At 37.7% G+C, this 135,436-nt stretch overlaps 8 protein-coding genes across 14 annotated transcripts; 3 read left to right on the top strand and 5 right to left on the bottom strand.

Moving 5' to 3' along the window:
* Positions 1-28,215: 28,215 nt before the first annotated feature.
* On the bottom strand, positions 28,216-51,826 carry LOC132111551 (chloride intracellular channel protein 4-like). The gene is made up of 6 exons (XM_059518950.1): positions 51,486-51,826; positions 33,304-33,413; positions 31,966-32,091; positions 31,301-31,407; positions 29,908-30,089; positions 28,216-29,336 (listed from the first exon to the last, which is right to left on the bottom strand). The coding sequence occupies exons 1-6, from the start codon at positions 51,552-51,554 to the stop codon at positions 29,172-29,174; spliced, it is 759 nt and encodes a 252-aa protein (XP_059374933.1). The 5' UTR covers positions 51,555-51,826; the 3' UTR covers positions 28,216-29,171.
* A 1,776-nt stretch (positions 51,827-53,602) lies between these two features.
* On the bottom strand, positions 53,603-64,996 carry LOC132111550 (serine/arginine repetitive matrix protein 1-like). Of its 3 annotated transcripts, none has more exons than XM_059518946.1 (17): positions 64,890-64,996; positions 64,089-64,178; positions 63,288-63,410; positions 60,495-60,665; positions 60,241-60,335; positions 59,921-60,109; positions 59,517-59,708; positions 59,292-59,408; positions 58,538-58,713; positions 58,266-58,346; positions 57,856-57,942; positions 57,521-57,662; positions 56,059-56,151; positions 55,198-55,971; positions 54,929-55,112; positions 54,527-54,703; positions 53,603-53,864 (listed from the first exon to the last, which is right to left on the bottom strand). In XM_059518946.1, exons 1-17 carry the CDS (start codon positions 64,908-64,910, stop codon positions 53,754-53,756), a joined length of 2,823 nt encoding a protein of 940 aa, XP_059374929.1. In that variant the 5' UTR covers positions 64,911-64,996; the 3' UTR covers positions 53,603-53,753. The 3 variants fall into 3 exon arrangements, with proteins under 3 accessions (XP_059374929.1, XP_059374930.1, XP_059374932.1); XM_059518947.1 differs by having other exon boundaries at positions 53,603-53,857; XM_059518949.1 differs by lacking the exons at positions 63,288-63,410; positions 64,089-64,178; positions 64,890-64,996 and adding an exon at positions 62,859-63,276.
* Positions 64,997-69,195: 4,199 nt separating this feature from the next.
* On the bottom strand, positions 69,196-75,416 carry LOC132111549 (L-threonine 3-dehydrogenase, mitochondrial-like). Of its 3 annotated transcripts, XM_059518943.1 has the most exons (9): positions 75,157-75,416; positions 74,821-74,977; positions 74,069-74,111; positions 73,759-73,829; positions 72,867-73,016; positions 72,545-72,717; positions 71,814-71,904; positions 71,416-71,685; positions 69,196-70,763 (listed from the first exon to the last, which is right to left on the bottom strand). In XM_059518943.1, the coding sequence occupies exons 2-9, from the start codon at positions 74,966-74,968 to the stop codon at positions 70,618-70,620; spliced, it is 1,092 nt and encodes a 363-aa protein (XP_059374926.1). In that variant the 5' UTR covers positions 74,969-74,977; positions 75,157-75,416; the 3' UTR covers positions 69,196-70,617. The 3 variants fall into 3 exon arrangements, with proteins under 3 accessions (XP_059374926.1, XP_059374928.1, XP_059374927.1); XM_059518945.1 differs by lacking the exon at positions 74,821-74,977 and having other exon boundaries at positions 75,157-75,407; XM_059518944.1 differs by lacking the exons at positions 74,821-74,977; positions 75,157-75,416 and adding an exon at positions 74,604-74,774.
* A 557-nt stretch (positions 75,417-75,973) lies between these two features.
* LOC132111548 (myotubularin-related protein 9-like) lies at positions 75,974-97,097 on the bottom strand. 3 transcript variants are annotated; one of them, XM_059518940.1, is made up of 11 exons: positions 96,643-97,097; positions 95,931-95,957; positions 95,197-95,305; positions 94,668-94,793; positions 93,816-93,989; positions 93,409-93,626; positions 93,143-93,304; positions 79,773-79,914; positions 79,377-79,597; positions 76,897-77,048; positions 75,975-76,705 (listed from the first exon to the last, which is right to left on the bottom strand). In XM_059518940.1, the coding sequence occupies exons 1-11, from the start codon at positions 96,825-96,827 to the stop codon at positions 76,524-76,526; spliced, it is 1,698 nt and encodes a 565-aa protein (XP_059374923.1). In that variant the 5' UTR covers positions 96,828-97,097; the 3' UTR covers positions 75,975-76,523. The 3 variants fall into 3 exon arrangements, with proteins under 3 accessions (XP_059374925.1, XP_059374923.1, XP_059374924.1); XM_059518942.1 differs by lacking the exon at positions 93,143-93,304 and having other exon boundaries at positions 75,974-76,705; XM_059518941.1 differs by lacking the exon at positions 95,931-95,957 and having other exon boundaries at positions 96,643-97,096.
* A 2,471-nt stretch (positions 97,098-99,568) lies between these two features.
* LOC132111547 (protein FAM167B-like) lies at positions 99,569-101,176 on the top strand. Its single transcript, XM_059518939.1, has 2 exons — positions 99,569-100,245; positions 100,802-101,176. The coding sequence occupies exons 1-2, from the start codon at positions 99,739-99,741 to the stop codon at positions 101,063-101,065; spliced, it is 771 nt and encodes a 256-aa protein (XP_059374922.1). The 5' UTR covers positions 99,569-99,738; the 3' UTR covers positions 101,066-101,176.
* Positions 101,177-104,854: 3,678 nt separating this feature from the next.
* Positions 104,855-125,177, top strand: LOC132111542 (tyrosine-protein kinase Lck-like). The gene is made up of 13 exons (XM_059518933.1): positions 104,855-105,171; positions 107,997-108,100; positions 109,751-109,814; positions 109,900-109,990; positions 110,208-110,309; positions 110,738-110,841; positions 111,178-111,327; positions 111,448-111,600; positions 118,379-118,558; positions 121,719-121,795; positions 124,312-124,465; positions 124,608-124,739; positions 124,875-125,177. Exons 2-13 carry the CDS (start codon positions 108,002-108,004, stop codon positions 125,078-125,080), a joined length of 1,512 nt encoding a protein of 503 aa, XP_059374916.1. The 5' UTR covers positions 104,855-105,171; positions 107,997-108,001; the 3' UTR covers positions 125,081-125,177.
* Positions 125,178-126,273: 1,096 nt separating this feature from the next.
* LOC132111540 (keratinocyte-associated protein 3-like) lies at positions 126,274-130,988 on the bottom strand. Its single transcript, XM_059518925.1, has 6 exons — positions 130,786-130,988; positions 128,527-128,723; positions 128,265-128,324; positions 127,913-128,104; positions 127,024-127,152; positions 126,274-126,771 (listed from the first exon to the last, which is right to left on the bottom strand). Exons 1-6 carry the CDS (start codon positions 130,796-130,798, stop codon positions 126,646-126,648), a joined length of 717 nt encoding a protein of 238 aa, XP_059374908.1. The 5' UTR covers positions 130,799-130,988; the 3' UTR covers positions 126,274-126,645.
* A 567-nt stretch (positions 130,989-131,555) lies between these two features.
* Positions 131,556-133,847, top strand: LOC132111546 (uncharacterized). The gene is made up of 8 exons (XM_059518937.1): positions 131,556-131,791; positions 131,825-131,927; positions 132,007-132,178; positions 132,252-132,348; positions 132,420-132,505; positions 132,583-132,668; positions 132,750-133,683; positions 133,756-133,847. The coding sequence occupies exons 1-8, from the start codon at positions 131,657-131,659 to the stop codon at positions 133,775-133,777; spliced, it is 1,635 nt and encodes a 544-aa protein (XP_059374920.1). The 5' UTR covers positions 131,556-131,656; the 3' UTR covers positions 133,778-133,847.
* Positions 133,848-135,436: the final 1,589 nt, after the last annotated feature.

Below are 135,436 nucleotides of genomic sequence, written 5' to 3'. Positions count from 1 at the left end.
AAAGACAGAAGAATCTTCTCTAGGTATTGTGCAAGTTAACTATTGCGCAATTGAACCTTTTGCCACATGTAACCACCAGAGAGCAGTCTGAGATTCGTTTTGCGTTGTACAAGTCTGCTACTGCTATAGCCTTTTTCATCGCTTGTTTATCTTCACTTGCAGGATGACTCTTGTGTGGGATATGGCTCACCTCACCAGAACAGAAAAAAAGTACTTCTGCAACATTTCTGTGTCCCATTATGCAAATAAAGATCGAATGATTAATGATTACAGATTATTTTCTTTGACTGCTAAAAATACAAGGGAGGTGCAAAAATTTTTGTGCATTCTTTTTTTCTAGAGAACATACAGCATTTAAATAAATAAAGCGATTAAAGTTCCAGATTCAGTCCAAATGACATTCCAGACTTCATAAAAACACTTTACAGCATAAACAAAACTTGAATGCCATTCAGGGGAAATGACAAAAATGTTCTTTGACAGGTTGTGAAGCAAAGGCCTCGCAGATATTCTGCCTGCAGCGTCTCTGATGGGCAGGTTCTGACCACAATTCAGTGTTCAAGCTTGACTCGTCACATTGAAAGAGTTCAGATGAATTAAACTGTCTGGGTGTCGCATGCAATAAATAGCTATGATATTCTGGTTTCTTAATTCTAACTATTTTAGGTTTAGACTTTCAAGGAATATTTTATTAAATCTTCCTTCAGGTTGTTACTGGCACCCATTTGTTTAGCTTAGTCTCAAAAAAAAGGGTTATAACTTCAGTTCCCTCACTTGACTGTTTGAGCCCTCTGGGCAAAGGTAGAAATACATGATCTAGCATGTGTGTTTGTAAGGTAAGCCATGATCTCAGGGCTATGGATGCTAACACAAACAACCTGAAACACCTGCGGCTTTTCATAGTTCATCTGAATAAGCTCATAAACAAGTTCAAGATTTTGGTTCATTTACAGATATCCATGAGTAGTCATTTCAGTGAATTTTGAATTCTCTTGTTGTTTATGTGACACACAGTAGTGACAGTTTTCTGTCTTTGCAGTCAACAAGCAAATGTTACAAAATGACCCATTAACACAGATTCTGGATGACAGGAATTGCTGATCTTCAGTAGCATGTCTTCATCTGACTCAGACAGATGAGCTGCAGGTTCCAATGTATGTGATTAAAAATATTAGATGTGTTGACCTGTCACATACAAAATTTTGATTATGTATCATAAAAACATATGATCTGAATATGGGCATTCATCCTAACTCATATCTCCTTAAAAGTATCATTTTGTTATTTACTGCTTACTGATTTAAAACAAGCATCTACCCAATCACATGAGAGCACGTCACGTGTCTAGTCAGCATTTGTCAGTATTTGTCTAGTCAGTATTTGTCCCTGTCACAAATAATAGGTGCAACTAAACACCGTACTCAACAACCAGACTGAACCATTCAAACACTCTTTTCAGTCTCACACTAAAAATATAACACAATTAAATCTCCATTACTGCTCTAGCAATCTTTCTTCCAATGAGATTGGAGATCTGCCAGTGTTTTATGTAAACTGAAACTAACAATATTACAAATAATATTTATTAATTTACATATAGCTGAAATAAAATAGAAATACAAGATGGAAAACCTAAACAAAAATGTAAAAAAAAATTGTCTTGGCAAAAAGTTGTAAGTACTAAAATTACTTAAACGAAACTGAAATAAATATATAAAACTAAATAAATAAAACCAGAAAAAAAGACAAAGTTACTGAAACCTAAACTAAAATTAAATAATATTTTTATTAAATAATATATTTATTTTCTGTTGATCGTCTGTATGTAAATGTATATGAGTGTTTACGTTATACACGTTTGTGTTATAACAAGTTGATTTTTGTTACGTAAACTCTTATGTAAAGTCAATAATGATATAAAAAAAATGACAAAAAAATAAGAAAATATCTTTTGTCAACTGCTTCTACAGCTGACATTTTTTATATTTAGATAAACAAAAATAAACCTGGCTATATTTGGCTAAATTCTGGGGCTTTCGAAGATTTTACAATATTATGCAGATAACAAAAAGAAAGAAACATTACTTCCAAGTGATGCGAGAGCAGTTCTGATCGTCCAGTGTTATTTATAAACTTTGGGGGAAAATAATTCACTAATAGGACAATGAAACAATCAAACTTGGATTCTAATTAATGGGCTTTTTTATGCTTTAAGAGAATGCACTTAAGAGGCTTGGGGTACTTTATTCGAGCAAGTAAATATTTGTGAGAGCTTTTCACCAGGACTAAGATCCACAGCAGAGGCTTCTCTTACTAATGCCTGTTTCACACATACTCCGTCTGCAGTGCGTATGCAGTCCATGTGCGTTACGTATGCACGGACTCATTGAGCTTTCACACAGGACGTGTTTGCAGTCCGCTACTGATCCACAGCTGTTGAAGCCACAAAACACAACATTTGTTCATTATTTTGATATCAAATCCTGTAAAAAAAATAAAATAAAAAGAAAATTCAAAAAGCTTTTTCAGCATTCATAGACAACATAGACATATTTAAATTCAAATATAAACAACGTATTACTCATGCATTTGACTGCTAGGTTTTTATAATAAGTTGCTGAAACAAGCTGCAACACATTTAAGCACAACATTGGCCTACTTTTCTTGTTAGGCAATCACAAACATTTAAAATTAAAACTCATCACTGACAGAAACAGTCGACTCTCGTGCCTTTTGAAAACAATTCTTTATTACACACAATCCAAAGGGTCTTAAATAACTTTGTTTTTCTGCCTCTATAAAAGTGCATATATAGTGTTGCCTTGTTTCTCTAAAGTTTCTCTTTTTCTTGTTTTAAATCTATAGCCAAAACCCATGTGTTGCGTGTGAAACACAGTAGGCTTTAATTAGTATACAATTTTTGTGAAATGACTGCATTTCCGTGTCAATCCATGTTCATTTTTACCGCGAACAATGTGCTGTCACTTTAATTCAGCGCATGCAGCACAGCAAAAATAGACTCAGTACGTAAACGATCACTGCACTGCTGCAGACGCACCGCTCCTGGAACGCACTGACGGACTGCAACCGCGTGCAGTGTGAACGCTGGAATCCGTTAACATGGGTGCGTAAAAAAATACGCAACGCATACGCACTGCAGACGGAGTATGTGTGAAACAGGCGTAAGACCGCTGCCTCCATCACCTAACTGTTACATAACACTGACATTCTGACCTACACTGTAAACAATTATTTAGCAGTTTAGTTGTTTCAATTTTTTTTTATGTTGACACAACTTGCACAACTTGTTTTAACTAGTTTGAAAGTTGACTAAACTAGATTATTTGTCCTGTCAACTTAAAACAATTTGTTGAATCAATTCTATAGCAATATCATGTTCTCAACATCACTTATCGCAAGATCTCGTCATTTTCGTGAAGGCCATTGAAGACAGAATACGGTCGTCAGCTATACTGGTCAGCTTCTCCACAAAGTTTGGAAATTTTCTCAGAATACAACATAGAATAACAGAAATAATAGCATAGCTATATCTTTTATAAATAACCATTCAATAAGGATGGACACAAATGTGCTAAATTTCCTTTTATTGTGTTATAATTCTGTGTTGTGTCATTTAAAAACATTGTCTGGATGGTAAAATTTGGCTTTCGTAAATAAAACAAACTTGTCAATACATTTGACTTTCTCTGTAAAGATTTATTTATATATTTATTATCATTTTACAGTGTTTTAACATGTTTCTGTATTTTTCATGTTTATGATATTTTGGAATGACTGAAGATCAGTGCAGAATTCAATAATCTTGTGGATGGACTGTAGCAAGTCCTTTTGCAGTTGAATCCATCAAAATGGTATGCAGACATAATGGAGATGACATTCACTTTGTAGAGCTTGGACAATGTTGTAAGTAAATTAATTTACTTTATAAATGTACATTTATTGGAGACTTTAAGCTTTATAATTGTAAGGCACATTTTAATTCCTTTCGTTTTTTTTTAAAGCACACAGGCTCAGAGCAGGAATTCATCAAGGACATGACTGTTGGGAATACAGTTGTGGATGACCAAACTGAGCAGCATCAGTCTGCAGTGATGTGGTCCAGGTAATAGAAGAAGAAATCTTGGTGATCTGGGGTTGTAACATGTTGTGAGTTGTGTACTGTGTTAGACTATCTGGGACTTGTCACAGAAACAAAATCATTCAAGTTTAGAACAACTTGAGGTTTAGTAAATGACAATTTTCTTTCGTAAACCCTTTAAGGATATATAGATATTTGCATTGGAAAACAGCTTCAAAATTTAGAGAACATAATTTGACATTATTTTCCCTTCAGTTTCATTCTTTGAATTCTCTATAATTGGTATTTAAAAGGTCTTTATAAAGTATTGAATTTATCTTCATAAAACCAGCAGAAACCCTGTTTATGGATATCGCCATTTTTGACAATTTTGCTGAATACTGTTGTGAATCCTGAAAAATGTTCAGTGCTGGCATATTGGCCATTAGCAACTTTGCTTAAAGGGTTAGTTCACCCAAAAATGAAAATTAGGCCATGTTTTACTCATCCTCGAAGGCATCCTAGGTGTATATGATTTTCTCCTTTCAGACGAATACAATCTGAGTTTACATTTAGCTGACACTTTTATCCAAAGCGACTTACAATTGCTATATATGTCAGAGGTCACATGCCTCTGGATCAACTAGGGGTTAAGTGTCTTGCTCAGGGAGACATTGGTGTCTCACAGTGGATCCAAACCCGGGTCTCTCACACCAAAGGCATGTGTCTTATCCACTGCGCCAACACCACCAGTTAAATAAAAAATTGTCCTGGCTCTTCGAAGTTCTTTAATGGCAATAGACAGGTGTGTTTTTTTCCTCAACAGTCCAAAAGTAGTCAAATAAAATGCACCCATCTATCCATAAAATGTGCCCCACATGGCTTTGGGGGGGTGAATAAAGTCTTCCTGTAGCAAATTGATGTGTTTTTGTAAGAATAATATTCATATTTAAAACGTTATAAACACTCACCTAATTTTGTAATTTGGATTCGTCTGAAAGAAGAAAGTCATACACACCTACGATGCCATGAGGGTGAGTAAAACATGCATTTTTGGGTTAACTAACCCTTTAAGAGTCATGCTTTCCTCTGGAACATGCAGTGCAACAGACTATTATTTAAAAGGAATAACTCTTTAAACCAATATATTTTCTGATCATTATTAAAATGGTGGGACAGATTAGACAGTAAAACTGTTGCATTGGTTCTGTCACATTTTATGACAATCAGAAATCATGTAGAATACCAGTGAAGAAATTAATTTCTCCCCTATTTTGGCCTAAATGGTTCTGGAGGTGTATATTCCGCTTATTTTCCCATTGAGATTTAAAGTCTTTGTGTTCAGCAGAACAAAGAAATTTGTACAGGCTTTTAACAGTTTCATACAGGAAGTTACTTTGAATGTTTGTAAACAAAACAGTTGAGGAGCACCATTTACTTTTGACAAACATTTTTCAAAATATCTTCCACTTGATGACAATTTTCACTTATTGGTAGCTGTCCTTTTAACAAAACACAACTTTAATAGTGTATGTACATATGTGTGTTCAGTTGATATAAATTTAATAAGTAATGTAATATTTTGAGTTTTCCCAGTCATCCGGTGAAATTGAGGATGTTGTGAAAGAAACTGATGAGGACATTCAGATTGTAACTGAGGAGCAGCAATGTGATGTGCTTCCCAAGGAATAACCAACATTGCTCTCATTTGGACATCTTGTCATCACTGACATCTCCCATGTCCCCAAGGCATTTGGACTCCTAATGGGTCTGTATGTAGTGAACATCCACTACCTCAAGTGCATGAAATACACAATTAAGCTCTGCAAAATCTTGTGAAGAACAGCTACTCCCACCATGTGCTCACCATTGTTGGGAGTGAATGTACAGTGCTCTCTCCCTCCTTTAATACCATGACTGAGGTTGTCACGGTTCTTGAATTCACTGCCTCCTCCTCTCTGTGTGGGTTTGGTTGTGTTGGAGGTGTGGCCACTGATTACCACTCACCTGATCACCACCAACAGCTGCAGTCACTTTCACCTGCCTATATATGTTCTCATCTCACTTCCTGTCTTTGTCAGATCGTTTGGAGTTTGTTGTGAGTCGTCCTGTCCTTGGCTGTCTTGTTCCCACGTTATTGTCCTGGTTCCTGTGTTGTCTTCATGGTCGTTTCATTCCTCGTGTTCCACCGAAGACTGGTTGCCCATCTGCGTCCCTGTGCTTCCAGGAGAGGACCATCATGCACTTGCTTCCATCGGACCCACCGCTACAACTCTTTGTTTTCTCAATAAAGAACTGAGATTTCACTCGCTACTGAATCTGTGTGTGTTCACAGTGTGTGTGTGCACTTTGGATGGGTTAAATGCAGAGGATGAACTCTGAGTATGGGTTTTTACTTTTACTTTTCAATTTTCATGATGTGTTTATCGGCTCCACTTTCATATAAAGTAGGTTTTTTTTCTTTATTCTTTCACTGTATTTTAGAATGCCCATTTAAAGTTTATCATGTTATGATTTGGAATATGCATGTTCTCATGTAAACAAAAGTTGTTTCACGTCTCATTTTCCTATACAGTAATGTACACATTTTCCTTCAATTTGACAAGTGCTTTTGCTTTCCTTTCTGTTTCTTGTTTTATGAGCACTAAATAGCATTATGATGTGGGAGAGTTTCAAGATCCTTCTGATGTTATCACTTATGTCTGGTCATGTTGCGCTATGAAATTTAGAATCTGACGGTTCAGGTCTTTGTGCTTCCATGTTCATTTCATTCATATTTTATTATACAGAAGTACAGTACACTGATTTTTTGTAACTTAATGTCATTGCTTTTGCCTTATATATACATATAATATCTTGGTTTCTCATTTTGACCAATAACTATGGTGGGGGAAGTGCATGTAAACTTGTGCAGGGTTAATATGCAGAGTTTAACCTTCTGATTTTCATATTGAGGTATGAAATTATAAATAATCCTTGTGGTTTTGAGGAATTGAAATGCAACTATTTGTTTCTCAATCCCATGCCAAGGTTATTTATTATACATTACACTTTCAAGTGTCGGTTCAAATCTTTAGACGCGTGTTTGTATTTTGCAATTTTTTATCAATTATCAGTTGGTGTTGAAAGCAAATTGTTTGTTCAATTTAAATGTGAATGAAAGTGTTGTCTCTATCATTAAATAAATGACATTTAAAAAAAAGTGTTTGTCATCTTTATTTAAAGATTTAAGGCAGTGGGGTAACATTAGTTTATGATTATTGATCAAAGTAAACAAAACAAAAAATCCCAATTGACACAACATGATTTAGGTTGACTGGACTAGAAAATAATAGGCAAGTCAACTTAAAGACATGTATTACCTGGACTAATTCCAATCTAATGGGAAGTTGTTTCAACAAGAAATATTTTGTCAGGATAACATAAAACTTTTAGGCAGCAGGGTAACAAGTTCTCTTACGAGAGTTCTCTCGTACTGCATCTTAGCTAAGACGCTACGGGAAAAGTCTCTTTTCACAAAATACTGAAGCAAAAAATTATCCTTAATTTTGAATTTTTGTAAAGCGCATTTGCAGCAGTACACAGCCATAGGCGAGACGGCTCGCTCGCTCATTGGCTGCTCTGCAGCAAGTGCACAGCCTATCGAGCGCAGGCTGATGCAATATCAGACCAATTAGGACGCTTCGCGCCCATCACGCCACTTCCCGCCGAAACGGGTGTGGCCCAACCCTATAAAAGGAGCTCCAAAAGGCTGACTCACCTGATTTTTCATCTCTTCAGCGAAGCTCACGCATCGCTGGATCACGGAGGAAGCAAGCGCCGTCTGAGAAGCATATCAGCGGGATGAGCCATTCTGAAGCTGCTGGCCTCGCCGCCTTCCACTGCCGTTCCTGCTGCGCTGTCCGGCGCCTATATCCTTTATATCCTTGTGTGAGTTCGCCCTGCGACGCACACTCATAAAAGAGCTGCGTCTTTTTAAAGATGCCCTCGTGCGGCTCGTGCAGAGCCCCGCTCAGCGAAGGAGATCGTCATGTCATCTGCGTCTCCTGCCTGGGTGAGGACCATGCAGCGCTCGCGCTCGCTGATGGCGGCTGCCCTCATTGCGAGTTAATGCCTATGGTGACTCTGAGGACTCGCCTGGCGTTCTTCTCGAAGCCTGCATCATCCGCTGCGCCGCAGCGCCGTAAGAAGCGCTGCTCGCAGTGTCTATCGGAACCGCCTCCAGCTCTGCCGAGCTCGCCGGTTCCCTCCGCTTCACCGGCCTCCCCTGCATCGCTTCCCGATGGTCAGCGTCCGCTGTCTGCCGCCGCGTCATCAGAGGAAGTGGATCTCAGGGCCGCGTCGGAGGAAGAGGACACGTGCTCTCTGCTTGCTTCGGGCAGTGAGGGTTGGGCGAGCTCCGCGGATCTCGCGCCTTCTGCTCAGAGGCCCAGCAGACGGGCGGATATTGATAAAGAGCTGATGCGAGTGCTCACGCTGGCCGCGGCGAGCCTCGGCCTCGAGTGGTCTGCACCAGCGCCCCCTTCTCGTTCCCGGCTGGATGGTAGCTTTCTCCCGGACGAGCGTTTTTCTCCCAGCTCAAAGCACGCCCCCTTTCTTCCTGAGCTTCACGAAGAAGTGGCGAAAGCTTGGAACGCTCCATTCTCGGCGAGAGTTCGTTCATCTGTTTCACCAGCATTCTCCACACTGGACGATGCTAAAAACAGAGGCTACCTGTCACTTCCGCCGGTGGAACAGGCTATAGCAGCGCACCTTTGCCCGCCCTCTGCTGGACGGCAGACTAAGGCGGGGTTGCCATCCAAAGCCTGCCGCATGACGTCATCGCTGCTCACACGAATCTTCTCTGCTGCTGGGCAGGCTGCGTCTGCGCTGCACACTATGGCCACGCTGCAGATTTTCCAGGGCGACCTCCTCCGCAAGCTGGATGAGATGGGGCCTGAAGCGATCTGTCTCGCGGATCTGAGGAGTGCTTCAGATCTCTCCCTTCGCGCTACTAAGTCCGCTGCACAGGCCATGGGACGGGTTATGGCTTCCGCTACGGTTGCTGAGAGGCATTTGTGGCTGATGCTTTCTGACATCAAGGAGTCTGAGCGCGCTGCGTTCCTTGACGCGCCGCTGACTCCTGCTGGCCTCTTCGGATCATCTGTCAGCGAGTTTGTGGAGAGATTCGCCGAGGACCAGAAAGCATCGCAGGCGTTCAAGCACTTCTTGCCGAAGCGCTCCGGTTCTGCAGCTGGCCGCGCTAGACCGGCCCCACAGAGCTCTCAGCCACGCCCACCGCCTCCAGCTGCGTCATCGCGACAGCGTCAGCAACGCAGCTCGGGACCCCCTTCTCGCTCTTCCAGCCGTCGCCCCACGCCGCGGGAACCGCGGCACAGGAATGCGTTGAAGCCGGAAGCCCCGAAAACATCCTAGCACTGCTAGGAAAGCGCCGGTGTATGAGTTCCGCTGCGGCCGAGCTCTCACCCAAGTGTGCCGCTGTTGCAGTTCCAAGAATTGTGACTGTCTCAGCGTCTTCTGCAATGCGCAAGCCTGCACGAGTGCCCGCTTGCCTGCACACAAAAGCCGTTATCACGGCTGCCCAGATATTTCCCGAAAAGAGTGTTATTTCTGGTGTTCCGGCCACGGCCGATGGTGCTATAAATGTAGTGACGATGCCCACTGCTCAGTGCCCATCTCCGCATATAAGCACAGCCCTTCACACAGGGCTCACGCCCATAAAGATGACTCAGGTCGATCGCGCGCACTGCATAGTGAACGTGCCCACTCCTCAGTGCCCACAATCACTATGTCACACGCGTCATGTGGTTTCTGTAAAAATGAAACCCGTGCGCCTACGCTCTGCCCAGGCAGACAGCGAGTCAAAAGCAGTAAATGTGCACATTTGCAGCCCACAGTTACTCGCAGACATCACGAGTCCTATGTTGAGCAAGGGGGCTGTAGAGCCTGTGTCTCAAGCTCAAAGCGAAGGGGGGCTGTTTAGCAAATATTTTCTGGTGCCCAAGAGAGACGGGGGTCTCAGGCCCATATTGGATCTAAGACAGCTGAACAAGGCATTGGTGAAACGCAGTTTCAGAATGCTTACGACCAGGAAGCACCTCGCGCATATTCGCAGAGGAGACTGGTTCATGTCAATAGATCTGAAGGACGCGTATTTTCAAATACAGATAGCGTCAAATCACAGGCGATATTTGAGATTCGCCTTCGAGGGCCAGGCATACCAGTTTACAGTCCTGCTGTTCGGCTTGTCCGTAGCTCCTCGTACGTTTACGAGGTGCATGGACGCAGCGCTCGCTCCTCTCAGACTCAGAGGCATGCGATTACTGAACTAATTGGACGACTGGCTAATTCTGGCTCAATCACGAGCGGAGCTCGTGGAGCACAGGACCGTTTTACTCGATCACCTCGAGAGCCTCGGTCTCAGTGTCAACTGGGCGAAGAGTTCGCTGAACCACAGTCAGACGATACTGTTTTTGGGTTTAGCTCTGGACTCACGTTCCATGACGGCGCGGCTGTCACCACAGCGCGCGTTGAGCATGCAGCGCGCGACGAGTTCTCTCCGCTGCGGCGTGACTGTTTCGCTCAGAGAATGTCAGAGGATGCTGGGTCTCATGGCCTCAGCATCTCCGGTTCTGCAGCTGGGCCTGCTCCGCATACGCCCCCTGCAGTTCTGGCTGAAGGCGCGGGTACCGCGCGGAGCATGGGTATCTGGTCAACTGCGTCTCAAGGTCAATCAAGGCTGCGTTACAGCCCTAAAAACCCTGGACAGTAAACGACTGGTACCAATCAGGTGTAAGCCTGGGGACTTCCTCGAAAGTGAAGATGGTGTCGACGGACGCCTCCACTTCGGGATGGGGAGCGCTGCTCGAGGGCAGACCGTCCTTTGGCCTGTGGTCAGAACGGGAAAAGCTCCAACATATCAACTGTCTGGAAATGCTGGCAGTGGAGAACGCGCTGACGCGCTTTTGTCCCCGAATCAAGGGCCACCACGTCTTAGTCCGTTCGGACAACATGTCTGTGGTGTCCTACATAAATCGCCAGGGCGGTTTCGGGTCACGAAACCTGTACAGGCTGAAGGAACGCCTCCTGGTTTGGGCTCAGTGCAACTTGCGCTCGCTGAGGGCAGTTCATGTGCCTGGGCTGCAGAATCTGGGTCCAGACAGGCTGTCCAGAAACAACATTCCCACGGGAGAATGGTCTCTACACCCGCAAACAGTCCGGCTGTTGTGGGACAGATTTGGCAGGGCGGAGGTGGACCTCTTTGCGTAACGCTCCCTGCCCCGCGTTCTTTTCCAAGAACGAAAGCGCACTGTCACGGAGATGGCCGTGCCGCCTGCTTTATGCTTTCCCTCCCGTCTCCCTCCTTCCGCAGGTGATAGAACGGGTGAGAGAAACGAGATGTTCAATACTGCTTGTAGCACCTTTTTGGAAGAACCAACCATGGTTCCCAGATTTGATGCGGTTAGCAGACATCGCCCCGTGGCCAGTGCCGTGGAGGAGGGACCTCCTCTCGCAGGCCAGGGGCTCGATTTGGCACCCTCAACCGGAGTTGTGGTCCCTCCATGTGTGGGCGCTCAACGGTTACCCGCTGATCTCTCAGTGGGAGTGCTAAATACCATCACTCAGGCTAGGGCTCCGTCGACGCGACTGCTGTATGCCTTGAAGTGGTCGGTGTTCTCCAGCTGGTGTACAGCTCGGGGATGTTCACCCCTTAGTTGTGAGGTGACGGAAATTCTCTCCTTCCTGCAAGAGCTGTTGGATAAGGGTAGAGCCCCATCCACGCTCAAAGTTTATGTGGCGGCCATCGCAGCGTTTTCTGAAACAGCGCTGGGTCAGTCAATAGGAAGGAACGATTTGGTCATCCGCCTCCTTAGAGGAGCTAGGAGGCTGAATCCTCCCAGGCCTCCGTCAGTCCCTATATGGGACCTCGCGACGGTTTTGGAGGCCATGAAGGGTCCCCCTTTTGAGCCTATCCAATCGATTAGCCTCCAGCATCTGTCGTTCAAGATGGTATTCTTGTTGGCTCTCGCTTCAGTGAAGCGTGTGGGTGACCTGCACGCGCTCTCGGTGAGCCAGTCGTGCTTGGAGTTTGGGCCTAATGACTCGAGGGTCATACTCAAACCTAGGCACGGTTATGTGCCAAAGTCCCTCAACACGCCGTTTCGGGCTCAGGTTATTGCCCTGTCTGCCCTGTCGGTGTCAGGAGAGGATGGAAACTTGAGTCTTCTTTGCCCTGTTAGGGTTTTAAGAGCTTATGTGTCTCGCTCCGCTGTCTTTCGACAGACTGAGCAGCTGTTTGTCTCATTCAGTGGACGTTCCAAGGGAATGGCTGTTTCGAGACAGACTCTATCCAGATGGATAGTTGACGCCATAGCGTTAGCTTACGCTTCCAAGGGCCTTCAGTGCCCACTGGGCGTCAGAGCACACTCCACAAGAGGCGTCGCCTCGTCGTGGGCGTGGTCTACTGGGATCTCCTTGCAGGATATTTGTATGGCGGCAGGTTGGGCCTCGCCTTCTACATTTATCAGGTTTTATAACCTGGAGGTTTTCGCCTGGCAAGCAAGGCTGCTGTCGGTATAGCCGAATCAGGGCCCTAATGGGAATTCTGAGTTGGTGAGCGTTATGCGCTACCGACTGTTATATGGGCAGTATTACGTAAGACCTGCATTGCCACATTGGTCATGCCTTGCCTCGACTGTGTGATGATTGTATTGCCGCATCTACGGGTGCTGCTAGATATGGGACGGAAGGCTTTCCCCCCCTATCCTGTCCTGGGCTCTCTGTGAGTCCCTCGGGTGACTGTGCACTGTAAATCCTGGGCGTTGCTTCAGGTTTATTGGTGTGTGATCCCTGCGCGCACGGCGTTTTACATGGGGTTCCCGTAGCGTCTTAGCTAAGACGCAGTACGAGAGAACTCTCGTAAGAGAACGTACTCAGTTACTAACGTAACCTCGGTTCTCTCTAGAAGAGGGAACGAGTACTGCGTTCTCTGCCGTGCGTACGATTCACTCTGGTTCGCTTCGGCAATGAAATAAATCAGGTGAGTCAGCCTTTTCGAGCTCCTTTTATAGGGTTGGGCCACACCCGTTTCGGCGGGAAGTGGCGTGATGGGCGCGAAGCGTCCTAATTGGTCTGATATTGCATCAGCCTGCGCTCGATAGGCTGTGCACATGCTGCAGAGCAGCCAATGAGCGAGCGAGCCGTCTCGCCTATGGCTGTGCACTGCTGCAAATGCTCTTTACAAAAATTCAAAATTAAGGACAATTTTTTTGCTTCAGTATTTCGTGAAAAGAGACTTTTCCCGTAGCGTCTTAGCTAAGACGCAGCACTCGTTCCCTCTTCTAGAGAGAACCGGGGTTACGTTAGTAACCGAGTACAATATTTTTAGTTGACTCAACAATGGAAATCTGTCAGTGCAGCCTATGTAAGTTTCTTGCCGATGTAAGATATGGCCAGGTCATATGTGTGTGAGCAATGAAACCCAATGTTTTCTGTTATGGTTGTGTCTGAAATTACTACATAAACTAAAAAAATTTTTTTTACCTTCAAGTATAAAGCAATATTGTGAAATACAGATTTAAAGGGACAGTTCACCCAAAAATTACACTTTTTTTTCATTATTTGCTCATTCTTAAGTTGTTTCAGACCTTATAGCTTTCTTTCTTCTGTGAAACATAAAGCAGAAGTGCACCAGCCAATATTTTGAATTTAATAAAAGTAAATGAAGAGCCAAGCTGTCAAACTTTAAAATATCAAAAAACTCTATAAAGGGATCATAAATGTTGTCCATATGACTCGTGCAATGTATTCCAAGCCATACAATGTCTCTATGTAAAGAACAGATCAAAATTCAAGTCGTTCAAGAAACAAATTAGATTCATATGGACCATTTTTAAGTTGTTTTCTATGACAGGATTTATGTGAGTTTTTATGTTTTTTTTTGTCGTTTTGGATGATAGATCCCTATTCACATTCATTTAATATATATATATATATATATATATATATATATATATAAAACATAAAAAAATTGTGTGTGTGTGTGTGTGTGTGTTACACAGAAGAAAAAAAGACATACAGGTTTGGAATGGCATGGTGATTTTCATATTTGGGTGAATTATTCCTTTAAAATAAATAAAAATATGACTATAAATGAGATTAAATGTAATTAGGAGCAGTAAATGTGACCAGAGACTCAACTTTTGGCATCATAGTACAGGTGTCTTATAATGTGACAAATTAGACATGATTAGCTGTTGCACATTAGCCGAGCCACACCCCTTCATCACATAAAATGCTCCCATAACCTTTCAGGATGATTTCATTTTACACACACATGCACACTCTCAAAAGACACACTAAATATTGGAATGGCATTAAAACAATGTGACCTGGTCGATTTCACACCTTTTTTTTTTAGAAATACTAATCATAACACTAGTTTTGAGTCTTACTGATTGGGCTGGGATATTTCAAAACAAAGTCACTCTAGATGTCGCAGGCCTATAGGGTCTAACTCAATCTGACATAATGTCATTATTATTAATGTGGCACAGTTGATTGGTTCTTTTTGTATCAGCAGCCAATGAGCTTGCTGCTCAAACATTCAAAAGCAAGTCTCGGTACTTGCTCTGTAGCAGAAGCAGCATAGCAAATTTATTCCGGCAAGACCAAACACATTAACATTTCCATGTATAATACCATACTAAACTATCAGAGAGTTGTCATGGCAGAACTTCTTTTATTTTAAATCAGAAAAGAAAAAGAAAGTAATTATTTTACTTTACTAATCCCCTTACATGGATGCAGTACAAAAAACACAGTCAGTCTTCTATTTTATATAAGACTTTTAAAGAAAGTCATTCTGTTACCTTACTAATCCTCTCACAAACAGGCAGTACAAAGACACAGTCAGGAGTCTGAACCATGTCAGATGTATGTATGGTTAAGTTCTTAAGCCTACCAAACTAATTCCTGTAAGTGTTTTCCTGTCAGCACACGTCTCCCTGTGTCTGCCTTCATCTCCCTGGGATTATGTGTCTCTTAGAATGTTTCAATTTTTTGTTTTGAACGTCGCTTTCTCCACTTTAGATGTGGGTTTGATATCCCCACTATATCCTGATTTAATATAAACTGTGTGGAATGCAGTACAATGAATCTGAGAATCATGTGACAGACATCTCATAGAGTAAATATGAGTATTTTCCTTCAGGTGTTTTGGAAAGCATTTCCGAAATGCATGACAACAATGCCACAATTCAGCCAAACACATTCAGAATGTTGAAAACAACTTTTTGTTGTCCTGAACAGGGTTGTCATGAACAGAATTTACAGAAACTAACTAAATGTCTATCCACCCTTGATACACTCTTAAAAATAAAGAGCTCCTTTAACTAGCATCAGTGGTTCATTGAAAAACCTTTACATTCATTGAACTCTTCCGTTCCACACAAGGATATGAGTTTTTTAATTGTTATGATTTTGGCTTGCATTTAACAAAAAACCCTTTACAAGGAGGGTAAGCCACAAACATTCATTGCCAAAGAAGCTGGATGTTCAGAGAGTGCTGTATCCAAGCATGTTAACAGAAAGTTGAGTGGAAGGAAAAAGTGTGGAAGAAAAAGATGCACAACTAACCGATAGAACCGCAGCCTTATGAGGATTGTCAAGCAAAAATCAATTCAAGGATTTGAGTGAACTTCACAAGGAATGAACTGATACTGGGGTCAAGACATCAAGAGCCACCACACACAGAGGTTTTAAGGAATTTGCTAAACCACAGACAACATCAGAGGACTCTTACCTGGGCTAAGGAGAAGAAGAACTGGACTGTTGCCCAGTGGTCCAAAGTCCTCTCTTCAGATGAGAGCAAGTTTTGTATTTCATTTGGAAACCATGGTCCTAGAGTCTGGAGGAAGGGTGGAGAAGCTCATAGCCCAAGTTGCTTGAAGTCCAGTGTTCAGTTTCCACAGTCTGTGATGATTTGGGGTGCAATGTCATCTGCTGGTGTTGGTCCATTGTGTTTTTTGGAAACCAAAATCACTGCACCTGTTTACCAAGAAATTTTGGAGCACTTCATGCTTCCTTCTGCTGACCAGTTTTCTGAAGATGCTGATTTCATTTTCCAGCAGGATTTGGCACCTGCCCACACTGTCAAGAGCACCAAAAGTTGGTTAAATGACCATGGTGTTGGTGTGCTTGACTGAACAGAAAACTCACCAGACCTGAACCCCACTGAGAATCTATGGGGTATTGTCAAGAGGAAAATGAGAAACAAGAGACCAAACAATGCAGATGAACTGAAGGCCACTGTCAACGAAACCTGGGCTTCCATACCACCTCAGCAGTGCCACAAACTGATCACCTCCATGCCACACCGAATTGAGGGAGCAATTAAAGCAAAAGGAGCCCCTACCAAGTATTGAGTACATGTACAGTACATTAACATACTTTCCAGAAGGCCAACAAGTCACTTAAAAAGGTTTTTTTTTTTTTTTTGGTCTTTCTTTGGTCTAATTTGTTTAGAGGGTTTTTGTTCACCACAAAATCACAAAATCATCACAATTAAAAGAACCAAAGACAAAAAACTACTTTAGTCTGTGTACATTGAATTTATTTAATACACAAGTTTCACAATTTAAGTTGAATTACTGAAATAAATGAACTTTTCCAAGACATTCTAATTTACTGAGATGCACCTATATTAGAGCCTTTATTCATTCTGATTTCTGTGAGATGTGTCTGGGCCAGTTGAAACATCACTTAGTGATCTCATAACTCCTCTTAACAGATCACAGCCTAGTTCTGTGTCAGCCTGTGCAAGTATGCATTTCAGAAACATTATATTGACATAAAGATAAGACAAAAATATGCATGATAAGGGAAGAAATTCCCAGATTAAAATATCAGTTGCAAGTTACGTGTTTTATCAGTAGACAGCTAACTGCAAAAAAAAAAAAAACATAAATCACCTTGCGATAGCAAATGTATCAGTTACAAAGTATAAAATAATTATGACATTATTAAAAATAAAAAAGCATACATTTTTAATGTCAGTGATATACCAGAAAATAAAATCCGTGCATCATCAATTGAATAAAAGATTGCAAACAACATGAATGTTGTTAACTGTCGTCTTCTGCAGTTAGAGACAATAACTTCCCGTTTTAAAGCCTGCCTTTATTATTACTATTATAAAAGGCGTTGATGAATCAGATTTTTAGTAATTCTCCTCAAAAGTCACAGGGAATACAATAACAAACTGCATTCAAAGAATTAAAACAACTTTATTACTGGTTCCTTGGTTTTATTAGGAAGCTTTATTAAATCACAGCTCAGATCATTGATCAGCCAGACATACAAATATACAAAAAGCATTGTATTATATAAACTACAATGTGAAGGAGTGATCAGCTTCTGTTTTATTTTGCTCACTGGGTCATTTCCCAATCACTCTTTGCACATTCCTGCAGCATGAGTCGGTGTGCATATATAGGAACATGCAGAGCACCCCAAGACAAAGAGCTTTTCAGACAAAAAGTGGGGTGAAAGTCAAGACAGAAACCCTCCAGCTTTCACATTCTGGGTTTGTTTGTTCTTGTTTAAATCTGTTTTTGGTCTGTTTTCTTGTCTTGTTCTCTGTTTAGGTCTTGTGATCAGTTTTCTAGTTGGTTATTGGTTGGTTCTACTCTCCTTCGTTCTGTGTCTGCCTGTTTGTTTCTATGCCTTCTGATCGATCAGAGTCCTTAGTTTTCTGTGTATATAAGTCCTCACTCAGTTAGTTCAGGGCTGAGCTCTGGGGCTGAAGCGGACTCTGAACTGATGTCTGCAACATACTTTGATTATAATTCCTCAGTTGTTGTGTAAATCAACACCCTTTTTACCAGGTCAAAAACAGCTATGTACACAGCGACCTGTTTCAGCATGTCTATTTAAATGCTATTTGTAGCATTAGATTTTTAGCAAAACATGCCTTGAATTGTCCCTTGTTCAGAAAGCAGTCTGGAGTAAAATTATTTGTGTAGCAGCAGACATAAATTAATTTAGGTGTATTCGCTGGCGCATTACGATCAAAAACAAAACTAATCCACTGCGTCCTCAGTGGCACTGATGTCAGGAGAAATGGAAGACTTTAATGTTCACTTTTACGTCCAATGACAAAACACTAACATTGCTTATGAGTCATTGTTGTTGCTACAGCTGTTCGAGCGCAGAGAAAATAGAAGACAAGACTATAACTAGCTGAGGGCAGAAATATGCTAATACGGGATGGTCCATCAGCAAACGACACCAGGGCCCGAGCAGTATGACGTCATTTTGCTCATAAAGTCAAAACGGCTTTATAATTGATACTGTTTAGGTTTTTGATGATTAAATATTTTTTTCATTGTAGGGTGGTTGTGTCCACACATTGCTAAGATACATTATATGCAAAGTGTAAATTTTAAAAGTGAAAAAGTGAATTTTGCATCCGATGTCCCCTTTAACATTAGTTAACAGAATATTATAACAATGCACATTACTTTTAAAGTGTTTATTAAACTAGGCATATGTTAATTTTTACATGAACTAATACATTTTTAACATAATAGAAATTAACATTTGCTAATACTCGTACTCGTTAAAATGTCCCGATACCAAACGCTGATACCACACAGCATGTGATAAGTGCCATATTTAGACAAAGAAACACTGACAATATAATGGGTTTCTGTACCCAATATTTAAAAAAATATCGGTATCGGTAAGTACCAAAAAGTATCGTATCAGGTAAGTACTGGAAAAAGTGGTATGCCGTGCATGCCTAATTTTAAACAAACATGAATTAAAAATTGACAAAGGTATAATCTTCAAATAAAAGAATGTTTTTCATTGTTACTTCATGACAACTAAACACTCATTAATGTTAATAAACTTTATTGCAAAGTGTTAACAGTAAAATGTTACTGAGATAGACAATATTATTTCCCCTTGATTCATTAAAAAAGTCATAAAAAATGCAACAACAAAAGTCAGGATAATAGTGTGCTGTTGATTTTTTGTGTTGCCTTGGCAGCAGTTAATTTAAAGCAAAGACCTGAGTCATTTATCATGTCAAATCCAGAAAGAAACCCTGAAATGTGTCAACTGAATACAAACACATGGGTTCTTCAGACAAAAAACAAGCAGTAAATCAATGGAAATATAAAAGGAAGACGTTCATGCTTAAAACTCCAAACTCATATATGAATGTTCTGAGTGGAACAAATCAATTCTATTTCTGCTTGCACATCCAGATGTTTGCCGACCACAGTGAGTCACTGCTCCTCCAGAGCTTTCTAATATATGCCAGTTTTAGAACAAATCTGGCAATGGTAACAATTACTCTCTGCTGAGATCCTATCCAGGCAGGATTTTTGCTTAAACCAAACACACTGTACAGGTTTGGCTTGTGAGAGCCTAAAGTTTGAAACATACAGTACAGACCAAAAGTTTGGACACACCTTCTCATTCAAAGAGTTTTCTTTATTTTCATGACTATGAAAATTGTAGATTCACACTGAAATCATCAAAACTATGAATTAACACATGTGGAAATATATATGGAATTATATACATAACAAAAAAGTTTGAAACAACTGAAAATATGTCATATGCTAGGTTCTTCAAAGTAGCCACCTTTTGCTTTGATTACTGCTTTGCACACTCTTGGCATTGTCTTGATGAGCTTCAAGAGGTAGTCACCAGAAATGGTCTTCCAACAGTCTTGAAGGAGTTCCCCGAGAGATGATTAGCACTTGTTGGCTCTTTTGCCTTCTGTCTGCTGTCCAGCTCACCCCAAACCATCTCGATTGGGTTCAGGTCCAGTGACTGTGGAGGCCAGGTCATCTGGCACAGCACCCCATCACTCTCCTTCTTGGTCAAATAGCCCTTACACAGCCTGGAGGTGTGTTTGGGGTCATTGTCCTGTTGAAAAATAAATGGTCCAACTAAACGCAAACCGGATGGAATAGCATGTCACTGCAAGATGCTCTGGTAGCCATGCTGGTTCAGTATGCCTTCAATTTTGAATAAATCCCCAACAGTGTCACCAGCAAAGCACCCCCACACCATTTTAGCCTGCGGCTAAAAATAACTGTTGTTTTTTAATGTTTAATAACTTTTGAACCGCTAATCCAATCTAAATGCTTTAAAAAGTGATGTAAAGCAGAGATTCTCCACATTTCGGAGATATCATATTCATATCATTTGGATATTCATATATTCAGAGGCGTCGTAGTGCACGTGATTATGTCATCACATTTTGACAACCTTGATTCGTCGGAAGAAACCAATGCTTTCGTTCCTCTGAGCCAAACAGAAATGATTGTTGACGCGGAGTCCCACACCCGAGCCCAGATTAGTTCAAACTGTACCATATTCAACCAATAAGTAGTCATTTGAACTACTACTTAACATATTGCTTTTGAAATATGAACGAACACAAAGTGAAAGTGAAGTCTGTCGCGAGTGCATGGATACAAACACAAACTAACACATTTGCATGAGAAAACTCTCTGAAAAAGCACAAAAAAAAAAAACACGATAAAGAACTTATTTGATTTGATTTGACATAAAACAAATCAAAACCAAGGATGAAAGACTGGTACATATCTGATAAAGCACTGGAATTTATTTCTTGGGTAGCTAGGCGATGTCCCGGTAAAATCGATTCTGACACATATTACAGCCATCGGATCTCTCATTTTATGTCTAGTATAATAAAATAATTATTCAAAATATATAGTTCAAAAAGATAGTTTGCACTGTTTTTCTGTTGCACTCTTAATATATCTCACTCATTTTTGTGTAGTTTGTGAATCATTTGCACGGTCTTTGCACTGTGTTGTTGAAGACAATTTGTGCAATTGTTTTACTATAGCCTTGCTGCATAGTTTGTGTTTATAGTTCATACTCAGATTGAAAATATATTTCTCAGAAGAAGAAAAAAACTTGTTTTGTTTGATTTTGTTATCCAATAACACTCCTTCCATTTTCTTTACTCATTAAAATTTTTTTTGATACATCTCTATTGTTAGTTAAAGAAATATGCCTGTTTTTGTACTTAAAAGCGCAGATAACAGTATTGTAATAAATGGCTATAATTTGCTTGGGGAATGGTATATCTAAACAAAATTTTATTTGGAAGTGTAAAACACCCAGACACAACTTTCTAAAGAAAAATATCCAAATTTTAGGAGTTTCTGTTTGAGTACACAGTAAAAAACACCCAACTGTTGCTTTCATTTTTCTTAAAATTCTGTAATTTCATTCATTCTTTGAGAAGACGAAAGAAAAATTGAGACTTTGAATTAGTTAAACTTAAAATGTAAGTCCTCCTGTTTATAATGATATATGGCACTTGATGCTGACTGCTAGAATAGGTCTGAAAAACAAAGAAAAGTGCAGGTGTGTCAGGCGCCCCAAAAATGTTCTAGGTCTTTAAGGGTTAACCTGCGATTTCTGAGGCTGGTGACTTGGATGAACTTATCCTCGCAGCAGAGGTGACTCTTGGTCTTCCTTTCCTGGGGCGGTCCGCATGTGAGCCAGTTTCTTTGTAGCGCTTAATGGTTTTTGTGACTGCATTTGGGGACACTTTCAAATTGATTAGGTTTAGGTTTGGGATTAGAAAACATCACCTCTGTATAAAAAAATTCATCTAAGAGCTGTCATCACTAATATAGTACAACCACCGTTAAGTGTATGTGTTCTGTAAGTATGTTTATGTCATGTCATCAAAGCTTCCAGCAATATCAGTCATCATTATGAAGAGCTGGATTTTTCTCAACCCCCACCTGCCTGCAACACACAGACACACACACACATGCCCTGCCCTGCCCAAAGGCAACTTTAACCATGAAGCTCACACAGTAGCTCCTTCTCATGTCCAACTGATCTGTGTTTCCACACAGTGTGTTAAATATAAACCATTTGGCTTGGCTTTTTAATCACCTGAAAAGGCTAATTAACCTACTGCGAGCCACTTTACATTCTCAAACACTTGCCAGTGTTCTAATTGTACACAACAACCACCTGACTTTGTGCTGGTTAAATCAACAATAACTGAGCAAATAAGATGATAAATCAATATAATGTGTCATAGTGATTTCAAATGAAGCAACTGCAATATAATAAAGCTACTTGTCTCTATAAATAGACAAAACATGCATGTTTTGAAAAAATTGTAATACTCTCCTCTGAAGGCTGTGACTCTTGCCTGCAGTAGCAGGAAATTCTTGCCAGTGTTCTTTATTTGTAGTCAGTGATGACTTTACATCCTTTAATATTTGTCTTTAACAAATTATGCATGTTATAATCTTATAGTCAAATCAAATTAGGCTTCTGTTTTGTCTCTCTTACATCATCTGTTATGAAAGAGAGGCGACATATGACTTATCATATCACTTATATACAAGATTAAAAAGAAAACAAACTCACAAGTGCAACAGGAAAAAAATTGAAAAATGTCTGGTGATTGAAAGGCATCCAACTGAAACTGTTTCTACTTCCTGCAGCAATGCTAAGTATTATTTTCCTCATTCTTATAATTATAAATTAAGTTTAACAGTCTTAATGAGCAAAGTCAGAAACATCTCCAAAATACTAATTAAAATGTCAAATGTACAATTTTTTTTTATTATAGACAATAATTGTTATTTTAGGTCTTATCCCGCGTAAGCTCAGATCAGTCAGTTCAGAAAAATAAATGTAAAATCTGTCCTAATCAAATGAAAACATGTTGATGAAAATATTGAATCCAATATTTGGCAATAATATAGCATAATAAAAGATTTATACGCAATTTTTTTGTAGACCAATCATTTTTGACTGGGAAGTATAACAAAAAATGTTTTTTTTAATTTATTTAATTATTTTTTATTGTTATACCCTGTGTGAGCAAAGTCAGTAAGCTTCAGTCCAAAGCGTGAACATTAACTAGCATTTCGGGAAAAAGAAAATCCTCTCCGGATCACAACATGAAGGTCAAATATTTTAAAATTGTTTTTCATGGTTAACCAAACATTAAAAGATTATAATTATAATTTTGCAAACATTTAAGGAGCATTACTTTTCAATGTTCTCTGAACATTCTGAAACATGTAGCAAAAATGTTAAAAATGTCAGATGAACGTCCAACTAAAACATTTCCGGGAAAACATATCATGAATGGTGTATAAATAATGTTTCTGTGCTAATGTTTTAAGAACATTATTAAAGTGAAGATAACAAACATTATATAAATGTTACTGAAAGAACATTTGATCACAACTTTGAAAGAAACTTGCCAGAACGTTAGTTCTGCTTGTAAGACCACAGCACATGTGACTCAGTAAATCCAAAAAAAGCATCCAGCTTGTGCAGGAAGAAACCTGCTATCAAAATACAAGGATGTCACATGCCCATTAAGGCTGCATTTACACTGCAGGTCTTGATGCCCAAATCCGATTTTATGACTATATCCGATTTTTTTGACGACCCGCTTACATCATCTTTTAAAAGTGTCCCGTATACGATTTTTGCATTTACACTATACACTGCTGAAACCACCAAACGTAGACGTTCTGACCCAGAAAAGGAAGTAAAACAGCACGAAATACAATGGATGGAGATGCAAATAAAATTATACAGTGTTTTGCTTTCCACAATATTTTGAAAAGTCAACAAAAAAATCTGCAAAACATTGGTCTCGTACGGCGGAGAAAAAAGAGGAGCCCTTGTTGCAGCCTGGGCGAATTTTGCGCCTATAATAAGTCATGTGATCTCAGTTGGTGGTGTCCACCTGTTTAATGACGTACGACTCGCATTTACTGGGGAATATCCGATTTGTCTGCTTACATGGCACATGCAAATGCACGTATCCGATTCATATCCGATTTATTACCACATATGAATGAGGTCTAAATCTGATCTGAGAAAATCGGAATCCATGCGTTTTTTTTCCTGCTTACACATTCACCGGTCATATCCGATCTGTGCCACATGAGAGGAAAAAATCGGATTTGGGTCACTTGAACCATGCAGTGTAAATGGGGCCTAAGACAAAGTTGAGGGCCTAAATAAGTCAAGCAACATCCACTTGAATAGACAGAAGCATGTTTGTTTATTTAACCACGTTTTCTACTTCAAATCAAACAAAGTTTTAATGTGATTAAGCAAAATGAAAATAAATCAATAGTGGGACTATAATGAACACTGCTGATTCTTGTCAGATTCTGCTTTTGTGTTCAAACCCTTGATTGTTCAACACAGGCGAAGCTTTGCTAGAATTGTGGGATTGATTGGGAAGGAATAAAGAGTGTTTTGAACACTGGCTCAGGTAATTAATCTTTGGCAAGTAGGGATATAGTAAGTCTAAAAACAAAAACCCAGAGTCATACAGGCTGATCAGCTCTAAACAGATGCACCATGCTGTGCAGCTCAAACCAATGATAGCTTTCCATTGTGATCCAATGGAATACAATCCTGAAATATGTACAGGATGTCCCACCATTGTCTCCACTGTACACATACAACATGGCAGTCCGCCATATTGCTATTTTTAACAGATAAATCCATGTCACATAAAAACCTTTAGTATAGGCTAGTATCAGATAACTGTTCATGTTCATGTAAATGACATAATCTCACAAAAACATGCAGGTGACATTACACTACAAAATCAAACGGAATATATTTACACACACACACACACACACACACACACACACACACACACGTTTTTGTGAAAAGTGGGGACATCCCATAGGTGTAACGGTTTTTATACTGTACAAACTGTCTATTCTATGGCCCTACACCCTACACCCTACACCTAATCCTAACCCTCACAGGAAACTTTGTGCATTTTTACTTTCTCAAAAAAACTCATTCTGTATGGTTTATAAGCGTTTTGAAAAATGGGGACATGGGTTATGTCCTCATAAGTCACCCTCTCCTTGTAATACCTGTGTCATACACGTCATTATACAGAGTTGTGTCCTGATATGTCACAAAAAAAAGAGCACACACACACATTCCTTTTACACACATCATTATCTTTATGCAAAATATAACTTATTTCGTTTTAATTTAGGTTGAAATATGACAGTTCTTGACAAGTTTTGAGATTAACACAAATATATGAATCCATCAATCAAATTTTAATATGAATCAAGGCGTTTCTAAGCGTTGCAATACACGACCAAAGGATTAGCTGACCCTGTTTGTTATGACTTGTTAAATGAAGTTACCCTACACTGAAGCGTTACCAATTTATTAATAACATTAATATTAAACTCCCTGCTGAAGAAAAAAAAATCCTTAAATGGTTTAAGATGGCCCCCCAGTCTGACCAAGTGAAAAGTGCTAAAACCCCCCTATAAAACCTGCCAGAGTAATTTATATTAGGGAGTGTGGAAATAACGAGAGATGTAAGCATAAGGGCTTTAGAAACGAATCGACAGATCACTCACCTGTGGTCGAACAGTTCTCTGGTACTGATAAACTCTTTATCTTTATTCCTTTTTTTGGACCTCCAGCTCGGGAAACGTTTCTTTTTCTTCTCGCCGGGGCTGGTGGGCAGCGAGTCCGGGTGTGAAGTGACATCTGTAGGGCTCGACGGTAAAGTCATAACCGAACCTCTGCGACTCTCTCGGTCGTCTTCTGGTGAAGTGACCCACTGACCCTCAGACCTGTCAGCATCCCTTCTTTCCTTCTCGAAACTCTTTGACTTCCCAAACAGTTTCTTAAATTTGGACTTTGGTAGGCTCATGATTAAGTATTTACGACATATACAAAGGTGAAGTAGGCTATTTCTTTAGTCTTACGAAAGTGTCAAAACAGAAAGTTTGAAATGCGCAGTTTGTGCGCACGCTTTGTTTGGCGCGCGATGGAGCTTCAGCGTTATTCACGGGCTCCTGAAGCGCGTTGGGCGGAGCGCAGAGCTTTGAACTTCACATGTACTTTTTCCCTTGTCTTTATGTTAAAACAAAAGCTCTTCTGAGATGTAAATTCTCACAGGAGGAAATTAAAATATTAATTATATACTGAACCTGGAATATATACACAAAACTAGTTTGTTCTTAATTTTCTATTCGCCAATTTACAGTGCTTTTTTAATTAAATCTCCAGTGCGCGAAATTGCAGAGACATCTACTGTAATTTCCTTTGAATGTAAAAAGGTTATAGCGCCTCCTGGTGGTCATGCGTCTTAATAATTCAAATGAAATAGGAAACACACTAGTAAAACTGAAAACTGTCATGTTACAATCACAGTGAAATTAATCTTTAAGAAATGTTCTAGATGTTTATCTTTAAAAATGTTTTCACAATACGGTTTCATTTCATAACATTTCTTAAACTAACACTGAATGAAAGTTCCGTTTAATTTCTTAATCATAATATTCATTTCAGCATTGACTGATACATTTTAACAAATCAAAATTTATTAGCATTAGTTAATGCACTGTGAACTAGCTTGAACAACTGTGTTTCTAACTTGAACTAACAATGAACATTATATATATTTATTCTTTTGTATTTATTCATGCATTTATGTATCAACCAATATTCACAAACGAGTTTGTTGTAAAGTGTTACCAATGTTCTAAACAAAACATGTTTTCTTAGGAATAGGTTTTTGGAAATTGGAAAACATCTGACAGGTTTTTCCTGGCTTTAAATTTAACTTTACATTCTCTTCTCTAATATCCTTTTAAATAACGAAAGTGAGTTTCTAAGTGACATTATTAATTTTTTATGGAAAAACAAAAACACAGTATTAGCAATGAGATTGATGAATTCAGTGATGTGGTATTCATTGATTTTTTTCACTTTAAACACTAACCCTGTTTTATAAAGTGATAAAAACCAGCATATTATCACAATGATAGTTAAAGCTGACCAGGTGTAACTCTCAATCCCTCATTAAGCAATGGCTAAATACATTATGCGTGCGTGGTTATTCTTAACATTCAAGAAGACTGAATCAGACATGTCAGGAAGAAACAAAGAAATTGGAGTCTTGCCCTTCAAAAACAGAAATCGCTGACTGTCATAAGTATGAAAGTGACAATGCATATTGTCCATACAATTAGTATGGAATGAATATTTTATACTAAAATCATTAATACTCCAAATTTGTCATAGCTACCAGCAGTTTATTTAATGTGAGTGTGATGGCATATGGCAAACATGCAGTGTTTTTATAGTTAATGTCAAGCCTGTTCCTTGCGTGCACAAAAACCGGTCCAATCAGAAACCTACATAGAGCAACACTTTAACATTCAGTTTCTCAAAAAATGATTAAGGGCTGAATAGTATGGAGGGAGCATCTCTCTCTCTCTCTCAAAAAAAAAGGCACACTGATGATTCCTTTAAATGCACAAAGCTGAAAAACAAAATAAAAAAGTGGCCCTGGTCCAACTTCCTAAGTGTGCCAATGATGGTCTAGTCTGTGAACTGAATCGGACAAAAAAACTAAAACATAATTATCCCTACATTTTCACTCAACCATCCACTCCATTAATGGATCAGAATAAACAGGAGAGGAAAAAAGAAAACAAGCCCCTCTGCAACACATTCTTCCCGTTTTCTGTTCCCACAGGGCAGCTACTCACTCACTTCCGACAGCACAGATATATGTGTCAATTCATTTTACTCTCACTTTCTCTCTTTTAATGGCTTTCTTTGTCCTTCAGTCTTCTATTTGAGTGTTAACTCAAAGCTTAACATTTAATTTTTTGCTACCTTGGGAAAATGTGTAAGGCCAGATGTATCACTCATTACAAGTCAGTGTCATTCTTCTACATTCAGTTAATGAATGTATATAACTTGCATGCTCATTTCTGAAAACCAAAAACAATATTTATAATTCTCCATCACAAAAAAAATTGGAAAAAAACATATGGCAACCGGTTTCTTTCATTTATTACTTTCATTAAAATATTTTTCCAAATCAGAGACTACAAGCTTTCATTCAATGCTGTATCAACATAAAATTCAGTATTTTACTCAGAGTCTTTAATCAAAAATGGTAAACTATCTTGGTAAGGCTATGAAGCCATTTTTCTGTCTAAATAGTCATCCTTCTTTTGATAGCACCACATCTTAAAAACAATTCAACTTATTTGAATGAGAAGCTCTTTGTCCATTTAAACCATTTATTTAAAAAGAAAGAAAGATAGAAAATCCCATTTTGTTACTATTCAAATTGTTAAGGAAACTTCATGTGATGTGCAGGTGATGTAGTTCTATACACAGGTGATTCATGCCATGGAACGCAGTTATGATGGTGCAGCACTCTTGATGTAAAATAATGAATCTAGAGTGAATAAGGCAGATCTATAGTATCTAAAGTTTCTTTTAAAGAAGTCTTTCCTTCATCAAAAGGCCACACAGGTGTTGCAAATTGACACGATATGTAAGGTGCCATTTTTGCAAACAACTGATGACCATTGTGTATGATATGAACTTCATATTTAAGTGTCAGCCTTCTGATATCAATGCAAGTCAATATACACTTCATTTCAAACTTCAATAAAGGGTCTTTTGAGACGTTGTGTGTTCAAAGTGCTTCACTCTCTAAAACTCACTGAAAATAAACACTGGAGCTTTCAACACTGTTCAAATGCATTTAGATAGATACAACAATAACAAAACAAAAAAAAACTTTCATAGCTGTTGGCTTTGCAAGCTTAGAAAAAGCATCTTTCATATTTTAAATCCATAATAAAACAAAAAGCTGGTGAACCCACTCTTATTGCTACATAGTGTGGGTGAGAGGAATATAGATGCGTGAGTCACATGCTCACACACTATTAGCCATCGATACACTGACAGTGTCTGGCACCTCCTGCTTTAAAAAGAATGAAAAAAAATGAACAAAAAAAGTGTGAAAACAGCCTTTCGGCCACACTGAAAATGACTGAATGTCCTGAAGAGCTGGAATCGGGGTGGGGGGGGGGGTCATGCATTGGGGTATTTAATCAAAATAAAAGAGAAGGAAAAAAAAGGAGTCCATATCTTGTTTTTTTTTTTTCTTTCTCGTGTGATGAAAATAAACAGTCCCAGCGCAGGGAGCGGAGGAGATTTTGAGCCATTATTTGACAAGCCGCTTTGCTACATCAGCGTAGGCGATCTCAATCTCCTTGTCACTGGCACACGTGTTGGTGAACTCCTCACGCTTGTAGGCATTGTTCAGGTATCTCCAGACGCCTGTCATGTCTTTAGGGATCTCAAAGCCTCTGTACTTCTTTGCCACTACCTGCAAGACAAAAGTGACAAAAAATTATTGGAACATCTTTCTACTCAGTTCGTCATGTAATCCAGAGCAGCAAGTGATTCCCTCTTCTCTTATTGTTAGATTAACATTAATGAGGCAGCCTATATTAAGACCTACTGTAATGCTTGGATCTAATATAATGTTACACATCAGATGTTTTTCCCCCAACAGTTCCCCAAGCGTTCACTTAAGACATACTTAAATACTGTAATTCTGTATATCATGTGCACGCTCTGGATGACAGTCAGCATGAGAAAGGAGCTGAGACAAGGTATTCCTCTCAGAAAACATACAAATAAAGATAATTAAACATCTAAAATTATTATTTGGAGCATTGGGATCACTAGACGAGGACTTAAACTCATTTTTGTGAAAACCTCAAAATAGACTAAAAATATTATTTTTGCCTATAGCTCAAAATTAGCCTGTGTGCATTCTGATTCATTTTGCCAGCACAGGTCAAATATTAATAGATCACTTTAAGCCCAAAATAATAGTATCAAATTCTCTCCAATCTGCAGCATACAGTAGGATGGCCTGTATGGCATGTTACCTTAACAATGTGGAGTTTGGGCAGCAGGTTGCAGTCAGCCAGGGTCATCTCTTCACCATCTAGGAAACTGCGTGTGGAGGCCTTCACTTCCTCCATACTGTTGTGGTCGATCTCATCTGGCAGAGGAGAGCACAGGTACTCATCCAACTTCTGCAAGGTCTTCAGCAGTCCCCTCTCCAAACCTGTCAATACCAGATAAAAAATAAAAAAAAAACATTCCTGCGCGAGAGATCACTTCAGGCGCTTTCCGCGCTTGCGCAGACTAAGCCAGAGCGCGCGCGCACTCAGATCAGTTGGACGTGGTTGTGTACAAGAGGTAAAAACGATATAAATACTGTTTGTTTTCTTACACAAACCTCTCGTTTCGTGTCTTAGGTCATCACTGTGTACTTATGATGGGGAATTGTTTAATTTGGACTCCTCTGTGCATGCTCTTTGAGGTGGTGACCATAGACCTCCATTATATGAGTCACAGACAAGAACGGTTTGACCTAAAAATATCAAAATGGGAAATACTGCGGAAACAAAAAAACCTACATCTTGGATGTCCTTGAGGTAAGCTAAAACATAGCAAAATTTAATTTGAGAGTGAACTATCCCTTTAAAAAGCATATAATCTGCCCTCTAGAGGGAAACAGTGGCAAAATATAATTGTAGTGTTTGGCTGCACTTCTGCTTAACTGCCACACAAGGGCATAAATCACACTCAGATAAAAAGCAGATCCTTACAATTCACCAACTTAGCTCTAAACTTTCAAATAAAAAAATACAAGAATTCCCACCAGAACAAAAAGGAAAGGGGAACACTCAGGTGTGCAAACTAAAATGCTAAAGCAAGTTTGCTCTCCGTGAGAGGTGGTACATATAGCCTGGCCATTTCTCCTGTAAACAGCGCTGTCTGCTAGCCTTGAGACAATATTGACAGACTCCAACTGGAATGAAAATGGCTGTTATCACCCACAGTCAACATTTTACTAGGGTGGAGACTCTTGAAGATAGTTTATGTTCAGGGTCACTGCCAAACTCTTATTGAGCTGAGGAGTCTTTGAGATTGTGCAGCATTGCATCAAAAGCAAATTCCTAGTGTATTTATCATTTTGACAACAGTTCAACACCTTCTGATAAAAGTATAGGCGCTCTTCTTTCAAAAACTTAATTGCAGGTAACAGTATTTAGTATGGAATTTGATCTAATTGTAGCCCTGCCTACAGCACTAAAGCATGTTAATACACAATGTGAGACAAGACAACCATAACCAGGTCTAATCTTTCAAACTAGAGCAATAAAAAGTGTTTGTACTGTTAAACAGCTCATCAAATGTGTGATTATTCCACTGAACAATGTACATTTGGTCTTTTGTATGGAGGTGAAAGAGTGAAATCTTTCTGGTTACCCTCGTTGGCATCAGGTTTGGAATTCTTAATGAAGGCAGAGAACTTGGCAAATATATCCATCCCTGCAGTGTTGGATTCTGGGTGTCTGGCACTAAGTTTAGAGTACCTGAGTATACAAACACACATCCATCAAATAAAATCTTTTGTTGTGTGACACTTATGTTTTTTTTCATTGCGAGGTACAACTTGGCTCGGCACAGCTCAGTATGGTACAGGACGGTTCGCGTTAACACTGCAGTTTAGTATCTAGTGGGTGGGATTATTCACATTTGAGTCGTTAGAGTTTTAAAAAATTCATTCCGCACCGCCCCCATCAAGCTCTCGGTGGATCCACTCCTCTGCTATCAATAAGAGGAATGTCTGTATTTCTTCAGCAGTACTTCTTTGCTGGCTGTGCTGATTTAAATCTAGCAGTTTTGTTGTGTTTGTGTCAAGTTCAGTGACGCAGGTAGTGACAATTTTCTCCGGCAAATCTGTGATCAGAAGAGTTTACACGTCACCGTTATGGATCACTTTGAACCTCAACTGAGGTGGTACTAGAAAAAAGTACCAGGTACTGTCCCCAGTAGAAAACCCCCCAAAAGTGAACCGAACTGAGCCGTACCGTGCCGTACCATGCTTTGGAAAAGCACCATTAAATACACAAACACACTCTTTGACTTACTTTGGAGGGCAGAGTACATCCTCTAGGAACTCTTCAATCTTGTTGACATCGGTCTTGACCTCTCCATTAAAGGTGATAAAGGGAGGGTGCGTTCCTGGGGCCAGATTCTGCAGATCAGCAGGTTTTCTATAATTATAAAATGATCATTTATAAATTATAAAATGACCAAAAAAAAAAAAAAAAGCATGACTAAAAACTGCAAAAAGAAAGCATGGCAGAGCCCAAAGCAATGTAATGATTTTTTTTTTCTTTAGAATACAAGGTGAGAAGATGACCTTAGGGGCTGCACACGGTGGCACAATACAGGGGTTTTCCAGAGCACTCACAGCCCAACACACCCACACATTTAGCTTTTTACAAAACCAGTAGGGTAAATACTAATCCTACCTCTAAAATATTCTTCTACAAGAATATTTTTTTTTCCCCAAATGAAGATGTTCCTGGATATCCACAAAGGAAGACCGATGTGAAATCTGACAACACTTGAGGGTTCAGGAACAGAGGGGGTATGTGTCCCATGAGGCTTTGCATTCAGGAACACTCTGATCTTTCAAAACTACAACAACAGGAAATAACCTCACACCTCTGGCATGAGCACCCTATCCCTTTTGGTGGCAAGAAGGAAAAGGTAAGAAATGAGAAAGTAACAGGAAGGCAAGCAAATAAAGCCTGCAAAGAGAGAGAGAGAGAGAGAGAGAAAGAAAGAAAGAAAAATAATTGATGACTCAATAGTCACTCAAGTTTCACTTGATTTCATGTTAGGGTCATAAACTGAGCTCATCACTGTCTCTGGTACAGCCTCATAAAACACTGACTGAACACCAGATGTGGATACAGGTGTGGAAGCTCTCTTCAAATAATCATTTAACCTCTCTCTCTCTCTCTCACACACACACATCATAGATTGATGTGAATATATTTGAGCATATACTGTGTCAGTAAGATTTAAAAAAAAAAGAGAGATCAACATAAAAGGAATCTTGCAATATTGGCACCTGGGCGCAAAATAAAGCGTCACTGCTGCCTCACTGTCACACTAGTGTCTTAAATTCCTCAGTGAAATACTTAAACACGCTCACACACACCATCACAGACAACTGCGAATGCCTAAGACTGATAATGAAAATTAATATGAGATGGCTGAAAATGAGATTCACCAATACACACACACACACACTATGCCCACATTATTTGCTATCTAAAAGACACCAAAAAAAACTGTTTTTTTGTTTTCCAAACAAAGACCATATTTTATGTCCCCATGAAAGGTTGTCAGATTTAAGTCACTTTTAAGGGAAATTCTGCTCACAAACTATAACCAAGACCATTCACACAGACCTCTTAAGATCCACAGTGGTGACATTGAAGACCACTCCCTTCAGCCACAGGATCATGAAGAGACGCTGAGAAAATGGACAGTTGCCAATACTCTCTCCATCACTGCCCGCCTGGAAGAGAAAGAAAAATATGTTAATCTGACTTGAGAAATCAGTAAAACTGTCATCATTCCAACATGTTGCTCCACATCAGCTGCTAGAATAGCAGCAAACATTTTGCAATCACAGGGTTATTACCGTACAACTCTGTACCATCACTGAGAGAGTATATATCAGATTACAGCCAAAGAAAACAACTAAACCACATCAAGAAAGATAACGGACAAAGAATCACTTCACCTTACTGAGATTTATTTGACAAGACTAACATCTCAAATTGACCCAACTTCAAAACACAAAACCAACATTAAGAGCAGAAAGCAAGCTCTTAAAAACATGTCGGCCATTTCCACTTTCCATAAATCTGTCATAACCCACTGGGCACTGAAAGCTACAAAAGTGTACATGAACACAGTGTTCTTTTAAAGTGCCCCTATTATGCCATTTCCAATATTGCCTTTCATGCAGTGTTTAATGTATGTGAATGTAAACGATCTGCAAAGTTGTAAAGCCGAAAGTGCATTATAAATGGTTATGATTTCCCAAAATAAAGAATCGACGCTGTACAGCCTAAATGAGTCGAATCCCACTTCCATGACGGCTACACATCACAAGGTAACACATTTGCATAATTCCCACCCATGTTCTATGTTGGCCGGCTGTGAACAACTTGACCCTACCCACAAACATGTCTTTACTTTTCTAATCTCTGGGAGTTCACAGTGGGATTCACAAACCGTTTGCTCTTGAAAAATGGCTCAGTACCCAGTTAATTTGGACCAGCAGGCTCCACTGAATCACCTGTTAAGTATGATAAATAATAGAGGTTTAAACTGTCTATCGTTCAAAATACAGAACTATGGCAATGGGCATTTCCGACATGCATTGTACGCGGTACACCAATCACAACAGAGTGGGCCATCTGACCAATCTGTGCAAAGTAGGCTCACGAAAACGACGGTTTTAGAGAGACTGAATCTTAGAACTGCTTCGGATGAATCGTTAGAGAATCGCTGGAAAATTGGGTGATATTAAATGCATATTTTGAGAAAACAAATACGTTTTTTGCATGCAATCCTATTGTAGGAGACTTCCAAAATGGCATAATAGGGGGAATTTAATCCTGAAGACCATCCAGAGATCCTGAAAAAAGTAAACCTGACTATATACACATCTATATACAGAGCATACATTTATTCAGTTAGTTAAAATGTACAACAGTGGAGTACTGAAGAGAATAAAATTTGGCTAGCTGTGTGATTTTATGTGAGCCTGTCCTATTATGGACTTATTTCTTTTTTAATTAGGGAATTGGTGGAGTGCCTCTTTAAAACATTCAAAGCACGTTTGTATGTAAATTAATTCTTTAGCAATTTAAAAATTTATAACGCCACTTTCTGAAGTGCTAGGACAGCAAGTGTATGTGTGAACATTTTTTGAAAGACATGAATTCCACAGTGGAGATATCACCATCCTCCTCCACCGCATCTCTCGGCTGAAAACCAAACACACAAAACAGACCATCTCTCCATTAGCCCTCCACTGATCTCCAGTAACAAGATGCTTATAACTCAGAGAATAATAGAGATGTTCCTGTGCGTTTCAGCTATTTAGATTCAGCTAATTAAGCTATGAGCTGACAGTGAGACTGACCTGACCAGACAGAAACCGGTGTTCTGTACCAAAACCTATTGAGCTGCCCCATAGGGAGCATTTTAAAAGAACGCTTGATGCAAAAATAGACAGACTTCTTTGTGCTACCTTCTAAAATAGCTTGTTTTGGCCAAACTACCATCATTTTCTCAGATGAATAAAAATTATACAAGAACAGCATTTATATGAGAAAACCCCGTTTACTTAAAAAAAAAAAAAAAAAAAAAATAATAATAATAATAATAATGTATGCTTAAGCGAACTGCATTATTCTTCTCTATAATGCCTATATTAAAATCATCTGAGAGTCAAGCTTCCTGTGCATTTCGTGTAAAGCGTTACAAATCTCAAATGAAAAGTCCTGAGGCAGTTTCCTATTTAGGCAGTAGGCATAGAGGCGGGTTTTGGAACAAAGCTAGGGAGAAAATATCATTAAGACAACAATAAGATGAAATCATTACCTTTTATTGTATGAAACCCATTCTGTACCATTTAAGGAAGACATTACACAATCATAAATGGTCTGTTCTGGATTCTAGCACATTCTCAGAGTTCAATAAACCTAACAGAGAAGCACTGATATCTGAATCAGCTTTTTCCCTCAGCGGTGCATTGTTGTTAGCTCTCGTGTTATCTGGTTTCGCACACTGAACAGAATCCAGCAGCCCAGTAAAGAACAGAAGACTTTGTTCTAGAGAGTTCACTCTCTCGTGCTCTTTCATTCTTCCTCCATCTCTCCCCCGTCCAGGCACCCTGCTGGGATCTCTTGTTCATACACTTTCCTCTCTCTCCGTGGTAAACAAAAGCTTTGATCATTGTAGCGGGTCTTTCTGCAGTTGACTCAGGGTTCATTTTTAGTGGCTTCTCTTGTTAAAATGTGCTGGTGCCCCTTTACATACATTCATTCACTCACATACTCAAAATAAAACTACTGTCATTCTGGGAAAGAAAATGGGCATTATTCAAGAAGGGGAGTAAGAGTCAGAGATTTAATGACTCAAGATGATTCAGTGACTTCTGGATTTTACCCAATGAAAGATGGTCACTGTAAGAGGGTATGGGAAGAGTCTGTCTCACAGGGTCAGGACAACAGTTTCCATAGAGACACACAAATGTAGTTTCTGTCCTGTGGAGTTCAGCCTATTAGTGCTGACAATAGACCACACAAAACAACCTGTTACACAAAAACGCAGCCAAGAACTGTGAAAAAAATAAATAAATAAAAAATACCTTACAAAATATTGCTTTAAAAAAAAGCTGCTTCGCTTTGTGCTTACAATGTGTACCTAAAAACTTCAACAGAAATTAAGCTTTGATTGAAATTAAATCCTTATTTCTCTGCATAATGCATATACTGTCTACACCCCAAACAAATATAAATTATGAAGTCCTTTAATACCAGTTGACAAGCAATAACTCAAAGTTGGTTGAGAAAATCTGTAGAGCTGTACTCTAGACAAAGGCTATTTTACAAACCTAAAATTATACAGAAGGATATAAGAAAAATAAGAAAAGCATAGAAATAGGATTATTACTGTTGCTTATATTCATCATCAAGGCTTCATTTAATCAAAAATGGTGATACTGTTTAATTTTATTATAGTTTGTAATAACGGTTTTCTATTTTGATACATTTTTAAATAATTCCTTTGATTTTTATTTTTTCTGTTTTTCAGCAGTCATCACTCCAGTCTTCAGTATCACATGATCCTTTTAGACATTTGAATATGCAGATTTGGTGATCAAAAAAACATTTCTTATTATAATCAATGTTGAAAACAGAACAGAAAGCTGTGCTGCTAAATAAGTCTTGTAACATCAAATTGAAAGTGACAAGTTCTGAAAAAAATAAATGTATTAAAAAAAATTATTAATAATATTTATATATATGCCACCCCATTCTCTACATATTACAGGTAAAATATCAAAGCATTCCTGAGTGACTGATCACTGGAGTACTGACGCTATTTAATGATGCTGGATAATGACAAAATAATGGAAAAACTGCTGACTTAGCAATAATCATTCATCATGCTTAAGTGATTTATTTTCTACAAACATCGGAATCATAGGCTCCGTTTGTCTAAAGACAAACCCATTCAAATTTAGAGAACGTGAAATAAATTGATAAAGTAGAAATGGTTTATCACAGAGGCTACAAACGGAGGATAGTGTTGGTACTGTTTTCTTGCTGCAGTACTAATAGCCTGCAGGTCACCACAGCTGTGGATTCCCCATGGTGTTTTTACTCATCTGCTCCATTTAGCAGACAGCAAACAGCCTCTTTTTACACAAAGAGGTTTAATAATAAGAACAATTGTTTGTATTAATGAGAGATACAGAGAGAAAAACTCAAATCAATTTAAGAGAATATGGATTTAATTATTAACTGATTATAAACCAACTCCAGGTACTTTTGAATCAAATATGATAAAAGAAGCTTATTTACGGACTACAACTTTATATAGCCTATAGCAAAGCCATAAGACGACAAAAAGCATGACAAGAACAAAAGTGTGGCAGCAGCAGGTGGGCTTTCACAAACTAGAGAGGATTCTCTCCGGTTTACATAAGCCCCCTTCTGTCTTAATTTCTCCCATTTTTGTTTTTCTACTCCACTTCTCACTCACATTCTCCTCTGTAAGGCCTCTGAGGATGGTGGGGAGGGGAGCAGAATATATTCCAGAAATGTCCGGCAATGGGTGTTGAGTGAGGGTTTCGTGACGTCGTCTGAGGGTAAGAATTTCCTCTCATACAGCTGCTCACATGTCCAGTCTTACATTAAAACCCATTCAATCTGACTAAAATAACTAGGTACACAACACACCACTCAGATCTAAAGACAATGAAACATCTGTGCGGTGTGTTTTTATCAGCCAATTTTGTACAGAACTGATGTTGCCCCCTTAAAAAAGGAAATGACATTTGAAAGATGCCCACGGTCAAAAAAAGAACAGCAGCAATGTGTTTGGGAGTCTGATTTCCATAGATGTTGCCCTCCATACACAACTCTCTATTCAGTCTCGCATTCGCAGATCCATATGGATGACTCCCCATACACAAACAGAACCCTTTTGTTGAACACCTCTTAAAAACACACTGGGTGCATCCAAAAGAAAAAAAAGGGAAAAACAGATGGCAGTCTAAGACAGTGAAGGACAGGATGTGTACCTTATATGGCAATACAGCAACCTCGAAAAAAACCTTGGAAAACCTACCCACCAGAGACTGAATTAACAGTCTGTTGAATGTTTAGTATGATGATTCAGTCCCTGCATATCTTTTTTTTTCCCTGATTGAATAAAATGAAACAATTGTTAAAACAATTTACAAATGTACATAAGTACTACATATTTTTTATATATACAGACAATATCGTTTGCGTATCAATGCATTTATTGACAGAAAAAAAAAACAGTAAAAAAATATTGTGAAATATAATTGAAGTGTAAAAGAACTGTTTTCTATTTAAATATTTGAAAACATAGTTTATTCCTGTGATGGCAAAGCTAAATATTCAACAGCCATTGCTCCAGTGTTCAGTGTCACATGTTCCTTCAAAAATCATTCTAAAGCTTATTTGGTGCTGAAGAAACATTTGTGACCCGTGCTGGCAAAATGAGTCATTACGCATGGGCTAATTTTGCGCTACAGGCAAAGAGAGTGAAATATTTAGATTTTTAGTAGATTTTGAGGTTTTCACAAAAATGAGTATATTACGCCCTCATCTAGTGATCCCAATGCTCCAAACAATAATTTTAAATGTTTAATTACCTTTATTTGTATGTTTCGGAGAGGAGTACCTTTTCTCCACTTGCTTTTCACGCTGACGGTCATCCAATGCATAATATACAGAATTACAGAATTATTTAAGTATTCACGCAAAGATAATTGGTTATGTCTTAAAGGGTCATTTAATGCTGCTAAAAATACCTTTATTTGGTGTAATGAAATGTGTTAATGCAGTTTAAGGTTAAAAAAAACATTATTTTCCATATACTGTACATTATTGTTCCTCAATGCCCTGCCTTCTGAAACGTGTCAATCTTTACAAGGCTCCTCGGTCTGAAAAGCGAGGTGTGCTCCGATTGGCCAGCTATCCAGTGCGTTGTGATTGGCCAATCAATTTGTGTGGGCTTGAGAATGGGGCGGCCGGCGGATTCTATAAAGGAAAGTCCTTTGGGCTTGCGGCAACCACATGTGATGACCCTGGGCTGGACTCCGCTTCGTCCACGGTGCAAATTTGATGTATTTCCTCAGCGACCAGCACGGATCAGCTCCAGGCATGAAGCAGCGGATATCGTCCTCTTTTGGAAGGCCAAACAAAGTAGTTTTGCTTTCACCATGAAACACACAGCGTCTATACGACATGGCGCCGGCGGGAACAACAATACTATAACGAGAATAAAAGATATGCCTTTTTTCTTTGCGTGAACATCTGGGTGGCGTTATGCAAATCTTCACACATAGTGACGTAGAGATGTGGGGGCGTTAGAATGAGCCGTTTTGTGAGGTGTGATTGACTCTTAACTTTTATAAAAGAATATTTCTTTAGATTTGAGACTTTAGTCTTTGCAACTTTACAGATCTTCTTTATGCACCAAGAGCTTGTAACACTCCAAAAGAGAAAGGAAAAATTTAAATCGCGTCATATGACTGTTGGGGAAGAACATCTGATGTGTAACATTATATTAGATCCGTGCATTACACTAGGTCTTAATATAGGCCACCTCAATGTTAATCTAACAATAAAAGAGAAGAGGGAATTACTTGCTGCTCTGGATTTAACTGCTCTTGAAGTTTTAATAAATCAATTTATTTGAAAATGATAGACTAAAGGGATTTTTACATTGGATTATTTGTTTTTCTTACTCGAATGCTTTTGCTTATAATGTAAAATTCTCTCTTATATTTGTTCTACTGGTTTTTTTTTGCATCTGTTATTTATAATAAAGAAAATAAAATGGCTATATTGCAATTATTAATACAGTAATTATTATTAAGAAAAGAACTGCAGGAAAAGATGCAACTTTGCTCTGCGATTTTCTTTTGGAGCCTTCAGAAAACGGACTCGATTTTTCTCAAAATTGACTTTGATGACTATCAACAAACGGGTGTAGTTCAGCCATTTTTCATCTGATTCCAACAAAACAGATAATTCTGAAGGTCTTTTAATGAATGTAAAAACTATTTTTTGAAAGTTTGCTCATTGCAACTGTCAATACAGGTCACATTTATTGCCATCAATGTTGAAAACAGCTGTGCTGCTTAAAAGGTTTTTGCATAACAATACATTTTTCAGGATTCTTTGATAAACCCCATTTATTCAAAACAAAGGTAACTGTCACTTAAACGGTCACTTTATTCACAGATAAAATGTATATTTTTTTAAGTTTTGAATGATAGTGTGTAATATAAAAATACAGTTACATTAAACTTTTTAAATCCCTATTTAGAACACATTTTCAAAGCAAATAAATGTAATCAGGGTTTATCTTAAGTATCATCAAAAGGTTTCCAGATAAGTTTGTGAACATGCTGAACAAAGTTATGTCACGCTCTCTTTTATATCAAGCTCAGTTGGATGCAAAGTGTTTTTAATAAACTCTGATACACTGTCTAGGGCAGATGAAGGATTTTAACTCAAAGTAGAAGCACATACAGCTGTCCAGTAGAGACAGTGAGTCATGGTGCAGTAGCTGCAGAGAATGTCACCATCTACATCCGATCTGTGGTCTCTGTGAGTGATCTCATCTCTTCCAGCAAAGCTCTGAAGACATCACAGAGGGCAACTCAATCTGAATGCATGAAGGTGGAGTCATCTTAAACACACAGTCTCATGGCACAGCAACTCTCACTCCAGCTCTCTTTCAGCCCTCCCTTGTTAGGCCACACTGTGAGATTCCCACAGGACAGAGACGTGTGTGTCAGTGTGGAGGTGGGGCCGAGGGGTAGTGCCTAGCAGACTAAATTTAGAACTCCAAACAGTCAAACTCTTCACAATCACAATGTGCTCATTCTCCAGCCCCTTTTGCACGATCTGACCATGATGTTACCTTATAAGGAAGGAGGGAAAAAGGAAGGAGAAAGAGAAAGAGAAAGAATAGGACATACAGTCTCAGGGAGAAAGAAGGATATCCCATTTGAAAGAAACCAACTGAAACATTTATTTTTCAAATGATGATCACGTCAGACACTCTATGATTTCATGTATTTCTATTTTTTTTTTTTATTGCTTTTAGTCATCACTTATAGCGTTCTTCGAGCGCTGTTCCAGCGTGCTTCGGCCTGCACGCCTGCTGCTATTTAGGCACAATGAGAAGAAACACCACCTAGTCATGTCAAACTTTACTTCTCTTCTTTTCTTTTCCATTGAGTGTTTCGTGTTCTGAGTTTTGTAACGCAGTGTCTCACAGTCTGACCTGGAGTGCCCACCTAAAACTAAAACCAGCCCACAGCTCCGTGTCTTCAGACAACTTCCAACCACGGGCTTCCCAAGACATCACTTCAACGACTATTGAACTTCCGGCCAATCAGAAACCTCGGGAAACCCCCTTTTCAATTACAAAAAAGGGAACCCCCTTTACACAGGCAATTCAGATAACTGGTATAGCTATCTAATTTTAACCTCATTGAGGAACTCAATACAGGGGTTAATTAAGTGATTGATGGCTGTTCATGTCTACGCAATTTCAAGTATTGCTGTAAACTTGGGATTTCACATTTTCATTATCTTAAACTCATTCTTTCCTAATTTTTTTTATCTTCCTGCAACTTGTGTGAATGTGTGAGTGTGTGTTAGATTGGTTTATATGTCTTAGATTTATTTAATAAAGCCTTATTCATATTGAAAAGAGAAGTATCTTGTGTTTTGTGCTTACAAGTTAAGGTCTTAAACTGCGGATCTTGTTACTGTGCTAATTAAGTGTTTTCACTATACTTTGGATATTAATATCCATTGCAGAGTTGATGTTATACAGCTCGTTCAATTAATCGCTGGCCGTCTCAGTGATCAGCCGTAAAAGTGATTCTGTCCAAATTCCCTATAAAATCTTAAAATGATTCCCTTTGAGCTAAGTTGACCCGTTTATTTATTTATTTTTACCAGGAAAGAGGACCTATGTTTCCCTTACACAACATAGATTATGTTTCCTATGTACCAAATCAGCATATTAAAAGGATTTCTGAATGACACAGAGCTAGTTTTTACCCTGTACGCACACTGAGGTAGAGGATTGGGAAGAACATCAATGATCAATACATTTAAAAAAAATTGTGAATGATATTTTGTGTAATGAAAGGAGTTTACATGGTTTAAGGTTCAAAAAACACATTTTCCACATACTGTACATTTTTGTTGCTCCTCTATGCCCCGCCTTTCTAAAACCTGTCCATTTATTTTTTTTACAAAGCTCATTCTGAAAAGTGTGGTGTGTTCTAATTGGCAAGCTATCTAGTGCGTTCTGATTGGTCAAATTCCTCAAGTGTGTGACGCAAATGTTACACCCCTTACCAGGTTCAGGAGAATATCATCTTTATAATGCACTGCACATAATCAAATATTTGGGTTGTACTGTTTCAGATACATCCATCTTGACCAACTTTAGACCAACCTCTAATTTATGTCTAAAATTCTGGAAAAAGCCGTGTTAACTCTGTTACAAATTTCTAACAATATTTATGAAACTTTTCAATAGTACAGAATCTGCTCTTTTAAAAGATTTTAATGACATCTTATTGACCACAGATTCTGGAAATGCTGTAGCTTTGATCTCAGCTAAGCCTTTGACCTGATTACAATGTACTCCTCACACTTGGAAAATTGTATTAGCCTGTGAGGCACTACTCTTCAATGGTTTTGGTCTTTTTTTAACCAACCATAAGATCGGTGTACGTATTGGACAAAATTAGGGGTGTAACGGTACGTGTATTCGTACCGGACCGTTTCGGTACAGGGCTTTCGGTACGGTGCACGTGTGTACCGAAAGACGGAATGCAATATTTTGTGCGCGGAACACAAGTACATTTTCGTGTTTCCATACGAACAGTAAGTGGCGGAAGTCTCCGCGTTCAGCGGAAATCTCGACCTGCAGCTGATTCTAAGGCCGGCTACACACTGGATGCGTGGCGCAAGCATCTCAGCTGCGTGGCATGTCCGTTTTTAATTCGGCTCCCATGTTAACAGGTTAGAGCTTGCAGACTGCCTGCGTGAGAAGCGCATCTCAGGCGCGGCTCGAGCCGCGCGGAAAACGTGTGCATGCTAGAAATAGAACCGACGCCTATTTTTCACGCGACACGCAAACGTGTTGGAAGCGTTTCCAGCCAAAATAGAATAGGAAAATGTTTATATGTCATTTTGTACACAAATACATATTAATTCATGACACTTTGATGTTTGAAAGTCTATAGTTTGACATAAATTCAGATATAAATGTAATTTAAAAAATAAATTAATAATTATCGATTTTCAAATATTGCACCTGTCAAACAGTCTATTTTGCCGTCAATACTGTTGAAGGTGTCCTTTATCAGTAGGCTTTATATTTATGCTCAACATTAAGTATATATATATATTTTTGTCGTTAAGACAATAGCCTGGTCTGTCGGCGGCCTCCCTGTCACCTACAGAAGCAGGCACGGCACGGTTCTGGTGAAGCAGGCCTACAAGCTGGGATTGGTAATGCTGCACTGTAATCATAGTTATTTATATTTTTCATTATATTTTATTATATGATATTGGTTTGAGACAGTTTTTTTAGTGGAGAACTTTGCAGCAGTATTGTATTTCTTATTCTTTTTTTATTTTATATTTTATTAAAAATTATAAAAAAAAAAAAAAAAAAAAAGTGTATAGCAATAAACAACCTGCAGTTTAATGTTTGCATTTCTTTCCCTTACTGTACCGAAAATGAACCGAACCGTGACTTTAAAACAGAGGTACGTACCGAACCGTGATTTTTGCATACCGTTATACCCCTAGACAAAATACTTCCTCTACCACTCCTCGGTCTTGTGGTGTTCCACAGGGCTCTATTCTTGCTCCAACTTCGTTTATTATACATACACTGCCTTTAGGTTTGATTTTTCAGAAATATGGAATTTTTCATTTATATGTTCAGTTGTATCTCACCCCAATATAATTTTTTTATATGCACAAACATGCATATATCCAGCTTTCAACTTTCAGAATTGTTTATGGTAATCAAATACATATTTAATTTGTAATGAACATGAAATAATTATTTTAAAACACATTAAAGAGAGCTGAAAGTACAACACTTTAATAGCATTTGAGCAAAAGCGAGGAAGATATATAGACATTAAAATAAATTGTTGGCATCTGAATTCTGCATGTTTCCAGATGCATACCTCCTGCATGTCACTATGTTTGTGCGAACATTCCTCCTAACACAAAAGCAGACCCCAGACTGGTGACTCATGGCCACGCTTCCAGCCAGTCATTGGTCAACACTTGCACGCTCACATCAATGGACACATGCAGAGTCTTACCTGACCTACACCACTGACTACACAATATGGCACCAGCTGAATAAACAAGTGTTTTTCAAATGAACAAAAAACACAGTTTTTTTTGTTCAGGAGACGAGAGCCAATCAGCTATGAGATTCGACAAGACTAAACACATGCAGATCAAGGGAAGAATCTAAGAAGGTTAATAAAGCTATAAGAAAATTACTCATGCTAGAAGAACCTGGTCAAATTTGCCTACATTTAACATTTAAAATGAAATTCAAATGATGGCAATGCTACAGATGTCATCGTACAGTGGCATTCAATGTCATAATGGCAATTGCACATCCACACAATCCTGTTCAAGCCCTGTGAGGAAATCAGACAGTGCTGACACCGCTCCATATGCTCTTGGCACAAGAATGCAAAAGTTAGTCACACACAAACAAACTCATAATATCTATTTTAGGACTCATGTAACTGGCTATTTATGGAAGATTTAACCTATGGTTAATCCAGTTTTGAAAATTACACAATCACTTTTTTGCCCTTTATGCATCCGGCCCAAGCTAAACTCCCTCCACATCCACACATCATGTTATGCATAAATAATATCAAACAAATGCATCCAGTCATGCAGGATCAAGTTACACAGTCTGCAGGCACACAGACAAATGAGATGCACCCCACAACAACAGAACAACTGAAAATAATTTGCTAGTGCTTCTTCTGCTATCTTTACCTTCTAAATAAATACTGAACAATAAATATTTAAAAAGGGCTATATATATATATATATATATATATATATAAAACTTTGGCTGAATTGTGCAGCCCTACAAATAAAATTTGTTTTCTTAGTACAATATAAACTCTTCCATATAAAATATTTATATAGTGATTTAAATATTATTAAATAATTGATATTTCATAATTCATATATAACCACAAAGCTTCTCATTTAATTAAAGTTGAAGGGCGTTCCTGGTGAAAAAATATTTTACATCAACCATCTGATAGACACAAACCTCCTACTGTACTCTATTACAGCAGACAGAATGGGTGACTCAGGAGGGGCACCAGACACAAACTTTTAATTGGTTTGAAAATAAAAGTAATGCCCACACATAAAACCAGAACAAGAGGACACAAAAGAGCACCAAACAAAAGTTGAAGCTTCACCACGATAGCTCACTATACGAAGATGACTGCATTGCAGCTTTCTGGTCAGATATGAGCAGTCAGTGAACGTGACTGGCTGAAGGACGAAAAGAGAGAGGGAAGGAGGGGGTGAGAGAGTTTGTGCATGTCTTTTGTCCTTCAGGCTGTTCAGTAAGGACAGATCTCATGCAGTGAAGGCATTTGACTCTGGTGTCCTAAAGGCCAAGAATGTTTCCATGTCTGTCTGTTCTAATAATCCTATCTTACAGTCTGTATGCAAACATGAACACACACAAACTTTCTCCAATCCATAAACAAATTCATAGCCATTTCCTCACCAATCTTTGGATGCATTTAATTGTCTGGGTTTATGGAAGACCCCATTTTGGCACCGGATTACAGACTGAATTGCATATTTAACACCCTGGAATTGGACTGAAAAAAACCTGACCGCTAGTTTGGGTTAAAAATGGAAGCTGTAAGAGATGAAAGGACACTCTGAGCTGTGCCATGATCCTTCTCCAAAGCTTTGTGCTAATCTCAAGGTTTTGACAGACATGTTGCTGTTTACAGCACAATCGGTCTTAGCCTATGAACTCCACATGAATATCAAAAACAGATAAAACTAAATATTTCACATCCTGTTTTTTTGTCAAAGCAGCCAAGAGTTCCTTCAAAAATACATGCAATGCTAAAAAAAAAAAAAAAAAAAAAAATAAAGGCCAAACTATGGCCTCTAATTCATAAGCAGTGATTCAACTATAACTCTGCAGTCTGCAGTGAACAATTGCTAACATCAGCTTAAACAAAAATCAAACTAGAGACAAAACACTGAGGTCATCTGACTCTGCATGCAGCATAAACAATTATTAATCTAAAGAGCCAATCAAAGCAGAGCAAGGGTTACTGCAGTTGCATCATCAGCACCTGGACTGTGTAAAGCACCTAAGTGACAATATCCTTCTTCAGAGTAAACTTTACCACTTTGCAGAGCTAGTTTTGACCACGTACTGACACTGAGGTAAAGAATTGGGTAGATCATGAATGATCTATACAATTTTAAGAAAATTACTTGCCAAGCCTCTACAAAAGTCTGGTCTCAAAACACGACTCTGTCCAACCTTTAAAGGATTCTTGACAATTTTATAGTGTTCCAAGTGAAAATTATAAATTCTCAAGTTGCATTGTCTGAGCATAATTAAAGGCATGTAGCATTAATGCTGAAGAACAAGTTACACATCAACCTTTAATACCTTGTTTTAATCTCCAACTGCATGCATGAGCAATACGAATAATAATATTTGCCTTTGTAAGTCCTTTTAAATTAGGCTTGCACATATTATAAAATTAAATATCCAGTACTGATAAAAAAAATTCAGCCGATAACCAAGTGTATCAACATATCATGCATTCCATTTCCTACTCTAAATCTCTATAATTTACCACACTTCCAGATGTTGAATTGAAGGGGTGCGTTGTGAAAAACCAAAATAAGCCTAACATTCAATAACCATGAGAACTGCAAACCCTTGTTCTGCTGCATCATACTCTAGAGAAGTCACATCAATTTAAGAGACACTGATCCCATTAAAGCTCTGAGGCTGATCTCTCAATCTCAAATCCATTAGAGAACACGGAGGATAAATAGCCAGCTAAGAGAAACAAAAAAGACTTCTAAACCAGCAAGCGCTGATCTGATTCAGCCACACAAAAAGTGTGTTCAGACTCTTTTGAACTGTATTGTACACCAACACAAGCTGCAGAGTGCTTCAGCGCAATCAAAGTAAAAATCTAAAGCTCCACGTGGTAAAGATGGCCAGCAGGTGCAGCTCTACAGAGGGAGGGAGGAAGGGAGATGACTGCATTATCAGCCGCCAGCAGGGGCAAGGTTTGCCTGGTTTCTATGGCAACAATGGGGCTGGTCCTGCTGTGATGTTGTGCATGAAGAAAAGGTGGTACACACATGCTGTTAATTATGAATGAGAGAGACATAAAACAACAAAGGGAGGGAAAGAGGTCACCATTATCTTTCTGCTGCAGTGTGTGCACTTTCAAACATATAAAATGAACCTCTTTACCCAGGTGCCATAGAAACTAAACAAACAGTGCAAGTGTTACTGCAGCTCATCTGATATCAGCGGTGTCTGTCAGAGCTGAAGGAGGGTGACCTGCGCTCTCTCTTCATGCCGTTCCACATCAAAGCTACAACAGCAGGAGAACTCTTATTCCTGCTCATGCTCGAATTTTTGATGCTGATTCACTATGTAATGATCAGGCAACACTGCTGGGTGGTCAAGCCGAATCTAAAATCACAACCCCAGCAATAAAAGACAATAACTTCCTGACTAACCCATTCATTAAAAACGCATCAACTGAGATCCATATCACTGAGGACTAGATCATGTTACCACATCAATATTCTTCTGCACTTGATACACTATGCATTCTTAAAAAAGGGCATGAGAAAGACAGAAGGATGGACACTTTATTGTAAAAACCTTGTGAAATAAAAATTTGAGTTTCGTGTATTTTGAGTATTAATTAGAATCCATCTAAATGTTTCTGTACTTATAAACATTGACAAAATTCCCTCAAATGCTCTCTAAAGTGACCATATCCTTATAATATATTCATGGTGTTATATTCAAAACGTATTTATTACAACTTTTAAATTATTTCATATACAATTAATAATAAAATAGGTTTCATATATACATATACACACAAATTGCACTAGAGCTGAAACAACGAATCGATTTAATCGATTAAAATCGATTATTAAAATAGTTGTCAACTAATTTAGTCATCGATTCGTTGCTAAATAACTTTTATTTGCCGTAAGCGGCTCATTTCGTGCATATTTCAAATCTGCGGTGACCAAAGTGTGGCAGTAATGAGCCACCGGAGGTTTTACTCAGCCAGTACAACAGGAGAGGTAGCGAATAGCCAATAGCTGGCCTTGTTTTATGTCACGTGCTTCCCGAGCAGCGTCTCTGCAGCCATAGACATCATATGATGTCTATATGTCTGCAGCATTCAGCGTGATGTGGGAGTACTTTACATTGAGCCTTTAAAAAAAGAAGAGTAACCTGTAAACTCTGCTCTACTGCACTGTTTAAGGGGACGTTCACATATCGCGTCTTTTGCGCGCTCAAGTTCGTTATTTCCAACACCGCATCGAGTTAAAAACATTTAAACTTTTCAGAATGCCGCAACCGCACCGCGGGTCATGTGACAAGAACTAACCAATCAGCTTCATCCTTTCCCGTAACAACGTTAAAAGCTCAGTCAAGATGAAAGGAACAGCTGATCATAGTTGTATATGGATTTCCATTTTGAAATAAACTTTTTTTGATTTTTTGAGCTGCAAATCCATTTATCCTTTGCTGAAATTTCCGCGTCTTCAAGGAGAGAGCACGTCATGGTTGCTTAGCAAAGGCAGACGCCTCAGGGGCGCTTCTGTGCGAGCGCTTTGGAAAGAAGGAGAAAGCGGTGCGCCTAGCGTTTTCCACGCGTTTTTAGGCGCGATTTGTGAACGGCCCCTAAGACTTTCATTTGTGCAGATTCTCCAGTACAATGTTGTTTGCAAATGTTTAGTCGTAAAAGCTGATAACATTGCTTTTTAACTGTTAACATTTAAAGCTTTACAAACATGTTCTGTGATCAGTTTGTTGTTTACCAGTTCAAAATTCAGTCGTGCAGCCTAATTATGACTGAATGAGAGAGGTAAATGTAGATATTTGAAATGCACTTTTTTTTCTAAGTATTCACTGCTCTTTTTCACACAGCAGGTTTTTTGTGTGTGTCCTATTTTTTTTTTCTGGACAACCTTCTGATGGATTTTACTTTAAATTGTGAGTTCCATTCAGGTTTCATGCCATTGGCACTTTTTTTGAAGGATTGTTTACAATTTCACAGCAAAAGCTATAGAGCGGTTTCCCAGTAAATAATAAAATACAATGCACTGCAATTTTATTCTGTTTTATCCTTATTCTTCGTGAAAATATGTTCTGAAAGATTCCTTAATAAGCTTTGTTCAGGATGTTAAACTACTTTAGGAGCTCTAAGGACTGCCATGGTGAAAACATTATTTTAAATCTCCTTGTGAAATTTGCTAGAGTATGGGTCAGTGTTCTGATTGCAGAAGAGTTCGACAAAGGATTACTAACACAATAAAACAACTCCAGGTATATTTTTGATGAGGATATGACAGTGCAAAATGGTTAAAATCTCTTAAATCTATGCTGAATGATAAAGACCATTTATTAATAATTTACTTGGGGAAAAAATGGAAAAAGCTAAAATATAAGTACATAAACCGATTAATCGTAAAAATAATCGACAGATTAATCGATTATCAAAATAATCGTTAGTTGCAGCCCTAAATTGCACTCCTCAGATTTCCTGGGGTCTTTAACAATCAATCTGTTTGAAACCAAAGCCCATATTAAAATACGAGTCTCTTCTAATGTTTTGTAGGGTCACTTCACAACTTCCAAAAAGAGCTGACCTATACAAGTGCCTTCTAACGTGACAAACTGCTGTAATGTTCATTGAATTATTAATTACAGTCCATTTAATACAGCGACGGCATCCTTTAATTAAAGGCTCAGGAATCATACACGCCTGGTCAGCATTTCAAGCCTGAGGTCCAAAGTCATCCGAGCTTCAATGCACAAGGAGTTTGGTAATCATGTGGGTTGGAGAGGAGAGCTTGTTGCACACTTCCAAAAAGATCTCAGTCCCCAAACATCCACTGTTAGGAGCCCCCTCCTCTTTCTGTAACTCCCTCCCCTCCTCCACTTCCCTTCTCACCCCCCTTTCAGTCTTTTGGGAGTTTTCCCGCTCTGCCTGGCAGAAGGCCTTTGGAGGTAGAGAAAAGAGAAAGGCAAAAAGACAGAAAGAAAACAGCAGGGTTCCAGCAATGGAAAGGAATTTGAATAATTCCAGATTGATTACTCAAAGATCCAGGGAAGGGCTGAATTCCTTCGCTTCAGTTTATGTTGGAAATGACGAAAAGTTTAGTCTTAAGGACCAAACCAACAAACAAAAATGTATCCTAACACCATCTCTGGGTTAAGATATAAAACTCTGTTATGTCCTTTCAAAGGGTATCAAATACAACATCCTTTCTTAACAGAAATATCTCTTGCAGAGCACATTTGGGCTCTTTTTGGCTCAGTTTAATGTAAGTGTGGGTAACTCTGTATCCTGGACTGGACGGATGTCCCGCAGTCGGGATTGGGAACTGCAGACGTAGGCTACATTGTTGTCGGAAACCTCTTCTTAAACCCGCGTGCTTTGTGCATCTGGCTGAGGGAATAAAATCTTTCCCTTTATTTATTGTTCCATTTAATCACAAGAATAAAAAAATCAGCAGCACATAGTCAGATATTGGGTGATATTGAGAAAACGCCTCCACCCGTCTGACATTCACATGGACAATGTCATCATTCACTCTTAATGCAAAACACAACGGCTGAATCCAATTTATGACATTGTTTTAGACATACTTCGGGTTGAGGTGGTCGCTTTGACTGTGAATAGTTTATTGATCAAGAGAAAATATAATTATGACTCCAATTACAATAGAAGCCTGTAGTTTGGGAGGTGCAGTGTGAACGTTTAGGTCTCGGTCATCATCATTCACTTTTATCGTATTTTTTTTAAACATATTGAAAGCAAAAGGTGACAATGTGTATTTTTCAGTCAAAATATCGTCTGTTCACAAACTAACGTTATTTTGTGAGCACCATCTCTTTTATCTTCTCTTAAATTAGTTTTTAGTCAGACTCTTACCTTCACAAAAAGCTCGATGACGGGTTCGTTATCCCCCTTTACACCATTCTGAGGTACCGAGAGAGACATCCCCAACTTTTGCCTTTACACGGACGCGTTCACAACAACAAACCTCGGTTTCTTCACCTTGGCACAAAAAAGTTTTCCCTTCACGCCTCCCTCTTTCTCGAACCGAGTTCTTCGAGCACAAATATCACTCTGCGGCTTTTCCAAGAACAACCGAAATGCTGTTAAAATAAAAATAAAATGAACATTTTCTGTCCACGAGGTCCAGCTGACTAGAAACACATCACTGAAAAAACCCGTCCGCTATTTCTCCTCTACTACGCTGGATGGCGACGAAAATACGGGAAAATCAACTGGAGTATTTAAGGCGGTGATGTCATGCGCAGAGGGAACGGAACGGAACGGAACGGCGCGAGCGAGCCGAACACGTCCGGCGCGCGCAGAATCAGTACAGCTTCCTGAATTGTTTTATACTACTGCTAATTTGTAGAGAAACGTTGTGACTCGCATTAGAAGTACAGTACGAGTCGTGTTATACGGCTACTAAAGATGCGTGTAACAGCAAAATGAAGGCAGTTTCAGTAAGCGAGTTTACCCACAGATATATTTACCCCTAAATATTCATAAATATATTTAACCTAATAATTGATCAAATTATATAATAGTATAGAATATTTTGGCTGACAACTGGGTGGCTTGGATAGTATTTTTCTTATTTGTAATGTTTTGATTCATCCCAGTAAATCGAATTTCGTTTTCAATGGACCATTCAGTTACCTTTTCTGTGTTTTACCATTATGCCAGTAAGTTGGGTGTAAAGTAGCAGGACACAAATGTTAAATAGTTGCTCTCTAAACTGTCCTCTTGTGTGGAAAAAAATATATAGCGAGAGATTATATTAATCTAACACACATCGTGAGTTTGATTTGGCTTCTCAGTTCCTTGTAGAAACCCAAAATTAAAAAGAGCAAGTGTTACTGTTAAGGCCGTTGTGATTAACAATGATCTTCCAGCACACTGCACAGAAAAGCACAGCTGATCCAGAAACAAAGCTCTCCTAGCTTAGTCTGTCCTCTAGGGACATTGATAAAGACAGACCTCATGTATAGCTCTTAAACACCTATGTATTCCCACAGCTGCCTGTGGTCAGTTAGGAAGCAGGTGGCACTATAAAAAAAAACCACCAAGGCATAAACAGTGTGGCCTTGGTCTGTTTTTGCAGATCAGTCCTTGTTAATCACACTACACAATAAGGACTCACTGAGCTTTCATCCTTGTCTAGTAGTCACTGACTAAAGATTTGTCATTAAGTGTGGCTAAGGTGATGACACAAGATAACATAACACATGTACAGCAGTTGATCATGTGTTATCACCAGACCCGGGACACCACATGCTTTCCACAGAACCTTCCAGACCACAATTGACGAGTAAACATATGTAAAACAACATGTACGCATCCCAAATGTGATGTATGTAAAGCGATCTGCATCCAACAATACTGGGTTTGTGATTTAGTCACTTTTTACTTTAAAGGGACATATCAAACTGCATATGTAAAAGGTTTGAGACATTTTTTTTTTCCATTTTAATGCGACTTTGTTCAAAGCCAGAAATTACTGCAGGGTTCAACAATTTCAAACACAACTTAGGTTACAAAAAATATAAAGCAAAAAAAAAAAAAAAGGATGAAGACAAGACTTAATTGATTTGTTCTCATGTGCACATTAGAGCTTAAACACTGCCACAATGCTCAGGTGAACAGAGAGAGCAGCTTTCTGGATTAGCTCTCTGGGCATTTTGGTTTATGGATCATGCACACAAGAGGACAAACACACTAGGGTCTGCCGTCCATGCAAACAAAACTCTTGTAAAAAGTCCTGCTGAAGTGAAGAGAGAATCCATAGGCTAACTTGTACATCATTAACTCAGAACTGCAAGTAAGCTTTTCATTTGTTTCATCATGACTGTAAAAGCAGGGTGGGGTGGGGACTAAAAAAGGTGTTTTTGGATAAACAGTTGTCGACAGTATTTAAGGGTGGAAAAAAAGTCAGAATCTGATGAAAAAACTTCAACTGCTCTGTCTTTTCTACATCATAAAACTCCTCAGCAATAAACATGCCCCCCAAAAAAAGTCCAAACAAACAAAAGTCTAGGGAGAATTTTAACAATTTGTACATTCTAAGGCTGAACCAACATCAAACATTTAAAATGCAGAGAGTGGAAGAGAAAAATGGAAATGTGGGATGTGGTGGATATTTCCTCAGGACTGAGATGATGGAGACATCTGGGCCTTCCTCATTGAGCGAAGAGCTTTCTCACGTAGTTGCTTCTCCAGATCATCCAAACTGTCTTCTACTTCACTCTCTGATTCCTTCAGGAAAGGTAGCATTAATTATGTCTGACTCGAGCATAATATTTCACAATATAGACACCTTGTAAGATCTTTTCTCTCTAGAGTAGTTCTTCTTGTTAAAGTTGCAGTCAAATGTCTCCAGTCCATTTAGACTACTGTTCAAAACTTTAGGGTAAACAAAGTAAAAGAATGCATTTAAATCGATCAAAAGTGACAGTAAAGACATTTCTAAACAATAGATTTCTGTTACATTTTGCAACTGTTTCAAATAAATGCTGTTCTTTCTAACTTTCTGCAAAGAATTCTGAAAAAGTATCACTGTTTCCACAAAAACATTAAACACCCGTTTTCAACATTGATTAAAAATGTTTAAGCACCAAACAAGAATATTAGAATGATTTCTGAATCATGTGACACTGAAGAACAAAGTAATGGCCACTGAAAAATGCCATCATAGGAATAAAATACATTTTAAAATAGATTACAATTTCTTTTCTATTTTAATAACATTTCACAAAATTACTGTTATTACTTGTAAATATCCTTGGTGAGCAATAAAAAAAAAAAAAAAAAGTAAATGAATGGGTATTAAAAATAGGGATGGATAGAGATACTTTTATATAACCAGACTAGACTATTTTATATTGACTGTTCATACAGCTTTAAAAGTGTAACTTCACCTTTTTCTGGTCAGAGTCTGGCTCTGCTTCCTGTCCGTGTCCTCCTCCTGCCCCTCCACTCTTTTCTTCTCCACTCTTCTCCTTTTTCTGTTTCTTATGCTTCTTGTGCTTCTTCTCTTTCTTGTGTTTCTTTTCTTTCTTCTTTTTCTTCTTCTTACTACCTTCTGCATCAGAGTTCTACAGAACCAACAAAAGGAAAAGATTTTGACTTCAAGCTAAATCATTCTATAAAAAGTAGAAACATCTTAAATATTATTTTAATACCGTTTTTAACAATTTTTCTTTTTTTTTTAATACAGCCATTTCAATAGGATCCATTTATAAAAAAATGAACCGCTGAACCAAAAACAAATCTAGTTTTAGAAGCTCTCTGGACTCGGGGGTTGGGCTGGTGTGTTGTACCTTGTTAGGTGATGGGCTCGGGGAGACACTGCTGTTCTTTTTGGCAGGTGGAGGTGGAGAACGGCTAGCAGAGCGAGAAGGTGAGACTGAAGCAGGCCGCTTGTGAGCCGTCGGAGCAGGTGGAGGAGAAGCAGATGGTGAATGTGAAACCTGCCTCCTTACTGGTTGGGGGCTCGGAGAACCTCTACAAATTGACAGGAATAGATAGTCATTCAGAGATCATCACTTGTGTTACACAAATAGAGGTGGGGCGCTAACAGAAAACATACCTCTGAGATTTGCGTGGCTCTGGTGTGCGAGAAACCCTGCGAATGGGTCTGGTACTATGAGATGGGGATGTCTGACGTCTTTGTCTCTGTGGTGATGAACCAGAGGGAACGTATCGAGCTGGAGGACTGGAAGACACTCGAGTGCTATGTGCAGAGGGAGAAGAGCGACTATCTCTGCCCCGTTGGGCTGCAGGAGGATTTGGAGAGCTTCTACAGTGGCGGGGTGGGGGTGAAGCAGAGGAGGGTGGAGTACGTCTTTTTCCTGGACTACTGCCACGACTCCGTTTCGGGGATCGAGAGGACCGACGTTTGGCCACAGGAGAGGGAGATCCTCTGCGCTTGGCCACGGGTGAGGGTGACCCTCTGCGCTTGGCCACGGGTGAGGGTGACCCTCTGCGCTTGGCCACGGGTGAGGGAGATCCTCTGCGCTTGGCCACGGGTGAGGGAGATCCTCTGCGCTTAGCAACGGGTGAGGGAGATCCTCTGCGCTTAGCAACGGGTGAGGGAGATCCTCTGCGCTTAGCAACGGGTGAGGGAGATCCTCTGCGCTTGGACACGGGTGATGGAGATCCTCTGCGCTTGGACACGGGTGATGGAGATCCTCTCCTCTTTGACACGGGTGAAGGAGACCCTCTACGCTTGGACACGGGGGATGGAGATCTTCTGCGCTTGGGAGGAGACCCTGATGAGCGTCTCTTTTGAGCTGGGGGAGGGGAGGGACTGTATCGGCGCTGGATCGGGGGAGTGAAGCGCCGGTGAGGTGGAGATGGAGATCTGAAACAGGAAGGACAGGAGAAGGGGATTAAGAATGAGTAAAGTCAAAGTCTTCACAACAACAACAAAAACTCAGTTGGACTATACCTGCGTCTTGGGGGAGGAGAAGGCGATCTTCGGCGGCGAACAGGAGAAGGTGAACGATGTCTGCGGCCAGCAGGTGATGGAGAACGCCTCTTTCTGAGAGAAGAGAGAGAGGGAGTCCAAACTCTATGCTCCACAGGAATAAAGAATCTTTCAGTTGAGAGTGAACGACAGGGCTGGGTATTGATTCTGATTCATAAATTTGCTTAAATTTATTGAAATGGATTGAAGATTTAGTTACGGAAGGTCACAGAATTTTCCCCATTTTAAATGTATAAATAATGTTGATACACATATCAAACGGTGATATGGACTACTGTGTGTATATCAAACTACTTAAATTTGAACCCTGTATGTTCTAAGTGTGTGAATGAAAAGCGCAGATGCACGGTTTCATTTCCTACACACATACTTTCCTACACGCACATAAGTGCGTGTTACGCTCAGTGTTTTTAGTCTCTGTCGCCTCATGATGTTAAGATACGAACATGTGTACTTCATCTCAACAACTGCTCAGTCTCTTCATGAGCATTTTACCTTTTCATTTGAGAATAACTAGTCATATCATAAACACAGCAACTGAAAAGTCTTTACAGTAACCCGTCAAAATAGAAGTTTGCTTTAACTTGAAGAAATTGTGAAAAATATTTCCGTTGTACATTAGAATGTACATCTCAATGATAATTAAAAAAATTTTCTTCCATGTTTTAACTGGTTGTGCAGCGCTTTACCAAAAGTTTAATTTCATTTGATTATAAATTAATGTTTTATGCATTCATAAAACAATTTCATAGGATCCTAAAAACAATTAAAAGATTTTAGCCCATCAGAATTTTTTGTTAAACTTTGGATACATTTGTTAAACTGATTTCAATTAATTAGACATGCTTTTTGATAATAAAAATTAATTTAACCATTAAAATGGAAACCAGACGTAATTAAAACCGTAAATAATGGATTCTTGAAAAATTTTAATGGAAAAATTGGAATTTAGAAAAAATAAAACTGAATTTGGGAAAAGATTTAACTGATTACATAGGGCACTAATAGCCTTAGTTTAAAGTTCAAGAGTCTTATAATGCAGCCAAATATAAACATTTTCTAAAAAAAATTATTTTTAACAAAACCCAAGCAAAGCAATGAGGTTTGTTCTTATAATATAAAGCATGATGAGCTTCCGTAAAAAAAAAAAAAAAAAAGACTTGATCTTGTGTGTCAAGCAAATCATGTATTACTTCTACAATCTCTATGAGAACTTGTCAATTTGATTTGAAAAAAACTGGCATTAAATAAGGGACTATAGGAATCAATAGCAAATACATTTAAGCAATTCATCTAAAAAAATTTGCAAAACACAAAATTGGTGTCATTGCCAATACTTTTAGCCACGACTGTAAAGACCTTAGGAGGGTAACCCAATTCAAATGCAAATGTTATGTACATGCAAATATGATTGATTTTTTACCTTGGTGATGCATCTCTGTGCCGTCTCCGTGGTGATGCAGGTGAATGGCTCCGCCGCCTTCTGATTTCTCCATTCCTCGCACCTGCCTCCCTATTCGGTCTCCTTGAACCTTCATCTTCAGAGGAAGATGATGAGCCAGAGTCTTAAAGAAAACAAAAAAAACAAACAAACAGTGATTATCAGTTCTAAATCAAACCTCGACTAGAATACATTTTCCACAACCAAAATGATTCATTATTGCAAGCACAGGTGTGAGAGGAAGTGAAAGAGAGAAGGGAAGGGAAGAAGGGAGGACAAACATGTGTGTGAGATGGAGCATAAGAAATGGTGGTAACCTGAAGAGGTCTGCTGATTCTGTCTGCGATACTGACGTCGCTGTTGGACAGAATCTGCTGTTGACTCTTTGCCCATCTTCTCCTCCTCTGAAATGCAAAGCAGTGGAGTCCTTCAGTGCCCAAGAAACAGCCATGTGCCCACCATCACACACCCATGATGTGCAAAAACATACAGCGACACAAACACGCCCATAACATGCACCCTCCACTCATTGTTTTGATGAACAGAAGAAACTCATGAGCTGCAGAATCCATTACATCAGTTCATCATGTTATTTTTACACACTTCTTGGGCAACAGCTATTAAAGTATAACAAAAAGCCAGCCAGACAGGGTTCAGTCTACAAGTCTTGCATATGTATACCTTTCTGACATGCACAAAAACACATGTTAAAAGAGATAAATCTCACCGGAATCTGATGCATCAGACCGTCTGGGTTTAGGAGAAGGAGAGTGAGAGTCGTTTTTTCCACCAGGCCTGTGCTTCACAGCTGAAATTTTTAGATGCATTATAGTCAGAATCATTTCACTGCCTAATATCCTACAAGCAGCATGGGACTGAAGAAGAACCATTTTTACTTTGATCATAAATAATCAACTATAATCTGAAGTACATTTATTTTCAAATCATCTTTAAATCATTTCAAATGGCATATAACAAAACTGATTTTGAAAATGCAACCTGAAGGGCTGGTGTCTAGTCCTGAGGGACTACGACCTCGTCTTCTGGAAGGGCTGGAGGGGTCAGAGCGACGTGGAAGTTTTCTGGGTGGGGTAGCTGACCCACGTTTCCCTGCTCTCTTATGGGGTGAATGAGAGGATGAACTACCAGAGGAGGACCGGGAGCGAGAGCGCCGCCTGATGGACAAACAGGTTCAGGTAAACAACAGTTGACCTAACTTCTAGCAGTTCAAGTGAAAACCGACTGTATCTGTATAAAGTTGAGTAAAAAGATGAGTAAAAGACATGAGAACATCATTGTGGCTTTACACCACCGTTTAAAACTGTAAATGTTTTTAGATGGCTTATGCTCATCCACCATGGATTTGATTAAAAATACTGTAAAAACCGGAATATTAGGAAACAATTAAAAAATGTATCTCTTTTATACATTTTGAAATGTTATTTATTCCTGTGATGGAAAATCAGAACTTTCAGCACCCATTACTCCAGTCTTTGTCACATGATCTTTCAGAAATTATTCTAATATGCTGATTTGGTTCTCAAGAAGCATTTCTTATTAGAATCAAGCCGAGCTGCTAAATATTTTTGTGGAAACAGTGATACCTTTTTTTTTTAGCATTCTTCTTCAAAGAACAGCATTTATTTGCAATATTAACTTTTGTAACAATTATAAGTCTTAAATGTCAATTAAATGCACCCTAGCTGCATAAAAGTAAAATTTTTATATTTTAAAAATATATATAAATCCTGACCTGCGGACAGGTGAACGGCTACGTCTATGCCTAGAGGGCGGTTGCCGTCTAGGAGGGCTCCTACGTCTTGGAGAGATTCGCCTCCTGGGACTAGTTCTGCGACGAGGAGAGAAAGATCTAGAGGCAGAGACATTAACTTAACTCCTAGTTCAATCACATTAGCAGATAAACAAAAGGAACTAGGATAAGAAATCACATGGCTTCACCATCAGAGACAAGACTAACCTAGAGCGGGATCGAGGTCGTCTACGAGAACGAGGTGAACGAGAGCGGTGGTGTGGACGATCTCTTCGTCCACCCTTCTCTCTGTCCCGGTCTCTAGGTTTGGGCCTGTCTTCCGATTTGGATATTTTATCTGGAGATGACTCTTTCACAGCCTCAGACACAGAATCTGGCTTCATGTCACCCACTAGATCACTGACAGATAGAATGGATCAAAATCAATGGATAAAATCCATCCTGCAGAAAGGCAATTTTATGCACTATTTTCAGTCAAATAAAGTCACTCCTTTAGGCCCAAAATGGAATTTACATGAAAGAACATTTCTGATTTCTACGCAAAGTCCTTTTATTGTCAAAAGTCTAATATATTAGGATGCCATAGTGCAATGTCAGGTTTCCACAGTTACCTAGTAGAGGAAGCCTCCTGAACAAGCGGCTCTGGTTTGGAGCTCTCTGATTGGTCCGGTTCTTGCTTTGGTTCTTCTTTATGATTGAGTGGACTGGAAGGCGGCGAGCCAGCCGGGCTCAGTTTTCGGCGAGGAGATCGAGAGGGACTGGGCTTACGGTCACGCTTCACAGGAGAGCGGGACTTCCTCCTGGGAACAAAAGTGAACCAGAAAAAAAAAAGCAGTTAAGCACAAGGCCAATTTAAAATATCCTCTATTTACAATGTCAAATGTGCCAAATAGCTATTTCGCTCAAGTTTCATGTTGACTGACCAACCAACCTTTTAGGGCTTTTTGACTGAGCTCTTTCTTTGCTCTCCTTCTCTCTTTTATCTTCATCTATTTTTTTCAGAGAGGCAAGTTTCTCCTGTTCGATCTGAACATCAAAGAGAAGAAAAACTGTTAAACACTCAACTTGTAGTATACAAACATGTTGACACGTACAATCATACAAACACAACCACATTAACCCAATCAAAATCCTACCAATAAAACCCAATCACAACCAGTATGCAGCTTCTCAGCTCTTCATCACCTGTCTCTGTTTGATCTCCTCTTTCTTCTGCTCCAGGAAGGCAGATGGAATACCAGCGATGTTCTCCTGGGCGCTTAGCAACAGCGGCCAGAGGTCTTTCATGAACTCTCGAGCATTCTTCCCATTCAGAAACCCAGTCAAATTAATCTGCATCATCTTTCCATCTGGATTCTGCAACACAAACAGCAGAGAGGAAGAAAGAGGGGAAGAAAAAAAGCAGTTAATACTGACACAGAACCATAGTGCTGAGTTCTGCCTACACCTTCCCTTCCTGAACATAAGTAAACAGCTGCTTTTCATCAAGAGCCCAGTACCAGTGGGCCTCAAAAATGTCTCAAAACCAACAGCCACAGCTGAATGTTATTTTTACTAATACACCAACTGTATAAAAGGAACAAAAACACTTCTAAAATGAATAAACTGCCTTTAAAGCATGCATTACATGTATAAATGTTATCATCTGAACTGAGATGTACCCTCCCAGTTCACATTCCCTCGTCAAGGAGCAATAAGACCCTCCCCCACCACTAGGGCTGTCTCTTCCTGTGCAATATCAAACTCCTGAGAGATAGAAACATTACAGTCCACAAACAGAGTGCATCAAAACCCCACAAAGCAAGAACAGTCCCGTTGTCTTCGGTGTGAGTGGCGCAGGCTCTGTGGGCTGGGGGGGGGGGGGCGGAGAAAGGCGCTCCATTGGCTGGCCTCCGCCTCACTACTGCATCACACTCAATCACCTTGAGTTTAATGCTATATCATTTATCTAAATTGCAAGAAACGAACAAGCAATAATGAGTACACAAGGCATGGAAAACTCTTTATTTACAACAAATGAAGAGGAAATTAAACCTATAAGATCCATGTGCTAAGACAGGGGTGCTGAGTCACGCTCCTGAAGATGTACGTTATACCAGAGTTTAGACATAAGAATAGGGTTGGACCCTGAATTTTGCAATAAAGTAAATCTCCAAGAGCAGGACTGAGCACCCGGTGTTCTAAAATGATTTAAACAAATGCTTCTGGTTCAATACAGGTTAAGCTCCAATGACAGCATCTGAGGAATAACTGAAGTGCTTTCCATGTGTTTTTTAGACCAAGGACCCAAAATAATGATTCGTTTGCATCCTTCAGCATTTTCATTCATATAGACCCAATTAGACTGTTTGAGAAAAAAAGTGTGATTATAAAAGAGAAGATGTTTACAAAAGTACTTTTTATTCTCTACACCATCAAAAAAAAAAGTACTTGATTTAGGAGTATTTTATTTATACCCAGTATTAAAGAAACAAATTAAACAGAAGAGGAACATTTTTACTTCAATTCAACTTTATTTCTATAGAAATTTTCACCAATTTGTGTATATATAATTTTTTTTTTGGTAAACTCTAGAACAGTGGTTCTCAACCCTTGACTCTCTGTCCAAAGGCCTACCCATATTGGCTGATATTGCCTCTGGTATTTCTGCTGTAACGATGATAATGCTGCTTTGTGTCAAACTTTTGAGTTTTTATGTTCAATTAATAAAACAATTAATTTTGTGATTCTATAAGATGTAAAATTCAAAATGTTTTTCTTAAGAAAAATTCAATTTAGGAAGGGATTTTTATGATTTCTTTAAATTTTTTAAATAATTAAGTCATCCAGTGTCCCCTGTGGCAGTTTGCTGAGGTCCCCGATCCTTTTTGAGAACCTTTGCCCTAAAAGCAAAGTAAAGGATAACTTTATTCTTTGAGGAACCTGATATTACTCCACAAATGCTGTTGCTCAAAACGTATCCTGTACTGATCCTGAAGAATTACTTTAAGATATTGTATGGCTATGCCATTACAAAAACTGAAAGCACCTCTATTTATGAGAATAAAGAAAAACCTTTAAGTATCATTAATAGGAGCAAATACCTCTCTGGAATCCCAGTGAAAGTTTCCTGAAAATAAAATCTTTAGAAACTAAAACGGTGAATAAACCGAGCTTAGCTAAACTAATAAAAAAATGCAAAATGTCACGTGTCTCGGGGTTTTTTTTTTTTTTTCATTTTGCACAAATGCACAATCATACAAAAAAACCCAATGAATAGTTAAATAACCGATAGTACAGCTAGTCACTGAGACGGAGAATAACAACATGTACTGACTAATAAATTCCATTTAAATAAAATAACCATCTTTAACCAAAGTCGTGCTGCGCTATCATCTCACATGCAAAGTAATTTTCTTACTCTTTTTAATCTTTAATGGTTTTATGTCATTTTGGCAATCAAAAAATGGTAATCAGGCCTTTGTGTTTAAAATAAGAAAAAAAGGCACGAATGATAAAGCTGAAATGACTCTACCACTGGCACAATGTCAAGCCCTGCTTATAACTCACCTCAAAAAATAAAGCTCATCATCAAGGGAGAGTTGGATTCAGAGAGACTTTGGGCTCGGGTGAGATCTAATTAGGAGTTGGTGCTATACTTCAGATGCAAGGAATAAGATCCATATTGGTTCAGGCCTTTTAAATCATAAATCACATCAACATTAGAACATTGCTGTTCAGAAGGAATGGTGTCACAAATCATGTCTAAAGAGAGAGAATATCATTTTTACCCGCTTTCCTGTCTTTTTTAAACCAGACAGACACTTAAAGACTGTGATGTTAGATGTTTTCAGCTGTTACATCTACACATGGCAAATGTTTCAAATAACTGTCAGCACTGATCTTCAAACCTTCTCTCATCCTCCCAAAGAAACACATCTAATATATAACTGCAGCATGTGTGAATGGACAATGGGAAAGAGCAGAGCGGGCGTCTACCTTTTCCTCTAGCTGGTTGAAGACAAATTCGATGACGACATCATCCTCAAAGCCAAGGATCTCCGTCACACGCTGGGTTATCCAGGGCTTCACGACCTCCAGGTTGACCTTGGTCATGTCCACCTAATAACGAATTATAAAACAATCATGAACACCACAGTATTTCAATATATATATATATATATATATATATATGGAAAGTGTTCTATTTAGAAAACTTTCTAAATATATTTTTTTTTAAATAGAAAAAATTTTAGATATATTTTTTTTTTAAATAGATATATATATATATATATATATAGGTAACTTATAAATCCTAATCCTTCCAAAATCTATCATCATTTCTGAGCAGAGGTGCTCTATTTAAAATCATATTTGGAAACTGTGATAATTTTTTTTTCTACAAGGAATCTTTGATGAATAGAGCAGCGTTTATTTGAAATAGAAAACTTTTGTAAAAACCGTTATTGTCCCTTTAGAGAAATTTAATGCACGAGTGCTGAATAAAAGTATTGTTTATTTTATTTTATTTAAGTTCCCGTTCAATTTGTTTCTTTAATACTGGTTAGAAATAAAATACACTTAAATACAAAATGCAAGTCAATTTTGAAATATTTAATTTGAAATAGAAAACTTTTGCAACAAACTTCACTGACACATTTGAGCAATTTAAAGCAAGAGTGTTTTTTTTATTTTAAAGAAGATTTTTTTTCAAATTTAGGGAACCTCAATATGCAGCACATTTATGCTAACAACGTGTTATGAACACATTTGCACAACAAATATTTCCATATTTTCTACCTTCTTCTCCAGACATTCTGCAAACTTCAGTTGCTTCAAAAGTTTCTTGTGTTTGTTGCTGAAGCGGTTATCCTGCTCCGCACTGGTGCCCTGAAACAAGAAAAATTCGCAATTAAAACAATATATTATACAAGAAATTCTAATTTTCTATATCTGAGGTGAATATAGAATTTCCAGTATGAGACAGAAAATAAACTGAATTACTTCACCATTTGAGTAGGACATTGACAAGGGTGTAATATATAACGTACATATTCACGCATATAAATCTTCTATTCCAGATGTATACCACATTATTATTTAATTTTTTTCCCTTTGTCTTATTTAAATGTTATTTCTGTTCGCAATGTCATACATGTATGAATGGTTGTACTAAGAGTTCCTAAAAAAAACCATGTGTCTGCACACATTTGGCGAAGAAAGCTCATTCTGATACATGGCTTGCTCTCGTACAAGAACACGGTATTTGTCGGGCTGGTTTTCGGTTTCATCATGTATTTTAATTCAGCTACGCAAACCAGAGTACAGCTGACTGTATAATGTTATAGTGGAATTTATCTGTAAGAATAAGAGTGATACTGTGTAATTCAACGCGCTGGGTTTCTTAAATCCGTTGTTCCTGTTTAATCTGTTGAGTATGTTCAGGTCCTCGCACGCAGCCGCCATTACAGCCGCACTCCAATAAACATACGAAATATAGCCTTAAAACAACCAACTAATCAACCAACTGACGAATAACGCGTGTAAAACAACGTATTTGACCTTTATATTGCGATAGTTGTAAAAGAATATAACACTTACGCGGAAAAACCCCGCGTCCATTTCTATCGTGTATCAATATGGCACGATGTCCCACAATCCACTGCGGCAGCTTCAACCTCACTTCCGTTCTTCTTCTTCTTCTTCTTCTTCTTCTTTGGCTGCTTAACGGCGGATGCGGACTAACTTAGCGCACTACCGCCACCCTCCAGATAAATTGTGCCTGATCATCACTATGGCTTACATCTTTGGAAATAATGTAGCCTGCAAGCTACAAAAAACAAAAACAAAAAAAAAACAATTTTTATATATATAAAAAACCTATATTCTATCAATGAGTCCGGTGTGCTTTAAAAATTCAAACATATATTTTATTACTCTATGATCGGAAGCCTTAGACAAAATATCTCTAAAGTTAAAACTTTCCCCTCTGTCCTCTATTTTCCTTTTAATTAAAGCCCTTTCTCTATTAAATTTCCTACACATCATAAAGACATGTTCCACTGTTTCTGGCACATTACAAATCCCACAATTTCCTGAATTATGTTTTCCTATCTGCTGTAATGTTTTGTTCAGTCCAGTGTCTTCTATTCTCAATCTTGTAAAAATTGCCTCTTCTCTTCGACATCTTATTATCAAACGGCCCTTACCAACCTCAGGATTTACAATATAAAAGCCCCTCCCTTTATCTCCCCTATCCCATTTATCTTGCCACAACTTTTTAACATGTTTTTTAATCATTGACTTAGCCTCTGATTTTGATATTTTACACTGAACAGACACATTTGTCGCTTTCAAAGCCTGTTTAGCAAACTTGTCTGCCAACTCATTACCAGCCATACCTACATGAGTCGGAACCCAAACAAACTTTACATGCATCCCCCCATTTTGAATACTATGAATCAAAGTCAATATCTCACACGCAATATCATAGCTTACATTTGAGTTACCAGATTTAAAATTTTCTAAGGCGGACAACGAATCTGAACATACAACTACTCTTAGTGGTTTAATTTGCTCTACCCACTGCAACGCCATTACAATTGCTATTAGCTCTGCTGTGTACACTGATAGGTGATCTGAAACCCTTGCAAAAAACGTAATATCAAACTATCGTATCACATATGTGATTGCCACTTTCCCTGTATCTGGTTGCTTTGACCCATCAGTAAAGATTTGCACGTACCCATAATTATCCACATACCTCATAGCCATTTGTCCACTATCCCCCTTATCATTTTTTATCTTTTCATGCAAGGTTATATCAGCGTCCGGTACCAGTAGCATCCACTGTGGGTGCGGTGGATAGACTACAGATGGACTAAATTCAAAATTTTCTACAGCAGCTTGCTTTACCTTTTGATGTATACTTGCACTAAACGACTCTCTTTTACTTTTTTCCTGCTCCCATGTTGAAATGAGGACACTTTTAGTGGGATGGTCTTCCATATGACCTTTTAAATGAACATAATATGACAATGACATTTGCAGTCGCCTCAACTCAAATGGCAGTTCACCTACTTCAACCTGAAGCGCTGATATAGGGGAGGTTCTCATTGCTCCTGAACATATCCTGAGGGCCGAGCCCTGAATAACATCAAGCTTCTTTAATTAAGACTTTGGAGCAGACCCATAAGCCATGCACCCGTAGTCAACAATTTACCTAATTAATCCAACATATAATCTTTTCATTGAAGTCATATCTGCTCCCCACTCCTTATTGCACAAGCACCTAATTATGTTAATGACTTTTTTACATTTGTCAACAACCTTTTCAATATGATTATGCCATGTAAGCTTAGAATCAAAATGCATATCTAAAAAATCTAAATCCCTGCCATACAATTGAAATTTAAACCTTTCTTCAATTTATTTAAATGAGAAAAATACTACCTTAGTTTTCTCAACGGAGAACCTGAATCCCCATCCCCAGAGTCGATAGCTTTTTGCAAATTTTTAACAGTGATTTGGACATTTTTACCCCTTTTCCAAAGAGCGCTGTAATCTGCAAACAATGATTTGCCTATGCTATAATCAAGTGTATCATATATATCATTTATCATAATAGAGAACAGAATTGGTGAAATAACACTTCCTTGGGGTACACCATTTTCCACAAATACACAGAGAAGCTACTGTTTATCCTCACCTGAATTTGTCTATTGTTTAAAAAGTCCTTAATCCAGTAATACATTTTCCCGTCTATTCCAAGCCTTATTTTTTTAATTAACACACCATCCTTCCAAAGCATATCATACGCTTTTTCCACATCAAAAAATATAGCAGCAACTACTTCTTACACACTTGGGCCTTCCGTATATCACTCTCCATTTTAATAACTGGGTCCATCGTTGACCTTTCTTTCCTGAAGCCGCTTTGGAACGGCGTTATCAAATTCCGAGAATCAACATAAAAAGTCATTCTCTCCACAATCATTCTCTCCATTACCTTACCCAGGTGGGATGACAAAGCAATTGGCCTATAGCTTGAAGCCACAGTAGAATCTTTCCCCGGCTTTCATATTGGAATAATAACAGCCATCTTCCAGCTCTTTGGAATTTTCCCTTGATCCCACACCTTATTAAATAATTCCAACACAGTATTAAGAGCCTCGTTACTGAGATGATTCAACATTGCATAACTTAATCTATCTTTTCCCGTAGCTGTTACCTTCACCTTGCTTATAGCCTTTTTAGTTCACTCACTGAAAAACTTGCGTTCATGCTATCATCTTGATCCTCTACATTTTTTTAAAAGATATTGATACTGTCTTTTTGTTGCTGCTCTTTTATGTCTTTCATCATCAGTTAAATTGAGACTACTATGAACATTAGCTATAGCTTTGACCATTAACGCTGCTTTATCTTCATCCTTCACTGCCACAGTGTCACCATTCTTAAGGACTGGATACCTCCAAGATTGCCGCACCCCACTCATTTTTTTAACTACTCTCCATACCTCATTTACGGAGGTTTGCCTTCCTAAAGTGTTACAATACTTTGTCCAGTAATCCTTTTTAACTTTCCTAATCACTTTCCTTACCTTAGCCTGCTCTCTTTTATATTCCAGATACTTTTGGAAGCTTAAGCTATTTTAAAAATCTTTAAACGCTTTATTTCTACTGCTTATTGTTTGTCTGCATTCATCTGTCCACCAGGGTACCAATTTCCGCTTCTTACTTCCAGGCCTCGACTCAGCAATAGAAGCTTTTGCAGCCTCCACCATAGCTATACTAACATTTTCTGTAAATTCATCCACATCATCTATCACCTCAACTTGACCCATATTCCTATCACTTATAAATGTAAACATTGTCCAATCAGCTTTATTAAAATTCCATCTTTCAGAGAAACACTGGGTCACATTGCAGCTCCTGCTACCCATCCTACACATAATCGGATAGTGGTCACTTCCAATCATTGACTCACTATAGACTTCCCATATTATTTGACCTCCAAGAGACTGAGAAACTAAAGTCAGATCTAATACAGACTGCACCCTCATCCCAATATGAGTAGGTGACCCATCATTTAAACAAACCAACCCCTTCTTATCCATAAGCTCTTCTAAAACCAAGCCATTGTGATCTGTTTTATCCCCTCCCCACAGGGAACTATGTGCGTTAAAATCTCCTAGCCATAATATTTTGCCACCTTCTTGCCCTTCAACCAACTCTAGTGCTTCAATATCAAGTCTTTTACAGGGATTATAAAAATGTACAACATTTAAACTACCATTATCACACCAAACCTCAGTAACTAAATGCTTCACCCTTACCTAAAACTCTGTAGGGAACCCCCACCTTAATAAAAGTAGCACACCCACCCCCACTACTATCACTCCTATCATTTCGCTCACACACATACCAATTTAAAACAAAATTCAGATGAGGTTTCAACCATGTCTCAACAACGCAAATAATCTCAGGTTTAGTCTCTAATTCGAAGATAAACCTCTTGAGCTCTTGCCTATTTGGCACCAGGCTTCTAGCATTCCACTGTAGAATATATATATATATATATATATATATATATATATATATATATATATATATATATATATATATATATATATATATATATATATTATTTTCCTCTCTTCCCTTCCCTCTTTTTTTTCTTTCCCTTTTTTAAGTTTTACCTCACTTCCGTTTCCTGTTCAAAGCTAATAAATACTACCTTCAAAGTTTTTTCTTTTCTTTTTTTATTTAGTGTCATAATGTTTCATAATATATTGAACTGATCACGAAAATATAAAACAAAATGTATTTCATGTTATTTTTGTGAGTTTATTATTTGTGACTACTGCAGAGTTCATACATAAAGACATACATAAACGGTTTGCTGTATAAAGCCATTTATTTGACATACACTGCAATTTTCCACCAGTTCTTTTTGAGATTCGTTAACAACTTTTGAGGTTAAATGATAAGTAAAAATTAAGGCAATTTCAACTTTTAACACTGAAATCACACTGGCTTTTGGAAGAAAGGTGAGTCATTCTATATGTTGTCTTATATATCTTAAGCATCTCATATATTGATTAGTCTTTTTTATTTGTCTGCACCAGTAAACTATACAGAAGTCAGACTAAGATTTTCATATGGGCCGACGCCAAATAACACCCCCCTTACTACTGATTTATCCAGTAGTTTTGCTGTTCTGGGTAAACAAAAATTTGTAAAAAAAAAAAAAAAAAAAAAAAAAACCTCTTAACAGTGTATAATAATACATCAGCAATGCTGAGTGATTAAGTACTTAATTCACACCACCAAACTATGCATTGTGAACCCAGAGCCCTTTGATAACTGACTCTAAATAAATAGCCCATACAGACAATAGTGGGTTTAACAGAACCCAAAATTCAGGCACCTGTGATTTCCTCAGCGATCGCAGCTGGGACAAAGGTAATCTTTGGATTCACACTAAAGGTAGTAGTGGTTTAAAGTATTTTCTGCCCATGGCTGTGTTCAAACTGAGACAATCCCTCTTGTACACAATACATGGGGTATTCTAGTGCACAGAGTGAGGTGTCTATCTACTAATTGTATTTGTACAAATGGAGCATCTATGGAGTCAAAATTCAACTCTTGCCAAAGAGAATGGTATGTTTGGTTAGGATTAGAAAGCAGTGTTATAACAACTAGATATAACATCAGATGCCAGAAAGTGTTGAAGGGGAGGTTCGGGACGGGCAGATTTTTTCTTGGTGCTGACCTTATTTTAATACAGTGCATGGGGTTTCTAAAATAATTAAATTACAGTTCTAGCTATAATGTGTGCAATGATCCGTGGCGCCGCTATGGTTTCTGAACCCCCTGAACAGCTTGTTGACTCAGGCTCCCTCCACAATCATGTTCCGGGGGGCTGGGGGTCCCCCTTGGAAAAAAAATCATATTTCGGGCTCCCTCTCACTCGTTAGGACCTTGGAATCGTCCTAACCTCCAGCCCCCTCACAGCACCCCTGGCAATGCTATTATTACTATTATTATACTGTATTCAGCAGCATTTTGTTGTTTCGTTGTTCTACCCTGTCCCATGACAACTTAAAAACTATGTAAGAACAGATCACAGAGAAGAAAAGACAGAGTCTCCTTAGCAGTGAGAGAATGTGGGTTTCACTGTTGGTTTACACGTTTTCTTCACAAGCATACAGTTCAGCTTACGGAAGGTCCTGGTCTAAAGAAATAGCTACCAAATTTGAGATCGATGAGTTTGGAATATACTGGAAAGATGCTGGTGATCTGTGTTTCAGTCCCTGAGAAGACCTGCTAGCTGACAGGTAGTCCTGTATTGTTTTTTTTTTCACGGATGGAGGCCAGCATGTCTGTGACCAGCTCTGACAGGCCATACGCAGGCTTCCAGCCCCAGTCCTGACGTGCGTTCGAGTCATCAAACCGCACTGGCCAGCTGTCCGCTATTAATTGAACATTACATTGTATAAGTTTTTTCATTTCATTATTCAAGAAGAACACATACAGGCAGACAATGACCAAGATAGGTATTATTACTACAGTTAACTACGAACATTAATATTAAAGAAATGATTCACCCAAAAATTTTAATTTGCTGGAAATATACTCAGCTTCAGACCATCCAAGATGTAGATGAGTTTGTTTGTTCAGTTTAATTGATTTGTTAAAATTCAGCATTACATCACTTTCATCAATAGGTGCCATCAGAATGACATCAAACAGCTGATATAAACATCCCAATAATTTACAAGTAATCCATGTGACTCCAGTCCAAATTAATTAATTTCTTGTGAAGTAAAACAGTCCTCTATCCATAATATTGTTTTCTGATAGACTGGAGTCATGTTGATTATTGTGATGTTTTTTACCAGATGTTTGGGCTCGTTCTGACGGCACCCATTCACTGCAGAGGATCCATTGGTGAGTAAGTGATGTTAAATCTCTTCAAATATGTTCCAAATAAACAAACAAACTCATCTATATCTTGGATGGCCAGTGGGTGAGAACATTTTCAGATGATCACCATTTTTGGTGATCTATCCTGGTTACAAAATTAGTTCAAAAGAACATTCTTTCACTCACTGCTGTTCTTACCAATAGTCTGGCGGATGGTATCAGGATTGTATGTGACCCTCAAGTTGGGCAGGTGTTTGCGAATCTCCTCCGCCACTTCTTCAGGTGTGAAGCTCATAGCTGCGATGTTGTAAGTGCGCAGAGAAAGTTGGCTTTCAGGGGCCTGCATAAACTCAATGGTGGCCCTGTGGCAGTCAGATATGTGCATCATTGGAAGCCTTGTGTTGGAGCGCAAGTAACATTCATGGTGGCCGGAGCTAAGGGCATCGTGAAATATCTGGACAGCATAATCTGAGGAAAAGAGGGTGTATACAATAAGGTCAGAATAGCGTGTTGTTTACTGCGAGTAAATGACAAAGCTATGAATGTACAACTAATGATTGTGTCTTTAAGTGAGAAAATGCAGGATGGCTGGTTACCAGTAGTGCCTCCTCCTGGCTTGGTGTGGGCAGAAACAACTCCTGGGTATCGCAAGCATCGGAAATCCAGGCCATATTTATGGTGGAGATACTGGTCCAATCAAAACACAGTTAGGATGTTGGCATTTCATAATTAGATAGCATGTAAGGGATAAACATTTCTCGTTAAGCTTATGAAGCATATTTACAATAAACTTTTACACAAATTATAATTTTCAATTATTATGATCATACTATTAATATAAATTAATATAGTACTACTAAAATGATTTAGCACACTACCGGTCAAAAGTTTGGAATGTTTCTGAAAGATGCCTTATATGCACACCAAGGTAATATTGAACTGTTTTCTATTCTAACATATTTTAAAATGCAAAGATAAACCATTACTTCATTGTCACACGATCCCTCAGAAATCATGCTAATATGCTAATATTTATCAAGACACGTTTTATGGCACATTATCAATGTAGAAAACATTTTTGCTGATTGAGACCATCCTGCACTGCCATTTAAATGTTTGGGGTAAGTAAGATTCAAAAAGAAATGAATACTTTCATTAAGCAAGGACATATTAAATTGATCAAAAGTGAGTGTAGACATTTAAAACTTTACAAATGAATGCTGCTCACAGGACTTTCTACTCATCAAAGGCTTCTTTCAAAAACATCCAAATAAGCATGAAAATAATTTCCCCAGAATAGTTAAAACATGAAAACATAAATCTTTACTTCCCCCATCAGCTCTGCATGGACTTTGGAAACCCCATAAATGGTGCGGGGTCTCTGGATACAGAGGTCAGGTGCTGGATCACGGGGAGATGAAGGGCCGAATGCTCCGATGGTACTTGGAACAAACAGTCGCAAGCAGTTCTCCTGAGCCAGGTCTAACACATTATGTAGACCTAAAGAAAGAGGAGTGGGGGGAGGAGAAAAGGAGATAGGGACAAGGGCAACAGGAGAAGGACAGAATGTGGGACGTCACGGATATTGGAAACCTTACATTGTAAATGTAACAGAAACACGTAAAACATGTTTGACTGAATTTTCCCACCTGTGATATTGATGGTGCGGGCAAGAGCCACGTTAGCTTCCCCGATAGCACTGAGTAATGCACTGTAATGCACCAGCCAGGTGATTCTGTTATTCACAACCAGCTCCCTCAGGTTTTTATAGTCCAGCACATCAGCATATACAAATGGACCTTTAAGGAGGATCACCAATCAGACATTGGAATTTAAATGAGAGCTTTATTCTACTTTAGAATATGAGTGAAATGCGACTGAAATGTAGGCAACAATTTAAAATAAATTTCAACTCATTAAAATCAGGAACCAATAAATTTGACAGCATTTTTAGTGTGAATCTAAGTTAATACAGGTTAGTCTATTATTGTTAATTCATAAATATACTATTGCTTATAGTTAAATTTATAGTTTAAAATACAGTTATGGCCATTTACTTAACTAGAAATGTTTCCAATGCATTAATATTCACTATTGTTCAAAAGTTGGAGTTGTTACACATTTTTTATTTTTTTATTTTTAAAGTCTCTTATGCTCACCAAGGCTGCATTTATTTGATAAAAAATACAGTACAAGCAAAGCTGAATTTTCAGCAGCCATTTCTCCAATCTTCAGTGTCACATTATCCCCGAGAAACGGTTTGATTCATCTAAAGCATCGTTGCTTAATAAAAAAAGGATTTATTTAAAAAAATAAATAAATAAATGTCATTAACCGATGTTAACTTATCGTACACTGTTACTGAAATGTATTTGGAGATTTGAAATATACTGTAAGTAAAAAATAAATAAAAAAAAACTCCTACTGTAAACTATAAGTCAGTTTATGGCACCACACTCTACATGTGGGTCTATATATGTTGCAAATGATGCAACCGTCTGTCCATATCAGAGCTGTACATCTCTCTTAGTGTCTACATACCCATGTTATAAACTTCAGTGGGAGGCCTCCTAATGTCCGACAGAATGATGTTTTCCTTTCCATACTGCTTCCTGATGCAAAAGGAATTCAATATTATTAATAATTCAATTAAATAAACAACAACAAAGTGAAATGATCTTTCAGTTTTTACAGAATTATAAAGAATCTGCCTCAGAAAATTAAAAACAGCTTACAGCAAACATCTATGCAAAGACCAGGCAAATATCCAATCTATGCAAAGTTGCAAAAACTGTGTGTTCTGGAGACCAATTTCAAATTTCTCCCATGCATTTTTCAGCTGTTCACTAACCTCAGCATTTGAGCTAGTCCAACTCCAAGCTGTCCCAAACCACCTATAACAGGTGAAAAACACTATGAAAGGAGCTTAAACACGCCACAGCAGCAAACATTTTACAACCAGAAACTACACCACTCACAAAGCCGCAAATGAGCGCCAAGTAAGCTGAATAAATTCCCTAAATCTAAATATGAATGAAAAATGTTACTGCATTATTATTAAAATGAAAACACCTATACTGGAGGACAGAGGTACAGTAAATGCACAATAAAAGAAAAACATGATACCATACATAATAAGTGATCAACTCCAGTAGACAACTAAAAACATAATACGTAGGAATATTGTACAGAATTTGGTAAATACTCAGGACTCGTATGACACCGTTTGTAGTGTCTGCAAATCAGTGCACATGCAAATGAAGTAAGCACGCAAAAATGACAGTGGCAGTTTCGAAAACAGGCCTAAGTCATTTTAAATAAGCTCCGTGATTGCTGTTGTCCAGACATTTTTCAGCTCCACTTCGACCGACAATCTATTTACTCACTCTGTTGCACAAGCATAAAACAGTCGCGCGCTCCATTGTGAGCACGCGGAGCGCTTTAAACACTGTTTATTCCCAACCTATTGTCATGGCGATCAATAGGATCGTCTCTTACGAGGCACGGAAAACAAACACAGAAGACGTGACGCAAGAGAGATATTTACACCAAAACAGTACAGTTTGTCACACATTATTTAAGCAGCTGGGAAGCAGATGGCACCTGTGATGAGGACCCGAGGACAGTCCGTGGGAGGCTCGGAGGACTCGTTGCTCGGCCATCGGTTGATCTGACGTGGCGATAAACTCATGCCGCGAACCGAAAAACCTTTGCACAACGAGCGGACACACGAGCGGACACCTGACAGCATGTCATTTATCTGTCAGTGAATAAACATATCAGTTTATTCAGATATTCAGAAAGAACACATCATAACAATTGTCCTTTTTAGTTTTCGCTAAACTGAGGGCCAAGTCGTTATTTCACCTTTAAAAGTGAATTGACTGATACCCGAAAAATATGTAAACCAGTAGTTCAGGAAAAAGCGCATTATCTCACCTTGAGCTTGTCAAAACTTGAAATCCGTGACGATGTGAACCCCGTGTCTTGCACCAAAATCACAACATTGCTGTGGTGTATCCGGTAGTGGACAATTAAGTAAATAAGTGCTGATAAAAGGGATTTTCATGGTATTTAACCGTTAGAATTAAGAGATTACGGTCCGATTGGTTGCCAGAAAAGCGCATCGAATGACCATTGGATAAACACGCTGCCGGAGCAGAGAATGCTGGGAAATGTAGTTTTATCTTGCGTTGTCCATTAGCGCTACAAGAGGGCAAACTTGCTGACGGTTGTCCACTCCGGATATATATTGTGTAGGTGAGTTTAGCTGAGCTGGGGCTTTACCCTAATGACTTCAATGGCCGGTGAAATGTTATTGTTTGTGTGTGCGCGTGCGCAGATAGCACTTTTTAATAACCAAATTTCATATTGAAAATTGAAGTATTTTAATATAATGTCAAACATTTCAAATAACAAATATAATCTCCAAATAGGTAAATATGGTCGCAAAATAAATATACATTCTAAAATTGAAACAAAATAAAAATACAAAAACAAATACAACACTCTCCAGTTTATTTCTGACCCTGCTCAGAAACATCAAGTAAGGAATATGTACAGTAATGTTGTATCATCTCCAAGGCATTTATTTCCGGAGTATGTATAACATAAAAGAAGATATTCTGAAGAATGTGGGTAACCAAACCATTGGCTTCTTATTTTTATACTATGGAATTTAATTTAGACCAGAAACTGTTTGGTTACCCACATTTTTCAAAATGTCTGTTTTGTGGGTTACCCTAATTTGAGGGTAAGTAAATAATGACAGCATTTTTTTTTTTTTGAGGGGTGAACCTTTAATGCTTAATCCGGAGATTAACCAATCAGAATCAAGTATTCCAGAGAGCAGTTCATGTTCCAATTGCAAAAGCTGTTTTTAACTTCTCAAGCTTGTTTAAGAATCACCTTCTGGTAGGTCATGAATTTTTTTCACATTCATCCCATTCAACATTCAGCTGTCTGTAACTGTGTGAAAAACATTTACAATAAAACATCATGTCTGATGCTGTCTCGTGAAACCACAGTAAATTCCAAAAAACAAACTAATCAAACACAATACAATAAACACACATTTTCTCTATTTGGGACTGTTTACAATAGCATTTTTCTTGAAGGTCAAGACAGAAGGATGTAATGCCAGTACGTCTGATTATTATTCAATAATGAGAGCTTTCGTAAATTACATTATAACTAAAAGCTCATTAATTGACGTTATATCTGATTGGCGGTGACACTAATTTCATCAGACTGGCCAAGAAAGGCACAGTAATAACAGGCTCTATGATGTCCTTTCTACCATGAGGTCACAAGATAGTCAGTTCATCCATGAGGTTCTCAAATGGGGTCAAAGTGTCACAGTGTGTACTAAGCATGTTATTGGTCCGGTCAGGTCCAGCTTGTTCACGGTGCTCTTTCACAATGCTCCACACCTCTTCTCGAGCTTCCTCCATGTTCTGAGCATACTCAGTCCACCTGAGGAACAGGCCTACCACAAGCCCATACAAAGATAATGAGGACTCTGTGACATTAAGGATGGAAGTATATGTTTTTATCTTTTGCTCAAAATCCATGGAGCTGAATTTACATACCAATAATACAGAGAAATTTCAAAAACTGAATAGAATTTCTAACATTTTTAACTTACAGCAGTTTTATCACATTACAGGGGTAACTCACCTGTCCATAGCTGTAAGGACTGAGGATGTACTGAGGGCCAAATCACCAAATCAGTGGGTTCGTACAGTGGGTTGAGGTACTGCTCCTCAATATTAGGCCTTAATAGGGACTGAAACAAACAGTGTGTGTTCTCCTTCACTCCTGCAGCACATCTAGCCCAGCAAAAATTAAAATAAATACATTTTAAATAAATAAATAAATAATAATAAACAAAAAAATATCTATCTTTCTATTTATCTATCTATCTATCTATCTATCTATCTATCTATCTATCTCTCTCTCTCTCTCTCTCTCTCTCTCTCTCTCTCTCTCTCTCTCTCTCTCTCTCTCTATATATATATATATATATATATATATATATATATATATATATGTACAATGGGTCCAAAGTTGCCAGACCAGGCCCCCTCGAGCCAACACTCCAAGAAGGTGTTAATTGATAAAAAAAAAAAAAAACATTTGTTGTTACAAATAATTAATATTTCCGATAAATTAAGTTCTTTTTAACTTTCTATTAATCAAATAATCCAGAAAACAAACATGTATTGCAGTTACCAAAAAAAAAAGAAAACCATCATGACTGTTTACAACACTGATAATAATACATATCCGATTTAAAAAAAGTTAGGACACTGTACAGATTGTGAATAAAAACAGAATGCAGTGATGTGGAAGTTTCAAATTTCAATATTTTATTCAGAATACAACATAGATGACATATCAAATGTTTAAACTGAGAAAATGTATAATTTTAAGGGAAAAATAAGTTGATTTTAAATTTCATGGCATTAACACATCTCAAAAAAGTTGGGACAAGGCCATGTTTACCACTGTGTGGCATCCCCTCTTCTTTTTATAACAGTCTGCAAATGTCTGGGGACTGAAGAGACAAGTTGCTTAAGTTTAGGAAAAGGAATCTTGTCCCATTCTTGTCTAATACAGGCTTCTAGTTGCTCAACTGTCTTAGGTCTTCTTTGTCGCATCTTCCTCTTTATGATCTGCCAAATGTTTTCTATGGGTGAAAGATCTGGACTGCAGGCTGGCCATTTCAGTACCCGGATCCTTCTTCTACGCAGCCACGATGTTGTAATTGATGCAGTATGTGGTCTGGCATTGTCATGTTGGAAAATGCAAGGTCTTCCCCGAAAGAGACGACGTCTGGATGGGAGCATATGTTGTTCTAGAACTTAGATATACCTTTCAGCGTTGATGGTGCCTTTCCAGATGTGTAAGCTGCCCATGCCACACGCACTCATTAAACCTCATACCATCAGAGATGCAGGCTTCTGAACTGAGCGCTGATAACAACTTGGGTTGTCCTTGTCCTCTTTAGTCCGGATGACATGGCGTCCCAGTTTTCCAAAAAAAACTTCAGATTTTGATTTGTCTGTATTCCACTTTGCCACAGTCCATTTTAAATGAGCCTTGGCCCAGAGAAAATGCCTGCGCTTCTGAATCATGTTTAGATATGGCTTCTTTTTTGACCTATAGAGCTTTAGCCGGCAACAGCGAATGGCACGGTGGATTGTGTTCACCGACAATGTTTTTTTGGAAGTATTCCTGAGCCCATGTTGTGATTTCCATCACAGTAGCATTCCTGTATGTGATGCAGTGCCGTCTAAGGGCCCGAAGATCACGGGCATCGAGTATGGTTTTGCGGCCTTGACCATTACACACAGAGATTGTTCCAGATTCTCTGAATCTTTGGATGATATCATCATCATGTAGATGATGATAACTTCAAACTCTTTGCAATTATTCTCTGAGAAACTACTTTCTGATATTGCTCCACTATTTTTTGCCGCAGCATTGGGGGAATTGGTGATCCTCTGCCCATCTTGACTTCTGAGAGACACTTACACTCTGAAAAGCTCTTTTTATACCCAATCATGTTGCCAATTGACCTAATAAGTTGCAAACTGGTCCTCCAGCTGTACCTTATATGTACATTTAACTTTTCCAGCCTCTTATTGATACCTGTCCCAACTTTTTTGGAATGTGTAGCTCTCATGAAATTGAAAATGAGCCAATATTTGGCATGATAATTTAAAATGTCTCACATTCAACATTTGATATGTTATCTATATTCTATTGTGAATAAAATATACATTTATGAGATTTGTAAATTATTCCATTCCTTTTTTACTCACAATTTGTAAAGTGTCCCAACTTTTTTGGAATCGGGTTTGTATGAAATGCTTCATAAGCACCAAAACAGAATATTAAAATGATTTCTAAAAGACCATGTGACACTGAAGACTGGCGTATCACAGGAATAAATTCGATTTTAAAATATATTAAGCCAGAACGTAGCTATTTTAATTTAAATAATATTGCACAATATAACTGTTTTTCTGTGTTTTTCATAAAATAAATGCAGATTTGGTATGAATAAGAGACTTATTACAAAAAAATTTAAAATTACATTGAACTTTTGAATGGTAGCGTATGAGTGTCATATAGGGGTAATCTGTGCCCACCTCTCCTGCTCGCTGTTACACAGGAAGGTTCCATAGTCAGAAGCGTAAACCTCTTGTGCCAGTCGCAGCAGCAGAGCCTCACTAAATTCCAGTGCCAGGGGAAACTGCCGCCACACCTGCCACACACAGTCAAGCAGCAGAAGGAAGGATGGGCACTCCTGCTTCAGACGGGCATGAGAGTACGCCGAATGAGCACAGCGCTGCTGGAATGGGTGTCCAGCCTGAGAAACAATAAGCACACAGCTCATCAACTTTCTGGCAAACAGATCTGAGACTAATATTAGGTATAGTAGTTTAGTAAGAAAGTTATTTTTGTCATAATGCATCCATAAGCTTTAACGAAATTTACCACACACATACCTGATCACAAATTATGTCACACAAACACACATTCACCTGTATCCATTCCCTCTCCAGCAGGCAGAGGAAGCCAGTGACAGTTCTAGATGCGGGGTCTAGGATAAGCTGAGCCAATGAGCTCATCAGCAGCGTGTTGTCTGTCCCTTCAGAGCCATGCACAAGCACAGAGTGACCGTCCCTGCAAAAAACAGACCACAAATCAGATACATATTAAAGTAATGCATGGTCCTGCAGTAACCACCCTTCCAAAACAGACCATATGCCTGAACAACAAATGCGCGAGCCATGCATAAAACACAGGGTGAAAAAAAAACTGATTAAAGCAACAGATCTGAGAGTAATGCGACAGTACTAATATTTATAAGTATAATTATAAGTAACCTTATAAAATCTTAATAATCCTAAATTTTAGAACTGTTGTGCACTGTGTGTGTCACAACACATAATACATAACACGAACTGATATTTTAGTCACACAAAAGCATTGAACAAAATAATGGGCTCGGTGCACAAGATGGCGCCGGTGAGCTTCAGCGACGCGAGTGTGTGCATACTTATTTCTGGTCCTGTGACGCTCGCATTTACTATTTACGAAAGGAAACTTACATACGAAACTTGGCTAGATGGATATAATTAATGTTTTTCAAATTTAAAAGCAAATAGTGGTATATCAAAGACATGAAGAAACATCCTTCCTACATTTTTGCGTACCTCTGTGTGGAAATTCATCAAGATACAACGCGGAGATTGCTTTATTCTTCTGTTGATTATGCGGATCAGCGTCAGCATCAGGTTAATCAGTCCATAGGGGTTTCTTCATTCAAACACAAACCACTCAAATATGCAATACTTTACATTTTCGGAGAGCTGATTTTGTTCTGACTGTTATCTATAAGATCATAAGGTTTCTGACTGTCAAACGAGACAGACAGATATTTCTGATAGCGTATGTATGTTTTATTAACTTTATTTGATAACAGTTTATAACGGTGTACAATTTAACAATGCTATTATGGTAGGTTTGCATTAATTAAAAGATCACTGTTTGCATTCATGTGTGTTTTTATCAATGTTTGTCTGTTTTATAAAATATCTGCAGCATAAATAATTTTGTCTATAAGCAGCGCATGTATTTTGTTACAAATTCTTCAGATAAAACAAATATTAAAATTAGTCATGTATTAGTTGTATTATTTTACAGCCCGTTTTTTTTTTTTTTCATTTCAAAATGTTTGATGCAAAGTTGACTATGTAAAATAATAAAATATGTTGTGAAAATGATGATGAAACAAACTAATATATGTGCACAATTGAGAAATTAACCAATTAAGATAAATCACAGCCCATGTCTCACAAGGTGAATATTTCATTAAACAAAAAAATAATAATCAATGTAATACAAACATTTTCTAGAAATAAGTAATTTTTACATTTACATAATTGGTAAGGTAAAAATAAATTATGTATCTGTGTGTACACACCATGAGTTCACTTTTCATTTCGTGAACAGTATTCATTCACCAGACTCAAACATACACAGTTTCAAATGCACTGGCTCAGTTAACATTTATAGAATAGTAATAATAGCAGTGTAGATCTTATTTTCATTTGAAGTGACATTATAAATCCTGTAAACATATATAGAAGGTAATATTTGGATTTCTCTGGTTCTCTGCATTGGCATTTAGCACAACCGGAAATATCTACGCACACACTCGCAAGACCGGCAATCCAAGATGGCGGAGATATGCAACTAGCCCATAGGACAGAGAAAAGTACACTACCAAGTAGGGCAGGACGATTATGGCCTAAAAGAAAACCTCGATTAATTGAACATTTTACCTCGATTATGATTAATGAACGATTATTTTGTTTCTGTTTTGTTTTTTTGCCCTCATAGTTCACTGGCAAGGTTTGTACTGTAAATATGATTGACTATTAAAGGTGAGACATTTTTTCCTACACTGTAAAACCTAATGTTGTCTTGACTTAAAAAATCAAGTAATGTTGACTAAACATTACTTAAAATTTAGCATTTTGGCCCTGTCACTTAAAAATATGAGTTAATTTAACTAATTTACCTTCAAAATGCATAAACTTAAGATTTCAAGTGTTGTGAGCTCAAAATCATGAGTAATCCTTTGGAAAAACTCAACTGTCACTCTGTTCTTCCTTTAATGTGATTGGCCATGGAAGGAATTCTGCCTAGCAACAAGAGAACAAAAGCACTGATTGGTGGATTACAAAATTCGTCCTTTTGGTCTGTTTGGTTGCTGAACTACATTTCAAGAGGAAGTTTTTCTTTGTGTACTATGTTCGGTGACTAGAATTATGTAGATATAAAGTTGTGTTGCATGATTTCTAATAGTGAAATATGTTAATTTAAATCCTTGTGGTACGTGATTTTGAGATGGTATGATTATTGAAACGACAACTTAAAGGTCCCATGACATGGATTATTTCCTTTTCTTTAAATGCTTTTTAATGTTTCCTTAGGTGTACTTATATTGTAAGTATGATTTTTACATTTAAAATTTAGAAATAAAAAGCATTTTTATATCCTGATAATAGCCCTCTGGCTTGAATGCTCTGTTTGAAGGGGCGTGTCTGCTGTGAGACTCCGAGTAAATGACAACTGTTGTGATTGGCTGACATCTTTGCATTCGAAATGCGTATTACATGTGGAACCCCTCTCAAATATATATATATATATATATATATATATATATATATATATATATATATATATATATATATATACTACAGCTGTCGAGATTAACTAATCGTGGATTTGTTGATTATAATTATTTTTTCGATCTTTTCCCATCACATGAAAGGCTGCAGTGATGAGCTGAGTAGACAGAGTCTGTTTATCGCGTGAATGCAGTGATCTCGTCATTATTGCAACACATTTTCTCTCACAAAATGCTTTCACCACAACTAACAGCAAACAAATGAATACACCACATGAATACAGTAAGAGCTCCGTTGTGCAGCATAACAGCGTCATTCATTGTAACGGCAGTTTGGGCAAGAGTGCAGATAATATATACTCGCGATGTGTGACTGCTCCGAAAAAAAGGGAGCGTTCTTTGATCGCTCTCTGTAGTTAAATCACAATTTAAATAACAGATTTGTTTCATGCTACTAAGAGAAACAACGTGAATTTAAGTGTTACTCACTGTTTGTGCCTGTGCTGTCGAATCCATATCATAAAATTCTGTTTATAACGCCTGTGCTGACATTGCGACTGAATTATATGTAAATATTTGGGCGGGCAAAGCAGAGAAAGGGGAGGTAACATTTCTCTTTACAACGTCACAAAGAGGAGATTCCAGATCAGACCGTTTGAGCTTCCATTTTCTCAAAGGCAGAGAAAGATAGCAAAATCTCGATTTGCACCGATTCAAATTTTTTGAAACTTGGGGACCACATACATGCTAGGGGAAGTCATATTAATGTTAAAAAACCTCAGAAAGTGAAATTTTCATGTCATAGGACCTTTAAGTATTTGATGACGTGGCCCAATCGTTTTCCTTTGAGAGAAAGAACATGGCAGCTAACGTTACTGCTTAACTCGTTAGACCCATTCACTGAAAACCCTAATAAGTTGACTGTACTAAATTGAATGAGTAAACTTGTTGCCTCAATTTAATTGAGTAATGGAGTCTCCCAAAACTTACATATTTAAGTTTATTTAACTTTACGGTTTTGTAGACTGTACTTAAATCACTCAGTTCACCAAACTTGGTGCTTATTTAATGTACTTAAACGATTATGTTCACTTAACTTGGTATTAATTTAAAGTGTACTTATATATGTTTTTATAGGAACTATTACATGAAAATTACTATATTGCATATTTTAACATGAACCTAATCCACTGGGCAAAGTTACGTCCAGTGGATGTCTTTTTATGTCTTCGCAGACATTGAAAAGACGTCCACTGAGGAGACCGAATGTTTTTATGACGTCTTTTTTTTTAAAATGTTTTTTATGTCTTCTGTACGTCCGATATAGATGTTCACAGATCCTCCTTACAAGGTTCTGTGACTTTATTTCTGTCAGACATCTAGAGAAGCTCTTATTGAGAATTAACCGAGGTTTAAATGTTGATACTTGATTCATTTGTCACCATTGTGGTGGAAAGTGTTTGGTTTAGTTGGGATCTTGGTCCAGTTACTTCTTGTGTTAGTTTGTTCTTGCTGCTGTAACTTGTGTGTTGTTTAACACTGTTATTGTGGCAAAGAGAGTTGAGATCAAATATACACATCTTGCTTATAATGGTGACAAATTATAGTAAAATAAAATGTTAATGTATTGTTGCAACTATGGATTTACTTTTATGGATAGAAACCTTGTAGATAAAATAATGTACTTACTTTTAGAAAACAGATCATGTCGTCACAAACAGACATCAAAATTTTGAATATGCATCACATCAATGGTGACAATCAGAACAAAAAAGGCTGGAAAATAAGGATGAGTTTGTGCTATTTGTCACCGTCATAAAAATATTCTGTCTCCTCAGTGGACATCTTTTCAACGTCTGCAAAGACATAAAAAGACATCGACTGGACGTAACTTTGCCCAGTGGATTAGGTTGATGTTAAAATATGCAATATAGTAATTTCCATGTAATAGTTCCTTTAAAAACAAACAAAAATTTTAAATACATGTGACTTCATGCCACAAGACTGCTAACGTATGAAGGTATAATTAACACTGGATTTATTTAACATGCATTATGTACCATGAGTTGAGGTCAGTCTTAAATGCATTGAGTAAAGTTAATATACAAGACTTGGTATGTCCTTGTGCTTTGGACACAAACTTTCAATAATAAAAAAAGTTATTTGACCCGTGTCATGGTCTTTTATCCATTTAGACTATTTGAATAATATAAAAAATTGTGTATGCTTATAGATGGTGGTGTTGGTGCAGTGGATAAGACGCATGCTTTTGGTGTGAGAGACCTGGGTTCAAATCCACTGTGAGACTCAAATGTCTCCCTGAGCAAGACACTTAACCTCTAGTTGCTCCAGAGGTGTGTGACCTCTGACATATATAGCAATTCTAAGTCGCTTTGGATAAAAGTAAATGTAGATAATAGGCCTTGTGTTCAGTAAACAAAAAATAAATTGTTCTGACATTTTTTAGGTTAACATGACTATTTATGTTGTGACAACTTGTGATATTAAGTTATTTTAAGTTGGGTGGACTTTAGTCCCCGTTTGTTAAGTTTACTCAAAAAAGCGCTTGCGATAAGTTGCCTTATTTTTTTTTAAGTTGACGCAACTTTTTTTTTTTACAGTGCAGTATAGGGTTTACTGTATTTTTCATAAATATTGTGACATTTTGTCAAAAGGTCAAAGATTAAATATGCTGTTATTTGTTTTACTTCAGTGTGCAAAAAGTGTGCGGTCAAAAATAAGAACATCATTTTCAGTTAAATTTACATGTTGAGTTAACGTAAATATATAAGTACACTTTAAATTAATACCAAGTTAAGTGAACATAATCGTTTAAGTACATTAAATAAGCACCAAGCTTGGTGAACTGAGTGATTTAAGTACAGTCTACAAAACCGTCAAGTTAAATAAACTTAAATATGTAAGTTTTGGGAGACTCCATTACTCAATAAATTGAGGCAACGAGTTTACTCATTCAATTTAGTTCAGTCAACTTATTAGGGTTTTCAGTGTATTGAAAGAGCAATCTGACATCATAGCTCACTATCAGCAGTTATTTTATCTATGTTCGTAACATTTCTTACAGATTATTGCTCAGTGTAAGAGATGAATAAAAATCAGATTTAAAATTTTAATTTTATTATATTCAAATTTAAAATACATAATTTTAGTTAGGGTGAAGAAAAGCTTTTGGCTTCTCTTCTGAGGCCACAAGAGAGTGCATTGGGCAAACTATTACTAATGCACGTTTATTCAAAGCATAAGAAAATATAACTGTGTAAAATAATGTTTATAAACCAATTATAATTAAGTAGCTTAAAGTATAAACAAAACAGAACCATGTGTGCATGCATAGTTTAATTCAAAGGGGTGAAAGCCAATAACAGAGTACATTTTTCATTTAAACATGAGATGCAGTAGGATGGGGAAAACCCACCATAAAGTCTCAAGAAATGCTTTGGAAAAAAACTGAACACACCTTAAATTTACATGGCTTTCTAAACATGCGGCTTTATTGTGTGAGACGCGAGTGCAGAGAAACTTAAATATACTTAAAGAATCTAGAAAATGCGTGAAATATGCGTTTTGTGTGAATGGCTTGGTTTCAGTTTTGACGTAAACAAGATCTTCTTCACATTCTCTTTTTTCCGCGATATTTTGATTGAACATCGCAGCAGCGCTGCATCTAGTTGCTTCAACTGTATAGGTTAACAAAAACATTCTAATGCAATGACACTTTTATATTGTAATCGCATCTCGTGCGCCACTAATAAAGACCAAAGTATAATTTGACCATCCGCATCCGCGCACCGTCCGCATTTTAGGGGCCGTTCACATATCGCGTCTTTTGTGCGCTCAAATTCGTTATTTCCAATGTAGGTGCGCGGTATGCGCGCTCATATTGGAAGCGACGCGGACGTGCTCGTTTTTTCCAGGCGCATGCGCACCGTATCGAGTTAAAAACATCACAACTTTTCAGAATGCCGCAAGCGCACCGCGGGTCATGTGACAAGAACCAACCAATCAGCTTCATCCTTTACCGTAACAACTTTGAAAGCTCAGCCAAGATGAAGGAACAGCTGACCATAGCTATATATGGATTGCCATTTTGAAATAAATTTAGTAGCAGAGCTACTGCAAGCGATTTTTAGTGCTGCAAATCCATTTATCCTTTGCTGAAATTTCCGCTTCTTCATGGAGAGAGCAGGTCATGGTTGCTTAGCAACAGCAGACGCCTCTGGAGCGCAACTGCCCGAGCGCTTTGGAAAGAAGGAGACAGCTATGGAAGGCCAAGAGGGTCAAATACACGTGAATTTGAATGCGTCAACAACACGTTAAATACGTGTATTTCATGCGTAAACAACACGTATTTAACGCGTTAAATATGCGTTGTTTACGCGTGAAAAATCTGCTCATATTTAACGTGTATTTCACGTGTTAAATACGAGTTAAATACACGTGAAGTACGCGTTAAAAATCAGTTTGAACGGGTCAATGTCATTGGCTGCAGGGACTTGGGTCAAACCACTTCTGTGAGCTTAGAGGGGTGTACCATTCATAGACAGGCAACCACCATTTAACATGCTATAGATCAGCTTATTCAGCCTTATTATTTTGTCTTTTTTTGTATAGCCTATAGAAAAAATATATTTAAATTGCAGTTTTATGAAATATTTATTTTTTAATAAATATGAATTAAAATTTTGTGGTGATAGTATAAAGTTTATAAAAGTTACAGTATTTTGTAATTAAACAGGACTTTTTGTTTAGCTCTTGACTCGCCGAAGTATACTTTTTAAATACTGTTGCTTTCTGAGTGCCATACACAAAAATACCAACTCATAACTCCACGAATATAGCAAGGAGAGTCAAAAGTTATAGTCTGATTCTACTGAGACGATCCAAGGGGCTGTAGTATTTTATTTTGTCCAGCAGGTGTCTCGGGGTAACACTTTTTGTGTCTTTAGGTTAAGTGCTGTGATGCAGGTGTGGAAAATTTATTGTGATTAACCATGCTGCTTATAAGATGCTGGCTTTCTTACCCTCGGGAGGGAAGGAGATTGGGGCTTGGTCTCTGCTAGTCTTGCTGTTTGGTGGTCAGGCGGACATTCTCACGCTCTCCAGTCCAAGGCTTGATGTTGTGTTTTTGTATCTTTATATTTTTTATGTTCCTTAATGTAGTTATGTCTGTTTTCTGATTAAAATACATATTTGAGCAAATTTGATTATGTTGTATGGACTCTCCATTCATGTTGCTACTCCTTGAGCCAAGGGGTTGTAACACTACATTCTGTCAAATGTTTAATAGAGCTCTCCAACTGATTCATGGGTTTAGGTGAAAGATCGTAATGGATTGTTTTGATTTTGGACTCATTTCAATCTTGATAATCTGCTGTAAATAATGATATGCCATTTTTCACAATCAGAGCATGTTTCATGAAGTTAAAAAGGTAAAACCATGAGAATATTGCAGCATGTGCACATTTGGAGTTTTTTTTTTTATATAATTCGATGACGAATATCTTCAAATCTAAATGACAGATTATTGTATAATTGGGCTCATTTTAATCGAGAGAATTTGACATTTTCCATGAGCTATGCATGTTTCATGAAGTTATGAATGGAAACGTAACCTATGTTTTTTTCTCAATTGAATGGTTTCATGTGTGTGATAATATCGTAAGTAATATATTTAGATCAAGTGAACAAATTATGATGAATTTGAGCTCTTTTTAATCTGGAGAATTTTCTGAAAAAAATGAGGTATGATTTTGCATGATCTATGAATGTTTCATGAAGTTATAAATAAAAGTGCAAAGTGAAACTAAAGTTATTTGTCGTGCTGTGCCCAGTGGCGCAAAAAGTGGGTATGCGCCATATGTGGCGCATGGGGCGCCGCTCCATGAGGGGTGCCAAAGCAATAGTTAATTTTATTTATTTTTTTATAATAAAAAATAAAAATCTATATTTAAAGTTATATATATATAAAATATATATATATATAAATTGTAGAGGACTAACAGGCGCCTGTCCCCTCATAATATTCCATCATAGAATTTAGACATAGAACCTCGCGAGTGGGTGGGGCGCCGTGAGCGCTAAGTAAGCAGCAGTAACGTTAGTGCATTGTCGTTGAAACTCGAAAAAGATAGATAAAACAAAAAAGCTCTCGGGGACTCGCAAGTCAAGGGATGCGACAGCAGCTAAATAAGTGAATGGTGAAAGGCAACAGGTAGGATTTAAAATGTGACGTCTATGCTCGGAGAATATGTAAAATTTGAATATGAGCTGTCATTTATTCCGTCATCACCCGGATGCTGATGGCGCGCGCACAGATGAGACCTAAACAGCACACGTTGATATCTGTGTTTAAACTAAACTAATTTAAGCTTTATCAGTTTAAACATTTAAGAGGGACGCGCTGCTGAAGATCCCTCGCCGCTGTGGTGAATCCGCGGTGCCATCGAGCAGGCGAGGGAGTGTGCCGCCATGGACGCTCGAGGCGGTGGGCTGGAGTGAGTTGCCGGGGACGTGTTGTGGAGGGGCGGCTGCCGTCCGTGAGGGAGCGGAGGAGTCGGCGCCGTTCGCCAGGGGTCGGAGCCTGCTGCCTCCGTAAAGGAATCCGGAGGAGCAGGGAACGGGGGACTCCTGCAGGCTGCCCAAAACCGGAGGAGCCGTCGCCGTCCACCGTGCGGCGGAGGAGTGTCGTGCCGTCCGCCGAGGGCCGTCCAGTGCCACCGCCAGGCACCGCAGAGGAGATCACCCAGCTGGTGGAGGGCCAAGCAGCAGTGCGTCTGGGAACCGGAATTTTTTTTTTATTTTTTCTCCTCTCTCCCCTCTCTCGTCTCTGTCGCTCCTCCTTCCTTCTCCTTTTCTCTCGCCTCGTCTGTCCTACCCCCAGGTTCCCGCAGGTCCCCGTGAGCGGCCCCCCCCGCAGAACATTGTCTACATGTTCATGAATATGTTAATTATTTCCTGTGCTGTGTTTTTGTTTTAATATGTTTTTGTTTGTAATAATTAAAATGTTTAATAAAAAGAATATCTAAAAAAAATATTTTAAAAAAATATAAAAAGCTTTTGTAACTTTAATAAAGAACAATCTTTAATTTATAGTGAAATATGCGATGCTGTTTTACATTTGATTACTTTCAATTACTTTTTCAATTTCTGTACCTAAAAACTAATACTAGACCTCTTTATTCTATTATATTTATATTATTATATTTATACTATTATACTATTATTATACTATTATATTTTTTAAATTATAGTTTCTCCATAAACATAGCACATACCGAACTGTACTGAAATGTGACTCTTGAACCGTGTAACAAACCGAACTGTGAAAATTTGAACTGTGCCACCCTAATAATAATAATAATAATATATAAATTAATATATATACATATATTAATTGCCAAAATGTTTTGCTGCATACCCCTCTAACACTGGATAGTTGCGCCCCTGGCTGTGCCTGTTGGGTTTTATGTGTTATAGCAATATGAGCAATATATTTGGATCTCATCCATGGATTACAGTATCTCTGGGCTCATTTTAATTGGGATAATTTTCTGAAAATAATGATCTATGCATGATTCCTGAAGCTATGAATGAAAAGGAAACGTGAAGTATCGAGCTGTTTTTCTTTGCAGCCTCAGTGTGCCAGTCTGCTTTCATGTGTCACAGCTCTATGAACGAAATCTTTCGATCTGATCAAAGGATCTATGCTTGTTTGGTGAAGTTAAGAGGTAAAGCGGCACGGGACTGAAACCTCTGATTTTTTTTTGCTAAGATACATTAGCTAATTTTTTTCTATGTGTTATAGCTTTATGAAATATATATTTAGATCTAAATTATGTTTTATGGTGAGTTTCGACAGTTTTTAATCTGCAAATAGTGACGTGTCTTTTTTATGATATAGCCTATGCTTTTTTCATGAAGTTATGAGTGAAAAGCCTACATGACAGCTACCATAGATTTTTGGCTAAACTACATGTGCAGTTTTATGTGTGTTATACATTTATGAGGAAAATCTTTAGATATAAATGACAGATTTGACAGATAGTTTTGGGCTCTTTTAATCAGGACAATCTACACTTAATGATGGTGCATAATTTTACACCGAAATCTTGTTTTATGAAGTCACAAGTAAAACGGTGACATCAATAGGCCTATTATTATTATTATATCGGTCTGGGGTTGACTTCTTGTACAAAACTCGCTCCAGTTTATTCAAAGCCTCAAACTATTTCTCAATGGTGTGACTAAAAAAACTCTGAGGTCGACCATTCAAGGGGAAAAAAGTCTCTGCGACTCTGAATCCTGCATTTTAGCCTGAGCCCGACGGCCACCGACCTTTTTTACCCCCTCGAGCCGGGCTTCGATTGTTCAGATGTGGGCCGGGTCTCCAGTCTGTTTATACTTCTTCTTACTTTTATAATTTAGACATTCATCAATTAGCGATGAAAACAACACAAGACCGTGATGCCACGACTGTAAAGGCTTAAGAAGAAGATATATATTTATATATATATATATATATATATATATATGTTTACACTGAGTTTCGGTTCATTTTTGTACTCCTATTAAAGACAACACGGCAGAACGAGCAACTGTTTCGTTGATATTGTGTGTGTAGTTACGAATAATGTATTACTCTTACATTTATGTTTAAATTATGGCATATCCACGGAAAAAAATGCAAGTGATCATGCTGCCGTCTCCCTGTCCTGAAGCATCTCCGCACAAACTATTGGATATAGCTTACATTTATCTGGGTCTAACGTTTAAACATTGTCATATGCTTCAACTGTTTTATATCTATAGATTTTATGCGATGATTTGAGAAGGCTAAATTGATCAAACATAGGCTCACTGTCTGCCGCTGGCAGCTTGGTCGTTACTTAAAAAAACCTAAAACTTATATTTAACAAACAAAAAATGCTCCAAACGCTTTTCTAAATTAACTTAATAAAAAAAAATGAAACAAAATATAATCACTTTGCTATTACATACAAAACTGAACTATTTTAATAGCTGATCCAATAAGTATAAGCTGTTTAGGGACTGTTCACCTGTTAAAATCAGACAGGTTTGTCTGATTTGTCCCAATTTTCAGATACAGTGGAAGATCTGATAAAAATCAGTGTAGAGGGCCAAGTTTGGAAGATTTTGATGCTAGAGAGAGTGTGGCCAGCTGGATAAGCCAAGGCCAAAGATCAAGAAGCATTAACATTTGTGTGGGGGAAATAGTTACAATGGAGGTAAGCAATCAATTCAGGTTTAAGATACAAACCATTAAAATCAATATCTGTCTTTAGAAAACAATCATTTTATTAATCAACAGCTTTTATTGTGCTTACATTTACAGCTATCGCCAGCAGGTGGCACTTATTGAAACCTCTTTTTGTTCAGCAATTCTGCACTTTTTGTTCAGCGATTATGCACTCATCAGACAATCAGTAATTAGGTACCAGGCGATGTTATAAGACATAAGGGGGGGGGACGCCCCCAACCCCCCCCCCATCGCATCAATATTACTAATCATATTTTTCAAACTGCTGATTTAAAATCAAGAAAAAATAGATATCATTTGAAAGCTTAGAGTCTGAGCATTACAATGCATTTAGCATGTTGATCCACTCCAAAATAGTGCCAAGTTATTTGCTGAGAAAAAAAATTATAATAATTTTGCCATGTACTCTAATATTTTAAATAATATTTAACGCGTTAAATACGTGTTGTTTACGCGTGAAATACACGTATTTAACGTGTTGTTGACGTGTTAAAATTGACGTGTATTTGACCCTCTCGGCCTTCCATAGAAAGCGGCGCGCCTAACGTTTTCCACGCGTTTTTAGGCGCGATATGTGAACAGTCCCTTATGTATTTATCGTCATCAAGAGGGCTCGCGGACAGCCGCGCATCCGTCCACGCGGTCTCAAAAAGTGCTTGCACGTTGACGGGGTGCGCGGCTGTCAACAGCGCATGCAAGAGGTGAATGATGACAGAAGTGGTACTGCTCGTCCGCCTTCTGAAAGCTGTGCGGATGAGGCTGTGTGAGACAGAACAGAACGCGGAATGTGAAGTATACCCGGGACGGGCCTTAAAGCTGCCTCCTTAACTGACACCTACAATTCGAATGCAACATTTTTGCATTCAAATGTGGAATTTTATTATTATTTATTTTTTGACAGCCCTAGCGCTAACATGGTAGCTCGATATAATAATACACATCCGATCATCTAATCGCTTGGATTTCCAAACCATAAAAAAAAAATACAACTGACAAAGTTTAGTGAAGACGCAAGACCATCAGCTGACGTTCCCCTCTGTGTTTTGCTTTTATGCCACTGACTTGATGGGGCAGAGTCATGTGACTACACATGCGGTAGTATGCTTTTAAGGGGGAAGAACAGGATTAAAAAACAGAAATAACCGACATGGGAAAATTACGTTGGTTAGAGGTTCTGAATTTCGGTTTCGATTACTTTTCGATTAATCTTCTAGCCCTACTACCACGAGTTTCCCTTTCATTTTTCATTAGAAAAATCTGTCAGCTGTGTCCTTGCCTTATTCTGGAACACTATGGAAAGCCTACCTACACTAATTTAATAAAACTGCATTTTTATAAATGCACCACAGATGGCGACAGAGAGCACATCATTGTGTAGTGTACCTTTAAAAGCCTTAAGTAAAACATCTTCCCACCTCTCCACACACTCTACCACCAGGCCTGCAGTGGACAGCGCACTGTGAACATGAGAAAGCCATTTGGAGTTCTCCAATTTACTGAGCCAGCGGTCCACACTGTGAGACGGATCACTGCATGCTTCCACCAGTTTAATAAGACTCTCCTGCACCACTTTACCCCTGTAAACAAGCATGATTACACGCAAAATCAAAGCCAAAATGGCTTCCAAAGTCTGATCTGTCATGTTTTCAGACCATTAAAAATTACTACTGTTCCCTCTCACCTTTCATGGTGTCTATGGATTCTTTTCCAGTCGCTATAACAGGATTTAGACTCAAAACCTCCTCCTGTCATACGGGCCTGCTGGGCTTGCTGGGCAGAACGCAGATCGATGATGTAACCCAGCTTTGACCCATCAATCACAGCCTGGAGAAGGAGCTCATCCTCCTTACAACTCTTCTTATTGGCTCCCGTCAAAGGCTGGCTACTTCGCATAATCACCTAGTCAATTTTTAATTTGGAAATTTTGATGTATTGTATATTATGCATTTTTCACTTTGACAAGAAACATATTATTTAATGCTGAAAGCAGTGTTACACCTTTGTACTGTTTTAATATTGCAATGTTCTTATACAACAATATACAAGGACACTTATATTTGAGATTTGAGAGAAACATCCTACACTCACCATTCCATTCCTATGGTGACAGTAGGAGAGCACAGGAAATCTGCCGCCCTGTCTGAACCTGGCTGAGCGGATCAGCTTGTCATCATCCACCTCACGCGGCACAATGACCGCAGATGGATACGATAGACATACAGAGTAATCTGAGTTTACTGTACTGACTCTCCACCTGTCCCACTGCTCACAAACACATGCACATATTATGAACACACATGTATACAGTTATACATAAGTTATAAACATATATTACTATTAATTAGCAAAAAATCATCAAAAAATTAATACATAAATTAAATCTAAACAGTAAAATTTAAAAACTAATAAAAATAACATAAAGCACATAATAAAATATAAGAAAATGCATATAAATATAAAATTATAAACAACTTTACATATAAAAGACACTATAAAACTGGGGAAAAAAGAGTGACAAAAACACTGTAATATGATACAAGTACAGTACATAAGGGGATAGAAATAAACATCTACAGCTATGAAAAAAAAGAAAAAAGGCCACAGCTGCTAGATGACAATGGGTGGTAATGAATGCTACGGAGACAAACAAGGCATAGAAAAGAAGTCTAGCTACAGAGAAAGAATACACACTGCTTTATTTCCTGTGATTTTAACAGTCAGCATTAGTTTCCTGTGGCAAACAAAGTGCTTCCTGCTTGTCTTCCTTTCAGGAAATTAAACAATAGCTTATATATTAAGTAAAATTTGACCTTAGAGTAATCATTTATTTGTGTTTGTCCATGTCTGTGGTTCTCAAAGCAAGATAAACACAGAGTGACAGTAACTGAAGAAAAGGAAAGTAAAAGAAAGAAAAATACATTTAAAGCGTGTTTAGCTCACCAGCCTTTCTGTTTGTTTGTAATATTGCTCCATTGAGGACAGGCCCCATGGGCTGCTCAGAGTAAGGTGTGAGGGTCTGTAGAAGAAGGGATACATCTCTGTCACGCTTTCCAGAGATGAAAGAGCCTACAGAGACATGAGATGATATCAGTCCACTCTCACCCACAGCCATAACAAGAAAGGTAGACATTTAATATTGGTGCATTCCTAATTGTATTGTATTATTGTATAGTATTGTTCACAAGTTGAATCAAAAGATCAATCACACACCTCTCTTAAACAAACTGCTTGATGGGGGGGGGGGTTGTTTAAATTATATTTTAAAATATATTCAAATAGTTAACAGTTATTTCAAATTGTAATAATATTTCACAATGTTAATGTTTTGCTGTATTTTTATCAAATAAATTCAGCCTTGGTGATCACAAGAGACTTCTTTCAAAACTTTTGAATAGGAGTCTAATCCTAAATATGAGCAATATTACTAATCCTATTAACAAGAATGGCTAGTGATAACTATATTTAGTACCTCTATAGAGCTGGCTATGTTTAGACATTCCTCCATTCCAGGAATTTCCAACTGAAGAACCAGCAGGTCCTTACATTTAATGGTGATAGTCCCAGAGGATCCCACAGCCCTGTATCAGACACACATACAAACACCCCCACCCATGTTTAAGTACATTGCTCCATGTTTTCTCACACTCTCAAATTCCATACAGCAATCTCCATTGGGGCCTCAGAAGAGACGGAAGCAGGAAGCAAAAACAAGCCATGAGCGTAAGGCTAGCAGAAACAGTGAGATCAATTAGGTATGACTGAGCTCTAAATACATTTTTAATATTGTGTATATCTCCATATATCTCCATATTTGGACATTATATTACAGAACAAAATATTTATAAATAGCACTACATGTGCATAAATACTGCGGCTTTGCATGTAATCAAAACACAGAAAGCATGTCAGAGAGATATATGTTGTGTAATAAAATATTCATTGCAAAGCACAAAGATCTTTCAAAATACACTTTTGTCTGTTTTATTCTCAGCCTTAAGCTACGAATATATTGCCAAGCAGCTCATTTTAGAAGATGCCTTCTTATTCGGGCATAAAATGCTGCCCACCATCACTTCTCTCTTCATTTTTTAACTTTACAGAATAAATTAGGTAGCAGATCCCAGATCAGAATAAAATGACAGCTTCAATGAGCAATAATAGTCAGTCCACAAATCAAACATTGGGCCAGCTTTAGAAGTGTACCTGGGGTATCCGAAAAGAATCTCGACACTGACACAGAGGAAAAGTGATTGGAGAAATTAGAAAGAGAGAATTAGTTTATTATTACAGAATCAGGTCACTTCAGGTATCAAAAACACACACAATTGTCTCTAACCTTACTTGGTAATTATGACCCAAATGAGATTCAAAAAGTAGACGCATGGAGGAATGCATTTAAAAAGGGCTTGTAAATTAATAAAATGTCGAACATGTTTCAGCATTGATCAACAATATACACATCAATTAAAAAAATATATGACTGATATGGTCAAATCTAAATTAACTGTCAAATATATTATTTAACACCACTGAATCAACTTAAATACATTTGGTTACACAAACAAAACTATTTTAATTTTAATTTAAAACTAATGTAATTTTTTAGCTCAGGTACAAATAGCTCTGTAGAGCAACAACTGCAAGTCAAAACTATTTAAAATGTGATTTAAGCTGGTTTCAGTTGGTATAAGATTGGCTCCTCTGATGACCTGCATGAGCTTCTGGTTGACCAGCTTAAACCAGCTAGCTTGGCCATGCTGGAAGACCATCTTAAACCAGATAAAACCAACAAACCATCTTAGGCTGGTTTCTGACGTTTTTCCTAGCAGGGTATAATAACGTTCTCCTATTACAGCACACACACACACATGCACTGGTCAAACCTGACCTCCAGCTGATGAGAACAGCTCTCTACCTTTTCTCAATGGCATCGATGTTCTTGAGGAGAATGAGGAGTTGCCAGGAAGCTTCATCCTTTCCGTCTGAGAACAGAAGGTGGTGGCTGGTAACGCACAGGGTTCCTCTGAGCGCTGGATGGAAAGGTCTTCTCAGGGTAACATCTTCAACATTAGCGGTCTTGATGTGCTCTGACAACTCCATTTCACAACGACAACAACCACCATCTGCTACTTCTCTAGCTGAGTTTAGAGAGCTAGTGGACGATTCACTCGAGTCTCTGTCTTCCGCTGATGTTATAAGTAGGCTAATCTCTCTACAAAACTGTCCCACACCTTGATGTTAATTTAGGCTGTTATAAAACTCACCGGCAGCGGGCAAATAAATAAAAAACGCCGATAAGCGACTCTGCGCGAGGCACTAGACGTCTGCTCGCGCGACTCTAGCATTTTTTTGGCTTCTCTATACTTTCGTTTCCGTTCACACTCTTGAAGTGCCAGCCCTCTTCTCTCTTTTTTTTTTATGATTTTTTTTGTTTGCTTATTGTTGTGCCTGTTTTTTTATCCTTTCGTTATCGCTTTTCCTGACATTTCAGAGTATTAGAATTACAAAAATATAGGCCAGAAGGTGGGATAGAATATATATATATATATATATATATATATATATATATATATATATATATATATATATATATATATATATATATATGAAGAAGAATAAATTATATATATGTATAATTATATGTAGAAGAAGTAATAGATTGTACAGTCATGGCTAAAACCTTTGGCAGTGACATCAAGTTTGTGTTTTGCAAAGTTTGCTGCTTCAGTATTTGTAGATAATTTTAAGTTTAAGTTTTAAAGTTTTAAATTGGCAATTGTATTGGCAACAAATATATATAATGAGTCAATATTTACAGTGTTGACCCTTATTCTTCATAACCTCTGCAGTTTGCGCTGGTATGCTGGATAGCTTCTGGGCCAAATCTTGACTGATGACGACCCATTCTTGCCTTATTAGTTTTCAGAGTTGATACAATGATATGCCTGGCCATGAATCCAAAATGTCTATGTAATGATCTTCAAGACACTTGCTTTCTGATAAGGTGCTAGAACAATGCTGGAAAATGCACAAATCATCAGCAAATTGTCACTCATGCAGGACGTTTTGATACCATTCTTTATTCCTGGCAGTGTTTTTAGGCAGAAATATGAGAGATCCCACTCCCTTGGTTGAAAAGCAACCCCACACATGGATGGTCTCAGGAAGCTTCACTGTTGGCACAACACAGGACTCATGGTAGCATTCACCTTTTCTTCTCAAACAGTCAGAAGGGAACTTCATCAGAGAAAATAACTTTGCACAAGTCTTCTGCTGTCCATTCCTACTTCCTGCAGAATTTCAGTCTGTCCTTGATGTTTTTCTTGGAGAAAAGTAGCTTCTTTGCTGCCCTTCTTGACACCAGGCCGTTGTCCAAAAGTCTTGGCCTCACTCTGCATGCAGATGCTCTCACACCAACCTGCTTTCATTGTTTAGCAAGCTCTGCACTGCTGGAGACACGATTCTGTATAGCTGACTCCTCAGGAGGAGACAGTCCTGGTGCTTGCTGGACACTCTGGGACGTCCTGAAGGCTTCTTCACTGCAGTCGAACCAGTAAATGGTTCTTTCAGGTGCAATATTCTTCGTAGCAATTTCCTTGCATGTGAAGCCATTTTGAGGCAAAGCGGTGATGGCTGCACCTGTTTCTTTGGAGGTAACCTTTGTTAATAAGAACACAATTATTGGAAGCACTTCTTCCCTCCTTTTATAGCAATCTGTCTGCTCTTACACTCTATTTACTATGATAGTGATTCATTCACACTTTCACATGTGCTGCTGATATGATTAGTCAATTAATGTTAGGTGGTCATTTTGTGTCAGAAAAAAAAAAAAATTTAAATTAGTTTTTTTTGTGAAAAGTTTCCATGAAGCTTTTAGCAATAATTTAAAATGCATCTGATCACTCTACACAATAATCTACAGCATATACTTTAGATATTTGTTTTACATTAAATGCCCAGTGTGAGTTTTTCAATGCCACAGACCCTCAAATATAAAAATTATCTTGTGAGGGACCTCCTACAGGCATCATTTTCATGTAAACATCAATTTATTCTGTAAAAATATAATATCTGGAATACATTTATTTTTTTATATTCAGTAGATTAAAATATTTTTCTATCAATAAACTTTATGATGATGAGGATGATGATGATTTTCTTTTCTTTCTTTCTTCTTATTTATTTATTTTAATTTTTGCCAGGTTTAACCTGTTTTACTTAAAATAAAATAATACATATTTGTTTTACATAATGTAAATCTTAAAAAGTTTTGTTAAAAAAAAGACCCTCAAATATAGGCTTGACATCCTTGCGAGGGACAGATCCATTTGAAAAATCTAACCACATGAAAAAAACTAATATCTAGAAAGGTTTTAGGCTACTTTCTGTTAAGTTTGTCTTTTATGCTTTTTATCTTTCAATAGAATAAGTCTTTGATTATCAAACTTTATTAAGATTATGATAAAAATAATATTTTAAATATAATTTGTGTAATTATTTTAAAAACCTTCGTAATTATTCGATATAAGTAATATTTTAAATATAATTTGTGTAGGCTAATTATTTTTTAAAAATTCGTAATTATTCGATATAAATAATATTTTAAATACAATTTGTGTAATTATTTTAAAAACCTACGTAATTATTCTAGTTGAACTCCCATTCATTTCTTACTGGTTCTAATGTTTGGTTTTAATTGCTTGCTAAAAGGATTCTCACTGCAAATCCTCAACATCTGCAGCAGATGGAGACGTTCTGTCACAAAACAGTTCACAAAGATTTACTGTGAAAACGCGCTCAGCTAGAAAAGCAGTGTGAGCGAATTTTGGACCACTAGGTAGCCGACATGAATTAAATGTTTTCTTTGTTATTCCTTAGTTGGCTTTGTGAAAACAAATAGTCGGATAAAAACTGTCTGCCCTGAACTCATTTAGTATGTGTGGTTTACAGTTCATGTGAGGTATTGGTTTAAGGGTGTTAAGTGACCCTGTACCACCTGAATAAGTACCACATGAACACGAAATGTCGAGTTTGGCCGCAACATGCAATATCAGATTATCTAAAGTTCTCTGATACTCTTGTCATTAGGCTGCCGCCGAACATGGGCGGTCACTTTTCTGTCTATATAAACATTAGCCCCGCACAGCTCTTGAGAAGAATCCCTCGCGCACATGATCAGTCAGTCTCGCCTCTCTGGAATGAAAGCAGCTCAGTGATGGAGTTCAGAGAGCTGGGAGCAGACGACAGTTCTGAGGGCGACATGGAGGATCTGGACAGCGTAAAAGCCCTGACAGAGAAACTCAAACTCCAAACGCGCAGACCGTCGTACCTAGAATGGAAGGAGCGACTGCAGGCTCGCCCGTGGACTGATGCCACACACGGTTCAAATGTCAGCAGCCCAGGATCTGTAGAGAAGGACACTCAGCTATCCGACGTCTGGAAAGATAGGATGCCTTATAAGAATATATGCGGCTTTGATACTATAGACGACGCGTTAGAATGGCTCAGAAAAGAACTGGTATAGTGTATTCATAAGCTTTATATATTTTATCTATCTATCTATCTATCTATCTATCTATCTATCTATCTATCTATCTATCTATCTATCTATCTATCTATCTATCTATCTATCTATCTATCTATCTATCTATCTATCTATCTATCTATCTATCTATCTATCTATCTATCTATCTGACAGTACACAACTCCATCAGTGGTTTTGGGATTTTTATATTTCTACTGTCTTTGGGTCATTCAGGACAAAAATATATAAGATACACCACTGTTAAAATGTTAAGGGTGAGTTAGACTGTTGTAAAGTGAGCTACATGTCATCTTCGGCATAGTACAACACAGGTTGCATGACTCTAGTCTCTTGGCATATCGCACTTAAATGCCACACAGGTGCAGAAACTTGAGTGGGTGTTTGGCAGAAAGGTGTGCTCATTGCTCTGTATTTGTGACTGCTCTTCTCAATATATCCATCTTATAATTACTGCCGGTTATCAAAGACTTGGTGTGACTTGAGACTTGAGCTATAAAACCATTCTCCTCTCTTTCTCATTTCTCCTCAGAGGGAGATGCAGATGCAGGATAACCGTCTTGCACGACAGTTGATTCGCTTACGGGTGGAGATCCACAGGCTGAAGGTGGAGCAGGTGTGTCACCGTCACAAAGAGATGCTGGATGATGCCACATATGAGCTGGAGGAGTGCGAGGAGGACTCAGACCTGCTGTGTGACATCCCCATGAAAGCTGCCTTCACTCTGTCCACCACTCTCAAACATATAGGTCTCACAAGGATGAACCTCAACTCCAGACGATTCTCGCTCTGTTGAGAGGCACGGCGATAAGAGATACCCCTAAAGAACATGTCTTTTACTTTTGCAGACACTGGAAACCAAAGTTTTGGTTGGTTCATTTCAGTGTTAAAATTGGACCATGGAAAATTGGACCATTGACTTGACCACAGGTGGTCATATCTGAAAATGCAGTAACTAGCACTATACCACTTGTGACCACAGGACTGAGAAAGTCTCCAGAGCTGGAAAAAAGTTTTATTTACATTTGAAAATAGCTGAACTGATCTAAAAAATCAAGAGGAACCTGCTTCTGTGTCAAAAGGCATACGATTGGCACGTGAGATGAGTGCTCCTGACAGCAGCCTTACAGGAAGTGTGAGTTTGTGTTCAGGCATTTTGTCACCTTTTGTCTCTTAAAACCTAAAATAACCCCCACTCTTCATCTCAGAGCTGCAACAACTGTTAATCTCAGTCTTCTGTTCAATCAACTGTAGGTGGTTGGTCTTTAATAAGTTGAGAGTACATTTTTGAGAGTCTTGTGCTTGGGAAATGTTCATTTACACAGTCAGTTTTTATAGTGTCCTTTGTACGTCCACTGAACCCACTTAAGTTTAGAAGCACTGGAAACGTAACACTGCGTTTTGTGCATGGATACTGTAAGTGCTTATGTCTAAAGCTCTGTGATAAAATTTAATTATATCACAAAGGACCTTTATATTTTGACAAATTACATTCGAATGAATGTGTGTTAACAATTTTTTAATAGATTTTATATTTATGAAGTGAATACTTTTGTTCGGCAAGAATGCATTGAATTGATCAAAAGTGAAAGAAAAGATTTTTGCTTTTTCCATTTACAAAAAATTAAGCATCTTGAGTCATTAAAGACTGGAGCAATGGCTGAAAATTCAGTTTTGCCGTCACAGGAATAAATCACATTTTAAAATATAATAAAATAGAAGACAGGTCTTTTAAATTTTAGTAATATTTATCAACATTACAGTTTTATACAGCTGTAATTTTGATCAAATACATGCAGATTTAGTGAGCATTAGAGACTTCTTTCAAAAATATCACAAACAATCTTTGAACGGTAGAGTTTATAATATTATTTTAAATAATAAAATGTTTAATGTACAAATGTTTAGTGCACTGTTAAAGGTATAAACCATGTTTTTGCTTTCAATCAACCTGTTTACTAAAATCACTTTTACTAACACAATGACTGAATATTTGCCTTAAAAATGCCTTAGAAGATAAATTGTGATTGATATTGTAATTTAGAAAAAAGAAAAACATTGCTCATTCACTGGTACTCATTCACTATAATAAGAATTTATGAATTTTATGTTTGTGAATACATTAAAACCCTATTTTGGTGATCAAAATTTCTTCGCAGTATTGTGTTGATGTATGTATTTGTGTAAATGTGCAAACTGTTTCTCAAAACTGAATCTAGCTTTGCTCAGATTCTTCCGTCTCATACATCCTCACATGAATAAACCCAAAGGGTTTTTATGCAGTGTTATCACACAAATGAAATTAGATTATATTTATCAGAATAGGCTGCACTTATCAGTAAATTTATCAAACAATGGACCAACTGCTTTATATGTAACTGCAGTGAGGGCACTGACTGACATTGACAACACTGAGTCATGTGACGCATGCCAAGAAATGATCTCATGCTAGATAAATATATGGAGGGAGAGAGAACGAGTGAGAGATCTGACACAAAAAGCCATCTTTCCTAAAGCTGTTCCCAACACTAATATTACAAGCTCTTGAAGTTTTTATCTCATTAACCCAGTGGCATTAGGGCAGGTATTCACTGAACAGTTCACATGAGGGCTGCTTTAGATTCCTCCTTCAAACGGAAACATGAACTATTTAATTCACCTGAGAAGGCACAAAATGTGTTCAGCTGGGTTCCAGATACAGATTCCCTCGAGGCCTAGAAAAGAAAACAAATACTGTGCCATGCAAATGTCACTATGCTTTGTAGAGCTTAAATGAAACCATCATGATAACCTACTTTGAACCTGAGTGCAAATGTGATAAAGGAAAAAGGTGTTTTGTTCATACAGTGTTTTCACTGAAACCTAAATTACTCATCAATTTATTTGAAGTGAATTCAAAATGTTATATTTGTCTGTTATATAAAAAGTCTATTTGCATCTGAAAAATGGGATGCTAAAACATCTACCCTATTTCCTGGAAAAATAATTTGGTTGATATAAAGCTGAATGATCCTGCTATATAAATGGTTTTCAAAAGTTTTAAGGCCAAGGACTCACATGTATGAAGATCCATTTGTTAGGAGCCCCTTATCTAAAATATAGTCAGTACAGTTAAAAAAATTATTGAAACAAAATAATTAAATATATTTTGTTAACATATAATTTGTTTTCAACCCATAATCAAAATTAATAAATTAATTTATATTGTTCCAACACATGCAGCTTTAAAGAAAATAAGTACACAAGCTAAAGCCAACAAGGGTAAAGAAATTCTCTGTAGAAAAGGACAACAAATATATAAATATATATATATATATATATATATATATATATATATATATATATATATATATATATACAGTATATGTGTGTGTGTGTGTGTGTGTTTTGGAAGGAAGGAAAGATTAACATCTGTCACAAAACTATATGCATATATGTTTTTTAGTTCTTCTGTTAAGACACATTGAATATATGTAATCTGTTAAATTTTCCCCTGTAAAAATTTTATCTCAAAGCATCAAAAGAACATTTGCTCTTACAAGAGATGAAACTGTGTATACATAGTTGTCTGTTAAGATGATCTGCCACACTCAACATCACCTCTCAATCACCCCCCCCCCCAACCACAATACCACCAAAGAATGGAAAAAAACAAATAGGCCGTTGTGTCAAGCGTTCACTCAGACTGACAGCTACAAACAAGAAGAGATCCAGCCAGAATACGACTTTGGCAAAAATCGCCCCAATGTGGTCCATCTTGCGAGGGGATCTGATTGATTAATACAATTATAAATGAGTGACCTTTTCATCATATAACACCCCCCACTCCCACCCCCAAAATGTAACCACAATGAAACACCCATTTCTTCTGTGATCACTGGACTCACCACATGAAATGCCTGGTCAGAAGTTTCAGTTGCCTTAGACGACACATATCAAACTAAATGTAAGTGACAGAGCAGACTAAGGTGTAAATGTCTAAATTAAGATGAGTGTTCCTGCAGCAGAAAACTTAAGAATGTACCTCATTTCCTTTGAATGTTTGGGCTGTGGCTTCCTGCAAGAGCATGCTCTATTTGCAGACTGATGCCACAACAAAAGTGTGTGGTCTACTGAGAGAGAATGAGAAGCAGAGAGATAAAGACCGAATGATAAAAGACATGAGCGTCATATCCAAGTATAATTTACCTCAAAAAGTCCTATTGCATATTAGTTTTATTTTCTGCTGTGTGGGTTTGCACATGTATATCCACACACATGAATTAGTAAAACAGTGCTTCTAGAGAGGCCTATAGTTTAGGCTTAAATGTTCGGATGCTAGACATAAATTCCTCATACATAATAGCAATGTATGTGTAATACTTTTAAGCATGAAGATTCGAATCTAAAGTTTTGTGGCTCCTTTTGGTTCAAGCACAAGCCAGAAACCTATGAGTGCCGTTAAAGTTTCCACTCTTTAACATCATGGCGCCACAAAAGCAGGTGACAAGCGAAGACCTGACCCAGAATCCTTCACTCCAATGACACCAGCCGCTCAGAGAAGTGTGCACCTGCTGAAAAATGTTAAATATCAGCTCAAACACCTCAACGACAGGAAGCTCTATCATCAGTTTGCTCTGCACCACAGTGGTGCGCGTGTGTGAGTGATGCCTTTGCAAATGATGTGCCTTTGTTAAGGTGGGAAGTCAAACTGTGACGTGACTGACACAGCCTTGACACTTTAGCAGCACATGCCTTTCGACACACGCCAAAGCTTTTTTCAGATCCTGTCAGTTTGTCCGTAAAGTTGGTTTAGTTGCTCTGTGGCAAAATGTGTTCGTCGTGAAATATAAAGCTAAAGACATGACAATGTCTGATGTACTGGCCCATCACTGATATCAGCATCTTCTGTCAACAGAAAAGGTACGTTTTACATACTGGGATCTACTTTTTATTTACTTAAAACAAGGTCAAGATGAGTTTTAATGAGTACATGTTATCAGAGTGGTAAAGGTATTCTCAGACAGTTTCTTTTAAATCAGTAAGAGATTTATTGGATGAAACCTTACAAGCTAAAACTAAAGCCTTGAGACAGTCTGAGATGGAGTGGAGGAAATCTTAAAAAAGATTTTTCTAAGGCTTAAGATATAAAAAAGGAAAGAAAATAAATCAAAAAGAGTTTCAAACTGAAATTATATTATTTTCTAAATAGTAAAAATTTCAAGCTTTCATTTACTTGAAAAAATTAATCAGCAAAATATTTATGCATGCTCATAATATAGTCTAAAAATCTTGCAAATCTGAAGTAGAAAAGCAGAAGTGAGAGTGTGTGTTTGAAATCATATCTATAAATATGTGCACTGTTTAAACTGAAATTTCTAGAACATTATTACACTGTCGGCTCCTTAGCATTCAAAAATCCTTACATTTTTTTATGTAACTTGCAAAGTAATTCACAAAGGAAATATAAAAGCGATAATATCATGTATATCATCACTGCATGTGCTGTATCGTATTACAGCTCAAGATCAGTCAATGAAAATCTCATGATTTTAAATTTTAAATGCATTTTGCCTGTGTACTTGAATATTTAATAAGTAAAATATTTCTTCTAAAGTCACAGAAAAAAAATTCTCATAAATGAACAGTGGTGATTTATTTTTTTAAATAGGGGAATTTCATAAGCATTAGGTCGGAAAAACCCTGTGTTCTTTCTATATACTGCCTTCTTGCTAGTTTGACTGCCACTCATTTAATGTTTATTCCTAATCCAAATAAAACTTCCATGATCATTTATTTATTTATTTGGGTAGGTGTCAGCCATAAATAGTATTTTTTTCTAAACATTCTGATAAGGTAATATAAAATAACGTAAAACACAACAGTTCAGTATATAATAGGCCTACAGACAGTAAAATCTAAATCCATATTTTTTTGGCTTAGTTTGGTGTGAATTAGTGAAGTTTATCCCTCATGTCTCAGCCTCTTGACTTCTGTTTGCTCTCAAGCACAATGTTGATTTAGTGCTAAAGACTTGTGATTGAATCGGTTGGATTCGCAGAGGCATTTGATCTGTTTGGCTTCATTTCAAACCTATACAAACACACACATCCTCTGTAACAGAAGAAAGTGAAGGCCTGGATGAACATAAAGCCATCTGTCATCATTTACTCACCTTCATTTAATTCCAAACCTGTATGACTAACTTTCTCCTGCATAACACTAAAGATATTTTGAAAAAAACGTGTTTTTTGTCTATATAATAAAAGTTAAAACAATATTGGACCCCACTAACAAGGTCTATGAATAACCGTGTCACAAAAAAATGAACTATGCTTCGTACTTCATAAAGCAACCATTTGACCATGGCGTGCATCTCTCAAGACTCGTTTGCGCTGATACTGTTAGGGTCAGGTACAGGCCGGAGGTCAGTGGAAAGTCTTGTCTCTGTTTAGAGATCCTGTTTTGATTTGGGCTGTTCTCCCAAACAGTCCCAGGAGCTCACAGTGTTCTGTTTGACCCAGTGGGTTGAGCTTTTTTGACCCAACAACACAGTTTCTCACGGGTCCAAACCCACGGAGACATACACATTGAGTTAGCACATTATTTATTTGCATGATGGGAATGAAAATGATGTGGTCTTGTGTGTTTACATATTTACAGGTTACAAATACAATAGAGTTCATCCTTACATACAAACACTTATGTGGAGGGATTTTGTCATAATGCAAAACACAACTTGTTCAAGTCCAATGAAAAACACACACACGTGCATACGGATCACTGTAATCCAAATCCCTTCATTTATATAAAAAAAAAAACAGTCTGAAACTCAGTATTTGAGTTGCAAAAAGTGTGTAAAGAATTTATAAAGAGGATTAACCTCCTTTACAGATCTAGTCCAGAACTGATGTTTTTGTTTGTTTTTTTTTTTTTTTTTTAAAGATAGAACTGTTTATTCTACCCTACGGACATATTAAATGTTAGGCCTAAATATGAACCAAATGATAAATCAGGAAATAATAAATTAACTCCAGTGTTAGCAGACTTATACAGAATATTCAGTGTAACTACAGTAATAAAACTCAAAGAGAATACATATCAAATAGTGACAAACAGATATTATACACACAATAATATAAAAACATATTTATTGCAAATATAAATTAATTAATTTACTTTTGTTTTTGTTTGTTTGTTTGTTTTTTGTTCGCTTGGACCTAGATCGATAGCACTTTTGACAGTACACATACATCATGGAGATGTCTATTTAACATCTGCATTTACATCTGCAAGACATTTTTTGAGTGTTTGCTCATCTGCAATACATCTAGAGGGCGTTACCTTTCTTACTAGATGTCAAATTGACATTCATAAGATCTGAAGACAAGAACTCCAAGGCACTCGAATATCTCAGTGAAAAAATTAAAAAGCCTTTATTACATTCTTGGCTTGCTTTTTTTTTAAAAATGGTGAGAGGTACACCTACGCGTTGCGCTACATGCCTTCATCAGGGTGTTGACATTCATAAGATGTCTTTAAGATGCTTACGATTTAAAATGTATGTAAAACTGACATTTTAAAGAGGTCTATCAGATGTTTGTACACAGCAGATGCTTTCCAAATGAAGCAATCTTTAACAGACATCTTGCCGATGGACATGTGCTCTCTAGGATATTGATGAATTAATAAATATATAAATATACATGTACATGGTTATAGTTGTCACTGTTTTCTCTCATGCTTAGTAAATATGGGGAACTGCGGCTCTTTTGATCCCGAGGATGAATTCTCCTACCATCCGGATGAATGGTGCGATCAATGCAACTGTCCAAAGCCTCCTGCTAGTCAGGTACGTGTGTGTGTACATCTGCAGAAGATAATAGTGTCACAATCAGCTACACTTAATGTTTCTTTTTCCATTTTACATGCAAGTAAATTACAACGTAAAACCAGTAACCACAAAGTTAGATAAGTTAGGGTGAGCTAAACAGACTCTGGTGAAAATAAATATTTTATCATGCATCCTTAGCAACTGTGACGTAGGCTGCTCAAGCATTTAGTATCAGATTCAAAGCAAAGGGGAAAGAAGTACCGGAAGGTATTGCGACAAAGCTAATAAGTGTTTTCCCACGCCCCCCCCCCCCCCACCCACCACCAAAACAATATATATTATATTTCACAGATATATATTAAAACTCTGGAGTGTTTAGTTGTTGTTTCCTAAACGTATTTAAGTTTCTTAAACAGTTAAAGAACTAAGAATCATTTTGCCTCACGAATCCTGTAGAAACCTCCATGGAAGTCATTGAATAATTCGCACAATGAGCATCTTGACATTAAAAAATTGAGAGTGAATTTTTTTTTTATATCATACAATTTCAGAATTTTGAGACAGTTGAAAAAAGGCAGGTTTTAATGTGAGATGGTGAGAGAGAAGTCACTAAAGAGGCTTTGTGAGGAGAAGACAGAGAAAGGAAGTGGTAGAGCCATTTTCATCTACACTAAAGAGGTGCATTACAAATCTCTGTGGTTTATAACACAAGACAAAACAAAACAAGGTCTCACAAAGTGCTACACAAAGCATTTTTAGAAAAAAAAATGTTGAAATGGAATATATGTGATTCATGTGAAAATCCGTAATGCTAAGCAAGATCGACAATCTCAGTAGATCTTTTAAAGATGGTTGACCACTGGCTCCACACTCTTAAAACTCACACTCTCGTTGAAAATAGCATGACTTGTTTTCTTTTTTACTTAATCTATGTGTCTAGATATGGCACATTTTATGTTACTTTTTAACTTAGTCAGTGAATAAACTCTTTTAACACATAAAATGTGTTTAGATCTTTTACATGCTAATGTGTTATAATGACAGGATTTGTGTCAGCTGTGCTATTTCTTGAACAAAAAGCAATACGTAACTGTTTTCAGGTGAACTCTTAATCTGAAATTGCATGATGTTTAATTTAGTTGAGTTTAAAAATGTGGGAAATTATTTTTTAAAAATGTATTATTCTAAATTAATTTTGGCACAAATGCTTGGTGGCTAACACACTTCAACATAATAATAATAATAGTAATAATAATAATTTGATCGGTTCTTACCATCGACCATCTGCATTGATCTCATTCTTCAGACAGGTCATTCCACTAAAGGTTACATCATTTGAGGGAAATGAGCCTTTGTTTTGGTAATTAACTGTGGACTAAAACTTCTAGCCAAATTTGAGACACATTTCCTTGTGATTTGTTTTTATTTAAGTAGATTAGAAATGAGAGAGAACAGCACATGTTGTTATGTTATGGCATGTAAAAGGATGATGGAATGCTTGCTTTTACGGCTGTAGCTGTTTCATAATAGTCTGTGAAAGCAGAAAATAAGAACAACTCCACCCTGTTTAGGGAAGTGGTTTTGTTTGATTTTACAGTCATTGTTTTGTAGCTCTAACCATACTTTTACTTTAGATTTTGACATTGTTTTCTGCCCTCTCTCACACAGAACTATGATCCTCTGATTCCGTATCCATCCCAGTACACACCTCCACCGTCATCTCCTCTTCCAGGTGAGATGACACATTCAACAAGTTCTACAGAAATCCTCTTAATGGGTGTTTCAGATAGCTCACTGTTGTCATCTGTGTATTCCAGAGAACCTGGTGGTTGCTTTATACAAATATGAGCCGTGCCACAGCGATGACCTTGGGTTTGAGAAAGGGGAGAAGCTGAAAATCCTAAATATGTAAGCAAGGGCTACATTAAAACAGTCTGGCAATCTCAGTAGATCCTCAAAACATGGTTGACCACTGACCTCCACTGACTCAAGTTGGGTTTTGAGAAGCTGAACTTAATTGAATGTCACTTAGTGAGGGTTTCTCTGTTTCATTTTTTGTGCAGTTTTAAGAGGAGACACTGTCGTGGTTTAAACTCTAATGTGTGTGTATGTGTGTCTGCTTTAGCGATGATCCTGAATGGTTCATGGCAGAGTCTCTGTTTACCGGGCAGAAGGGATACATACCACAGAATTTTGTAGCAAAACTGAACAGCATGGAGACAGAACCGTAAGTAGCACAATGAACACACTCATGCATACGCAAATAAATCCACACAATCACAATAAAATATGCAGATCAACTGCTGTGGGCTTCTGAACAGAGAAGATCAATCTGGGAAATACCGCCCCAAATACGACTGAAAGGTTGATTAATTTACCCCTTGCTGCTTATGGCAGATGATTACGGGTGACAGTAATGGAAAGAGTAGAAAAAAAATACTCCCACAAATCACACAGGTTTTTGAGTATCACAACTCCATTGTCTGCTGATGCCACATTTCTGTGTAACTTTCGGTGTCTTTCTTCTGATTGTGGGAGGAATGAGACACCCCAACATCCTGTATCTTTTAAACAATTGAAATGCCAAAATATGATCCAAACGAGATAATTAATGAGTCAACTCCCTAAGAAAATTATGATTATATTGTGTTGTAGGTGGTTCTTTAAAAATCTCTCCAGAAACGATGCCATGAGACAATTACTAGCCCCCGGTAACACGCAGGGCTCCTTCCTCATCAGAGAGAGTGAGACCACACCAGGTATGAAACGATGCATTTCTCCCCACATAACACAAAAAACCAACACAGAACCAGTAGGGCACATCAGACAGTGCTGTCACATTACAATACTGGCTCAGAATTTCTTCTTTAGTTTCACTATAAAAAGTGAAAAAATAAAAATAAATGAATATATAAAAATTAAATAAGTGACAGGAAAGGGAGAATTAAAGAACATTTTCCTCGTGTGATTAACTGTAAAATGACTCTAAACTCCAGTGTAGAAATTCTCATTGTTATGAAGGCGGATATGTGACTGAATGTGCTATTGGCAGCCTCTGACTTTGGATGTTCCCGTTGTTCTGGTTGTTCCCTCAGGTAGTTTCTCCCTATCCGTGAGAGACCTGGACCACACACTGGGTGACATCATCAAGCACTACAGAATCCGCAACCTGGATGCAGGCGGATTCTACATCACCAACAAGATCTCCTTCAGTTCCCTCTCTGAGCTGGTCAAACATTATTCACGTACGTTACACAAATCGATTAGGATTCATAAAAGACATAAGAACAGTTCAGTCAACACTGTTGAGCTCAAATGTAGTCTGGTTGAAAAGTGACACCATTTGTTTACTTTTCCCTGAGCAGGAGAGGCTGATGGACTGTGCACTCGCCTGGTGAAGCCGTGTCAAACCCGAGCCCCTCAGAAGCCCTGGTGGCAGGATGAGTGGGAAGTGCCCCGTGAGTCTCTCAAACTGGAGCGCAGACTGGGGCAGGGACAGTTCGGTGAAGTATGGATGGGTAAGAAGTGTTTTACATCCACATATTCTGTTTTATTTCTAAGTGTATTTCAGAGTTTAGTCAATTTTTTTTAAAGTTGAGGTGCATGGTGAACGACTTCAAGTATAGGTACAAAGTTCTTTAGATGAATAAATATAAAGTGAAGTGACATACAGCCAAGTATGGTGACCCATACTCAGAATTCGTGCTCTGCATTTAACCCATCCAAAGTGCACACACACACACAGCAGTGGGCAGCCATTTATGCTGTGGCACCCAGGGAGCAGTTGGAGGTTCAGTGCCTTGCTCAAGGGCACCTCAGTCATGGTATTGCTGGACCGAGATTCAAACCCACAACCCTAGGGTTAGGAGTCAAACTCTCTAACCACTAGGCCACAACTTCCTCACAAAGCATATTTGCACATATTTCTTATGGATATAAATGTTTTTATTTGAAGTCCATGTCACACTATTTGGAACACCAGCATAAGAATAAACAAGCAAAACAAATGTATTTCAGCATCCAGGTGTTGTGCCTGGCCAGGTCTGCCTGTGCTTGTCTGGAAATGTTTGCAAATGCAATCAAACATTGTACACTGGACCATCGTGAATGGGTATAGATAAAAACATGTATTACAGGCTTATATGCTGCTCATACAAGAATACACTAATGAGTTTGGCTTGACAGAACTGTAAATACAGTAAGCTTGTTCAAACATTTGACTAATGTTTACCATTGATAATGGTCATAGTGTTGTAAATGAGCAGAATCAGCATTTTGATTGTCTCATTCTGTGACACACACACACACACACACAGCATAACTAACAACATATAACTCACTCTTACACATTACAACAGCCATTCAGATCTCACTTTAAGTGACGCTGAATTTTGGGTGTTGGTAGCTATTCAATTGATCTACCTAGAGCAGTGGTTCCAGAAGTTTTAAGAACCACTGATGTAGAATATTAAGTATATGAATTATGTTACATATTTTTGTTTAGATACCAACAGGATTACAGTAACATCAGCATTTATGGCTTAAACTCTTGTTTTATGTTTGTATGTCGTGATGCTTTTTCTTCTGTAAATGTGCCCGGTTTTCAAACATAAACTGCAGCAGAGAAATCATGCTCATCTTGTCTGGACCCTAAAATAGAACGTTAGAAGTTTGAACCACTTCCTGTCCCTGGTAACCATAGCAACCGGCATTTTTCCCTCACTGCCTGTCAACCCCATGACTGCAAGGGCCCGCATCATAGATTGCATTTATGTTTTTGTTTTTTTGCAGTGAATGACTTTTTTCGTTCAAAGGAAAGAACCGTTTCATGTAGTGAACTGTTCCATTCATTAAACCTCAGTCATTTTCATTTGTGATAACATCATTCAAATTAACCCCACAGGAATGACGTTATCAAGGAGTCAAACAATGTGGAGCCAAATAAATTTTGTGAAGGAAAACATTGTGAATTTCTCACAGATCAAAGTGTATAAAAACACCCTTATACAAAAACATTCCCATGGTAATAAGGAAATAACCATGTATAGCCATATTGATAGATATTAAATATATATTTATAGCTTTATTGAAACACTCATTAACACATGGGTTTACATAAATTAAATGTCTCAAAAACACATTCCCAATATGCCTACAAAGGTTCCCAATTCTATACAGATTCAGACAAATTAACTTCTACATTAAATCATTTAACAGATGCTTTTATCCAAAGCGACTTAAATGAGGACAATAGCAATCAAACGAACAAAAGAGCAATCATTAGAAAAATTAGAGAATAAAACAAAATCATATAGATGCATTAAATATAGACAGGTAATTTAACCATGTTGAAAATAAAGAACTTTACCAGATGATTCCAATTGTTTTAGAGAAGGCAGCTATGGAATTGTGCTAGTTATCTATTGTGAGATGTATGAACAATGACATTGTTGCAAGTAACAGGCGGGTGAACAGACCATGACGAATTTTAATTTATGTGAGCTGATACTATAAGGTTCAATAATTCATCAACTTCAGCTCTGATTAATAATACATCATTTAACTGTAGACCACACAGCTGAAACTTACAGAGACTTCTGCTCCTGACACACTTCGTTTTCCACTGAATGGAGTCCAAGCTTCAGATTCATCATCAGTTATCTGAACAGCGGGTGACAAAAATACATGCCCATACACAAAATAACCTCCATGTGACCAAATTTACCACGAGAGCTGAACATTAGGTTAGTTACAAACATTCTTTAAAATGTCTTCCTTGGTTATACAACCACAGTTATACAACTTTAACTCAAGCTGAGGGTTAGTAAATGGAGAGAGAATGAAGGTATAACTATATTTACATATTCTAAAGTTAATGACTGGATTCTGATATGGATTCCATATGTTGGATTGACTGATGAAGTTGACTATTGCTGGCCACTCTCCATGCTTTCTATCTATCTATCTATCTATCTATCTATCTATCTATCTATCTATCTATCTATCTATCTATCTATCTATCTATCTATCTATCTATCTATCTATCTATCTATCTATCTATCTTTCTATCTATCTATCTATCTATCTATCTATCTATCTATCTATCTATCTATCTATCTATGGGGGGGGGGGGGTTCTAAAATGACAGACACAGAGTGAGACTAAAAGTAGAGTTTATAAAGGTTGTACTCGAGTACAGAATCACGAAGCTATTAGCAAAACACTAACTTATTTTTTCCATCGTTTTTGTTCTCTCTGGAATCTCTGTTTTATCGGAACCATGGAAAATATATTTTCTTTTCAATCGGTCCATTCTTCCCCTGGAACATGCCAGTAGTTGAACTTGAGACTTGTGAGCGCAAGAAATCTAGCAATTTATGGACAACTAACATGTTTTAGACCAGGGGTGCCCAAACTTGGTCCTGGATGGCCGATGTCCTGCAAAGTTTAGCTCCAACCTGCCTCAACACACCTGCCTGGAGGTTTCTAGTATGCCTAGTAAGAGCTTGATAAGCTGGTTCAAGTGTCTCTAATTGGGGATGGATCTAAACTCTGCAGGACACTGGCCTTCCAGGGCCGAGTTTTGGCACCCCTGTTTTAGACCAATGAGTAATAGGCAATCACAGCATACTAGGGCGGGACAGGGCAATGCACTCATGCATGCAAAAAGAGGCCCTGGGTTAGGAGGAAAATACCACTTACAGTAAAAGGAAATAAACAACAATTAAGTTTCAACTTAAAATGTCTAAATATCGATATGCGATTGTTTCTTGGACAAGGAGACCAGACAAAGATGCTGTTAGTATCGTACCAACAAACTGGATAATTGACTTTGACCCAGCAGATACTTCCAGAACATATCTTGTGGAATGTCGAATTGCTAACACCAAGAAGCGTGTCAACGGATGGCAAGTTGAGCATGCAGTGGTGCTACAGTTTGCAGGCAAGTTGTCCTTATTTAACTGTGATCATAACATAAATTAGAAACATTTTTTTAATGCCGCACAGAATGCGCTTTTCTGTACTATTGCGCTGCCTTTGGATTTTTTTTTTTACATGTGTTCTTGGGTGTCGAGTCACGCTTGACACGGCAGTCTAAAAATGAGATGCTGAAGTTATATTTGAAAAGTATATATTATATATATATATATATATGTATGTATTATTATTATTTTTTATTATTATTATTTTTTTTTTTTATTGTGATTTGGCCATAGGCCGGAGGTGACAATGTATATCCTTTAATATACTGTGTTTTGTAGCTTGTAATGATATTAATACATTAAAACATCTGTCTACATTAATGTAGAAAAAGACTCTACAATGAAATCTGCTAAGCAGGACCTTTTAAAAACAGACACGCCGAGAGACCCCAAGAGACACAGGAAACCCAGTCGCCAGTTCACTGAAGATGAGGATTCAACTCCTGGATACACCAACTGCCATATTCCAAGGAAGGTAATTGAACAGCTAGTGCACTAGGAAGGGAAACTGAATTGATGAGACTTAAGACAGCACCACCATTTACTATTCTGTTATTTAGATATTGCAATGCTTAGCACTGCTTTGAAACACAGCATATTGTGTGTGTGTGTGTGTGTGTGTGTGTGTGTGTGTGTGTGTATTAGAGTTCACTAACATGATTACTTTTTGCTACATTAGAAATTAAAAATAACCTCGGAAACTTGTACTGGTTCATCTATAAAGAAAAGTTAATATCTTCACCCTCTAGAAAAAACTCAAAGAGATTCTTTCTGAAGACAACCAACTTACCCCAATCCAGAGTACAGGGGAATCTACAATGAATGAAAATGCTGCCCAAATCATAGAACTTCAGAAGCAGGTCAAGGCTTTGCAGAAGCAAAACTGCAGACTGCACAAGATGCTAGTTCAAGGCAAGTATCTTAGATTGAATGATAATATGTGTCTTCTCATCCTCCTTTGGTTTAATATACAGCCACTGTGGTTGCCACTTCTATAATTCTGTTGCACTTTTTATTTTATGAAATTCATTTTCCAGAGATTCCAGCCTTGTTAGTGGACATGAGACAAATTCTTAACAAAAAAAATCCTACAAAAGATGTATGTGAGATTGAAAGTGAGGACAAAAATGCACCTATCAAATCATCCAAAGTAAGTATTTTGAAAACTGATACATTCTGAGTAGAAATTAAAAACATAATATGTAATAATGTATTTTGTTTGTGGTTTTTATACAACTGTTAAGGTGAAACTTGGAGCCACTACTGTCTCCGCTTATTGTTGGGCGACTGCAAAAGCTCAGTCTACAGCCAGTGGGATGGCACGAGTGCTGCTGATGGGCCTCTTCAGTGTGGATGATCTACTCAAGTCCAACCTCACTGGAGGGATCACCAAATTCAATCCCACTGCAGAGCTACACCACATTCTTGATCAGGAAAAACTGCAAGCTTTATTCGGTAAAGGTTTTCCCATACTTTTTAAGAAGTTAATTTGAATAGGTATTCTAAATATTACACAACAAATAGCCTTTAGAGTCAAACTCCCAATGTCTAAATTATTACAAAAAATAACTATTCGAGGCACATCATATGGATTAAGCAAATACCATCTTGATATTAGGATGTTGTTTGAGTACCACAGGCCAAAGTTTACAAACCCCCATTCTTCACTGTTTGCATTCCTGCAGTATTTAACAAACCAGCTCATGATTTAATGCAGATATTATGAAAATGATAATTTCTGCTGTCTTTTGTGAATTTCTAATTGTTTTTCTTCTATAGATGCTGTTGTGAAACAACATCCAGGGACCAGGGTATCTGATATACGAAAAACAATCAACATAAAAATTTGTGAATTAAGGCAACAACATAAGCAAGAAAACATGCCTTAAATGTTAAAAAGTCTTAACACTGTTAGGCCCTTTATTTCTTGCTTTAAATCCTTTTTCATACCTTGCTCATTTCCGTGTTTAGTTATTTCCTTGTTTTTGTATTTTTCATTAATGATTATTTCAATTTTAAAGCTGGATGGCTGAAGACCAAAGTTAGACAACATGAATTTGAGATGCTGTATTGAAGTTATGCATGAATGAAGAATAAGATTTATTTTAATTATTATTTCTTTTATATAAAAAAAGAAATAAAAAAAAAGAATTAAAGATTTTTTTTTTCTGATTGACTTCTCAGTCTGTTCCTTGTAATTAAAGCAAAAGGAGCCCATACCAAGTATTGAGTACATGTACAGTAAATGAACATACTTTGCAGAAGGCCAACAATTCACTAAAAATGTTTTTTTTTTTTATTGGTCTTATGAAGTATTCTAATTTGTTGAGATTGAAGACATTTGTTAAATGTGAGCCAAAATCATCACAAATAAAAGAACCAAAGACTTAAACTTCTTCAGTCTGTGTGGATTGAATTTATTTAATAGATGAGTTTCACAATTTGAGTTGAATTATTGAAATAAATGAACTTTTCCATGACATTATAATTTATTGAGATGCACCTATATATAAATATAGTACAAATGTATTTTCACATAAATTTAATAGATATTAAAATATTAAATTGACTATGTATTAATATACACACACACACATATAGTCATATATTACAGGAATATACATACATATATTGATATATATTAATCGTTCACATCCTTCTCTTCACTCTCTGAGACCAAAGTCTCCAAATTCATCCTTTCTAATCATCCTTCTACTTGTTTACTTGATCCTATTCAATCTCATCTCCTTCAAGCCATTTCTATTATATATATATATATATATATATATATATATATATATATATATATATATATAATTCCGTATATGAAAATATATTAAAATAAATATTTACTCATATAAATGTGACTATATGAGCACCATATCTGTTGAAAGCGGCAATTCCTTATGCATTATTCAGTATATTGTAATATATTACCACAATGCATTATTCTATATAATTACCAATATACTGAAATTGTTTTAATATACTGACCGATCATATACGATAAAATATATTTTCTTTCTGCAAGGGCTTAAAGGGATAGCTCATCCATAAAAATTAAATTCTGTCATCATTTACTCACTCTCGCATCATTCCTAAACAATGTGATTTTTTTCTTCTGTGGAAGACAAAAGAAAAAATTTGTGGACTGTTTTGTTAGCACCATTTTTCTTTTGCATTGTTCCACAGAAGAAAGCAAGTCATACAGGTATATAAAGACATGATTTGATGACAGAATTTTAATTAGGGGTGAACTACCCCTTTAAAATGAGACATAAACCATTTCTCCTCTCTCTCTCTCTGTTTGTAGGGTTGTATAACAACAACCGCCGGGTGGCTATCAAGAGTCTTAAGACAGGTACCATGTCCATTGGTGCTTTCCTGGCTGAGGCGAACCTGATGAAGACCCTGCAGCACCCTCGACTGGTGCGACTATTCGCTGTGGTGACACAGGAGCCCATTTATATCATCACTGAGTACATGGAGAACGGTGAGACACACAGATGTACTTAAACACTTTTGTGGAAAAGGGAGGAGAGACTTCAATGGAATGACAAACCTTTCATGTCTAATACTAAATGATTCATTACTGCGTCCCACCTGAACTTCCTTAACAAATCACAGACACATTCACTGAATAAGCTTCCATTTAAACTTTCATCAGAGTTTCATGATCTAACAGGTCTGGGAAGTATCAGGACCGTGAGCACTGTTTGAGTTTTGTTTGTGTGTGTTAAGCCCACAGCAGGTCCTCGCTGGTGTCCACTCTATGAAAACAAAGCTTTCTCATGGCTTTGAAGATACTGAAGGCATCTCGATATGCATCCCGACCCTCACTCACCTGAATGACTCTCAGCAGAGCAACCTTAAACCCTCTTTGACTGTGCAGGAGTATTTTTGATGGGCAACTTTTTTCAGTCTCTTTCATTGACTGCAGTGTTTTTATATTTACAGGCATGTGGTATGGCTCTTTTATATATATGGACAAATGCATATCTATGCATATCCTTGTTATTTTTAAATGTGATCATACGCACATCTTTGTTAGCATACAACACTTACATTCCACCATTTATTCATAATATTGAGATTTATCAACAATATACACTACTGTTCAAAAGTATGGGGGTTGGTAAGATTTGTTAATGTTTTCCAAAAGAAGTCTCTTATCCTTATGCTCACTAAGGATGCATGTATTTGAGAAAAAAAAGAAAAAAACTAATATTGTGTAACAAAACAGGAATATTATTACAATAAAATCGCTTTATTCTATTTTAATATATTTTAGAATGTAATAAAAAGTAAACAAATCATGTTTATATGGTTTAGTGTAAAGGTTCAAGATTATGGAGTGGCCAAATATAAAACTTACATTGTATCTATGGTAGTCACAGCCCTGATGTTTATTCTTTCCTAATATCTGGTGTTTAATCAAATAAGCTGCCTGTCATTGTTCTATAAGAGGCTTTGACGTCTCTCTTGTGAATGGCATGCAGTGCATGTGTTTTATATCCTGCGTTCTAGAACATAAAATGACCCACTTCAATTTTGTAAAACTCACAAACTCCTTGTGTTTTTGTCTCACATCATTGTTTTAGTTTAGTTTAGGTCCAGGTCTGATGCACAATTCAGAAGTCCAATTTTTTCATAACATGTATAAACATTTTTCAATCTCTGTTATCACTCCTTCTCTCCTAAGGATTAGTTCACTCAAAAATGAAAACACTGTTATCATTTACTCACCCTCATGCCATTGCAAACTAATGTGACTTTCTTTCTTCTGTGGAACAAAAAAGATGTTTAACAGAATTTTGACTATGAGTTGTCAAGCATTAAAGCATTAAACGACTTCACATGAAACATGAAAATGTTGCACTAGTCCTAAGGACTACGATTTGCTTTTTGATGTTTTTTGGAGCTTGACAGCTATGGGTCTACATTGACTTTCATTGCATTGAAAAGTGCAGTATGAATCTTCCTAAAATGCTCCTTCAGAGAAATGTGTTCCACTGAAGAATGAAAACCATACAGGTTTGAAGTGACATGATAGCACAGTTTTAATTCTAGATGAATGATTCCTCTAAAGACTTAAGATGCTATAATACTTTTTGGCTTCTGCTTTTTGGGCATTTTGTTTTATTCAGGATTTTATCCTGAGAAACAACCTTACAGCAGTTTGTTTCAGAGAGGCTAAAGATCTTAATAGCTTCAGCTCTGTTGCATAATGTTTCTCTAACCACTAATACATAATAAACCCCACTTCTCACTGCAACCTACTTAGAATAATGTGCAGCAAAACCGCACTTCACATTGAAAGCATGTTAACAGTTACAGCGCAAATTCCATCACACTGAAAAGCAGAGGGACAGAGGAAGAGAAGGAAGAGGAATCACTGTGTAATGTATAGAAAGAAGGTCTTTGTTCCATATTCTAGTATCGGGAATGCTTTCTTATTTAGACCCAACCACCCAGAAACTCACTACAACAAATGGTAAACCATGGTCACAGGTGATCACAAAAAAGACCTCCACACCCTATCTTTTCTCTTTTGAACTCAACAATGGCACCTTAGGTCGTCATCACAGGTGTATTCTGATGTGCGTTATTCCATGTGAAATCCAGTATGGTTTGTTTGTGTGGTTTGCCAGCCTCATTGCATCTAAGAGGATTGCCGGGCCTCCAGAATGTCATATTGATGCCAATGATAACAAAAGACTCTAAGAGGAACAGCCATCTTAAAAACATTGTCAGCGCGCTGGTGGCCAGCTCCTGAACGGTTCCGCTTTGTGCTCCTCTTAAAGGAAACTGATGGAACATTACGCTCAGTCTGTAAATCTTCCAATTCTTTGTTTAGGATCCATGTGATGTTTTTTTTAAAGCACAATTGTTGTCTGTGTTGTTATTTTAAAGAAGACGTTGATGTGCCCTTTTTCCACCCCTCTGTCGTTTTAACAATGGAGACACTGAAAGAATGATTCAAAACACGGGAACTTCATCTAAACTTAACCACGACCTTGAATTTTACACCCTAATGCGACCTGAGATGAAAGGAGTGTGTATGCTGATACTTAGTTACTTGAGTTCCTAAAGGGGCACTTTCCGCTGCACCTTTGTGGGAATTTCCTTCAGGGTCAGTCGGTTCTTCTTTTTTCCAACACTGCCCGTTGTCTCAAAAGCAACAACTTTGGCCTTTAACACCAAACGTCTCAGTGACTCATCGAAACTGGCTGCGCTAATTTCCTGCAGTTGTTATGTTCTAATTCTTGGATCTAATCTGCATGCTGTTATTTGGGTTTCTCATAAACTCTGAGAAGAGCATACAGAATATTTTAGCACCAAAACAACAGCATTCATCTATCTGCTGCTTCCTTTTGCTTTTGAACTAAAATGAGTGATGGAGAGAGCGTGCTTCCGGTAACATTCAGTTGTGGTTGAAGAATGTTTTAAAAAAGACTGCTGAAGACAAGACAGAAGACTTACTAACTGTAAATAAAGTGTTCAAATATCAAAGCTTTTTATTTTTTTCCATTCAGTCTATTATATTTAACATTTTACAGTTTACAGTGCATGGTTACTAAATGCTTTGACAGCTTGTTTTGCTCTATATAAAATATATGTATGTTAAAATGTCATGTTGACTCTAATTTTAGGCAGCCTGGTGGATTTTTTGAAGACTCCAGAAGGAAGTGCTTTAACCATCAATACGCTGATCGATATGGCTGCCCAGGTACGCTGCACCTGACCATATTAATTCACTGATGTATTTATTTTGTCTGAATTGCACTGAAGACATCAGGTATGAGACATTTGTACCCCACAGGAAACAAACTGACCCAAATGTGTACGTGCTACAACCTCAAGTCATTACAGACCCCTTCCTTGCATGTTCTGTTTATTACTCATTCCTCTATTTGACCACTGTCTCTAAGCTTGTGATGGCAGCAATACTCAGCAGCTGCTCTGCTTCCTAATCTCATGGTTAACAATGAGCATGACTGTGTGTGCTGGAACGAGTCTAGACACCTTAACACAACAACAACAAAGGTACTGCTACCCAAGCCAAACTACAAACTGACTAGACGAGCATGCAATATAAATGTCTTCATACTCCACGCTCTGTTTCTTACTGAGATCATATTTACATTCACTGACCAAACATACAGTTTGTTTGCTCACAAATATAAAGGTCATACAAAGGTCTGATTTGTCTAAGCAATACTTGACCTAATTAATGACCCTCCATGCTTCGTTGAGATCATCTAATTATTATAGGAACAGCTAAGACGCTAGTGTAAAATCTGATGGTATTTCCATGAACTATTCACAAACAGTGATTTCTGAGTAGAAAGTTTGTTTTGATTCAGCTCTTGGTTTTCTTGGTGATCAGGTTAAAAATCAGATGATCTTGATCACTCATGGCATGGCATGTCTTTATCAGTGAGTGTGCGCTCCTTCATTCAGTGTGTAAGTGAATGGAGTATGAAGATGAGAAAACAGATGTAATTGAGTAGGATTGCTAGAGGGGTGCAGGTCAGAGGGTCACACAGATCATATCATGTGATAGGTTTAAGGAGATGTTCTCGTTTGTGAAGAAAAGATGCTATCATTTTTCAACAGGATTTCAATGAAATGCTAGCAGAGAAAAGATAAGAGAGAAAGTGAGAGACAGGATGTTTTTGCAGCAGCATTAAAAAGAGATTTTGCTGAAGAGACATCAGCTAAGATGCTGTGCGATATCTTTCAGCTATTCTTCTCCATAAAGTAAGTGTGCTTCGTTTAGGGCTTTTGTTACGTCTTGGTGAAATTAATACATGGAAGTTGTTGCCTCTTCTCAACACACACAAAAGAGTTGCATGCCCACACATTTATGCTAACCTGTCATTTCTGAGGCAAAACTGTCAAGTGTGTTCACATCAAACCGATAAATTTTTTATCTATGACTGTCTGCATAGCACTTCCTTGAACAAACATGTGCATGGTGTTATAGTGCAACATCCTCTATAAAAAGCACAACAAAATCACACTGCCATCATGCATCACCTATAATAGCACATCTGCACACACACATACAGAGAAACTATCTGACCACAGATATCACGGTTTAATTTCATGTGAAAGAGAAAATGACAGGAAGACTAAAGAGCTGATCTGGGAGAACATTTGTACTTAATTCTCACACTGACTGTGGTGCTGATTCAGAAATAGCAGACTTCTGAGAAGTTCAGCTATCTACTGTACTGTTCTGAGATCACTTGAAACTGGAGATAGCTGAAAGATGGGGAATATAAGAAAAATGACACAGACACCAGAAAGTATAGTAGCAAACTAACCTTCTTTGTGTGAAACCTGTGGTTTATGCTGGGTGGAGTGGCGCAGCGGGGGTTAAAAGTTAAATCAAGGGGAGTCAGGAACTGACCTCTGTGTGTGCAACATGGTTTATGGTCAGAATTAAATGCAAGTCTACTGCGTAGTGTTTTGTAAACTCAGTTTGTGAAACACCTATGCATAATTGTTCAAAAATAGTATGCAACATTGTTGTCATATGACTTCATCATGTTGCACATTGCATTATTTTATTTTAAATATATACTGTATATATATAAATCCAAAAATGAAAGTGATAATGGTACTTAAGATTTTCATTTCAAATAAATGCTCTTCTTTAAAACTTTCCATTCATCAAAGAATCCTGGAAAAAGTATCATGGCTGCTAAAAAATCAGTTTTGCCATCACTGAAATAAATTACATTTAACAGAAATGCAATATCTGAAAATGATATTTGAAATTGTAATATTTTTAAACATTACTGATTTTATTGTACTTTTGCTCAAACAGATCCAAACAAATTGGTGACCATCAAGGGCTTTTTCAAAACCATAAAAATCAATTTAAAAAACTGAATGGCATTGTAATTAAAGTAAAATGTATTTTAAAGTCATTTGACAGTTTGGTTATAATAATTAATCAAGTACGAGATAAAAATAATAATAATAATAATTCCAGCAAGTATTTAAGCAAATATTACTTGCAGTTAATTTTAACACTGGAAATAGGTGGTTCAGTGAAGCACACTGCATTATGAAATACAGTATCTAGCGCAGTGTTCTCTGCTATAGTCATCTCAGTATTTCATATATACTTAGAACAGTATACATATTATATATACTGCAGAAATGAAAGCATGGCAGTATGTTATCACACGCACAGCCTTATTATTATTAACACTGCACTGCCCCCTGCAGGTCGCTGAGGGAATGGCTTACATAGAGCAGAAGAACTATATCCATAGAGACCTGAGAGCTGCCAACATTTTGGTGTCTCATGAGCTCATCTGCAAGATTGCTGACTTTGGCCTTGCCCGTCTCATTGAAAATAATGAATACACTGCCAGAGAAGGTAAGGCAGCATCTATTGCATCATGCTCTGTTCTGTCCTGTCAATACACATTAGGATTAGATCACAAGAGAACCTGTACAGTAAATGCAAGAAAGTTTGACTGCAACACCAAAGATCTAAAAAGATGCCTTAAATCACACAGGTGCAAAGTTTCCGATCAAATGGACAGCACCCGAGGCCATAAACTATGGCACATTTTCGATCAAATCAGATGTTTGGTCGTTTGGAGTACTGTTGACAGAGATTGTTACCTATGGAAGAATCCCATATCCAGGTAACAAACAAGCTCCATATGCTTCCTGTATGGGCTCATTTTGATTTTGTACTGTAGCATCAAATGGGAAACGCATTATGGAATCGTTTTGCTACGTCTCAGATTTTTTTTTCACAGTTACTCTTGATCTTTCAGGAATGACAAACCCAGAGGTGATTGCAAACCTTGAGAGAGGGTATCGCATGCCTTGCCCTGATAACTGCCCCAAGGAACTATATGAAGTCATGAAACGCTGCTGGACAGAGAACCCAGACAGTCGACCCACATTTGAGTATCTGCGCAGTGTTCTAGAGGACTTTTTCACCGCCACAGAAGGACAGTACCAGGAGCAGCCCTGCTGAAAAGATTTAGCTTAGTAAACCGACAATCCATTGGGTCACATTAAAGACTTGTATTGAAAAAAAAAAATCAACATAATAATCAAAATAGAGTTAAAGTCACCTTTGTCTTCTAATTCAAATGTTTTCAGTAATCATGATTAACAGTTCAAACATGGGTTTTGCCATAGCTTTGTCCACAGAATTTCTCATGTGTATCCCAGGTGCATGTATAGTTTTTATAGCAGATGGATTTATTTTATCTTTGGATACATTTGTGCTTTCGATGAATGAGTGAACACCCTGCTTTGAGTGAACACCTTTTCCTTTGAGCTTGTAGTATTTCTGTATTCTGCTCCTAGATTTGTCGGTATATTTTTATAAGCTTTTTACACGGCTCTGTAGAATACTTGATTCTGATTGGTCAGTAGCGACATTCCGAGATATGTTATCCCTCGTTATTACACGGCTCTGTGGAATACTTGATTCTGATTGGTCAGCGGCAACATTCCGAGATATGTTATCACTCGTTATTACACGGCTCTGTGTAATACTTGATTCTGATTGGTCAGTCGCAACATTCCGAGCTATGGCTCATCCGCGTAACAGCAGTCGGCGCTGTACTCTTGCTTGAACTATTTTTTCTTGGTGGAATCTTTGCGATTGTTTAGCTAATAAAATATTAAAACTCAATTAAAAATGGTGTACAGTTATTTATGTCATCCTGGTATCGCGGACTCTCGTTTCATACAAACGCAGCTGCTGCTATTTTGATACGATTGTTTTGCACGCTGTTTAGTTCACACACTATGATTATAAGAGAATTAACAAAATGGTAAGGGTTTAAAACATTTTCGGGGTTTATTCTGAGAGAACTAGCGGCTGGTTATACATTGTTCCTTACATATAAAACTGTATCATGAAATATTGAGCCAGTAAAAGAGTTCAAGAGTTAAATGGGCCTAATTCTGTCTCATTTCATCTGTTTTGACAAGTCACTTGTCCACTTGACCAAATCTGTTAAATATCTACATCTTCCTGTAAAAACAAACTTAGTGTTTACATGTTATCTAAACAGTCATGAAACTTACGTGATACCATGTGATATTTCAAAGTTAAAAAATAAACAATAAAAGTTGCTAGCCTTATTAGAAGTCAGCATACCATAAGAATAATTTGCATAGTCATTCCTATTTGGAGCAATTTCAGAAACTCGGTTTTAAATAGTAAAATATTTTATATAAATGCATTGTAACAAGGAATCCCATCACTGAAGAAAATATGTAACAAACATAAAACAAGCACATCATACATGTTCATGATGATAATATATAAAACATTGAGCACTTTACATGGTGAAATCAATAGTATTTGCCTTGGTAACACAGTCTGACTCTTTAAAACTAAGGAATAAAACAAAACATTAGTGCTGAAATAAGGCAAAGCTGTCAGTTCACAACTTCTCTTCAGCTGCTAGCCACTTTAGCAGGCAGTAGTTTTTATGTGTATTGGCACTTGGTATTTCTTGCTCCACTGTCATATTGAAATTCCAAAAATCATCTATCGTTCATGTGATGTATACCTATGAATTATAGCCAACTAGTCTCCACAGCAACTGAGTCCTTGTCAAGTAGTTCGTTCTGTTCTGTTGGCTCCTCATCGTTTGGATCTTCTCCTGGTGGCATTGCAATTTCTTCTGGCAACTGGATACGCACCTGAACCCAAAAATGTACATCACATTCAGAGAACACAAAAGGTTTATTAGTCTTAATGAGGAGTTGGCATGCAAAATTACCCTTAAAACATAACCTGGAACCCAAAATGTTTTCAAATCAAATCTAGATTTGTATCTTGAATGCACTTAATTCACATGTAAGTAAAACTTTAACGCTATGTTCATGCTGCCTTTCAAGAACAAGTATATCCTTTAGAAAATATAAATAATCATTGCATGTAGTTCTGTTTACCCTGACATTTCTCCTCCATGGGCAGTGCAACCGGAGGAAAGAAGTGCAAGCCAAGAAACAGCGGCAGGAGAACACAACCTCCACCACTGACATCAGAATCAATGGAAACCATAGGATTAATGTAGTACCCTGGAGGGAGAAATATATTTTTTGTTTGTTCATTTGAGTATTTCCTTTAACTTGCTTATTTTGCATCATGTCCCATAGGGTTCCCACTACTTTTCACCAATGAATTTACTTTTGCACGACACTCCCATGCATTTAAGATTACTGGATTTTTAAATATCATTTTAAATAAGCTAGCAATTTTAGCCAATTAATTAAATTGATTTTAAAAGCTAAGAAAAAATAAGAAAATAAATAAGTCTTTCACAATTTTAAAATTCCATGATTAAATTTTTCTATTACCATGGGAACCCTGGGCCTAAACTGAATGATCCTAAACTTGAGTATACGGTATACAGTTTCTGAAATGTTCCTACTTCTTAAGAACAACTTTTTTTAATTAGCTGGTACTTAAATTAAATCATAAAAAAAAACAAATGCATCCTTTCTTATAAATTGCAGTTCATCCTAAATTCTAACAATATGAACAAGTGTAGCACCTAAATAAATTATATATTACTTTAATTACTACTATATGAGAGTGCACAAAGTTCGTACACATGCTCTCAAGACATAACACATTTGTTTTTGACTTTATAAATTCTGATTTGTTCCTCACTTTTGACATAGGATGAAATTAACCATGGTTTTATTTGCTACAGTTTTGGTATGCTCAAATTAACTCGCATGCATCTCAATGGCAAAAGAACTCTAACAAAATTCATTTATGAGGCTCATATCATTCATTTGCATTTGATTACACTAGGATCCATCACTGACTCACATAGACGCGTGTGGGGTCAAAGGGGCATTCATTTGTGATGCTGTAGTAGGTCATGTTGGCAAGCAGGTTGCAGTGGGTAAACAGAGTGTTTCCTTCCCAAATTATAGCCCTCACTGTGGCAACGGTGATTCCCACTGCAGAGGCAGCACCCAAGAGAACAGCCAAGACACTCACAACTAGAAGAAACCAACTCTGCAACAAGCATAAAATGCATTCAGAAATTAATAATACATGAATACTCTGTTTTGTTCTATAGAATTTGAAGTGCAAGATTTGCAGTGGCACCAAATAAATGGCAAAAACAAAGAGGAAATGCAATCATTACGAAAAACACAGTATCCTGTGTACTCACCAGGAGCTGGTTTTTCTTGTTCTTTGAGAGAACAATAGCTGAGATTCCACCAATAATTGCCTGCAGGTTATAACATGGTCAGATGTATAACTTACAGAGTGGACTCATTCAGTGTAAAAGGGTAGTTTGAAGCTTGAACTAACACACCTGATTATTAATGCAAGAATTTTAACCACTACGCTTTATGCCTCAACCCCCATGTCACTTGATCATGATCATAAACATATTAAGAAATACATTCGAATTTTGGAGACAGACAAACCATAAGTCCTGCCACAAGAGCGATGACATTGGAGATGGGGTAGACAAGTTTCTTGTTCCAAGTGAACACCTTTATGTGTCTGAGCACAGCTCCGTGTACCAGTGCCCCCAACAAGAAGTTCACATGACCCACAAGCACCAGTCCCAAACCCATCTTCATCAGGATCTTATCATCCTTTAGACTGCCACAACAAATACCTACAGGAAACACACACAATATCAACCATAAACCTAGAATTGAAGACACCAGATCATCGGATAAATGAGATACAATGAGTCGAGGAACTATGCGCTGATCCTGATGAATTTGGTACTATATGCAAAAAGTTTTCTTGAGCTATGACTTCACTGAACGCAAGCTATTATGAGGTGATGAGGGACTGTCAAAAAAAGAGACAAACATGATAATAACAGTACACAAGTACAAAAACACTGCTTTTTTTCAATCAGGTATGCATTTTCTCACACTATAAATAAATGAATAACAATTCTGAAACAAATCACCTACCCTGCCTTTAAATAAATATTTATTATAGAGATTTTTTTTGTATATTCTACTAGGCCATTACACTGAGGGAGAATAGTATGATTAAATCCTTGCATTGCACAATTAAAGCAAGTTTACTTGTCATTTTCTAACCCTCATTTTTGTGGCAAACCTGTATGACCTTTTTCTTTTATGGTACAGTCAACAAAGTTTGGTTTCACATAAAATAACTTGTAATTGGTTATGGAAGATGACAATCATCATCAGCTGGGATGAAAAATCCTCATTTAACGATACCGCCTTACAATTAAAACGAGCCAATCGCATTGTTGATACAGGATTGGATGTCCAAACTTAACCAATAGCTTATTTGTTTACTGTCGTTAAACGTGCAGGCATTGGGCGAGCATGAAAAGATAAGATAGGATTATCAGATTTTATTGCTGATAACGTGTTATTGTGCGGTTTCTAGTAAATATGTTATATATATATTTTAGTGTTTCAAGTAAATTATTTATACTTTCATCACTGGAATTTGCAAGCTTGCCACCAAGGTGGGGTTTAGTTTGGTCTGGAATTCAGATAGATTGTGTGATTTGGACAAACATGGATCTGACATGTGTGGACATGTATGGACTACTTTTATGGTGCTCTTGCATTCAGTTAAATGCTCGACATTTTCAGTCAAAAGAACTAAAGTCATAATAGTAAAGACATGAGGATGAGTAAATGAGAAAAGAGACGGGGTTCAATCTTCAGCTCGATGGCAGGACCTGCCACCTTCCACTCCAGCTACGCAACTACCGTTTGAAGACAGATCTGCCTATTTGGAAGTAATTTGGTTTTTAATTATTTGAATAAATGAATATATTTATTTGTGTTCATGTCTTCCTCTGACGGCTTTCTCTAGCCAGCCTTTATTAAGCTATTAGTATGCCTAGGCGAAGCGTTCCCTACCACTCCTGCTGCAAGGAAATTAATAATTGCATCATTGTGAATATGTTCTTTGAAACAATCCTTTAATAAGATATACGTTTTAAGCTGGTTAACTCAAATTTAAGTAGTCTAATGGCGTGATCCCAACTGGTTGGTTAGCTTCAGTGCATCACTCGTGTTCCACATCACTCCATAAAACATGATCATTTAAAAGAATAAAGTCATATGAACATATGTACAATAAAAAAATAGAAAATTAATGATAATAATAATAGTATTCTCAGAGCTAGAGTGGAAGGAGAGCAAAACACATAAATCTGCCCTAAATCAATGGCCCTCCTGACAGTGCACTGCCAGCGGCCACCAACCACTGGCAGGTCACGTGACCTGGTGCTGCACGCCAGTTGCGGATCGAACCCATAATGTGAGAAAATGAAACTTTTAAAGAAAAAAAATTTCTTTAAAACACATTATAAAAATCACAAAGGACATATTTAACAAATGCATAGCTGAGATCTAGCTACGTATCTGCCACGGCACAAAGATATCTGGTTCGAAATAAACATTAAAAAGTCCTTTATGTTGTACTTAATGTAAAGTACTTCCACTGCACTATGAAATGAAATTCCGCCAGTTACTAGACTCACTAGAGACTACATTCAGCCTGTATGACAGACGAGGATTTTATAGAGCACGAATAGGCTATTTCCGTGATGTATTATCAAGATAAACATGATAACCGCACCCAAACCACGTTCGCGAGCCTGTTCATATAACGTAACTCCCTCCCACCCCCCAAAATGCATGGTTTAGTTATGTAAACAAAGTCCAACTCACCCGAATTCACCATCCTGAAGTCCTTCTTTCAGATTAAGTCATAATTAAGGGTTTGAGATGTTTAAAGAGCTTCTCCTCTTTCCGTGTTTCTCAGACTGTCTTCCTCTTCCCCGTTCACCTGCGTGCATGGCCACTCCCTGACCGCTCGCGCACCTGTCATGACCGCCCTGCAGGCGTCGCTGTATACCAGGAAGACCAGCCTTCAACCCTTCAACCTACATGGATTTTATTTTATTTTATTTTGACACTTTTCTGGTAATTTCAGCCTTAGATGTACATTGTATTTTTTTTTATTATACTTAAAAAAAATAAAAATAAAAAAATAAATAAAAATAAACCTTAACAATTATAAGTCGGTACAAAACAAAAAGTTAAATAGATAAATGTCAATTTAATTTTATACATGTTAGGACTGAAAAATAATTACCAATAACATTTAAGTAAAAAAGTAAAAAGTTTTAATTTAAAATTTTATGACAAAATTGGTAATCATTTCTGGAAATGCTCTCTAATTTATATATATATATATATATATATATATATATATATATATATATATATATATATATATATATATATACTAGATTACATTAATCTGTTTTGTTGTTTTGTTGCTGCAATAAAAAAAAAAAAAGCAAATTAAAAAACATCACCTTAATTTTTGGCAGCCAGTCTCTACTGTTAATCACAGTCAGTTGATTAAGTAAACCTGAACACCTGGACCTAATCACCTGACTCTTATTAATGCATTAATCTGTGTAGCCTAAACCTCCTCACAGCCTGAGCTTTTAGGAAGTTCTACAAGACTAAAAAAGAGCTGTGTAAATTTTTCTTCACTGGTTCTCTTTAGGGTCAAAGCTGTAGGATAGGGATGGCAGTGGCTTTTGTTGTCTTTTGTGGCACTATAGTGTCTCTAGCGCTACCTGTTACAGCTAATGGGGATTATTTTGATGGGCACTTTGCAGCGTACTCACCAGGATTCATTCATGATGTCTGGCATATTCCTGCCATCGCAGAACCTTTCCTGAATGAGATTTCTCAGCCTCACAATTTTGATGGATTTGAACCCATGTTCCCAATGCCATATGATACTCAGGCCCTGCTGGGAAAAGGAAACAGTTTTTCATTAAGGATCATGAATTGTACGTCATTAAAATGCTTCTTACCAGACAAAGTTGGTATCTAATACTTGCTTTTTTTTAACTGTTAATTTTTCTCTAGCATCCTGGAGCGGTCCTGCAGATACTAATGTTTTCCACAAAGGAGAGCAGTTGTATCTGCAGGTGTCAGCCTCACCTGCACCTGGTCAACAGCTTTATGTCCAGTCCTGCCATGCTTCGTCTTCTCCAAACCATGCTGATAAACCTGAAGTCGCCCTTATCATTAACAAAGGGTATATGAACTCCACAAACCCCATTTGAGTGCACTTGCTCCCTGGAATAATTTCACCTTCATCTGTTTCCCAGATGTGTGGCCTCCAAAGAGTCTTTGGTGAAGTTTGTTTTGCAACAGCGTGACCGAATAAATTTGATAGTCCGTACGTCCAGCTTTAAGTCTTCTGAGGTGAGCATTCATTAAGTTATGCTGACTGTGGTCCTACAAAAAGTCTTGTAATGCTCTCCTGTTTTCTTTAGAGTTATATTCACTGCAGAGTTTATCTTACTGATTTGGGACTGACCTCTACCACTAAATTCTGCAACTATAACAAGCTTAAGTCCAGGTAAGCGTGTACATCTCTTACTCCTTATAAGGTCTTTGTCCTAAAAGGCTTTTGGAACTTAAACCGTTTGTTTTCAGATGGGTTGACCTGGGTGGCCAAACCTCAGTATGTGATTGTTGTGGGAGAAGGTGCAAAAGCTTAAAAGAACATGCGGAGCTGCCTGGTTCGTGACCACTTTTTTTTGGGGGGGGGGTTCCTGGAATAGGAGAAATCTGTATTAGAACTTATTCTCCATCTGTTACGATTTCTCTAGACCTGACCGCAGTAGTAAGCACCGGCCCGCTGATTATCAAAGATCAACGGTCTGCTCCACAGGCCACACCGCTGGCACCATCAGACTACAGCATGAAGTCCAGCTCTACAGCCGGAGACAAACCGGATAAAAGCTGGATCGTAGCAAGTCACTCTTTCTCTAAGGGCTCAATGCAAAATGTTGGCAATGTCTCCCCCTGGCCTGTCCAGCGTGGCTTTGGAGGAGGTGTGATCGTTGAAAGCCAGGGCCTGGGAGGTGATTTGGCAATATGGCTACCAGAGATCTTGGAGCTTGTGTTAAACCCAGTGGTGCAGATGGAGATTGGTTTTCCAGGAGATCCCACTGATCTAACCTTTCAAGATGGTGAACCCTTTAGAAAGCTGAAACCAGATGAGAGCTCTGAGAAGAGTCCGGTAGTTGCTCTGGATGAAGGACAAGCTTATGTAGAAGCTGTGAAATCGCATGATGTTGTAAAGGATGGGTACATGTGGCAACTTGATGATGCTGACCGCTTGTATAAGATTCAGGAAAAACCTGATGTGACCGAAGCAGATCACCTAGAGCAGCCTAAGCGGAGTCTTGAATCCGAATTTGACTTCGCTCCAAATGACCAGCCACTGATCAGCCCTACTCCAGACAAGCTCTCTGAGAGTGCAGAGGATGAGGGAGAAGTTGTTTTCAGACAGTCTGAGATGGTCTTTAAGAGTGCTAAAGGAGCTAAACCATCAGAGCCTGTTCTTTACTCTAAACTGAGTCTGAATCGAGCTGTAAATGGATCCACTTTTCTTAATTATGAAGAACAGAAGAGGCCCAGCATGAACAAACTGGACCATGAGCAGAATGTTGAGAAAAGTCAAACGGATGAGGCGATGGAGGGTACCTCTAAAATTAAAGACCTGGTTTCATCCCTACTGGATCAAATGAGGTTGGTTGACTATTGGTTATGAATTTTATTAAAGGTCTGTTATTAATCTGTACTTGTTTCATTTCCACGTAGAAGACTGTGGACCGTGCAGTGACCATTTTTCATCATGGCTTGGTTTGAAGTGATCTATAATGTTTTTGGACTTTCAACCTAAATAAAAGTTTTTGATTTAAATTCTCAATTACCTGTGTCCAGGACTTTCTAGGGCTTAACATGAAAAGCAACTTCTAAAAGGTTGTCATGAGGGTGGCTTGCTAATGTTGTGAAATGTTGCTTGTTTTTAAGTTCCACTTAAGCATAAACCATGATGTTTAGATTACTTGGGGGAGACTGGGTATGGTTGTAACTTTTCAAGGTTTACATTGAGTGCCTTTTTGTTACAATCTACCCCACTACTGTGGTATGCTGTAACATGTACTGGGGAGTGGTAACAATCAGACAAAAGAAGCAAAAACCGCAGCCACCTCAAAGTTAGCTTTAAAGTTTATTGAAACCTCTAAAAAAAAAAAAAAAAAAAAAAAATGTAAAACAGCCACACTTTATAACCACAGCTCCAATCCATTTTCTGTTTGATGTGGGAGTGTAAATTAGACCAGTAGAATAAACTTCCTTAACTGCTTCTTGATCACTGAACTCCAGTGTATTGAGGTAAAGTGTATGTAGATCTAACAAAAGTGTAAATCTGTGTGTGGATTTGTAACCACACACTTTTCTGTCACAATGGTGACCACCCTAATGTTTTTAACCCTAGAGTGCAGACTTGGTGTATCCAGAAACTGCATAAGGCACATTTATCCACATTTGCTTTGAGCTCCCCAAAACCTCCATATAGACAACATTAAAGTTTGATGTAAGGGAATGCTAAAATGTGTTACAACTTTACCACACCCCATCCAGTGTGTGTGTTTTTTTTGTTTCGTTTTAACATTATGGGTTGAAATGAGCAGTTTAAGAATGCATCACATTTTGCCAAAGAATCTATAATTTATTCTAATGTAAATTATGAGTTTATCTGCAACAGTTTCAGTACTAAGTAAAATTAGAACTTTGGACAAAAAGTTAGATTTTTACATCAAAATATTTTTTTCTCTTTATAAAATCTGCACATATCTACTTACAGCCTTGACAACCATTCATATAAGATCAGAGTGAAAGTGGGTAAATAAAATTATCACAGTACTCCTATCTTATCCCTGATAGGTGGAAATGGTATTGTTACAATAGACGTGTTAAACGTGATGCACATAGCTGTCAGTCAGAGTAACGGCAATAATGTGTCGTGCGCCAACCGTCGCGCTCTCTCTTTCTCTCTTTATTTTTCTCCTCTAAAAATAAAGTACTAGAAAGTAGTACTAGTTCTAATTTATGTTACTATCACTAGCATTTTACTTGTTAGTATTATTTAAAAAGTTAAAAAATTTAAAAATAATTTTTAGCAATTATTTAAGTTTCTTAGTATTTCTTAGTAACTATGCCAATAGTTATTATGAATGTCTACATGCCTATAGCTCAAGCATGGTGCAAGTAATGGCAAGATCATAGGTCTGATTCCCAGGTTTGACACCTTGAATGCAATCTAAGACGTTTTGGATAAAAAGGTATTCTAAATGTATTCCTGTTTTATTAATCAGTAGCCTAATATTAACATAAAATTGATACCGTTTAATTTCAGCATTCAGCATTATCCAGCTTGGTTTGCTAACTCAGGGACTTGTGGCACTTACAGTGTGTTGTGAAAAACACCATACAAATA

The sequence above is a fragment of the Carassius carassius genome, chromosome 31 (genome assembly GCF_963082965.1).
Source record: "Carassius carassius chromosome 31, fCarCar2.1, whole genome shotgun sequence".
NCBI classification, from domain to species: Eukaryota; Metazoa; Chordata; class Actinopteri; order Cypriniformes; family Cyprinidae; genus Carassius; species Carassius carassius.
The sequence above is the reverse complement of the archived record's forward strand: the minus strand, read 5'-3'. Positions and strand labels throughout refer to the sequence as shown.

Bases quoted from the DNA above. Each gene is read 5' to 3' on its own strand.
- LOC132111551 (XM_059518950.1), bottom strand. From the start codon at position 51,554: ATGTCTCTCTCGGTACCTCAGAATGGTGTAAAGGGGGATAACGAACCC. The intron at 33,414-51,485 runs GTAAGAGTCTGA...TTTCTCTTCCAG, and splicing joins TCATCGAGCTTTTTGTGAAG to GCGGGCAGTGATGGAGAGAG. The intron at 29,337-29,907 runs GTAACATGCCAT...TTTGTCTTGCAG, and splicing joins CCAAACTCCACATTGTTAAG to GTAGTGGCAAAGAAGTACAG.
- LOC132111550 (XM_059518946.1), bottom strand. From the start codon at position 64,910: ATGGACGCGGGGTTTTTCCGC. The intron at 60,110-60,240 runs GTTGGTTGGTCA...TTTTGTTCCCAG, and splicing joins CAGTCAAAAAGCCCTAAAAG to GAGGAAGTCCCGCTCTCCTG. The intron at 53,865-54,526 runs GTGAAGTTACAC...CCTTTCCTGAAG, and splicing joins CAGACTCTGACCAGAAAAAG to GAATCAGAGAGTGAAGTAGA.
- LOC132111549 (XM_059518943.1), bottom strand. From the start codon at position 74,968: ATGCTGTCAGGTGTCCGCTCGTGTGTCCGCTCGTTGTGCAAAGGTTTT. The intron at 73,017-73,758 runs GTATGTAGACAC...TCCTCCTTAAAG, and splicing joins CACTGAAGTTTATAACATGG to GTCCATTTGTATATGCTGAT. The intron at 70,764-71,415 runs GTAAGAACAGCA...TTCAATTAATAG, and splicing joins TACCATCCGCCAGACTATTG to CGGACAGCTGGCCAGTGCGG.
- LOC132111548 (XM_059518940.1), bottom strand. From the start codon at position 96,827: ATGGAGTTGTCAGAGCACATCAAGACCGCTAATGTTGAAGATGTTACC. The intron at 93,627-93,815 runs GTGAGTGTAGGA...AAAATTGACTAG, and splicing joins GTCACCATAGGAATGGAATG to GTGATTATGCGAAGTAGCCA. The intron at 79,598-79,772 runs GTGAATGTGTGT...ATTGTTTCTCAG, and splicing joins TGGAGAGGGAATGGATACAG to GCTGGACACCCATTCCAGCA.
- LOC132111547 (XM_059518939.1), top strand. From the start codon at position 99,739: ATGAACACGAAATGTCGAGTTTGGCCGCAACATGCAATATCAGATTAT. The intron at 100,246-100,801 runs GTATAGTGTATT...ATTTCTCCTCAG, and splicing joins AATGGCTCAGAAAAGAACTG to AGGGAGATGCAGATGCAGGA.
- LOC132111542 (XM_059518933.1), top strand. From the start codon at position 108,002: ATGGGGAACTGCGGCTCTTTTGATCCCGAGGATGAATTCTCCTACCAT. The intron at 118,559-121,718 runs GTGAGACACACA...CTCTAATTTTAG, and splicing joins CACTGAGTACATGGAGAACG to GCAGCCTGGTGGATTTTTTG. The intron at 121,796-124,311 runs GTACGCTGCACC...TGCCCCCTGCAG, and splicing joins TGATCGATATGGCTGCCCAG to GTCGCTGAGGGAATGGCTTA.
- LOC132111540 (XM_059518925.1), bottom strand. The intron at 128,105-128,264 runs GTGAGTACACAG...TGCTTGTTGCAG, and splicing joins ACAAGAAAAACCAGCTCCTG to AGTTGGTTTCTTCTAGTTGT. The intron at 126,772-127,023 runs GTAAACAGAACT...TTTTGGGTTCAG, and splicing joins CATGGAGGAGAAATGTCAGG to GTGCGTATCCAGTTGCCAGA.
- LOC132111546 (XM_059518937.1), top strand. From the start codon at position 131,657: ATGGCAGTGGCTTTTGTTGTCTTTTGTGGCACTATAGTGTCTCTAGCG. The intron at 132,349-132,419 runs GTGAGCATTCAT...TGTTTTCTTTAG, and splicing joins CCAGCTTTAAGTCTTCTGAG to AGTTATATTCACTGCAGAGT. The intron at 133,684-133,755 runs GTTGGTTGACTA...ATTTCCACGTAG, and splicing joins TCCCTACTGGATCAAATGAG to AAGACTGTGGACCGTGCAGT.